A 144,179-nucleotide genomic window follows, 5' to 3' on the forward strand; every position below is an offset into this window, starting at 1 on the left:
TGGCTAGAGACATACATGTCATGCATAAGAAATTCTCCTGTGGCAAAATGACCAAAAGCTTTTGAGGATCTCACTTATAGTGGCTTACATGAGGAAGAACAAGTCGCACGAAAGGCAACCGGACCAACAGGTCTGTTCTAGATACATGCAAAACAGGCAAGCGCTTAGCACATCACCAGAATTGTCAGGAAACCTCTCTTTTTGTCTGCTACAAATAGAATGTAATACAATATTATTTCTCAAATACTGCAATTTAACCTCTAGACACTTCTTCACTTTTCTTTTTTAATTTCTTTTTTCGCTTGGTATTCTTGGTTTGGAAGAAGTTACGTGCTAGTCTTTGTTGGGTGAATATTTTTAACTTCCTGTGTTGGGTCTTTGTGTCACAGGAATGAATTGGGATGGAAACAATAAGAGGCACACCCCCCCTCCCCCAATTTGTCCTATATTCACTGTAAATATCCAATGGAAGAATCTGCATTTATGTGGTGTGAAGAAAAAAAACCATAATGTACTGCACAGGTGTGGACAGCTAAGAAAAGCAAAAGGGAAGAATTAGCTAATCTTGTATTGTTAAGTAGAAAATCTCATTCTGACCACATTCTTACCTTTTCTCATATGGGACTGTGCCCAGAAGATGTGGTCTCCCATTCTATTTTCTGACTGCGAAGAAGTTACAAGTGCCTTAGCTGTAATAAGCAGCAACCATAAACGGCGCAGTCCTTTTCATAACGAGACTAAGTTTTCAGTAGCTTGTAACTTTGAAATAATTTGGACTGAAATCTTGCATGAGAAATGTTTCAGCCACTAATAGAAATCCTTCACAGGGGGAACCTAGCAAAAGAGTTTGGCTTTCCCACAGTTTAAAGGAGAGAGGATCACTTGCCCATGTTACACGTTTTACATTTTTTTTTTCCTGTGGAATACAGCATGCATCAGTACTTTGCTGTCTGGGGAAACGGGAAAGGAGGGGAAGTTTCCAGATACTAGAGTAATATGTTTTGTTCATGCTAGAAGACAATTGCCCAATGATGAGATGTCTGTTTCTACACGTTCAGAAGACTTGCTAACGCTTGAGACTCAATGCTGGAAGATGTTCGTGGGCTACAGGGGCTGAACTGGCCTCTCTCTGATGGCTTGGAATCCTGCTGTGCTAATTGCCATCATACGGAGACTTTTTCGTTCTTCCTCCTCTCTTTTCATTGGCACCCAGGTGCTACGGGACAGGGAAGTTTGACTGACCTGAATGCAGAGCTGAAACTAGTAGAAAAGCAATGAAACCTGGGAAGAATTGAAGATTCCAGAGGCAGTGTGCAGTTCTTCTGCAGCACAATGGGCTATATGTGTATGGACTCCTCTCTTGATTCAGGGCTCAGAACCAAACTCCTAATAGCATGGAGGACCACAAAAGTGTAGAGAAGTAAGCTGCTGTCAGCAGAGTCCTGTAATCTTTGGTGCTGGTGTTGGGTGGCGACTAGGGCAGGAGCATTCATGTAGGGGAAAAGAAAGGGAATTCTGCAAGAAAGCAAGTGTTCTCACTGGTAGATAGGTCATAAAACTAGCCCCTGGAAACTATCTGTGTTTTTTTAAATGGGAAATTTTAAACAAAGCTATTTGGCTTTGCATTCGTTCTATGCCATTGTGCCTACTTAATGGATGTGAGCATAAAAACAGTATCTTGAATTATTCCCTGTGCATAAATTGCTGGAGAGTACTTAATCTGCCAAGCTGAACGTGAACCAGCGATGTGCGCTTGTGTCAAAGAAGGCTCGTGTCATCCTGGGCTGCAGCAGGAGGAGTGCTGCTGGCAGGCTGAGGGAGGTGCTCCTTCTCTATAGGGCTACTGGAGAGAGTCCAGTGAAGGACCACAAAGAGGATTAAGGGACAGGAGCAAGCTCAGGAGGGAATCTTGTTAAAGCCGATAAATACCTGAAGGGAGGGTGCAAAGAGGACGGAGCCAGGCTCTTTTTTGGAGGTTCCCAGTGACGGGACCAGAAGCACAAACTGAAACGCAGGAGGTGCCACCTGCCCGTCAGGAAACACTTTTTCACTGTAAAGCTGACCAAGGACTGGCACTGGTTGCCCAAAATCATCATGGATTCTCCATCCTTGGAGGTATTCAGAAGCTATCTGGACGTGGTCCTGGGCAACTGGCTGTAGGTGGCCCTGGTTGAGCAGGGGTGTTGGACCAGATGAACTCCAGAGTTCCCTACCAACCTCACCCGTTCTGTGAGTCTGTGATATCACCTAGTAGAGAGGAATAAGGGAAAAAAGAGGGCAGACCTCTGTCAGTGCTTCTTTCTTTAGCTCGTTGGAAAAAGTAGAACTGGGCTTGGTGGCCCTGCAGGAGGAATTGAAAGCAGAGAACAGATGTGCGAGCGTGTGTATGTGCGCCTGAGCGAGAGCAGAAATCCCGAGATGTGTCTGCACGGTGTCTTCCCAGCGTGGGGAAGACAAGAGTGAAGAGTGAAGAGCCAGCCTGAGCCCAGCATCGTGCCAGGACGGTGAGCACTGAAAGCACGAGGCAGGCATGCCCAAGAGCGCAGCGACAGCACTTATCAGGCCAAATAAACCTTGCGGAGCCACATTAGAAAAGATGTGCCCAGGTCTCAGCTCTCTGGTTGGGAACTGTTTTTCTAACAACTGCCTAAATTTTTTCACAATCAATGTATGCCTGATCTGCCAGTGTGCCACCTTAAAGAGCTCTTCTATCTCTGTCTTTGCGTAGGGGGAAGCAGTCAGACAGCTGTTTCAGTAGGTTAGTCTACTGAAACTTAGCCATCTTTTTTGTACGATTCTCTTGTAAGACAAGTTACCCATTCACCTGAACATTGTAGTAGCCCTTCCTTCTCTCTGTGCTACTTGGATTCACTTTTTGTTTTGCTAATATAAGCCTGAATGGTCATAAATTCTTTCCAGTCTTACTGGAAAACATTGTTTAACACAATTTTAGAATGTGTTTAACTTTTCAATAACCTCACTATGTATTTGGTTTACTATAATACATGTCCTTATGTTTAGTTTCCAATTAATTTTCATTTTTTCTTCAGTTAGTGCCCAAGTTTTCATATTTTACACTGTCTACTTGTAAGGTGTTGGTACAGTTCGCAGTCATCTGGTTTTATCGTTTGATATCTTCCTCCTCTAAACTGACTGTGTCTCCCAGCTGTGTTGCTTATATGGGTGTTCCCATTTCTTGGGCCTCAGTTAAGGAACATGTTAAACCAAAGGTCCAGATGTTAAACCAAGTACCCAGGACCTTGAACATCCCTATAGTTATGGCATGGAGCAGGAAATACAATGTTTTGGGGTTTTGTATGATCTTGAAGAAATAATTTTGTCTCTCTTTCTTTTCTTTCTCTCTTTATTCTGTACCTTTAATATAAGACCTAGCCTCTTCTTTTAATGTGTTTTGATGTCTAGGAAATTAAAAAAAAAAAAAAAAAGAAAAAAGGCAAGTACAACTAAAAGAAAGCAATGGGTGTATGGACAAATTCAGGCATGGATTACTGTATCCTGGGAGGCTGGTCATCACTGAAATGACCTGGATTTGATTGTTCTGATATTCTTGGCTGCCCGTGGTTCCCTGCACTGACCGTGACTGCCAAGGTTTCAGTAGCAGCGGGGCTGCGGGGATGACCCGTGCGGGAGGAGGTCAGGTCTGACCCTGTGATGGTCAAAGCCACTCTGCAACAGGCAAGAAGGCAGTTTATGGCACCTCTGCGGAACCGTAATTAAGAAAGGATGGTAACCACTAGGAGATGCAGGAGAGAGATGCCAAGCAGGAGGGATGCTGAAGAAAGAAAGAGACGTGGGAGTGGAGAGGGGACAGAACAGGGCTGGACGAAAAAGGTGCACAAGGTGAGATGCCAGGGCAGTGCTAAAGCACAAGTAGCCGTCTGAGCAGGGGCTAGAGCAAAGAGCCGCCCAAAAAAGGCCCGGAGCAAAGAGCCTCTGATAAGAGACAGAGGAGACCCACAGTGAGGTGTGACTCCAAAGGTCCTGTGGCCGGTGGAGGAGCCCGTGCTGGAGCAGCTGAGTAAGAAACAAGTAGCAGCACAAGGAAAAGACCGACAACGGACTGACCCCAGCCTTCTGCACCGACTGTCCCACTGGTGGGACTGAACGTAACTTGAGGCAAGGAGTCTGGGGACCTGAAGTGGGGTGGGGAGAGGTGTCTGGAGGGAAGCTAAGGTGTTTTCACTGAGTGTTTGTTTGTCATTGTTTCTCAATATTGCAATCAATAATTAACTTTGTTAATTGCCAGTTAACTACATTAGGTAAAATTCCATGCCTTGAAACTGTTGTTTTTAACTGTGGCACTCCCCCATGTATAGCACAGTTAGACCTGTTCTCCTGTGCTAAACCAGACCAGGAAAGGGTGCAGATGCCTGGCTGGGGATATATACTACTTTTTTATTATAGACGGTTGTGTCTAAATTAGTGACGTTCAGTGCAGGACCAATTGATGCGGCATCTAATGTAAGAAAACTCTATGCAAGACGATACAGGAAGAGATGGTGATTTTTATTTTAAAGCTCATCTCACGCTCACTCTCTTATCTGTCATCCATTCTTTCAGACCTCCAGAAGTACCAAGGTGTGCATATCCAAGTGGTCTGGCCAGGATCTCTTGTTTTGTGTTGCTTTTAAACTGACTTTTCTATGGCTTTATGTAGTAACAGTACATGAGAAAGTAAGGGAATTGCAAATGAAAAGCTAACTCCTTTTATGCTAATGGTCAAACTTTTAGTTTTAGTGGGCTAGAACTTCACATGTTGATTCTAGGCTGAATTACAGTAAATCCACATGCAGTACCAGCGTATATTCACCCTGATGGGATGAGCGCTGACAAAGCCCTGTTTGTCTTAACACCACTAGAAAAAGAAAGTATCGCAACTAAGACTGTTGGAGAGGCTTATATTATTGTCTTTAGCGAGAAAAAAGATGACATGTGGTAGCTGCTTGGATAACAATCACTTAGTTTTAACACAAATCTACATCTCTTATCACTTCATTTTCTAATCAATGAACACTTGTTAACAATAGTCTGTTATAAAATGTCACAGTAAAAGACTTCTTACTTTTACACAAAGAAAATTGTTGTGGAATTTAGTGCCAGGGGCAGTCAGCGACATTTGAGATGAACAACTGGGTGAGTTTAAGAAATGCTTCATATGTTTTCATATCTGCTGACACAAAGTAATTTAAGCTAAACTGAACAAAAAAGTACCTAGCTTCTCAGATTCTAGCAAGCTAATTGCTGCGAGTACCTGAAGGGCTGCTTCTGTTCTTTAGGCAGTCTTGGTAAAGTTTCATTTTGACTTCCCCACCTCTCCACGAAGCATTTGAGAATGTAGGTCAGGCAGAACAGTGCTGACAAAGTCTTGCACTAAGGAAATAGCTTGGCATGGCCATTTCCATATAAAGGCCATCAGGTTTTGTTTACTGTCTTAACTGCAAATCTTCAGTATTAGACTTCACTGATGCTTACCCTCTCTGCAGTTCTGAGGTTTGCTTCCTGGCCATTTCCCCTCCTGTCAAAAAGAAAAACGTGATTTATATCTCCTCCTGAGACTATTTTAGGGCTCTGAATAAATGCTGAGCTAACAAAGGTAGAGTGGAGCTGGGACTATATGTGATAAATCGAATAAACTACCAAAAAGGGACAGCAACATGTTTTTCAACAGTTAACTGAGGGAAAAAAGAAGTCAGAAAATGAATAAGGCTGCAGCAACTACTTTAGTCTTTGTCCATTGTATGAAATGATGCAGAACACAGATATTTAGAAGTCTTTAAGTGCTGTGGGCTTTTGAATGTGCCATCTTTAAATACAAAGTCAGTGTCTTTAACTACAAAGTCACTTCACTTAGAGCTAAGATATTCAGTGAATGAAGGACCTGCCTTAAAAAGCTTTTTTTCGAAGAACTGCCTCTTGTCATAACCTTCACATCACTGAATGCTTCCCTAATGAAGACTTTTTTTTCCTTTTAACTAATGGCTTTGTGCTACAATATCTCTATGCCTCTCAGATATCCTGACTGTAAAATGGATTAGCCCCAATTTATGTCCGTAAAACAGATGCAGAGGGAGCTTGAGCATGTTGCTAGCTGCTCCGTGGAAAGCCTGTAGAAAATACGCTACTGGAATCCAGGTTTCTTAACTCTTGATCCAAATTATTGGATCTGCTGCAGAAGTTTATCCTTTTCTAGAGCTGTTCTGCATTGTCCTACTTTGTCCCTTTTCATTTTTTGCCAGGGGGTTGGGGAAGAGAATATAATATAGGTTAGAATGCATTCTATTTGAAAGAAAGAGCACGTGATAAGATACTCCTAGAAAGGGTCTGTGTGCAACAGTGAGTGAGATAGACTGGTTTTAACTTTATAGCTTCTGAAGCTCTGTGTGCTCTGATTCAAGCTCAACTTTTCATTAATGTTGGGGTTTGATGGGAGCTTTGGCAAATAAAAATAAATAAGGAGTTCCATTCAGGTAAGGCATTTGCAGGACTGTGCTCTGTCCTGTTAGTGCGATCAACTTATTTCATTAATACACGCGCACATCTCCTGAACTCTGGCTTCTATATTTGCATGATTTTATTATTAATTTATATTTCAGTAAAATTGATGAGCTGCACTGATTCCATAAACATAATTGGATTAGTTTCTATACAAAGTTACAGTACAGCACATTGCGAAATACAGAATGTTCTAAGTCAAACTTCCTGTGCGTGACAATGGTCCTTTATGCTTGTCTACCTATTTGAAATTCTGCCACGTTGTTTATACGATTAAATATTCCTTGCAATTTTATGTCTAAAAAATGTATTTGTACTGCTAGTGGGGGTCTGGCAGGTAGCTAGTTTTGCCCTCCTGTAAGGGCCTGAGACTATACTGATAGCTGTACATAAATTGACTACATATAACGTAGTATGACATATTGACAATATGTATGTTGCAATACATATACAAAGGACAATATATTTATGACTATTTGTATAACTTGGAAAATCATACTTGATTTTCACCAGATGAAAGATTGGAATAAATTTAATTGCTTTTTAGTTTCTGTAACTATTCCAGGAAGTGGTTAAAAAAACCCAACAACAACAGGAAAAAAACCCTATATTTTTCTAAATGGAGTGACTACCCAGCATTAAAAAATGATTCCATCATTTCGATGGATGTTTCAACCAAATTAGTACTCTTTGATTCACACAAATATTCTGATTAAAACTTACCATGTTTGAAAATTACAAGCGAACTAAAGTGACCTTTTATAATAATAATGCGATCTTGGTGATACATTTTCCTACCCAGGCCTGATGACTTGAAAAAGCATTTCATTTACTGTTAAAAAGTTCTGGCTCAAGACATGACATAACCACTGATTCACTGAACACCCAGTGTTGATGTAATCTATCATTTTGTCAGTGTTGCATCTCATCTCTCTCAGTCCGGGAACTGATGTTGGCCACAAAGTTTTCCAACTCTGGTGGAACTGGCTTAATGTATTAGCAAAGGAGCTGCCTAAGCAGGAAAGAATTCTCTGTCTTGTAGAGAACTAGGGAAGGAAGGAGGAAAAAGCAAAAAAATATTTAAAATAACAAAACCTCTGAACAGAATTTATATGAGGGTAAACATTATAGAAATAACAGGGATGGGCAGTAAGTCTAGCAACTTGAAAAGAAGCTGTGTCAACTGCAGGAAGCAGATCTGCATCCCTCCCAGAAGTCTTTGTCTTGAAATGAAAGAACTGGCATGTTAGCTGATGGAGAGAATGAACTAGCGAAATATGCAGTCTTAATTAAAATCAGTAATTTTCTGGAATTCAGCATGAAATCTGGTTGTGCTTTTCTTATTGTGAAGCTCTGAAAAGAGTAACTGTAGGGCCAGTTTTTCTGCTCTTTGTTGCCATCAGCCCAGAGGCAAGAAAGTTCATCCTTAAACTGCGGCTCGTAGGAATTTTGCATTCAGAAAGTCCCTGCGGGACCCAGGGTATGACCAGCGCCTGCACTCTGCTCCATTCCTGGATTCTAAGGAAACACAATCCTGCTGCAGCGGCTTGGGAATGTCTAACAAGAGTGTGTCAGAGAGGATGACATTTGATCAATCATATTTTCCAATGTTTATTTAGAAGAGCAAAAGGGAACTTAAAATGCTAGGTCACACCGACAAATCATCAGGTCAGGTCGCATGTGAACTTACTCGGTGGCCTGTGCCTAGAGGAAAAGATGGTATCCTTCAGCCAGAGCCTACAAACACAGCTGTACTAACCCCTTGGGGAAATGCAGCTAATCTTAGGATAAAATAGTGAGATCTCAAGGTCATAATCGAGAGTCTTTTTTTCTTGTGAGGGAATGGACTTCCAGAGGAGATTGAGCTAATCAAGGGCTGGACTACTCTCAGGATTTGCTGTGAGGCCCTGTTCTGTGGCAGAGCACTACTGTCTTATCAGTGTAAAACTGAATGGATTATTTTCTGGACTAAGAAAAATCATTCTTTGTGCAGGGATGAGAGAAGGCTTCTGAGAGCTCTAGGGAATTCATTGTAACTGTATAATGTAAAGTAAGTGTACTGAGTGCTGCAGAAATTACCAACATAGATGCATGTTGGCATTCACATTATTTTATTTTTTTTAATGAATGTCCAAGGCACACATAGCACTCGATGATAGCATTCTTGAGTGAAAAGTGAAAATAAATGCAGACAATGATGAACTGCCCAATCTCCCACTTTAAAATATGGAAGGAGTTAATTTGCACACAGAATTAAAATGAATCCAAAGTTACATTACTTTAATAAAGTAGTGTGATAATGTGGTGGGTTGACCTTGGCTAGCTGCCAAGTGCCCATCAAGCCACTCTATCACTCCCCTTCCTCAACAGGAGATACAACAAAAGGCTCATGGGTCAAGATAAGAACAAGGAGATCACTCAGCAATTACCGTCACAGGCAAAACAGACTCAGCTTGGGGAAATGAATTTAATTTATTACCAATTAAACAGAATAGGGTAGTGAGAAATAAGAGCAAACCTAAAAACACCTTCCCTTCACCCCTCCCTTCTTCCTGGGCTCAACTTAACTCCCAACTTCTCTACCTCCTCTCCCCGAGCAGCACAGGGGGACGGGGAGTGGGGATTGTGGTCAGTTCATTACGCTTTGTCTCTGCCACTCCTTCCTCCTCATACTCCTCCCCTGCTCCAGTGTGGGTCCCTTCCATGGGCTGCAGTCCCTCAGGCACGGAATGCTCCAGTGTGGGTTCCCCACGGGGTCACAAGTCCTGCCAGAAAACCTGCTCCAGCGTGGGCTCCTCTCTCCACAGATCCGCAGGTCCTGCCAGGAGTCTGCTCCACTGGGGGTTCCCACGGGGTCACAGCCTCCTTCGGTTGCATCCTCCTGCTCCGGCGTGGGGTCCTCCCCGGGCTGCAAGTGGAGATCTGCTCCACCGTGGATGTCCCTGGGCTGCAGGGGGACAGCTTGCCTCACCGTGGTCTTCATCACCACGGGCTGCAGGGGAATCTCCACTCCGGTGCCTGGAGCATCTCCTCCCCCTCCTTCTGCACTGACCTGGGGGTCTGCAGGGTTGTTTCTCTCACATATTCTTACTCCTTTCTCCAGCTGCTGCTGTTGTGCAGCATTTTTTACTCCTTCTTAAATAGGCCATCACAGTGCGCTACCACCGGGCTCAGCTTTGGCCAGTGGCAGGTCCATCTTGGAGCTGGCTGGAACTGGCTCTGTTGGACATGGCGGCAGCTTCTGTTCTCTTCTTACAGAAGCCACCCCTGTAGCCCCCCCACTACCAAAACCATGCCACATAAACCTAATACAGATAACCCTAAAATGGGGGTTTGTGATTTTTATACTACACTTTTATAAAAAATCAGTTTGGGAGGTGTAAGAGACAAGAGTCTTGAACAACATCAGTTGAAGAATGAAACAGAGAAACTAACCTTTTTTCTCCTCCCCACCCTGGCCCCTGGAGGATGAGCTACCTGGCAGACTGTGAAGTGAAGGATGGAACGGAGGCCAGCAAAGATTATGTTGGCAGAACATGCTTGCCTTGGGGTATCCTCAATTTCTTTGTGTGACTCATTTGTCTTTACCAAAACTGGATGATGGCACATTTTCAACAGCATGCATTCAGGACTAGGAACTAAATTAATACATTTAGTTAAATTAAATTGCTAAATTAAACCTCTAAATCCCTCTCTATTTGAGGATGGGGGTCTTCAAAGTGTGACCAGAAATTAAGAGTTGTTAGGTTATTTGATAAAAAGCTCACCTCCACACTAACTGTAGCACAGAGCAACAATGGCAAGCAGAGGAACCTCCATCTTTATGGGGAACTCAGAGAAACAGATCCCATGTCCCAGTGCCCCTCAGGACTGTCACAAAAGAGAACTGACACCCATCACTCAGGTTCAAGAGACGTTGAAGAGAAGAGTTGGAAGGGACCTACAACGATCGTCTAGTCCAACTGCCTGACCACTCTGGGAATGACCAAAAGCTAAAGCATGTCATTAAGAGCATTGTCCAAATGCCTCTTACACACTCACAGGCTTGGGGCATTGACCACCTCTCTAGGAAGCCTGTTCCAGGGTTTGGGCACCCTCTTGGTAATGAAATGTTTCCTAATATCAAGTTTGAACCTCCCCTGACATTCAAGGACTCTTGAGATTGCACAAGACTTCTTATGGCATGTTTAAGGGACAAACCAAAGGCAGAGAAAGGGAGGGATCAAGGTGGCTTGGAGAGAAACAAGTGTGGTTAAATAAAGGGCTAAGAAGACAAAAGGGGTCACTGGTGTAAACAGGTTGCTGGTCAGAATGCTTGTCTGGCCATGCCCTGCACCTGGTCATCACCTGCTGTCTTGATGCCTCCTTAGATTTTATTTCTAACTATTTTCCTGGATGAGGTGACTCTCTGTTTTGTGTTGATGTGATCGTATGGAGGTCTAAGTGTCAGCAACTGGAGTCAGACCATGGATTATAGGGCCTGCATATCAACAGTGGAGAGACTGGAGTGAGTAAAAACAAGTGCCAACAACCGCAGTGTGGATCGTGGGTCATATCTGTCTGTGGTGCAACCAACTGGACCAAGCCAGAGTAAAAATATCAAGCCAAACTAGGTAGAAAGGAGGTTAAGAGGCTTGGGAACAAGAGGCGTCTCTGGGAGTGGGGCAATTGGAGAAGCTGCTTCCAAATGGACCAGGAGGTCTTTGCCAGCTGATGGAGAGGCTGTAAGATCTGAAGGTCAACTGAGAGACTGCATATGTGTGTGTTTCTGTGCGGGAGGCAACTGGGGAGAACAAGGATCCAGGCTGGATGGACTGCATGTCTAAGCTATTGGGTAGTGTGTGCCCAGTTACTGGAGGGATCCACAGCGTGCATGTTTATGTGCCGTTGTGTGCAAGGAAATCTGTACCAGCAGCTGGAGTGGGACTGTGGGATCTGGGGACTAGCATGCCCACACGTCAGCAACTGGGGAGACCTGGGATCTACGGCCAGTTACTGGATGGACTGTGTGTCTAAGCCTAGCTACTGAGAGAGCCATAGTGCACGTGTTTGTGAGCGAGGACGTCTGTACCAGCGACTGGAGTGGGGTTACAGGCTCTGGGGACTCGTACATCTAGGGTACAGTGGCAGGGGAGATCAGGGATCCAGGTACCAGCAGATCCATAGTACGTGTGCCCATGAGTGAGGTCTGTCCCAGCAACTGGAGTGGGATTGCAGGTCTTGGGGACTCACGTGTCCAGGGTACAGCAGCAGGGGAGATTGGGGATCTAGGGATAGACTGAGTATCTAAGCTCAGCTACCAGAGGAATCCACATTATATATATCTGTATATATTTCCTACTGACAACGGACCTCCATCCTGATCAGCCAAAGGGCAACAAGATGAGGCCATTGGTGCTGTTTGTGTTTGTGTGAGTGCTGAGCGTTTCTGTCTGTACTGATCTGTGTAGCTGTGCGTGTATGTCTATGTATGTATGTGTTGCAGAAATGTGTTTGTATGTATGTACCTACTGGGAATACATGTTTAGTCTCACTACTGATTGGAGGTGGAGGCATGGAGCTGCAGCAGTCTTGCCTCTATCAGACCACAGGATGTGATAAACTCTAACAAGTTTGAACGATGCTCTGCTCTCCTTGAGACAGAAACAGGAACATCCACCAAAAAAAACCACCACGACCAAGGGGATCCTGTATCGTCCTCTCACCAGGCAGAAGGCAGTTAACTTAAAGGAAAGGAGTGAATGGAGCCAAGTCTATGCTCAGGGCAGCAGGCAAACGCCCTCCTTGCCTACCTTGCCTTCCCAGGTGCCTCTATACGATACGTATGATGTTCTGGATTTGGAAGGTCAGCAATCTGGTGATGTGGCTGGTGGTCCACCTACACCAAAGGTGTTGCCAAGATCAGAAAGGCCTACCCCCCTGTATAATGACCACCACCACAAGCAAGAAAAGATGGGTTATAGTTGTAGGTGACTCACTTCTGAGGGGAACAGAGGGTCCAATATGCCAGACAGACCCTCCTCTTAGGGAGGTCTGCTGCCTCCCTGGGGTCCAGGTTAAGGAAGGACATGGTAAGGAAACTTCCTAGCCTGATACAGCCCTCAAACTATTACCCATTACTGCTTTTCCACGTGGGTGGTGATGAAGCTGCAACACGTAGTCCAAGGGCAAGCAAAAGAGACTTCAGGGCCTTGGGACGGTTGGTAAGGGAATCTGGAGCACAGGTAATTTTTTCCTCCATCCTTCCAGTTGCAGGCAGCAATATTGGAAAAAACAGGTGGACCCAGTCTATTAATTCATCACTTTGTGACTGGCGTCACTGCCAGAATTTTGGGTTTCTCAATAATGGGATGGTCTACATCAGGGCTGCTGGTGTCAGATGGGATTCATCTTTCTCAAAGGGGGAAGAGGGTCTTTGCTCATGAGCTAGCGGGTGTCTTGGTTTCGGCTGGGATAGAGTTAATTTTCTTCTTAGTAGCTGGTACAGTGTGTTTTGGATTTAATGTGAGAATAACTTGATAACACACTGATGTTTTAGTTGTTGCTAAGTAGCACTTATCCAAAGTTAAGGATTGTTGTTTTCCATGCCCTGTCAGCAAGCAGGTGAACAAGAGGCTGGGAGGGAGCATGGCCAGGACAGCTGACCCAAACTAGCCAAAGGGATATTCCATACCATAGAGCGTCATGCTTAGTATATAAACTGCGGGGAGCTGGCCAGGAGGGGCCGATCGCTGCTTGAGCATCAGTCAGTGGGTGGCGAGCAATTGCATTGTGCATCACTTGTCCTTTCTTGGGTTTTATTTCTCTTTTTTTTTTTTGTTATATTCCTTTTCATTACTATTATATTTTATTATTGCTGTTATTATTATATTTTATTTTACTTTAGTTATTAAACTGTTCTTATCTCAAGCCACAAGTTTTACTTCTTTTTTTTTTTTATTCTCTCCCCCATCCCACTGGGAGGGGGGAGGAGCGAGCGAGCAGCTGCATGGTGCTTAGTTGCTGGCTGGTTTTAAACCACGACAACAGGGCTGATTGACAGAGCTTTAAATGAGGCTTGAAGGGAGGAAGGGGACAACATCAGGCTTGCCCATGATAAGCCATGGGACAACACACCAATGTTTGAGGGATGGGGTGCTAGTGAGGGCCATCAGCCTGTTGCTGCGAGACATGCTGGGTACACTGGAGCACACTTGTAGTCTTAAGGAGGTGAGCCAGGGGCCGCTGAGGTAATAGGAATCATCAGGGAAACACCGGTGAAATACCTCAAACTAATTAAGCTGTGTTCCTCTAAAAAGATGACACAGCTGACAGCCCAGTTGAAATACCTCTACACCAATGCATGCAGCACGGGCAACCGACAGGAGGAGGTGGAAACCACTGTGCTGCTAGAAAGCTCTGACCTAGTTGCTGTTACTGAAACTTGGTGGGATGAGCGCCATGACTGGAGCGCAGCTGTTGATGGCTACAGGCTGTTCAGAAGGGACTGGTGAGGAAGGAGGGGTGGAGGGGCTGCCCTCCACATCAAGAAATGAAGAGTGAGGAAAGTTGTCTTGGAACAACAGCCATGAGCAGGTTGAAACCTCATGGATAAGAATTAGAGACCAAGGCAACAAAGGGAACCTTGTGGTTGGTGTCTACTACTGGCCACCTGATCAAGGGGACTCTATTGACAAAGCCTTCTTACTTGAGCTACTGGAGGCATTGCAATCACAGGCTCTCCTCCTGCTGGGGGACTTCAGCCACGCTGACATCTGCTGGAGAAATGGCACGGCGACCTGTAGGCAATCCAGGAGACTCCTGCAGTGCATTGAGGATAACTTCTTAAACCAGGCAATAGACAGCCCTACCAGAGGGGATGAGTTACTGGACCTGTTGGTCACCAATGCAAGTGAGCCAATCAAAGATGTCAAGACTGGAGGCAGCCTGGGCTGCAGCGATCATGCACTGGTAGAGTTCACAGTCCTGAGGGATACGGGACAGGCAATGAGTAAAATCAAGACCCTGAATTTTAGGAAAGCAAAACTGCAGCTGTTCAAGGAGTTAATCAATAGGACCCCCTCGGAAACTGACCTCAGGGACAAGGGAGCAGAACAGAGCTGGCAGATCTTTAGGAATGCTTTCCATAGGGCGCAAGAGCTCTTGATCCCCACGTGTAAGAAATCAGGAGAGGAAGGCAAGAGACAAGCATGGATGAGTCAAGACCAGCTGGTCAAACTAAGAGCAAGGAGGAAACGCACAGGCAGTGGAAGGAGGGACAGGTGGGAAGATTATAGGGATGCTGCCTGGTTGTGTAGGGATGGGGTCAGGAAGGCCAAGGTACAGCTGGAGCTGAACATGGCAAGGGATGCAAAGAACAATAAGAAGGGCTTCTATAGATATGTCAGCCAGGAAAGGAAGGTCAAAGAAAGTGCACTCCCCTGATGAACATGACTGGCAAACTGGTAACAACCGAGAGACTGAGAGAAGGCTGAGGTACTCAACAATTTTTTTGCCTCAGTCTTCACTGGCAATCTCTCCTCCCACACCTCTCAAGTAGATGGACCTCAAGGCAGGGACTGCAGGAGCAAAGTCCCTCCCACTGTAAGAGAAGATCAGGTTTGAGACAGTACCTCATTTCATGCTAATCTATACTGCATTCATTTTTGCCTTCAAAACTAGGCTCTGATTTAAAGCTGTACCTGTCTTCATCTGTTTCTCAGCTGTATGGTAGGGACTCTTCTTGAACCTCAAGCCAGTCAAGCTTCATGAAGGGTAGGTTTCCTGTGTCCACACAGTGAAGGAGAAAACTTGGAAAAAAAATACAACATAATTTTGTATTGTGCTTTCATGAGAGCTCACAAGTGCATTTGCCATACTCTACCACAAAACCTTCATTGGTAGCACAGCCAAACTCAATCCTAAAATGAAGGGGCTTTACAGCATTTATGACATTCTGGGTCATTTCAATAATTGCCTTAAGATACTGAAACAGGAGTTTATAGACCAGTTTTATAATAGTTGATAAACTGTTATTGTGCATCTCAAGGCAAGTACAGGTATGCAACAGTTTTTCAAAGTTAGCTATGTATCTATCCTGCATTTGAAAAACTGAGACTCTACTGCACATTAACTGGATCTTTTTGCTTTTCTCCCTCACCTCTGCGGGCAGATTGTTTTAACCCGATTCCAGCACAGCAGCAATCAAGGTGTAGCTCACCAAGCTCCGCCAGGCCCTCGGAGCCAGGTTACAAATTCACGAATGAGGATGCACAAAGTTCATTCCCTGTCTGCCGACTCCTGAACCGTCGCTGCACCTCTCTGCTGCGCCAACCCCAGGCCTGCTCCTAGGCAAGCTGAGGGAACGCCAGGTTTATCGGGAGCACCTACCGCAGCGCGCAGCCCAGTCTTTTTAAGTGAATTTTTTATTTACTTCACGTCGAGGAAACAAACACAGCTTACAGCACCGCCCAGCACCAATCCAGACCCAAACCTGCCAGAGCCCGGCGGGACGCAGAGGCCTGCGCTGCCCCTCGGTCTCCCCTTCTCCCTCAGGAAGGGGGAATAGGATGCTCGAGATGGCGGAAGCCGCTGCTGGACCGGGCCTCGACGCCCGCGCTAGCCGGGGCGAGGTGGGGTGGGTGGGTGGCGGCCGGCTCTCCCCGCGTCGCCCCCCCGGAGGCTCCCCTCCACCTACCCCTGCCCCTGCCCACCTGCTGCCGGGCAGGAGCGGGCAGAAGCACCGCCGGCCGTAACCGGCCATTTAAGGCAGCAACGGCGGCAGCAGCACCCCCCCCCCCCCCCCCCCGCCCCGTTCCTGCGCTAACTCATTACCTCAGGCTCCGCTGAGGGAGGGGCGGGAGCGGCCGCTTGCCGGACAGCCCGCCCGGCCTATGGCGTGGGGGCGGCGCCGGCCGCTGGCCAATGCCCGGGCAGCGAGGGCGGTGCCTGCCGTGAGAGCCGCCGCCGCCTCGCCGGCTTGACAGGGGCTGCGAGAGCGGCGGGAGAGGCGGGCGAGGGACAGGTTGGGTTTTGGCGGCTGACCGGCCGCCCCTCCGGAGCTCGGCGGTGAGTGGGCGCCTCTCGCGGGGCGAGCCCCTCTTTTTAGGGTGTGCGTGGGTGTGTATGTGTGTGTGTGTGTGTGTGTGTGTGTGTGTGTGTGTGTGTGTGTGTAGGGTCCCTCCTTTTTAGCGCGCTGGCTAATGGATTTCTATTCAGCGAAGGAAAGCGCAAGGTGAGGGGGCTGGCGCCTCCCCGCCCTGCCGTTAACGTGAGGCGAGGGGCTGCGGGCTCGGCGGCGGCGGCTTTCCTCCGCAGGATTAACCCCTCGCTGTCGTGTCCCCCCCCCCCCCTTTTTTTTTCTCTTCTGCCAGAGCCCCCGGGGAAGGGAGGGCCGGGGAGAGCCGCTCTCCTTTGCCCGTCCCTTCGGGATGGGCCCCGGCAGCAGCCGCATCGCCCGCCGCCACCGGGGAGGGGAAGCGCGGCCGTAACCTGTGTGTGAGGGGAGTGGGCTGCCCCCCCCCCCCCCCCAAACCCCCTATCCCCGGGTCCTGCCGGTGCTGCACCGGCGGGTGGGTGGACGGGCGATGCTGCCTGGGAGCGGCTGGGAAGCCCGGCTCTGCCTGAGGAGCTGGAGGCGGGGGGGGGGGGGGGGGGAAGAGATCCACCTTGCGCCTCCCCCCCCCGTTCCAAAATGTCGTGATGTTTATCGAGAGGCGACAACAAAGGCTCAGCCGCTGCGGCTGCTGCTTCGCGCTCTCCTGCAGAGCCAGCGGTCCCCTTTTATGGAGATCGATGGGTAAAGACGATTCGCCTTTTTTTTTTTTTTTTTTTTTTTTCCTCATTTTAAATGCCCAAGCGTCAGCCGAAGGGGCTTCGTCTCCGAGATGGCGTCCTCCCTGAAAACCAGCGTCAGGTGTGGGAGGCTGTTCGGGGGCTGCAGTGTAACACCCGCAGGTATCGAGCCAAGTACACTCAGTGGTCCAGGCTTGGAAACCGGGACGAGACCAAAATCCCACGCATTAATCTGCGACCCCAGAATTTGCTTGAAAACAAATACACCCAGCCCCCCCCATCAGCAGCGGCTGCAAGTATTTATTCAATCCTGCGTACAAGCTCTTGTACTCGGGTGAAATTCTTCCACCTGGGCGTGTGCTACAAGGTGGAAAGTGTGCGTCTTCAACGTTGACATCTTTGAATCTTGCAGTAGATGCTGCTGACAAGCCATTTCCCTATTCTTGCTTCGCAGGGTCTACGTGAGCAGGTTAAGGGGTGGGGGAATTATTTCAGATTTTACAGAGGATTGCATAACTGCTTATGTTTATTTGAAAAGAAAAGAAGAGGAGGGGCAAAACCAACCCCCAGCCTGAAATGAAACACATGATACCAGATGGTTTTCACTGGCTTTTACTGAGCCTTTACACTGCTTTCTCAACTAGTATTATTAAATAGTATGCTCTAGAAGGTTGGTGAGTGTTAACGTGTTAATGGAACATTAAGGTTTGGGGTTTTTTTTTTCTTCTGGTGCTCTGAAGACTCGGGGTGGGGGGGAAAGAGAGATACCTGTATGCTTTCATAGTCTCAGGCTTAAAATAGCATGACTGTTTATTGAATGTATACAATTTATTCATTCTTAAAATGTCAATGGCCATTTCTTTAATCCTTTAGCAATAAGCCATTTCTTTTTCAAATTATGTTTTTTACAGGCCCTACCCCAACGCAACGTCACCCCTCAAAAAAAACAAAATAAAATGCTGTTTGAATGCTTTTGTACCTCTCTGGGTCACAGTCATATGCCTTTAAATAGTCCATCATTTGTAACTGCTGAAGTGTATGTTCAGTATTAAATCATAGTACAGTGTAATGCTTAGACAGCATGCCATGCAAGGATCAAATTGCAGATAAAGTTCACGTAGGAATCTCCTGCAGTGCTTGCACTTGACCCTTGTAAATGTAAGAAAAGATCTTTATAAATGGAAATATACATCCAGCAAGTAGTTGTTTCTGTGCCCAGTTTAAACTGTGGATTGACTGTGGTGAAAAATAATGTCATCTTATTTACTTTTTATAGTAGGTATATTAATTCCAATTACTTTCTGTAGGTAGCTGTATGATAGGAGTTAATTTTACTTCTTGTACCTCGAGCTTAATTTGGAAAAAAAGAAGAAAAAAAAAGCGGCTCTTTTAAGGAGGGAGGCAGGCAGTTATATCAATTTATGTTAAGATTTGCGTATTCTGATTATAAGTAGAGGCAATTACTTGTACTTAATATATCTCAGAATGCTTTAGAGAATAAACCTTCCAATGTTTAAACTTGATGACTTGCTCTCAGTTGATAAGCTAAGATGCAAATTAAAATAATATCAGATTTTTTCTTTCTTTGCATACTTTGATTATGTAAGTCTTAAGTATGCAAATGTGACTGTATTCACAAGCCTGTATCACTGCATGAAGAAAAACGTTTAACAAGAGCAGTCTTTCCTGTGGTGTAGTCACTCAATGATGTCATGTCCTTTCTATTTGTACATGCATACTGCTTGCAGCCCTTGCATAAATGAAATGGACTCTTTTCAATGAGCAACAAACTGTTTTTTTTTCTCCCTCCGAAAACCTTTTTTGTGCTGTGTGTAACTGAAATTAAATGCAGGTGTATAATTTTCACCCTTAGTGTTTCTCAGCCATACTGGCATGACTGTTATGGGCATAAGTGCTTTTAGATGCCTCTGCCAGTTAGCTGAAAAGAAATAATTTGCTTGCTGTTTGTACTGCCCTAGTGTCTGGGAGCTGTGAACAGGGACATTAACTAATGTCTTAGGTGCAATATAACCATGGAACAAAAACTTGGGTCTGGCCCCCAAAATGTTATGATCCAAAATACAGAATAAGACCACTGTAATGGGTACAAAACAGGGAATGCAGCTGTTTTTAAGAAGAATACATCGGTACATGTATGTGCATTATCCAGCTATGTATTTTGTCTTTCTCGTATGTTAGAGCAAGGGAAATTGTAGAACTTAATGTAAGACTCGCACAGTTCTCTGAGGGAAGTTCTGGTATCAAAGGGCACTCTTGGGATCTGTGAATAATAGCTTGGGTTTGGGTTTTTTTAAAATGTATTTAACTTGACTAAATGCCAAAATTTGAAATAAAATAAAAAAACCCTGCATCGACCCAATATGAAACATTTCATCCTCAGGCTGCTTAATTTTTACCATTCTTTAAATTTAAGGTAATTTTTTTAAATTTTGTAATGGAGTTTTCATTTCAAAATCAAAGTGTGAGGCAGGAAAAATCAAATTGCTTTGCCTTTTCCCCAATATTTTCAATAAACTGTTTTAGCTCTTCCTTCCTCTTATCTCCCTCATGTGCCCAAATCCACAGAAAATACTTAGTAACAAATACACCTTCAGCAGAAAGAAATTTCTTGGGGAATGCATCAGCCTGCCCATCCCAAGTTGCCCATACATAAGGTGCTGTAAGAATTTCCCATTACAATGCAGCGTGGTTATTGGAATACTTAGAAATAGTAGTGAAAGTCACTGTACGTTGGGAGGATGTTATTGGTAAAATACTCCAGTATAAATAAGGTCTTTAAGTACACAGGGCCTGTACGTGGGGTACAGGGCAAGTGCACACAGTCTGTTCAGGTTTCAGGATGCTTTTTGTGGCTGGGTGTTCATCTCAAGTGCTGACAGAGCAGAACAGACTGATTTTGTGCTGGTCATTTTTCTTGGCTCGCAGTGTATGTCCATCAAAACAAATTGGAAGTTTTTCTCTATTGTTAGGTGTTACGTGTAGTGGGTGGGCAATTAAGATTCCCTCTTAGCAGGAGCAAACTGAACTGTGTCAGGGCTCTAAGGCAGATGTCATAGAAGCCTAGGTTCTTACTCTTGCCAGTTGCCTTAAGGTTCCCTCTTCTTTTTCTTTTCCTCCTCAGCTTTCCCCTGCCTCAGAGTGTCCTGAGTGTGTGATCTAAACTTAACCTTGTCATGGATCGAAAACCAAGAGTATACGCACCAAAGCTTCAATGCATTATGGGGCAGATGAAAAGATAAAAATGAATCTGCAGTACAACTGTCTTAAATAATCTTATGAAGTTAATCCTTGCCCAGTTTGGCTAATCTTAAGAATATGCTTGTGTGTCAGTGTTCAAATATTGAAGCATTTGGTAAAATGAGCACAGAGAAACTTAAAAAAAAAAATCAAGAATCTAACAGTTTTTGCTTGAACCTCTGAGGGATGCAGTCCTAGTTCAAACAAGTTCTTAAATGCACAGTTGAGGAATGGCGTTCTGTTGGATCAGCGCTAAGAAAATTCTTGCAATGGAAATTCACATGCTAAGACGTCTTGCTCACAAAAGCGTTTTGTTGTTGATGACTGCTTATTTTTAAACTAAAGACAAATATGTGTCTGCCTGTCTCATCTGGTGTCACTGTCAGAAGGACCAGTACCTGAACAGTTCATCTTACAGGAGCTTATAGATGTGAAAGAACTTATTGACGCTTTAGAAGGGAAGTATTCCCCTCTTATTTTGTTCTGAGCTGTGGGTAGTTGAAAAAAATCTGTACTTAAAGGTTAATTTATTTTTTTTGATTCAGACAAAACTGAAGCAGCAGACTTTAAGAATATAAGGGATCTTTAGACAATCTAATCTGATTTATGGATTAGTTATTTTCAGCTAGTTATCTGAGACCAGTAACATACATCTGATAAAGGTCTGTCTTTCAGAGATGCTTGACTGAGTGTATCTTCTGTATTAAATAAAGTCTAATGTGCAGACATCAGCATGTGAAGTGTTTGCAGCTATTCTTAGACGTTACCTTTACTATTTCCAATGGTTGATTTTCTCTCCCTAAGGAAGTCTTATTTCTAATTTGCTTTGGTGTAGCCAGAGTTTTCAGCTGTTGAGTTTATTGATATCTTTGGCAGTAAAGAACCATTTAGTATGTGATGCGGTTTCTTTACAAAGGTATTTGGATAACCTCACTCAAGTGACTGCAATCACCTGACAAATTACATTGGTAGAATGTTTTAAGTCTCTCGTGGTAAAACATCTTGTCTCATGATTTTGTAGCTCTTACACCATCTCCAGTTCTTTTGTCAGAGATGATGCATTGTGAGTATTAAATCTTACAGTGCTTTCAAGGCCTGTAAGCCTCCATTAGCTCAGTTTTTGTTTGATCTAATTCTGTCCCTGTCAATAGCATCAACTTGATTCTCTTGATATTTTTACCTGTAGGTGGTACACAAAGCCCCCCATCTTACTGGTGTTCGAAGTGATCTCCTTGCTGTACAATCTCTGATCTCCTTTCATGAACTGGATCCTCATTACTCATGGCTTTTGCAGAAATAGTGCAGAAGTCCAGATTAGTAGTCTGCTCTGGATGGAAGTGCTGGGAGGGTACCATGTATGCTGTATGAAGAAATGAGGCTAAGCAAACTACAATTGTAATGGTACAAGTCAGGGAACCTGTACTTAACTAATCCTAAAGTGATATGCCCAGCATGTTACTTGGAGCTGTAAATTAATTGTCTAACTACTGCGGAGAGCAGCTGTTGTCTTGCAGCCTTTTTGGATCTGTGATTCCCAAGTCTTTTTTGATACACCATGGAAAAACACCTCTTCTAATCAGTTGATGCTCCTCTTTTCGTGTGCTTTAACCAGTGTCTTACTTTCTTCTGTGAGGGCTGTTCTAGACACTGGCTTGTATCATTGCCTGTGTGTGGAATTGCAGGGTATTTGTGTCCAGATTATTTCTTCATCTACCAACAACAGCAGCCCAGCAGAGCTCAGGATGAATACTTAGTAAGTGGAATCCTCAAATGGGATAGTCACATAATGGAAAAAACCCCAAAACATGATAAGAGTTCACCAGTACATAAGTGTGTGGTGGATGCCTGCATTTATGCTTTTGCCTTCGTAGTTGAAACCTTGTATAAGTGACATGGTGGTATTACAGTATATTGTAGAGCTAGTTAAGAGTTAGTTAGATAAAGAGTTTTTGTGTACTTTTAAGTGTTGTCAGGTGAATGTGTCATTTAAAAGAAAAAAGTTCTAGTAGAACTAATGCTGATAAAGGTATGTGTGTCTGTGTATAGGTGCTTCATTTATACATATATGAAGAGGTGATATTATATGAAGTGCTTCTTTGGAATGGAGGAATGTAATTTCCGAAGAACTGAACTTAGTTTTACATATAAGGGATATTGTAGCAGTAACTATGTAGGCAGATAGCAATAGTTTTTAGAAATAGAACAGTAACAGCTATTTGTCAGCAGTCAAAATAATCTCTGTGCTTGATAATGTGCTTTCTAAGGTTGTCCCTTTAACAGCATATGTAACTTCATCACAGTCTGAAATACTGTTTTGCCAAGGAGAAACACTGAACAACTTGAGTAACCACCTTTTTGTTCCTCTGTGTGTGTTCTGCTGAAGGACTTAAATGTAGCTGTATGATTTAGCGCGCCTTGCCCTTGTCCATAGTGCTAGATACATGTATATTGTTAAGAGAACTCGAGGTTCAGTTGTGAAGTTCCTTGTAAAGCCTGTGAAAGGATTTAATTTTCTTTAGGTAAAGATGGGTTTAAATATAGATAAGAGTTGTGTTAGCTCTGGTTGGTCTGCAGTGTTCTCTGCTCATTTTCCTTCTGTGTTACGTGCCAGGGAAAATGGATGGCTCTCATTCACTTGAGCATCACGTGTGGTGAAATATGCCCAGAGAAGAACTCAGAAGAGAAACGCTTTAACTCTGGTTCCTACTGGTAGCTGTGAAGGAAGCTTAAGGGAAGCTTTAAGAGCATTATCTGGAGCATTGCATTTTATTAGGAGGATGTTGCATTTCTCCAGCTGTTTATCCCTTCCCTAAGCTTGAATGTTTATGCAAAAATGTGGGAAAAAGATTTCATCTGCTGTACTTTGTCTCTGCTGTTTTTATTTGGCATAAATAATTACAGACAGAAAATAAATGAGAATTCCCTTTAACTGCAATTCTGTAACATTTTTAAAACGTGGGGAAGATAGATCAAGTACTAAAATAAAACAGATGCAGTCAGACAAATTCAAATGCCTTGCACAGTTTGGTAATGTTATGAATCCAATTCACTCATAAAAATAGCACCTCTCATGCTTGTTGAAAAGTTGCTTTCTGTTTTGCTTGGATTGACTGGAAGGTCTTAAATTTTGGATGGCAACTATCTGTGGTGCAGTGGACAAGTTTTACCAGCAGTGCAGAAACCTATTCTGATAAAAATTACACTTTAAGCAATTGCATGCTTACCAACACTTGATGTGCAGGAAGCATTAGCAGGAGAATGGAAGGTAAAAACAGGTAACAACATAAAACTACTAGGTTATGTGCCTGTGGGCAGAATTCTTTGTAGCATGCCTATTTTCTAAAAGCCAATGACCTTTCAGGTTTAAGACCATCTAAGAAATATCTTTAGGAAGGCTGTAGTTTGGCTAGGCTGAGGAGCTAAGAATGTAGGTGTGGAGAGGCCGAGGCTGATGCATTTATAAGACAATGGCACAGAAATAGGAAGCTTATTGTGAGGTTAAAACAGAAGTAAAATTGTTAATGTTAGCAACATACAGTTCTTCAAATCTTTATGTAATACCAGACTTACCTCAACATGCTGGCTGTGTTAACTGCATTGCAAGGGGTCCACCATCTCTCTCCTTTCCCCCTGCTCTATTTCTAGTTCTCAATAAAATTGGTAGATTCCTGGCTGCTGTTTTCTTGAGCGTTTGTTCAAATGTCTGATGTGATCACATGCATGAGAGAGGCTATCTGTTTGAATGTAGAATCCTACTTTTCTTGGCCAACTACATAGATGTATAGATGCTTTTGCAGATTAATCTGTTATATTTTCCCCCCTTTGGAAGGTGAGGATGCAAGGAAGATCAGTTAGATGAAATTCGCCCATGAGCTAGGGAATTTTTTGGTCTGAACACCTGTTACAAGGGCAAGAGTGCTGGGAAGTCCACATACTCATACTTGGCTTAAGGAACAGCAAAAATGGAATAGAGTGTTTGAAAGGTTTGTGGGGTTTTTTTAACCTGCTGGTGCCATTTTTCAGGTAGTAGAACAGTATCTTCGCTTATAAGTCTAGGGTTTGTGCTGTGGATTACCTACTTGCCCTTCTCACTTAACAGATTATGGAGACAACACATACAACGTAATTGCTGGGTGGCGAGGAGGTTGCAGAAAGACTGTCTGTGTAATCTCTGTTTTGGATTATGTCTTGGTGGATATTTAGGGTACAGTTAGGGTACCATCTCCACTCTACCTTGTGGCCAAAGCTCTATGGTGTGACTGTAAGCAAAGCAGAATCTTGGACTATGCCTTAAAACAGCAGCAAAAGGAATTGCAGAAGAGAAGGAAGTCAAGGACAGAGTTTGCAGATTTTTGCTGCTTAGTTGTCTGGGGCATATGGTGGAAGGGGTTAAGAACTTAGGGGAGGGATCAGGGCTAAGATTGAGAACTTGAGCATGTATTCCATTTTAGGGCTGTTTTACTGTCTTTGGCCTCAAGATGAGGGATTTGCACTGCAGACCTTGGATTTTAGTTAAAGGATGACCCTGATGTTCAGTGTAAACATAACTTTGGGGTCTTGTGGAGTTGTGTTGCAAGTTGCAATGGAGCTAGGTGTTGTGTGTGAGAAATAAGGTTGGCATATGCAAAGGCGAGCATTACAGGAAAGTGTAGATTTTAGTAATACCATTATTGTATTGCAGCTGTGCCATTTTGCTATTGAAACTTTCCTCCAAATTCATCAATCTCAGCAGTCTCCTGAACAGAGGTCTGCTTGATGCTTGAATGCTTTCTGCCATTAAAAAGTTTGAACTGGAAGTTTTCCTTAGTTCACAGGACTTTTGACCTTGTTTTAGCCAATTCTTGGTTGGTAAATATTCCAAAGAACAAACGATTTTAAAATAAGCTGCCTTTTCTATTAACTGGATTGTAACTGAGTCTGTAATAAGTATCTACTGTAATGTTCTAGTCTTTTGTGCTTAGAAAATACACTCTTACTAATTTCTGTGGCAGTTAATGCTCCAAGAAGACTTCCATTAAAAACTGGTTTTGTAATACTTGCTGCGAATATAAGCAATTCAAGTTCCATTGGGACAGAACATTCCTAGCGTGCTAGAGGCAAGCTAGACAAAGCAGATGAAAGAAAGTACATGGTATAGCCCAAAAAGCTGGGCATTCACACTTTTGATAGTTTCCTGTTGATTTTTTTTTTTTCTTTTTGAAAAGCATTTTTTGATGTGGAGATTGTAAACTGGGTTAATACATTTGCAGCTAGTGGGACTGTATTTGTATTTCCTCCATGGAGTCAGAGAACGTTGGTTCTTCAGAGCACCCCTTATGTGGCCTGATAATTAAAGCAACCTAGAGTACGGGACACAGGGTGCTCATGATGTTCTGAACTCCGGCAGCATAACAGATATGTTTTTTCATCCCTCTGCTTTGGTTTCCCTGTCTGTGACATGGCAGCAATGCTAACTTCTATTACAAATACTAAGCTGTCGGCACTTCTTGAGCAGATTAGCCATGCATTAGTTCTCAAGGACAGGGCAGGGAAGGTGCCGCAGGGAATTCGGACCAGGTAGGATACGTGCGTATTCCATAGAGTTGCATAACCTGCTGAAATTGTTGTACTCTGGGTTTTGGTAAATCTTCAGGTCTTCCTTATTGGTGCTGAGAGATGGATTACTTCTACGAGTATTTCCCCCAAATCTAAATCAAAGCCGTACCAGAATTCCTGCAGTGTGTTGACACCTGGAGAGGATGTGGGGAAGTGAAATAGTGTAAATCAGTATAAATCTTTCCGTAGAGCTGACAGTTGGTCAGTACTGAGGCTTTGGGCTTATTTCTATGTACCTGGTATTCATGCAGCTATAGAGAATCAGCAACTGGAATTCACAGAAACAATAGTTGCTTGTCCCCTCATTTTTGGAAGAATCCAGATTAATACGTGACTTTATCTAGGGGCATTCTCCCAGCTGTCTGTCTGCAGATGAGTATGTATTGTAGTCTCTGGCTGAAGGGAAGTTTGATGATATGAGAAAACTTTTTCTAATGGGTTAGGCATGTGCTGAGAGCACAGATCTGCACTTTCAGTCTATTTTAGCATGAGTTAGTCATGACCTCAGTCAGTTTGATCCCTGGCTTAATCTCTGTATAGATATCTCTGTCTGTATAATGTGCTGTATTGTTTACCTACTGCAGAATGAGAGAAGGGACAAGAAAGAACTGTTTTTTTCATGACACTAAAGGAGTATCACATGGCACAGACTATAGCAGCTCATAACACAGCACCTAGTTGTCTAAATATTCTGTGGATTTCTGGAACTCCAGTGTTTTGGGACAGTTGTTCTTTCACAAAGCCTTCTGAACCCTAGCATCTGCTTATACCTCTTTCTTAATGTCTTATATGGCTTCTTTTGGTGATGTGGACCTGCTAGGTTGGAGCCAGCAGTATTTGGAGAGGATGGGATCGGTGGCTAGTCTGACCTTCCTTCCCTCTGCTGGCTCTGGAAATGTAGTATTACCTAACTACTAAAGTCTAATACTTTATTAGACTTTTTGGATGGTGATGAAAGGTGTTTCTTTGGTTAGCTGTAATTTTTATAGTTGGCATCTACACAGCTCGTGCTTTTGAACAGTGGATTAGTTTTGTTTTACCGAATTTTAGAATTGGTATTTTAGAGTAGTCACTTTCTTTTGTCGCTTCCACCTATTGCCGTGCTGTGGCCCCTCCCCAAATTACTGCTAATCTTTACTTCTAGCAGAAGCTGGAAAGCCACCTTCTGATCCCTTTGTCCAGCGGTAAAAAGGGTAAGGAAGACTCAAACCTGCATTTGATCTTGAATTTTTGGCAAACGGGTTATTCTGTACTTTGAGACATCATTTCTTCAACAAGGCATGATCTTCTTCCTCATCTCTAATCATTAAAAGAAGTTAAAGGAGCCGAACCCATTAAAAATCTGATTTCATATACTGTGTTGTGCAATTCTTTGCCTTCTAATATAATATATTAATTAATATATTTCTCTTCAGAGTGTGTTGTTTGTAGTGTTAAGAAACAAAATTTGAAGTTGAGGCTAGGTCAGTATTTTCATAAACTGGGTGGTTTCCTTTTAGTAAACTTCATGCTATTAAGTGGGATTTTAACAAGTAAACTGTTAATTATGGTTCAACAAGAAAAGGAATATCCATGACAGTTTTTGGCAACCACAGCAGAGCCCTAGTTTTAATCTATCCTTGACCTTCTGCTTTAGATAGTGAGGATTTCTTTGAAATGAGTCTGCTTTGCATACCAGATTTCAACACTCAAAACTGAAACCTTTTTCTGTAGAGTGTGTCCTGTTCCCCCTGGCCCAGAATTACTAAAACTACCCCAATATAAAGTTCATTTATTGATGTCTGAGAGAACTAAGTCTAGAAGTGAACTATCTTTCTCAGGGCCAAATATGTTCCTTTAAGCATTTTTCCTATACCAAATTTATAAACTTTTAATTTATTAGCAAGTGAAAGTAAGTAAAAAATATTTTCAATAGGTATAGCTATCATATGGAAGATGGTGTAAGACAGCAGTATGGACAAAAATAATGTAGTTATTTTAAAAATCATGCAATTCAGAAAATCAGAACCTTTTCAAGTATGAGTTTCAGCTCATGATTTGAAATCACTAGTTCCTTTTTAAAACACATTTCTGCTGGGCTGTGCAAAGTTGAGTTACAGTTATGGGTGACATGGGATTAGGCAAAGTCGGCCAGCACAGCACTGACAGTGGCTAAAGAAAGATTTTGTTGAGGAGATACTTAAAAATGTGGGCATGTGGTTATTTTTTTCTAATTTCAGATGAGACAGTGTGGCACAGATGTTTTCTTTCTTATAGTTTGTAAACTGTGCAATTGTACCTTCCAAGGATATTCACACTGATTAAGCTTCTTAGCAATTCTGTCGAGCAAGAGAGGGCTGTCCCTGAAGATCTCTTGGAAGGTTTGTTTGGCACAAGATAAAATTGCAAAATGATTTGAGCTGTACATACCTTACTATAGCAGATCTCCACCTTGTTTTGTCCTGTTACTTGCTTACAGAGGTACCTTTGGTTTTTAATATCCTATACAGACATTAAAATACAGACTTTGCTTTTTGCTGATGTGTTCTGTCTTTCTGTCTGTCTGTCTTTTGCCAGTTAGTGTTAGCTTGGAAAATTTCTGGTTCTAGTTTCCAGCTCTGGTGGATTTGAAAATGTGCAAGCTTGGAAGAAACTTCTTCTTTTGGAAGTCTAGCTTCCTTGAAGGTGGAGGTAGATCATAGATCTTCATAATCTGATCTTTAATGTAATTCTCTTTTGCATAGATTGTGCCAGCAGTGTTTTTGTTTTCTTATGTTCTCTCACCACTGTTTTGGTTGCAAAAGAGTGTGTGTAGCCTGGTGAATCAGACAGTTTAGAATGATCTAGACACTCTTTTGGTAGAAATGTATGCATCTGTGATACTTGTAGTAGCTCATAATTTACTGTGGGTGCTTATTGTTCTGGAGTTTCAGTGTTGGGAGACTTTCAGAAAAGTTTATTGAGGTAAAATTGCTGTTCTTTGGAGAGCAGGCAGAGTGCAAAGGAAATAGAAATGGGAATTTGTTACATTTTTAACTTTTTAATGAACTTTCAGTTTTCAAACTCTTTTTTCCCCCCTTGTGTGCTTTTCTTTTTATTTTGTAGGTGCGCATATAACTCTCTGGCTACAGTTAGTAAATTCCTGTCATATTAATTTTAATTTAGCATTTTGGTTTGTTGGCCAAAACTTGTGCTGACAGTGTAAACAAAACAGAAAGATCCCCAGGCTTAAGATGTAACAAGGTTTTTAAGCATTTACTTGAATGTTTTCAAAACAGACAGTAGTGCTTTGGCCATGCTGCATTTGCTGAAGTGTAAAGGACAAAATTTTTATTAAAAGGTTGTTTCTGATCATGAAGCTTAACAATAACTACTGCACAGCAGGTAGTTATGGTTAGTTGCAGCATGCAGGAAAGAGTATGCCTTGGCTGTTCAAGTGACAGGTTAAGCAATATCAGAAGAGGTAGAATTTTAGAATTGTTTCCATTGCTGAGGAGTTTGTATCGAAGTACAGTATATAAGCCCAAAAGAACTTTCTATCTGATGCAGAAATAAAACCTTAACTAGAAATACATACCAATCTTTGCATATGTTAGTCACATACCATGTACAGCTGTGACTTTAGAGGAATGGACAACGTAAGTATGGTGGGCTTTCTAGCCCTTATCCAGTATTTGCCAGAGTTCTGATACCTGAAGCGCTTCTTTATGGGTTAAAATTTGTAGCAGCACCACAGATGTGAGTCTGGGCAACATGTCTACATGTAGCTTTTGGGAGAGGCACACAGTGTACCCTAGCACTAGGCTTTTCAGTGCCTTTTACTTCTGCCAAGCTAAGGGTGGATGGGCAGAAGGCAAAGGCTTCTATGGGATGCTTCTGGCATGTTAGGGTTTTTTTCTTTATGAAGACACCTGAAAATAACTTTAGTGTTCTGTTGCTCAGCTTAAGGTTTCTTTTAAAAGGCAAACCTGTCCTCTGTGAACATAAGGTAACCTGAAAGTTGTTCTCTGCAGTAATGACAGCTAGCCCTTCTCAGTGCTCCTGCATCATGGATGTGTTTATTCCAAATGAATTCTACAGGTACAGTTCTTTGGGCATAAACTTGAGAAATGAATGGTTTTGTTAACAAGAGAGACTTGTCTGAGTATTTCTGAACCTTCCTTACTTGTTAGCCCTTACATTATATAACATAAGGGTTATAACATTAATATTTTTGCTGCACTTTCAAAATATTTCACTTTTCAATAAAAAATAATTAAAAAGCCACGGTCCAGAAAATAAAGGGCTGTTTATTTTTCCTTCAGAAATAAAAGTAGGTAGTAATATTCAGATCAGTAGAGTGGCTGTGGTGATTGCCTTTTTCTTTTAAAAAGAAACAAACACTAAGTGTTCTTGTGTTGGCTGATGAAATGGTGGTGAAACTAGGTCTGTGCCTCATTTTGGAATGTTCTTTCCCTGCCCCCCCCCCCCCCCTTTTTTTTTTTTTTTTAAATATGCTAGAATTTCTTTCTAGATGGGCAGAGAGTTACATAGTTCTATGTATAGACTGTTGTTTGATGGCGGAGGGCGCTGAGTTCTTGCTAACTTTATAGACCACTTACTCTTCATACGTTGTGATGTGGACTGTAGCCTGTAGCTTAACAGAAGGTAAACTAGTGCAAATTAATGTAATGAGTTTACCCTCCTCTTCTTTGTAGCACAATGGCTGACAATAAAGCAAAGTCGACCAAACCTGTGAATAAGACTCCTCCAAAGTCTCCTTCAGATCCAGCAAAGGACCGAGCAGCAAAACGATTATCCTGCGATTCAAACAGCTCCCATGAGGGAGCTATGGCAGGAGAAATAAGTGCTCTGGAAGAGGCCTTTAGAAAATTTGCCATCCATGGTGATACAAGAGCCACAGGAAAAGAAATGCATGGGAAGAACTGGTCAAAACTATGTAAGGACTGTCATGTGATAGATGGGAAGAATGTGACAATCACAGATGTTGACATTGTCTTCAGTAAAATCAAGTAAGTACCTTTCTGCCATCATTTCCTTGTCTCCCCAACATGTTTTACAGATATAATCTAAATTTATCTTCTGTTGCTTACAGATGTTGTGAGGCATTATATATCTTTGTCACAATTGATCTCTCTCTTGGTCCTTTATGAAACCGTGTTGCGTTGTCTGAAGATACAGCTTTCAGCTTCTGTCCTGCTATGTCCTGCTATCTTAAACTGACTTCAGTGCCACAGGTGTTACGCTGTAGGAAGAGGTATGATGTGATCAGGACAAATGTAGGCTATTCCAAGACACGTTGTTTTTTTGTTGTTGTTTGTTTGGCTGGTAAATGATGTGAATGTTTCCTGAAGGATATCTGAATGAAGTCAGGATGTAGTTTTACATCTTGCCAAAACTCGGCCTCGGAGGACTGAGGCTAAGGTGCAATATATGCTAAAAGCCATTATTCTAACAGTCCTGATGTCCAGGCACACCTCCTACTCAAGTTTAAAGTGTGGGGACATGCCAAACTGATGGTGAATTTGTGATACAGACCCATGGCTGTGATTAATTGGTTAGGATTATCTCAGTGGTCCTAGCTTATTCTTGTGAGCAGACTCGAGTGAAACTTTAGTGAAACTTTCTCCCCCAATTGAAAACATAGGCAGGCTTGATCCAGAAACTTGTCAAATCCAAGGGAAGACATTCAACTGCTCCGGCATATTCTGTATGAAGCCTCAAATAATATTTTTGTTCTTGCTTTATGTGTAGAATTGGATCATTTTCACCTTCCTCCTCCCCCGGTATCTGACCTGATAGCCTTGTCTTTTCTGCTTTTTATTACCACAGTAACTGTTTAAATTGACTCACACCTCATTTTGTTGAGGAACATGCTTTGAGGAAGGTTCCTTAATTGTACTTGTAGCTTGCAGGAACGTTTATTTGGCTTATGCTCTCAACTACTGTGCTGTAATGCTGGGGAGGACATGCAAACCAAGTTGCTTACAAGGGTAGCTGGGAAAACTGACAAGCACTGACCCTTTAGAGTGCCTCAAAGCATAGAAAGGCAGAGCAGAAAAAGCCCTTGATCTTGAAAGGTGGTCCAGTGTAACGTGCACAGTTAGAATGACATTACTTATTTGATTTCTTTCTCTCTTTGTTTCTTTTCTCCTCAGGGATTTTATCTAGGCAATTGAAAACACTATATGTGCACACTCCAACACTCTTGTTCTTCTATCAGTCCACTTTCTTTTTGAGTCCCTACTTGTATTTTTTTGGAAGTTGTGTTGCCAGAGTTAGGTATACCATCAGTGAACTAGCTTATTTGAAATGGATATTTAGGTTGTAGGGTTGTTTTTTTCTTTCTTGATCTATGATAGCCAATGCTGGCATTTATTGTAAAATTTTCTTTGGTTTTCATTGACTTAAAAAATTCTCTGTGTCTGTCATCACAGGAAATAATCTTAGCGCTACTTTCTCATGTCAGTATCTGGGCAAGTTAGCAATAGGACAACCCCCATGATATGGCATAAACAATTGTGCAACATTGGCAGATACAAAGAGGTGTAGTTTTGGTGCCTGCTGGGATAGAAGGAATCCAGTCCTGTTCTGCTGGAATAAGTCATGAGGTGGCTGGGACTTGAGGTTCAAGGGGAATATCACCATATACCCTTGCAGTTGTTCAGCAGTCTCAGTTCAGGGGTTCTTGTCTCTGCCTCTGTGGGGAGGTGCCTGTTCAGCAGTTTCTCAGACCTTCCTCCTGTGACTGCTGTGAAGTGTTGACATTTCTTTGGGAAGAAGCATGCCATCTTTTCCTCTCTCTATCTAGTATTTAATAGTTTAGAAGATAACTGCATCAAATCCAAAAGCATTTTTGTCTTAATTGTTTATTAATTACTTGCTCATTCCTCACCTATACATGTACATAAACATGTATCTTATATATTCTTCTCTTTTAAAATTATTTTATTTTTAAATTAATACTGCTTAAATGGCAGATGGGGAAACTTAAAATAGCTGAGATTTGCTATCTTTATTAGAAAGGTCTGGTTTTTCATGTGCATGCTTTCAGTAGGTATATTTCCACATTTTCTTAAGAGTTGGGTTTTTTTTTACATTTTTATTCTTGACAGCATATGTCAGCAATTCTTTTTAGTCTAGATCACATTTATTTAACATATAGTATTTTAAGTTTTAACAAGGGAAGATTTATTGGCTGTAGTTACTCAAGTGTTAGTAATATGCTGTAACTTAGAAGGCTTATGCATAGGCTGGGTATACAGGGTTTCTTTGGCATGTTTGGACAACTGCTTTTTCTTGCTTTCTCTTTTGCTTCACATTTAACCCTAAGCTAAAGAATAATGGTGATGCATCAAAACAGGCATATTCACAAAATAAATTCTTACTCATTTCCATTTTACAAGCAGCTTTTTCCCAGCACAGCACTAAGGTTTTTTGACAACCCAAGTTTTTCCCCATCTGCATTGAATTAAAAACATTAAACACTATAAAAGAATGTCCAGCTCCCCAGAAAGTGCAGAGTACTGCTTCCATGCCTCAGTAAGAATTATGCTTATGGTTATCAGGAGGCTCTGTACTTCACTGTTGGTTTTAGGTTCTTAAGCTAGACTGCGTCTCACAAGATGGACTTTGGCCTGGGATACTTATGGTCAGCCGTAGTGGTTCAGTGAGATTGGGCTGGTGGATCTTGACGCTTGTAGTGTGGCCAGGAACACCCCCAAAGATAAGAAGAGACATTTGTCATACCCAACTACAGTTGCCATCTAGCATTGTGGTAGAACTCCAAACGGGTTTTCTGTTGGGTCTATTGCTGGGAAGCTACTGTGTTTAGCAGGGTTTGTCTTCTAGCCAGCTATACTTACAGTGTATGATAATGGCACGTTGTTCAAACACTAGAAAATAATTAATCTAGTAGAATTGTTCATTGGATTTATGAATTAATATGTCTATGTATAAAGCCCACGTTTGTCATCGTGCTAACTTTCCCAGGCTTCATTTATTGTCTGCTACAGATACTGGCAAAATAGGTAAGAACTATACGTTGCTGATAGTCAGGGTAAAGTAACAGGGAAATTAGTAACAGATATGTTTACCTAAGAGCTACTGAAAGATAGTGTTTTATTCTCTGATTGGTAACTTTCTCTGCTGCAGGAGAGGTTTTATCAGTTCAATCATGAGAAGTAAGGAACATTTTTGCAGACTCAACACCCCCTCCCCATCTCTGCCAAACCACGTGTCATGGTTTAACCCCAGCCAGCAACTAAGCACCATGCAGCCGCTCACTCACTCCCCTCCCACCCAGTGGGATGGGGGAGAGAATTGAGGGGGGAAAAAAGTAAAACTTATGGGTTGAGATAAGAACAGTTTAATAGGACAGAAAGGAAGAAAATAAGGATAATGATAATTAATAATAACAATAATACTAATAAAAGAAATGAAATATACAAAACAAGTGATGCACAGTGCAATTGCTCACCACTTGCTGACCGATGCCCAGTTAGTTCCCAAGCAGCGATACCCCTAGGCCAACTCCCCCCAGTTTATATACTGGGCATGACGTCACATGGTATGGAATATCCCTTTTCCCAGTTTGGGTCAGCTGTCCTGGCTGTCCCCCCTCCCAGCTTCTTGTGCCCCTCCAGCCTTCTCGCTGGGTATGAGAAGCTGAAAAATCCTTGACTTAGTCTAAACACTACTTAGCAACCACTGAAAACATCAGTGTGTTATCAACATTCTTCTCATACTGAACCCAAAACATAACACTAGACCAGCTACTAGAAAGAAAATTAACTCTATCCCAGCCAAAATCAGGACACCAGGTGAACAAAACTTCTGAAAGTTTTGAATAGTCCATGATATTTCTTCGAAGCTGGGACTACGTGTCTGTCTTTCAGAGATTAGTTCATTTAAAGTTAAGTTTGTATTGCTGTAAAGGTTGAGGAAATTCTGATGAACCGTTATTACAAATAAGACAATAAGTGTAGAATGCTGATTTCCTTTTGCATGAGGATGTCAGGTCAGCCTGAAGTGTAATTTGTCTCTTTATCTTTCATAAAAGGTCCACTGAAGGCCTTCATGTAAGCACATTTGTATGTACTTTAGGATAAGGAGGAGGAATGGTCTAATGCAAAGAATGCACAGTAGTAGACGTGAAAGAAGAATTGCTAGAATTGCATTATTTGGTAAGAAAAGATGTAAATTGGGTGATCTTCCCCCCCCCCCCCCCCACCTCCCCAAAGTATTTTTGTTTAACAGTTATTTGTAGGTTCTTAAGGGTCTCACAAATCCTTCCATTTTGGTGGATTGTAATATAAGTTGTTGTGTGTTTAAAAAATTTATTTAATAGATGTCTTTTTCTGCCTTCTATTTTTTGCTTTTCTATTTTAAAACCTTTCTATTCTCAGCTCAGAAAATACTAAAAATGAAGCAGCAATGGAATTACTTGAAATGAAAAGCCAAAGCCCACTTGTGAGAGTAGCCACGTGTGTGAATATTTGTATGTTGCATCCCTAGAGGTTAGAGGAGAACCACCTACATTTACACCAAATATTTGGATTGCATTAATATAGTTGGGATAGACTGCCGTTTCTATAGTAAGTAGAAAAGTATATTTTTTAAAGTTTTTTTAGGTTATAAAAACATATAATAAAGACATTTCATACCTTTCTATGCATGTTGCACCTGGAAAAGCAAAAGAAATTGTAAAGAGTAAGTTACAAAGTTTTACAATATCATACTGGATGAAATATATTAAAAATGCAGCAAAACCAACAAAAGTGTACATAACTGTAAATGCAATTAGGTAGTAAGCTCTCCTTACTGTATTTTATAGTTTCACAGTCAAAACTTGAGATGTTGGACTCTTTTTCTTCATATGTTCATTGGACTGCATACAATCGTAACACTATGGTTGCAGGGTAAATTTTCATTTCAAAGCTAGCTCCTTGCTTAATGTTACATAAAAATCTCTTGTTAACTGGTATCAGGATAGCTTTTTCTCTTTAAATGGCAAAAATTATGCACCACCTCCTCTGAAAAACCTGCTCATGTCATTGTTTAAAAAAAGAAGCCTGAAAATACTTTGTAGGAAGTAATTTTTTTAACTGGTCCTTAAATTCACTGCCATACTTGAAGACAAGGATAAGTCACAATCCTATTCTATGAGAAGGAAAGTTTTCATGCATTACTGCATGTGAAATTTTCATGTCAGGACCAAAAATAGTATTTCACCATTTTTGCAATGATGATAACTTCAGTTTCCCTGTAGCTCAGGCTTCTGCTAAAATATCTGCTAACTATAAATATCTTTAGTAATATTCAATTGTTCCAAGCATTCATTTTTTGCACACTATCTGAACCTTATATAGACATCTTTCTTTTATATTTCACTATTTAAGAGTGATAATGCAATCTGGGTCTGCTGAATTTAGAGACACACAACTTGCAGACATTCAATAGGATTTGAAAATGAATGGTTTTCATGAGAATGGGAATTCCACGGGTATCTCTTTAGTAGCTGAAACAATTTCCTTTCTTCCTGGAAATTTTCCTCATTAACTGACTGCATCTTTTACGTTACTCTTCCAGAGTTGCAAAAATTTGTAGGCTGTATGTTGTGTTGTGCTTGCAGAGTGAAAATACAGGTTTAGTGAATCTTGTTGCCTTGGAGAAAGCAAGCGCATTGGTGACACAGGAGAAGGACACAGAAGTGTTCTGCATTTGGAATGAAAAGCAACATGTGGCTGCATTCTTCTTCTTAATCCAGCAAGACAGTGAGACACAACAGTCTAAGAACTTCAGGGGTTTTGTATTAAGGAAAGCAGAATACCCAAGAAGAATAGATGTTACTGATCTCTGACCAGCATTTTGGCATGTTGCCTTAGGAACTTAAATTTCTTTGTTTATTGGGGTCAACAACTGCTCTGGGAAATTGGATATGTTAGCTATGCCATACACATACTCCACTTGTTGTATGTAGTTAATATGGTAATAGTAATAGCCCTGATATAAATACCTCTGCTCTTATTTTAGAAGTGTTACCACTCAGCACTGCAAGAATATGGCTTAAGCACTGCCATAAAACTGCTAATTCTATGACATTATTAGATAGAAAAATAAAAATATTTCTGTTTACACTGGCATGTTACTATGGTTGCAGGCAGGCCTGGGTGACGTCACGCCTTGGATCCATTGTGAGCATTTATTTAGGTAGTTGTCTCCATGGAAACATTTGTTTGTTTTGATGTTACTATGTGTTAAATTTTAAACAAATTTTTGTGGTTCTATACCGGATTGTTATGGAGGACTAGTTAATCTACAGAAGTGTTGTAAATATACCTTACTTCCCTCCCTCTAAAATATTTTTGGTAAAAGATCAAGTGAAAGCATAATTGTCCTCTGAAATTCCATTAATAGTTTCTTATGTTGCTTTGATGTGTTTTCTTGTTGCTGAGGAAGCCATGTGTTCTAAAGGCCAGAAAACTTTCCTCCATCTTTTTGAGAAAGGAAGGTTTTGTTCCCATGGAGAATCTTCACAACACACTTTATTGTGCCCTGACTTTTGAACAGTCCCACCCATACTCTATCCTTAGTACATCTTGCACAGTCAGCTGTTTATCCTAGTTCCCACAGTCTGGATCTGTCAGGTCTCTACAGGAGTGCTTCCACCTGAGACCAGCTGGGTCTTAATTCAGCAGTAGTTCACCATTGCTGCAAGGCTGTGGAAGAACTGAAATGGATAATGTTTGCTCTAAGCAGCTGGCAAGATAACTCTTGGCAAAAACAAGTGCATGCTTTCCCCATTTGTCAACTATAATATAATTGTTCTTTTCTTTGTATTGAACAATTATGAAACTTCTTGCTTTCTCAATATATTTGAAAGAAGTAGTACTTTGACACCTGCACTCATTCAGAACAAATATCTCTCCATGAGGTTTCTCTGAAATAATTTGTATTTAACAGAGGTTTTACTGAAGCCTCTCTTAAATTTTTTAAATATATAAATAGGTATGAAGTGGTCTTTATATATACATGAAACACATAGTAGTTGTAAGTTGTGTTTTACTTCCCTGCTGGAGAGATTCTTTTAACAGTGACATAGAACTTGATTTGTGTAATCCTACTTTGTGCATGAAGTAGGCATAACAGTTAACTTGTGTACTTTACTATGTCTGCATCAGGAAATAAGTTTTAAGTGGCTATAGAATGGTATTTAGAGCATAATCTGTGCTAATAAATCTCTCTCTCCCAGACAAATTGTGAAGTAGTGCAGTTATAGATAGAAATGTAGGTAAGTTACAACAGAAAGTGTTCTTTACCACATCATCTCTATTTTAATTGAAATTAAGATCCAATTTCCTTCCTTTTCCAAGAAGCCAAATGTAACGTTGCCTTTTGCACTTTATCCTTGAAAGGCTTTTTAGTTAAAAAACCAAAGCAACTCTTCTCCCCCTTCTGCCAAGAAGCATAAATTCTAAAAGTAAAACAATGATCACTTAAGGGAAGAAGGATGGACTTAGATTTGCTTGCTGTTATGCAGGCTTGTTTTGTGCATGTAAAATAGGTAAGTTCTGTGCCCCTAACGATATATGCTTCTGATGACTTTAAAAATACCTTTTTGTGTGAGTAGACATCATGTGAAAACCTATAGATACAGTGGTGGGTGATTCCTTTCCCAGCTGAAATGGAATGCTGTATCATGTCATACAGAGTACTATATAGCAGCTTGCTTTGTATTTGCTACACTTTATGGTGTATGCCACTTGTGGGCTACTAGGACTTCTGCTGGCTTAAAGTAGGGCTCTGGTATGAGATCTTGTCTTTTAGAGGGTTGGGTGTTGGGGGTTTTTTTAGAGCTTTTTTCCCCTTTTTTTCTTTTCTTTTTTTTTTTTTTTTTTTTTTTTTTTTTTTTTTTGCAAGTCAGCCTAGTTTCATCATGTTGCATCATCATTTAAAATTGCCTGTGTTAGTTACAAAATTACCTCATTTTACTGATTAACAAGCAAGTATTTTCTAGGCAGTTAAACATCAATGTAGACTTTGGCTCTCATTTTCCATGGATTGAAGTAGAAGATGATTAAGACATAAAAAATGAGGCAGCCTTGGCTGCAGCAACCAGGTGACTGTAGTTTAAGACCTTGAGAGGAGTGAGCAAGATGAACAACAGAATCACAAACCTGCACTTCAGAAGGGCAGATCTGTGCCTGTTCATTTGCCCACAGGAAACTGCCCTGGAGGGCAGAGGGACCCCGGAGGGCTGGTTGATCTTCAAGACATTTTTCTCGGAACACAAGAACGGTCCATTCCCATGTGCAGAAAGTCGAGCATGGCAACAGGCCAGCACGGATGAACGTGGAGCTTCTGACTGAGCTCGAACATGAAAAGGAAGTGCACAGGAGGTGGAAGCAGGGAGAGGCTGTGTGGGAGGAATAGAGCCCATGCATGAAGAACAGAGTGAGGAAAGACAAAGTTCAGCTGGAGTTGAGACTAGCGAGAGAGGTGAAGGACAACGTGAGAGGTTTCTGTAAGTACAACTGGTAGCAAAAGTGTGGGCCGACTGCTTGGTGTGGCAAGGGACCTAGTGACAAGGGATGTGGAAAAGGCAGAGATACTCAATGCCTTTTTTTGGCCTCCCTTTTCAACCAATAGGGTTTGCCTTTGTGGTTCCCAGGTCCCTGAGCCTGCTAGCAGGGTCTGTGGGTGTGAAGTAGTACCCACAGTAAAGGAAGGAGTTAAGAATCACTGAGGCCAATTAAACATACACCAGGTAGAATGCATCCAAGGGTGCTGAAGAGGCTGGGCAATGTCATTGCAAAGCTGCTCCCTATCATCTTCAAAAGGCCATGGCAGCTGGGGGAGGTTCCCAGTGACTGGAAAAAGGCGAACATCACACACATCCTCAAGAAGGGTAAGAAGGAGGATCCAGGTAACTACAGGCCAGTCAGCATAACTGCAGTCCCTGTGGAGGTTGTGAAGCAAATCCTCGTGGAAGCTCTTTCTCAACACGCAAAGTAGGTGATTTGGAGCAGCCGGCATGGATTTGCCAAGGGCAAGTCATGCCTGATTGACCTCACTGCTTTCTGTGAGGAAATGACTGGCACTGTGGGCAAGGGGGTGTAGTACGCCTTGATTATGGCAAGGCCTTGGCCCCAGTTGCATCATCATCAAACTGGTGAAGTATGGGCTAGATAGTGGGCCGACAGTCTAGGACGCAGCTCTGGAGGTTGTGATGGTTGAATGTGAGTCAGCAGCACTCCTTGCAGTGAGTGAGACATGGCAGCAGGGAAGGGTAGCCGCGTTCTGGGCTGCATGAGGAAACGTGTAGCCAGCAGGTCTGGGGAAGCGATCCTTCCCTTCTGTTTGGTGCTTGTGAGGCTGTTTCGTGCTTGAGAGACTGTATCTGGAGTTCTGTGCCCAGTCTGGGCCTCCCATGTGCAAGAAAGAGACTGATACACTGGAACAAGCCCAGTGCAGGGCCACCAGGACGGTCAGGGCACTGGTTATGGTATGTGATGACTGTGACAGGAGAAAAAAAAAAAAGTATGTTTCTTTATGTTCCTGTGTAGACAATAGAAATTAATTTGCTGTTCTGAAGTTAGAGCCAAAATTTTATAGGAACAAAGCGTATGTTTATGAATGTATGTTGTTTGACTACTAAAATAAGGACATGAGCTAGAAATCATCCGCCTTGTAAAGCAGATTAAGGTACCAGAAATGTTGTAATTAAGCTATATTTAATCTGCCTATGTGTAGAAAGCTACTGAAAGGATTAAGATATGATCCGCTTAGGATGTGATGCTGGTAAATGGAAGCATGCTGCATTTGATGCAGTATTTCATCCTCCTTCAACTTTTTTTATTATTATTTTTTATTTAAACAAACAATGGGTTGACTTGGGAGATCCCAGTTCTTGTGTTCTTCCCATTATCTAGAAGTTTCACAGGACTACTTTACAACTGAATCAGATCAAATCTCATTAGAGACTGGTTGTGACGTTAAGTTGAAGAAGGATTCACCAACACTCCAGCTGAAAAATAACCCAGCATGAGTCTGTACTACCTTCCCTATTCTGTTTCATCTTTGCCGCCAATAGGAATGTAAAACTCTTCCTCAGAGAAGTGTTGGCACATTGTTTTCAACTTTGTGGAAGGCTGTGTTAATGAGGCTGCTAGATCCCATGATTTGTAGTTGCTTGGAGTGTTGAAATGCTTGGGAGCTGGAGTCCGGGGCTAATATTACCGAAGAGGAAAAGAAAGGGTCACTCGTGAATGCGAAGTGTGCAACACCTGATCTGCCCCTTCAGGCTGGGCACTGCGTGGTCTTAGCTTGATGGAGTTAGATCTGGGCCAGGCAGGTTTCAGCTCTTAATTTGCAGTTGTTCCTGGAAGCGATGTCACATACAAGGCACCTTCTTAATGTATTTTGGTCTAGCTCTAGCCAGGCTACTAGTTGGTGAGAAGTTTTAGGTGCTACCTATAGAGTGAGGACTTGCAGTGTTAAAACACCCAAGTGGTGTTACTGGAAACCCCTCCTTTGAAAGTCATCCCCCTGATTAATTACAATGGTGTTACTTACTGCTTCCTGGCTTTACTGAAGTGGAGTTGCTTATCACTTTCTTTTGCCTGTGTCTGCGTGCTGAACTGAAGAAACATGAATGAACCCAAACTTTTCTTTGAAGCTTGACGTCTGTTCCTGACTCTCTGTGGGTTTTTTAATGCATATTCATGTATTTGCATGACTTTAAAACAAAGACATCATTTTGGTATGGAGTCCTGGTGTCATCCCCCCCAAAGGGCAAAACTTTCCCTTTTGAGAATTTTTTTTTCTCATTTCATATTCAGTTTTAGGTTCTCCTTCTTTACAAGGGTTCTGGATGTTCCCAGCAAATGAATAATTTAGAAACCTTGCTAAGATTGCTAATGCTGGTGCTGAGCCTGAAGGCTCCCAGAACATTTTAATTACATAAATCAAAGTCTGTGGCAACTTTTCTAGGAAGAAATACTGTTAGATACTAAAGTTTTATGGTTGAAGGAGCAAGTACAGAAAGCCGTTCAGTTTGCGTGAGGAACTGAGGCAGGGTGCTTACAGCAGACAGAGTGTAGCCAGGAAGACCATGGCTAAAATGCGTACCCTTCTGGTGAGGAGTGCTCTTAGCACCTTACCTGCAGCCCACCGCGAGCATTTTTGGCAGTGCAGGCACTGCCAGCGCACTGCTGCTTTTCTACGCAGAAGTGCTGTTCCTGAGTTACTGGTTCTCTGAAGAGCAGCACTGTGTCCTGAATAGCCAGCACCAATTTTTGCAGCTCTGCCATCAGAGTGTTCATGTCTTTAATTTAGCACGTGAGTTGAGAAAAGGTGATCATTTAAAAACAAAAAAGGGGGGGCACAGGGAGGAGTAATGCTTGCAGTCTGCCATCTTGTTAGGTGATGTTTGCCTGCAATGCTTCGTTTGATCCACTGGTTACTAAAAAGACACAACACCTAAGGCAGGAAGGGAATGCTTCTGTGCTATCTGGACATTCGTAATTCAGGCAAAAAAACCCAGAAAACCTCGCTGCAATGTTTTGCATGAAGGCAGTAAATTTCTTCTTAAGCTGTGGAACAGTTTTAAATCAAACCTGAATCTCTGTCAGTGATGGCAAGCAGTGGAAAATGTCTTCAGGCAAGTTCTTTCAGTGGAGACGGGAGTTCACTGTAAAAACCAGGGCCCTTTGTGTCTGTATGATATTGCTGAAGTCCAGTAGCTTTTCTTGCTGTGTTTACTTCCCAGTAATTGGTTTTGGAGATCCTTTTTGGGAACGGTGCCATGTTCTGTGCACAGCCGCACAGCTAACGAGAGCTTGCCCCAGGCTGTGCTAGCTGCAGAAATGGAAGCAATGCAGCTACAACTGCGTGGTGCTGCACTGAGCCGGTTGCCCAGCCCGTTGCATTGTGCCAGGTGGATGCTCCAGCCTTCTTGGCATGAGCTTGGTGTTTTAAAGTGTGCACTTTGTAGAAAGGATGGTAATGAGTGCTGACAGAAAAGGAAGAACGTGACCTTAGCAGCGCTGAATTGTCTTCCTTCTTCCTTGCCTGCCTCAGGTTTGTTCTGGGAGTCCTGAAAGCGTGGGGAATTTTTTAGGCTTACACCGTTACCCTATTTTCATGACTGTGGCACAAACTTCATAGGTTGCTTAGAAAAGCAAGAAGCTTTCTGGAATGCTCCTTCAGCAGGCATAAAAGTACAGGACTCTAAAGAAAAGGATAAGTCACCATCATCTGGTGAGGAGGAGTTAGTGCTGTAGACGTGTTCATCTCTTTGTCTCTGTTAATACAGCAGAGCATTGTACCCTTTAGTGCCATTTGTGATCATGGGCACCAGCAGCTGCAGAACAGTGGTGATCTTTGGCACCAGGCTGTGACTCTCATGACACATGACAGCACTTGCTTCATTGCCCAGATGTCTTGGGTCTTCACTCTATGGCCATCAGTTGCAAATATTGTTTAGAAAAAGAAAGTAAGCTAGTGAGAGGAACAGTTGTTGTGCTGTCTGGCTGTATTTTTTTATGCTATGTAAAAGATGCAACTGATGGCTTTTATATCATCGTAAAAGTGTGTACAAGGATAAGTTGTTTTTCTTTCAGCTAAGAACTGATATACTGTGATACTGAAACATGATGGTAGTTCATTACACCACCACGGAAAAATCGGTATGAGAAAACAAGATAGGTCTGTGCTTATTGTTTGGAATCTAACTCAGTTATACAAGATCTCCAGATACACTCATTATAATTCCTAGTGCAGTACCATTTAACCCTGGATTTACCTGCTTCATGATATCTGAGGTGTTTGTTAAGCTTCTGAATGGAACTGACAGTGCTGGGAATGCAGAGTTTATCTGACCCAGAGCAGTGTGGGAGTAATACAAGAGGCTATTGACAAGAGGATGACAGAGGAGAGGGTAGGCAGCTCTTACTCATCATCATGTACAGTCTGTATTTCACCAAAAAAGTGTTGTATGATCACTTCTGTAAGAATGAGGCTGTGCTGGTTTTGGCTGCTGTAGAGTTAATTTTCCTCACAGTAGCTGGTATAGGGCTACCTTTTGGGTTTGTGCTGGAAACAGTGTTGATAACACAGGGAGGTTTTGGTTACTGCTGAGCAGTGCTTACCCAGAGCCAAGGGCTTTTCTGCCTCTCCCCCCACCCCACCAGCGAGGAGGCTGGGGGGGGCACAAGGAGTCGGGAGGGGACACAGCCGGGACAGCTGACCCCGACGGACCCAAGGGATGTTCCAGACTGTAGGACGTCATGCTCAGCATGTAAAGCTGGGGGGAGAAAGAAAGGGGGATGTTTGGAGTGATGGCGTTTGTCTTCCCAAGTCACTGTTAGGCATGCTGGAGCCCTGCTGTCCTGGAGATGGCTGAACACCTGCCTGCCCATGGGAAGTGGGAAATTATTTCCTTGCTTTGATTTGCTTGCATGCACAGCTCTTGCTTTCCCTATAAAACTGTCTTTATCTCAGCCCACGAGTTTTCTCACTTTTACCCTTCTGATTCTCTCCCCCATCCCACTGTGAGGGAGGTGAGTGAGTGAGTGGCTGCGTGGGGCTTGGTTGCTGGCTGGGGTTAAACCATGACAGTCCTTTTTGGTGCCCAGCGTGGGGCACAAAGGGTTCGAGATAACGACAGCTTTGATTGCAACGTGCTGGATCAAATTTATAGGTGTTACTGCTGTTCAGCTTTTAATTGGCAGGCTCCTGTACTTGCCGTGGGGCTTGCTTGCCTTACTGTGTATTAGAGTAGTGCTTGTTAGTGGCCCCTTTTTGCTTTCACTGCTTGTTGTACTGCTGTAATGTTTATCATCTTAGACTGCTGTGCCTGGGAACATTTTGATAACAGCAATGGTGATGCGCCTGGGCTGGCAGGTGGCCAGGGCATCGCTGCTGTTTCTGTGCTGTTGCACTGGACAGGCTGGAACTCGGGTTGAAGGGACTATGACCTGTGAATGAGTCCACCTGGGAGCAGGACACCCCAAAGCGTCTATGGCCGTTGTTACGTCTGTGCTGCAGGAGATACACCTCTGAGGGGCTTGTGGCACAAGGGTGAGTCCACACTGGAGAAGGTACACCTCAAAGCAGCTGTGGCTGTGGATAAGTCCATGCTGCAGCAGGCACACCTTGAAGCATCGGTTCCTCACCCCTTGTCTCTGCCGCTCCTTCCTCCTCAGGGGGAGGAGGACTCCGCGCTCGGCCCCTGCTCCGCCGTGGGCTCCCTCCCTCCCTCCCTCCCGCGGGAGACAGCCCTTCCCCAACTTCTCCAGCGTGGGTCCTTCCCGCGGGCTGCAGTTCCTCACAGACTCCTCCAGCGCGGGTCCCTTCCACAGACAGGGTGCAGTCCTTCCGTCACAGACTGCTCCAGCGCGGGAGCCGCGGCCATTTTGGGGGACATCCGCTCCCCCGCTCCCCTCCACGGGCTGGGGGGGACAGCCTGCCACCTCCCCGCGGGCTGCGGGGGCATCCCCTCCTCCCCCGCTCCTCCTCTTTCCCTGACCTCGGGATCCGCAGAGGGGTTCCTCTCATGTCCCACTCCCCTCTCTGCCGCAGGTTTCCCAGCAGGTGGGGTTTCTTTTTTTGTTCTTTGTTTTTTCCCTTCTGAAATCTCTTCTCCCAGAGGTGCTACCGCCGTCGCTGAGGGGCTCGGCCTGGGCCAGCGGTGGGTCCGGCTCTCAGCCGGGGCAGCTTCCAGCAGGAGCCGGCCCTGCTGACCCTCACCTGGTACCAAAAAAAACCCTCCACGCCAGACAACCCATAACAGCAACAACGCCTTCAGAGCTAGACCTGCTTCAGCGTGGTCTTACCCACAGCCACAGCCCCTTCAGAAATAAACCTGCTCCAACATGGCCGTACCCACGGCTGCAGTCCCTCCAGGGGAGTACCTGCTCTGTCGTGGGCTTATCCATGGCCACACGCCTTGAGGTGCTCCAGCATGACCTCGTGCAGAGCCACGATGTAGGACGTCATGCTCGGCATGTAAAGCTGGGGGAAGAAGGAGGAAGGGGGGGGACATTGGGAGTGATGGCGTTTGTCTTCCCAAGTCACCTTTAGGCGTGCTGGAGCCCTGCTGTCCTGAGATGGCTGAACACCTGCCTGCCCATGGGAAGTGGGCAATGAATTCCTTGTTTTGCTTTGCTTGCGTGTGCTGCTTTTGCTTTCCCTATTAAACTGTCATTACCTCAGCCCACAAGTTTTCTCACTTTTACCCTTCCAATTCTCTCCCCCATCCCACTATGAGGGAGGTGAGTGAGCGGCTGCGTGGGGCTTGGTTGCTGGCTGGGGTTAAACCACAACAGTACTGAAAGGTAGCCTGATGAAAGAAAATGTATACCCCATATGGTAGCTGATAGCCACTCTATGAGGTGATATTCTTGTGTATATCCAAAAATAAAGAATTTTGATACTTTTCAAGCATTGTATTGGAAATAGGTGTTGGATGAAAATGATGGTGAACTGTCTGTGATTTGACTTTAGGGCATTTTTTATGCCAATAGTTAATGAGTGGTGTGAATGCAAATGTGACAGTAATGACTATAATCTGATTAAATGTTTTTTGCTCCCTCTAAGCCCTGGTACTGCTTTAAAATGAACAGTGAAGAGTATTCAGTTTAGTAATTCCTTGAGAGGACAAATACCTTTGCTCTGTGTTCTAGCAGCTCATCCTTTATTATAGCACAAATAGCATGATTTTCTAAGCTTTTGTAGTAAAACTAAATAGAAATTATTTCCTTACTTCTACAGAAAAGCTGGAACTCTGATTTCCTTTTCCAGACAGGTTGCTCTTCTTTCATCACTTCACCTCAGATGAGAGTAATGGGAGAGCTTTACATTATGCTCAAGTGGAAAAGCTGTTGAACTAAAATGCACAGAACTAGCTTGATCTTTTTTGTCAAGACAACAGACTGTGGCCTATTGGATCTCCTCTAGCCAGATGAGGAAAGCTATAGAAAGGATACTGAGCAGTCAGTTAAAGAAGCTGTTTGGTTTTCCTTCTGCTGTGCTAAAATGAACCCTGCTTGCGAATTTAACAGCCTGGTTTTGAGTTTGACCTGCAAATCCAGCTGACTGCAACTTCAGTCAACACTGGCCATTTTGAACAGTTTGTCTGATTTTAATAATTCCTTTTCTGATTTAGTCCTGTGTTCTGTGACCAGTATCTCATGCATGCTTGGGAGATTGTTCCTTTCATTGCTCTTTTAGATGCTATACTGTGTCACCCAGTCATTGGCCTCCTTAAGTTTTAGTTCTACTTCTTTAAGTACTAATTTGTGAAAGGCATAGTCCGGGTGGACAGGGAAGTGACACCTGAAGTAAACAGTAAAGGTACATAAGAGCTAGCAGACTTAAGGGCTCCCCATAGAGAACTGGATTTCTTTAATATTAGGGACACTGAATTGATGTTATCTGCTATGACATTTGCACTTTTTGCAAGTGCTCCAACTCGGTGAAAACCTTGAGATAAAGAAGATGACAAGATGTACTTTCTGGAGACAGTTACCCAAATAACTTACGCCAAGTTTTGATTAGATTCCTGTATGTGCTTGCTGCAAGTGTAATCTCTTAATCTTGGAAGAAGTCATTTGCTGAACAGCATGGCTTCTCCAACATACGAGGTGATTTTTAAAGGAGCTATAATATTGACTAAGCTCTCAACAGTGTTGTTAATTGTCATATGCTGTTGTTTAAGAAAATGAAGCATGTAAAGAGCTAAGTACCTGATTTGCAGGTACTCAGAGGAATTCTGGCCAACATTTCTGCTTGTTATCTTCATTGAGTTCCATTTGAAAATCTGTGAGGCCTTTTTGGAGCTTTGAAGAGTGGGAGGATTTGATTCTGATGCCCCTAAAGGGGTGGACACCCTACCTCTGCTACAGAGTAGGAAGGCACAAAGACATATGAGTTTTTGTAGCTGTGGTCTCATAGGGCTTTGTTGATCTATGTAGGTATAGAATAAGGTGTTTAGCAGTGCGTAAAGCTTGCTTTGGTTATGTTCCACCCTATCAGACTTTGTTTAATGATTGAAGCAGAGCATTGGCCTGAAACAGTTGCTGTTGAGCTCCTCCTGGTTTTGCTGTCCTTACTGTGAAAAATTAACTATAAATACATGCATCAAGTACTTAAGCTAGTTTTACATTAACTACTTGTAAAAACATACCTAACATAGAGGTTTTATGATAAAAATGACCAGCATGTAACCCTGCAAAGATGTTTGTCCGTTGCTTGTTATGAGGGGGTTTCCATGGTAGACCTGTACCTGCACATATGCTGTGCAGCACACAGAGCTTAACAGTGTATATGTACATGTCATTGTCTTAATCTATTGGTTTTATGTCATCCTGTTTTCCTGCAAGAGTCAGTTTGCAGTTTTGCTTTATAGGCTATGAGGATATACTTGGCTTGCTTATGAACAGCAATCTACCCTACAGGCAGTGCTAGTGGAGTGTGAGAGACCAGATGTTGAATTAGCTCCCATGGAAATTCATGAGTGGTCCTCATTCAGAAGATTTTGTATCACAGGTAAATGGGTATATAAGAATCTGGTAGGTAAGACAGTCTTCTGACATATGCACTGAAATAAGAGCACAGAATTCTAATACTAATTGCACCATTAACTGGCCAAAATTTAGAAAACTTACCCTCCTTTACCAAACATTGTGGGAATGGATATTACTACATTGAATATCCTTCTTGCACCAAAATACCATATTGTCAGCAAATGACAGTTTGGAGCAATACTTGACTTTCTTGCTTCAGCTGGTAAAATCTGTGGCTTTGAAGAAAATGTCAGCTTCAGAACTGAGATAGTAATTCAGGAAAAAAGCTGTGAAGCCTTAGATATTGCTAATGTAAAAATGTAGTAATCCCTGTTTGGAGATGAAAGAGAAAGTGCCCTTTGTACAAAGCAGAAATCAAGAGGGCAGCACTTATTTAGCAGTTTGTATTCAAAAGCTGGAGAGTTGTGACCTGCCAGAGGATGAAAGAGCGATGCCTTTAAAGGGAGTTTGTATTCCTCTTCAGGAAGGTTTCTGATGTTTGGTATGGCTTGCTACATTGTGAGGGTTTGGGGGAGTTTGGGGTGGTGGGTTTTTTTGGAAGGAAAAGCTTCTAAGGTATTTTAATAAGGATTTTCTAAGGTATCTGATCACAGCAACATTGTTCAACTGGACTCATCTAAGGACAGCTTCAGTTTCATCCTGGCATGCAGGGGTTCCTGTGCCCTGATAGATTTTGCAGCAGATGTAAGAGACAGGCTAAATTTGGCAGAAATTTCCCCTAATAGTTCAGTAACTCTAGCTGTTTCCTTAGTTCAGTCACTGAAGTTATGTTAGACATCTCCAAAATTGTTGGAATCTTTCTCAGCGCTGGCTTGATACTTTCCTTCAGTAGCGGTTGATCTAAATAAGTCACAGATTTCTAAAAGAATGTACACTTGTTCTTTCATAGTCTCCTCTCTGCTTTCACGATTCATTCCAATATCTTGGAGGCTTCCCAATTGTTCCTTGTCATTTTGGTTCACGATGATGATGTCTGCAAGATAGAAAACTCTGGGTAAACCTCTGTTTATTGTAAACTTCTGGATCTTTTAGATACAGCTAGTGCTTTGAATTAAGAGAAGTGTGCTGTAAATGAAAGAATATCTGTATTGGTGTTAACTGTCACAATTTTCTGCATTTCTTTTACGTTGGTTTCAGATGCACATGAGTCAGCACTGTAAAGACTGATAAACAAACCTTTAATCCAGGGGAGGAGATAGATTCCCATAGAGAATTTGGTCACTATCTGTTTATAGCTTTCACAAAGTGCCAGGACATTATTGACATGGACTGTTCTGCAGATTCTGTGGTACAACTGAGACTTCCATTAGTAAAATGTTTCCCTCTTTGGATGCAGAGAGAGGATCGATCTCTCTCACCCCGACGAGGACTGCCTCAGAATTAAAATGGCTTCTTTCTGAAGCTGGATGTAGCTTTATTGTAACTCTTTGTTTGGCAGACTATCTCTGGTAGAGTTATTTTAGGATTTTTAATTTTCGCTTAGGATTTTTTATCAGGAAGTGGATAGAACTCTGTGGTTTGCAGACCCTCTTTTTTTTCTCTTCAGTCTCTGCTTTGCCTACATTGACTTGTTCAGGTCTCAGAACTCAAGGGCCTGCACTTGCTGCTTGGGAGGTGAATTGCGCTTCCTGCAGGTGTTCCTTGTTATGATTAGGAAGGGAATCTTCATTCAAAATGATGGTTGTCATGTCAATTACCACAACTTCGTGTTGGGATGGGAAATGCATGGAGATGGCTCTTGGGGTATACAAAATAAGTAAGTAGGCAGATGTGTTAGCTATTTTTTTCCCTAAGCTGTGCAAAGGTACATATCCCCACAACATATGGTAAGGAGAAATGACAGAGGCATAGCAGAGGAACTTACTGAAGAATTTCTCTGCATTGGCAATAGCATACATATGGAATTGTCTTTAGACTTGTGAATCTGTAGGAGAAATGAGGTGCCACCTTTCTCATATGCAAGCATTATATAGCTTTTGCTGCTGTATAATTTAGCCTGAAGACTTCCCATCTGCATTGACAGCTACTCCTAGCCTCGGTTCTCTTTCTGTAGGAAAGAGAAATTTGCTACCAGAGAAAATAATAAGGAAGGAAACAGTCCAGAACTGGTACTTGACTAGAAAGCATGGATAACAGAAAAACAAGTATTTAGCTCTCAATTTATGTATATCTCTATGGCACACATGAGCAATAATGTTTTGAGACGAGCTACAAGTGTGAGCCTTTTCAGCTTCTACGTGAAAAGTTTTGCACTTTCCAGTAGTAGAACCTGCTCATCACTCTGCATTCTCATGGAGGTTATATCAGTGCCTGTTCTGCTAAAGAACAGTAAGATTTTTCTGGAAATTACATTGATGCTTGTGTGAGCAGAGAGAAGTAACTACTGTAATAAGATATGTGCATCATTGCCTTGTGGTAATGTTGCAACAGAGCTTTTTTCAAGAATGTAGGATATGTATGAAGTCAGACCACTCAAAGGCAAATTGGCTTCTTTGGATCCATAAAAAAAATTAAAGCACTGTGCTTAAATAAGGATCCTGTTGACATGACAATTGTCTTACATTTATTCTTTGGTCTGAATGGAAGTAGCCTTGGTTTATGGTTATTTATGGGTTTGGTTTGCTGGGTTTTTTGGTCTCTTGTCACCTTACTGCAGCATCAGCTCTCTGAAAAATGTTGGTTTTGTTAAGCTGTTTTTCATTATGCTTCAGTTTCAGGTTAACTTGAAAGCATTTTATTATGTGCCATGAGAAGAATTCAATGTGCTTGGTGTTCCCCTATTCATTCCCTGTGGTAAGGACATATCAAAGCTATCGCGAAAGGGGAACTGACCAAAACTGTGCTCTTGATGTAGAATTTGTCTTCTGACATTCTCTTGAACACCCCACCTTAGGGAATTTATTTTCAATGTGATTTCTGAGCCAGTTAAAATTTTGCGTATGTGGTTTTCAAAAATACCTTGTTCATCAATTAAAACTCTTTGTTGCTTAAAAACCTTCATTTATGTGCTTAGTGTTCTAGATGACTTGTATATAAACTGAACTAGAAAGCATGATGTCTACCAAATAAGAACAACAGCAAATTTAGAGATATTTCTGAAAACCTGGATTTGGTATCTGGAATACCTTTGGCTTTTAGTTTGTTTTGTCATGTGAAGCAGGTTAAAAAAATGCAAGACTGGACATTTTAAAAAAAATTCTTAAAATACTTGTAAGTTCAGCTTACTTCCTAATTTTCCATGTCAGCAAGAATTAGCTTGGACGCATAGATTTCCTATTTTGTTTCCCATCTCCTGGGTTCAATCCCCCCCCTTTTTTTCCGAATTATAGGAAAATACTTTTTCCACAAATTTTTTGTGTGCATTCAGTTTTTGAGTGAACTAACTTGCTTTGTTCCTGGTTGAAGTAATTTCATGTTTCTGCAAGTTTGTAGCTGATTGAACAATGTTGTACCCAAAGCAAGAACATAATTTAAAGTGCTGAAATGTCAATTGTATACATCTCTAATATATGCAATTATTTTTTCTCTGTGTGCACTTTTTTTACTTGTGGGCAAAGACTAGGAGGAATATTTTGTACAACAACTATAGCTTTCCTGTTTTCCTTTTTTAAATAGTACGGTGGATATCTCTTCAGGTGGATATCTTCAAATATTCTCCTACTCTTGTTGTAAACTGTTTGAGAGACTGGTTTGGCCACAGTCTGCCTGTTTTTCTGTCTTGCTTTTTGTTTTGTAAAATGGGAATGACTGCTGGCAGTGCAGACAATTGCATTAGTAATTTTAAGTCTCTAACTGCTGTTTCAGAAGACGTGAAGGTAAGAGGGATATGGGGAGCTGGACGTTGTTGTGAGTGTTGGAGTTTTAACACAGATTCAAATCTCCCATACAAGGAACACACGCAGAATGGGAAGATTGGAGACGTCTGCGTATTTAGAGCTTTACTGTGACCACCTAATTTGCCCTTCGTGTGGGAAGGCAATCTTCCGGAAGGGGAGGCATGTGCAGTTTCTTTGTTATTCAGGTTATATGTCTGGTTTTGCTTGAAAGAGAAATTGTGGTATTTCTGCTGTGTGCATACCTGCAGTCTGGATTCTTGCTTCTTGAAGTTTGTGATTTGGTCCTTGGTCATTGTTTATGACAAACAGATGTCTTGTGGGTTTCTCTGCATGTGACCTCTGGATATGAACTGCCATTGTACTTAGTTTTTCTTCTTTCACTTGATGTGTCATTCTTGATTTCACACCTTTCTATCTCCATCCATGGTCAACGATTCCCGTAGACGGAGCTTGCACTCTCAGTTAATGCCAGCTGTCTATTTTTAATGCTGCCACCTTCTCATATTGCCAGCAGAAAACATTAGCAGATATACATACATCCAAGTTTCTCCCTGTCTTCAAGATCACTAAAACAACCCCTCCCACATACACACACTTTTTTACTTACCTGAATATATCTGACCTCTCAGAAGAGTTCACTATCATTGAGCTGTCACTGGGTTCAGAAGCTGCTTTCATGCTTATATGTGATTTGACATGGAAAAAATTCCAACCCTGTGAAATCCTTTGAAAAACTGGAATAGTGCTGTTGTAAAACCATCCGACAATGATATTTTCTTGTTGGGACAGTCTATAAAAATCTGTTGGGTTTCAATTCTGTGTTATTAGACTCTAAAGGAAAATACCACTGTGAATTAAATGAGACTGATGCTCTGGCTTCCATAGTAGCATTTTTGGAAGCCACGAGCCGCTACCACAGTCCCCAGATACATCAAGCTGTGTTGCTCAACGTTTAAATTCTGTTTCAGAAATAGCTGTGCAAAGACACTTCTTATGTATAGTATTAAATGGTATTATACTTTTATCTCAAAAAAAACCCCAAACAAAACAACAGACGAGTCTGTAACTGGAAATATTTACTTGGAGGGTAGGGGGCGAATGTCCTGGAGCTGGGTACCTCAGCTGTCAGCTAGGGCTTTCTACATTTCTTGGCCACAAAATAGGAGTAAACTTGCTGTATCTTGGCAGTATGGTCGTTAACAAACAGCAGCAGTGCCTGAATAATAAAGTGAATATGCTCTGTGTGAATTAAAGGTTGCTCTTCCATCCCTTTCCCTTCATTTTTCTTGTCTTCAGTCTGTGACTTTTTTTCTTTATACTGAACAGTGTAACTTCTGAATTAGGATGGGAGTCTTGTCAGAGGCCTCATGGGAACAATGTTCCAGACATCTTTCCCTACTGGAAGAAGCAATAAAATGTTCAAATTGCACTTGTAGTTTTACTTGAGCTTCATAGTGATTTTAAAAACATGTCCCCACAATTCACACCCTTTGCCTTGCCACCGTCTTGCATTGTTCTTTTCCTGCTGCTCTGATGTAGATTGGCCCAATGTAGGTGAAATGGCCATTTTGGTACCTATAAAGATCCTGCCTGGGAATTAAAAAACCCTCATAATATTAGACATTGTAAAGATATGGAGCTAGGCTTTTTGCTGAAACATCGCAAAATCCCAGGAGGAAAACGACAAAGAATTTCTAGGAAACTTAGCAGCACGTAGAAGTTTTGGGGTTTTTTTTAATGTAATTTTAAGGAAAAACTGAGAGGATAAAAACTTTTGGATGATATGTTGCTAGAAAGAAGCTTGGATCCTCACTGTTGTTGCACAATAATGAGTTGGATTCTGTTATTCCATTCCTTGTGGAATGGTTTACTTTCAAGGGCCAATTCAGTTCTTAATGAAAACATAATTTAAGCTCTAACATCTTGAGACTTAGTGAGTTATGATCTTACTGTGTCATGTCCTATTTAATAATGCCATTGTTCCTTGACCTCTTGCAGTTGCACTTGAATTTTGTCTGAATTGAGTAAGATGTCATATATAATCATACAGTATCTAGTCCTTAGTGAGATACTGTGCTTTTCTGTTCTGAGTCTTATTAATAAAAATAGCACTGTCTTATGTAACCGTTTGATTTCTACTGTGGAGATTTCATTTTTCTTTCCTCTATCAAATGCCACGTCCTGTTCTTGGTTAACTGATCTCATCAAAAGAGGTAACTTGTCTTCCATGAATGTCAGCACAGTCAAAACACAGATACTGCATGTGGAGAGAAAGCAGTAAGGAAGGTTACTGGCTATCAAAAGCCTGAGGGGACTGGGTGCTAACACAAAAGTTCATTGGGTTACAACTCCTCTCCTATCTCTGATTGTCATGTATTTGTACAAATTTGGGTTAATATTATAACAGAAGTCCTGAAAAATAGCTAGTAATCTGAAAGCTGTTCTTGAGAATCTTTTTCTTTTCATATTTGTGAACAAGTTTCTATGGATTAACTGCTTGGGATCAAATGCATTCACTTTTGCTTAGAGGACGTTTGGATGTGCAGCACTGGTCTTGCACACGGTGACGGCTTGTGACGGTATTCTAGCTTCCTTTCAAGAGGGTTTGTGTTGGACATTGTTTCATTGCTTGTAGACTGGTCTCCTTTTTAACCAAATATTTTCGCACAGCTAGGGAAAGTGAATCAAAATAAACCTAGCTGCTGGGGGGTTTTTCTTGGGTTTTTTTTCTGGGACATGAATGAGATGTGTCAGTTTATGGGATTGCTGGTGAGAGCTAGAAGGATGTCTTATCTGTGTTTCCTACTTTTCTTTCCCTCTGTTATCAAGCAATGAGTTCATGTGCACTGCTTTAACTGGCAGAGAAAGTACAGGTGATGTTGGTTCTTTGCCCTGTCTTCTCAGCTGTAATGTCTTTGCCATAAGCCTCTGCACTTCAACAGCAAAAAGAGCTTCTGAAACTGTAGGGGCAGTATCAGCTGCTTCAGCCCTCTGAAATATAAAATGCTAAGCATTATTTTAAGAAAATAGCTTCTTATTACTAGCTTATGTAGTAAGCTCATCACAGCCTGGGGGAAGACTGACAGTGGAAATGATTAGCTATTGAGAACTGTTAGTAATTCTTCAGCTATCCTTAACTGCTTTGATTTATTGGTATGAGGCTGACTTAATGAGCACAACGACATCATCCTCTTGGATTTTCATATTTTGGATGTGCTCAGCAGTGTCCTTGGCAGCTGTAAACTGTATTAGGTTGTTACACCGTGATTAACAGTTTCTGCTCCCTTCCCCTATCATCTGTGTGTGCCCAGCCTGGTGCATATCCTTAAGATGACAAGAGCCAAAGAGAACAGCAAATAAATTGAGCCCTCTGGAGAAGAAACCGGCATATCTGCAGAAGCTTCATTCTGAGGCACTGTCTTCCTGCTTTAGCACTAGTTCGTCCCCTATCTTTTGGGTCTAAGACCTGTGTGCAGCCTCTCTTTTTTTTTTTTGCTGTCCATTTCTTACATCCTTCTGTACTTTGGCTAACTTCACTGCTGCTGTCACTCACCCCTGCCATGTCCTTTAATGTCTAACTTCCATCCAACTTGTCCTCACAAATAATGCCAGTCCTTCATGCACCCAAAAGATAGATTTCTATATTACAGAACAACATGATCTGTAAGTTGCATGTAATTTATTGCATTCTTTCACAGAAGTAGGCAGCATTCTAAGGATAAAAGCAATACGCTTGTGATAAAATTACTGTCTTTTATCCATGGTTTGTGTACAGTTATTACATTATGTGTGTAGCGTCCAGGGGTTTGACAGCCAGAACATCTCTCTTCTTTGTATGATACCAGTTAACAAGGAAAAGTTGAAGTCCTCCCACACTACTTGGTAGCACATGCTTCTCTCTCTCTTCAGACTAGGGTACATGCCTGTCATGAGAAATGCATTTGCAAACTCCTTCGATGTAAGCTGGGGCATGTGCTTTCTTCAGGCTTGACAGACTTTTCCAGATAATTTCTTTGCAGCTTTTTATCAGTAGCTAACTATTACATGGGTCTTTGCTCTTAAATATCCAGATATAGCATTACTTTTGTTCTCTGAAACTGACACCCCCCCCCCCCCCCCCCCCAAAAAAAAAAAGTGGATTCTGCTACTTCTTTAAGCTAATTTCTTCTCTCCCTCTAACCCCTGTATAACTATCAGACCTACTTTCTGCTTGGACTTTTTCTTTTCCTCATCCTCCTTAAGTCCCATTAATCTCTTTAACCCCTTTAACTTATTCTGGGGTTTGGTTTCCTTTGGAAGCTTTTACCTACTACATGTTTTTGCCAAGTCATTTTCTTTCTCCAGCCCCCCTCTTCATTCCCTTCCCAATACTACTTTTTCTGATAGGCTCATAGATTTTGGGTCCCCCCCCTCCCCCCCTTTTTTTTTAACTTCAGATTTTCTTTTTATGGAGATGAATTTTCACTGTGAGTGAAGCACATAGGAAGGGAATGCAACAAAAATAAATCCAAGAGGAGGAAAAGGTTAACTTAAAATATAGAAGAGAGTTTTCACGAGAGAAGTCTAAAATATTTAGATTAAAATAAAGCCTGATAAAGATATCAACTGCTGGTTTAGTGAGCTGCTGAAGTCCTCTTGCTTCAGATTTTCAAAGCACGGCAGTTCACAAGTTGTCACAGTTTCAGATATTTAGAATGAACTAGGCGCACTTTGCTTTACCCTTGCTCACTAATGAGGCAGAAAGCACCCAGAGGGAAACTGGCACTTCCAGGTTCAGTTTCACAGTGAATGATGTGTGTTCTTCTGCCCTTGCTGCCCACTCCCTGACTCCCCAGAGGCTTCTGCAAGTGATGACTATTGCTGTGATATAGAGAGAGCATTTCACACTGCAGTTGGCATTGTGCCTCTCTTGTTCCTTTGCTCTCCTGGAATGATGAGAAAACTGATGATGGCATTGCCTTGTGATTGTGGGGTATATGAAGCCATTCAGTTCAACTCCTTATGTCTGATTTGGCCAAGATGCTAGAAATTACATTTATAGTTATTGTGAAGGTCATCTGGATGTCATCTTTGTCAGTCCTCATCTTTACCTCTGGCAAACAGCCATGGACTCAAAGGCACCTGTGTTCCAGAAGTGGCTGCTACCTTAGCTGAAGATCCTGTTGTAGCTTCTTCCTAGGATCATTTTTCTGAGGCTATCTTCTGGAAGTTTATCTTCTTTCCTAGTAATTTGCCAATTTACTCCTGCTTGCATCAACATCCAGATGTCTAATTTCAGTATCCTAGTTCTACCTGTTAATTGGTTAGAAGTCTCTGATACAAAGTGGTACCTCAAGTTTTGTTTTCTTAATGGGTTCTTTTACAACCACCTTTCTTGAGAGCCATTAGATAGTGCAGCACAAAGAACCTGGTAGAATTGTATTACAGTATCTTTCTCTCCCCCTCTTCTCCCTTCAGCTATATTTATCAAATTTTTGTACAAGTCCCTGATTTGGGTTAGTCATACATTGTTCAGTTTTATCGAGGAAACTATGTTCTCTTTTTAATTCACAAGTTTTTTGCATTATATATCTAAATTTTGTCATTTTGTACTTGACATATACAGCAAGAAACAGATCTTCACAGGATATGTTAAATACTCCATTAGATTGCAAGGTTCTAGCAGCCTAATTAGCCTACCTACAGACCTAGCTTTAGTTTAGGACTTTTTTTCGGCTGTCAATTGTGGGGCTGATGGCCAGTAAAAATGCTGAGCTGTGTAGCCCAAAGAGAGCGGAAAGTGAAAATTGTAAACCACAAAAGGGAAAAAATAAACTACCAGCCCTGTGGCACAGTCTGCTTCCTGGTTGAACAGATTAGCCTTGGACTTTGTGCTGGTAACATTAGAGCAGACATTCTTGGGAAAAAGAATACATCTGTTAGATGAGCAATGAATTTCGCAGAGACCAGTATAAACCATTTTTGCTTCAAGGAATTTGTGGTACCTTTTTACTGTCAACATGTACAGTACAAATACCACTAACCATTGCTATTAATGTACATTATGTTTATAGACTACATCCGCAAGACTTGGTATGTTATCACAAGTAGCAAGAAAAGAATAAATGTCAGTTCTACTAAATGAACAGGAGTGAATGCTTTGGGAAATACCATAGTAATAATGATAAAGTTGCTGCTGTAAAGTGGTAAATCAGAAAAATCTATTTCTATGAAAATCAGGGAGTTTCAGCTGTAGTGAGTTTTTAGTATGACAGATTGCTTTTGGGAAAAAAGTGAAAAATCCTGGACAAGTTGAGCAAGATCCATCTATTATTTCTCTTAACTTACGAAAATGAAGCATGTTTTAGAAGAAACGCTTCCCATTTCCCATTGTTAAAATTAAGTAGAAACAGCTACAGTTCGAAGTCTGGTCTGAATGTCATTAGGAAATATGCCTTTGTTGAGGTTTGGGGTAAAAAGTCCCACTTATGGTCTGTTCTCAATGTTACCATGACACCTTTATATTTGAATAATTAAAATGATTAGTTCTGATAATTCAGGAGTGTTTCTTATTATTTGGTTAGCAGTTACCAACATGGATGTGGGAGCAGTCGTGGCAAATCGGAAATTGCCTAGTTAAACTTATTGTGCCAGTAAGTCAGAAACTGTGACAAATAAGCCACTCAGGCATTCTGTTGCCAGCACAATCCTTCGTTCTGTCTTCTGAATGAATGAGACTGCCTTGGGACGGGAATAAATATAGGGAGTACCCAAAGTCCTGTTTGTTCTGATTTACAAGAGATGACGCTGTTGAGTTTTACTTGACTGCTCAGTTGACTGAGACACCCAAGTCCATGGTGAATTTAGAATAAATAAACCATACAAACAAAGCTCCTTGTAGAAGAGTTTATACAAAAACATTTGTTGGGCTCCCACCTCTAGCTACGCCGTCTTCAGACCCTTGTCAGACTTTCTGTACTCCTCAGGCCTTTGTGGGTAGATGACAATTTCCATGGCAAAACAGTCCTGGTTAGTGTATCCTGCTGTCATCCTCTCTGGCATGCTAGCTGGAATAGAAGCTTCTCTGAGTATTTTTAGGTCTTCCTCTCCCTGTTCAATCTAAGAAAACTGAAAGCAAAAGTGACCTTTTGGGATGGGAGTATGGGATGACTTTTCGTGGCTCAGAGATTAAGAGAGAAAACGATTAAGTTGGAGACTGCTGTATTAACACTGAACTGTAATAGTGCTATGGAGATAAAGATTTCTAATATTGGTCAAGAATTTTGTGTATTGGGTATGTGGAGTGTATTTGTATAACTTTTCTTCTCAGCTAAAATTATAGACAACAGTTAATCCAAATAGTATTTAAGTCCATATAAAATGGAAGTATTAACTTGCAACAGTACGTTTTCACACTGCATTATTCTAATCTTGTGAACACAGGACACTGTTAGTGGCAATATTTGCAAATGAAAACAGCATCACTTGCCGTTGCAGTCTACTTTGGGCCAATGTTTGATCTTTTACACTTTATGTTCACTCTGCTGATGTCCAGGCTCAGAACGGATGCCTTTACGTATGTGGATTTGGGCTCCTAAAAGCAAACTGAGGAATTCAAGCTTTAGTTCAGAATCTTCCCATTGGTAGTGGTTACATGTGGAGAGACCCGTCTAAGAAGGGGAAGTGATAGGAAGCTTCCTAAAATTCTTCTGAGTGTGTTCAGTCTGTTCCCAAAGGTAGGCATGGATACAAGCCACTTCCATGAGTATACCATGAATACACTGTTTCCTCCACCCAAGGATGATGCATTAAAGTAATTCTGTTTGTTGTAAGAAGCAGAGCTTAAAATAGAATGGCATGTAGGAATGTGTCCTTCCTAAACATAAAGGTTTCTTTGTGTCATAATAAAGTACAGGGCTTTAAAAATTTATATTATTAATGTCCCTCATATATATTTTGTTCTTTTCATTGAGGTGGCCAATCTTATGATGACTGTTTTCATACAAGCCTTTTTTTTTCCCCACCTTCCCTCTATTATTACTGTTTTCCATTTTGTCTCATTTTCTGGTCAGATAGTTTTAATTTGCATTTCCAGTGTCTGATTGTGTCATGTTTCCGTAGCTGTTCACACGTTCCTTCTATTCCATTCATCATCTTTTTTCTTTTTTTTTTTTTTCTTTTTTGCCTTTTTTCCCCTTTTTCTTTTTTAATGTACAGTATTTTATCTTCTTTCTAGGTCTCTATTAACTATCTGGAGTGCTAAACCTAAGAGAAGGGTGTTAATAACTGAGAGATTGCCCTTGGCATACTTAATTGTAGACAAGTTGTTTGAACTTGTAACACTTGGAAAATGAAAGTTAATATATTTGTTTTGTTATTCCCATGGAAACAAGATATTTATAAAATATTTATAATGAGCTTCTAAAAACAAGTTACAAATATACACAAAGAAGCTGATTCTTTGTAGCAGTTGCTTAATAGAAAGAAACTGGTTTCTTGGGATTTTTAGTTGTTTTTTTTTAGTTTAACTTCATGACCTCTGAAAAGCTGGTGTTAGGAAGGGGCTTCCATTTTATATGGACTTGAATACTATTTGTGGGCTGTGAGCGCACATTGCCGGCTCATGCCCAGCTTTTCATCCACCAGCACCCCCAGGTCCTTCTCGGCAGGGCACTTCTGTGGATCTGGAGGGGGCTGATCCTGTGGCTTAAGACTGTGTAAATCAAGAGCTATGTAGGTTTGTCGAGAGACTTTGCCTTTGTCGTTTTGACCTACTCGGCCTGTTTTCTCCTCTGCATTCAACCCGTGACTGCGCAGACAGAAGAGAGGGTCGGAGCGTGCTGTCCTGCTGAGTAACCGTGATGACAGCAGCTGCTCAGAGCTCTTTGAGACCTGCCTCTGGAGACAGGAGGTGTTGTAGAATTGCTACCTGGTAATTTAGATGCTATGGTACATGGCATACATGTACCGTACATGGCGTACCAAAAGTGCCAGAACATGTCGTGAGTTAATCAAGAGTTACCTTGTTAGGCTTTTCCATGAGACTTGGTGTACTTTGCACCTGTAGAATTTTTGAGTTAATTATGATGCTTTTCAAATGGATTTGATAATATTGTAATAGATGGAAGGGGGAGAGATGATGATTTTTGGAGTGTGGAGGAAGATATTGAATTTCAAATTTAAAGCTGCTTTATTTAGGAAACTTTTACTTGGAGTATAGTTCCAAAAATTCCTTTACTCCCAATATATTTTTAGTGTCACTCCAATTAATGTATTTTGCTGGTAAAGAATATCTGCCATGATGCACATTTCTTTTTCTTTCGCATCCCGCAGCAATACTACATTCCTCATATATGTATCCAATTTGTGGTTGCACCTTAAGTTGGAGGGGGAAAAAACCCTCATTTCCTTTCCCCATGTTAGTGAGATGGGGAAAAGACCAAATGTGAGAGGTGGGAATGGCTATGTCTTAGACCAGAAAAAGATGTTCTTTGTTCCTCTTGGCACCCTTATTTATATATTTTTCCTTTTAATACAGGAGAAGGAAAAAAAAAAAAGTTGTACTCTTCTATTTGATAAGTGCAGAACCAAAAATTCTACATGTGTTAATAAAAGTAAAAGGAGTCAACATGAACTTCAACTGTTTTTGCTGAACATGGTCATTCCCTTTCCCATTGTGATGATCCTGAGTGATGATCTGAGCTAAACTGTAGCAATCCTGATTGGAGTTTGAAAGGTCTGTATGTTAGACTTGGCTGTGCGTCTGGAGTGAACAAGGGCCTTAGTGTGGTGTTACGCTGACGCTTTGCAGTGATTGCCAGTGCCATCTTTTTCTAAATGAGAGGCAAACCAGAATGAAGTCCTGACCTCTTGAGCTAGTTAAAAGTTCTTGGATATGTTTCATCAGAATAGAGATGTTAATCCTATTAATGAGAATCCTGGACAAATTCCAAGTAGTTAATTGCAGTTTATTCCCTGTGTCTTTCTGATTAATGAAATACTGGATTATAGTCTTCTTTTCCATTGTCATAGTGTTCTCTTAGTAGCTACTTCCATGAGATACTCCAGCATATGCTTCACCTAAAGCAGACAAGTAGTTGCAACCAGCAAAGTTTGGTCAAAAAACGGATGAAGTTTATTTCTGGCTAAAATAGGGAGTGTGAGGGATGTAGGGATTTGCTACATGTTGGCCTGTGTTGAAAATAAAGGATACTGGTAATGAATGGTATGTAAAGGGTTGCATTAGTGTTGAATCTTGTGAATAACCAATTTCTCCTTGTTTTAAAAGCCTAGGATAAAATTTCATTTTTGTGTTTAATGAAAGGAGTCACTTCCTAACCATTGGTGTCTAAAACTGAGAAATGTCACTTCCCCCTTACATTAGTGGAGGCACCCTCCAACTGAGGGGAATTTGACCTCTGAAGGTATCTAAGAGAAGACCAAAGATAAATCGATGATAGATAGATAAATTGCTCTTTGCAGTGGCTCTTTGTGACCCTTCAATTAAAATTAGATTTCTACACATAGTTTTTCTAGCCTGAGATTTCTGTTGCCAGTGCAAACTTCCTTTATCCTTGCATCTATCATTTATTGCTGTATAAACAGCTGTCACTGTTGAAAGGACTGGTCTGGGTTGTGTGGTGTTCTGTGGTTTGTTGGGTTTTTTTTCTGATTTGCTTGAAATACTCTTTACATTGGCATAAAAAGAAATGCTTAAGCAGCAAACGAAATTTGTGTAGTAGCATGTTTCCCCAGCAACATGGTTTCTCAAATATTTTTTTGACTTTGAGGGTTTCATAATGTTGTAAGCAATTGAAAACATCTTCTGCTATTAAAGATGGTACTACTTAAAGTTACATCAGCATTAGCATCAGAACATCTTTTTGAAAATCTTTCTATTTGATCTGTTAAATTTTAGCTTAAAACGTATGGCTAAATTTTGGTGTGTAAATGCTTGTTCTAAAGATCAGGGAATCTGTAATTTAATAATACAGGAAAGGGTGTGTTTTGTGTGTGATATAATTCATAGGAAAGAAAAATTTTAATTTTTTTTAATGGTGAGTAATCTCACTAATGCTGTGGCCTCACACCTGAATTTTAAAATGAGAAACACTAAAAATAGTTTCATATTAGGAAAAAAAAAAGGAACAGTATGTACTCCACTACATTATCTCCTGCCTAAACTGAATATTTTAAAATGCTAGAAAACAGACTTGCATTAATCCCCTTTTGGTTAAACACATCTCTGTAGTGAATGCTGAGTTTCTTTGTAAGTTTTATCAATTGAACCCTTTGGCCTGATGGGTATAAAAGATCTCCAGGAGTGACTCTATAAATAGATGTCTGTAAAGTGTGAATTTCCCACTCTACCTGTCAGATTTTGCACTGTATTGCTGCTATTGCAAAATCTTCTCCACCAAAAGTAAGCCCAAGCAAGTAATTTACTAGTGTGGAAATATGGGCTTCCTATTAGTGAAAACAACAGCAAGTCTTCAGCTCTGAATTTCTGGGGGGTTTATGGGTGTATCAGACTGCTATAGTGTGTTCTCCATGAACCTGTGAATGTTTTATGAAGGTGATAGTCTAAGAAGGAAAACAGGTATTGAATTTAAATGCGCCACTTTAAAATTTGTCTGTCTTTAATAGATTTGTCAGTCTTTAATAGAGGAGGAATTTCAAGTTTTTAAGTGCTTTTCAATAGTTTGCTTTACAGAACAGCATTATTCTTAATTTACTTGTGAATATGTGAATAGTGACCTATGAATAATACGTCATAACCAGTTACTCAGAGGAATAAAAAAATATTAAATAACAAAACGCACTTAAGGTGCTTCAATTCTTGTCTTTTATGTGTGCAAGCTTTACAAGAGATCAACCAAATGAGACTGTATTTGATTTGATAAGCTGCAGGCATTCTGACAGCAGGCCAGGTCCCTTTATTTCCCCTTTACTTCTGAACATTCATCAAGGGATGTTTCTAAAGCACTATCCTACTGATGTACATGAAAAAAGAAAGTGATGTTCCTGGAATTTGTTTTACTTGACACCATAAATGGGCTGCGTGGGTCTTCCTGTTCTGTTGTGGTTTTCGGTTGTTCACTGTGGTAAACTGAAACCATTTTGCTATTCTTGGAATGCTTGTGTGCTCTCTTGTAATTCCTTTCAATTTCTGTGTGTTTTGACAGGGGAAAGTCTTCCAGAACTATCACTTTTGAGCAGTTTAAGGAAGCTCTTCAAGAACTCTCGAAGAAGCGATTTAAAGACAAGAGTGATGAGGAAGCAGTTCAAGAAATATATAAACTAATTGAAGGAAAAGCCCCGATTATATCTGGAGTAACGGTATGTTACTGATCGAATGGATGGATTGTTCTTGCTGCCCTTTGTTCTACTGCAGTGTTGTTATATTCACCAGCTTCCCTTTACAACCCGCAAATCCGAGCAGCGTGCCTCTGGGCCTGAAGGCAACAACTGTGCCGAGCTGAGTGGGAGCAGAGATTGTGCAACAGCTGAGTGTTGCACTACTGTGTATTCTTCTGTGGCATTCTCATTGCTTCTGCTGGGAATTGTAGTACCATCTAGCAGCATGGTCAGGAAAATAGAAGAAGAGGTCTTGTCTGTGGTTAGAACACAGAAATGTTCATGAAGAGCGGTGTATCCAAATCCAGAAGAGTAGAAGGGGATTAAATATAGAACCTCATGAAACAGTTCTAAGCTGTCATGTGAAATACCAAAAAGACTAAAGCAAAGAGATCTTAAAATACATTTAATACACCATGTGAATCCCAGAACACTGGAAATCTGGCAATGGCAATAATTATCATGTGGTCTGGGTTTTATTTTTTGTTTGTTCCAAGTCTGCCAGAACTGTAATGTTCTTTATTTATCTTTCTTTTTTTTCTTTTTTAAATATTGGCACTAAGCTTTATATATGAAAAGGAAGTTATAAAGCCTAGCGTACATAAGTTTGGTTGTCCTTTTAAATGCTCAGGTTAGGCAAGCTTTTACCCTGTAGTTCAGGAGATACTGGAGTGTTTACCATCAACTTGAATAGTCCTGTCAATTTAGTTCATCTGCTTAAAATTTGTTCTTCTGAATGTTGGCTGTAGAGCTGTGAATGAAAATCCAATTGTAAATAATCCTTCCAGAAGTTGATTCTGCACAAATGAACAGTGGAAATGCCAAGTGGAGAGATCTCTTTTTGAGTTGTATAATTTGTCTGATTTTTACAATGTTTTACTTTATTACTCTTGTACTCTCATTTGAAACAAGTGATAATACTGATACAGACTTAAAATAATGAATCTTCCTTTTTGTCCTTCACTCATTTTAGTGAGTTTGAATAACTTGTTCATCTATCCAGGGATTCTTCCTATGAATCGTACACATTCTTCTAGGCCTCACTCCTGATTCCATTTTTGGAATTTCAGCAATTGGATATTGAAATGATCAACAGCTACTAATAAGGGAACAGCTTCTTTCTGCGTGGATGACAGGGTGATGAGAGAGCTTTGCAGATGCAGGGTAGTGTCATGTAGGTGCCGCAGAGGTATACAAATATGCCAGCAGCAGGGGCAGAGGAATGGAGGGGGGATATGAGCCAGCAGTCTGAGGCTTGCCTGTACTCCTGTTGCCTATGCAGTCCTGGGGAGGGTTGGAGAAGAAGTGAAGAAATAATGGGAGAGCAGGGTGATCACAATATTCTCTCCTGCTTGCTGGCAAAGTAAGGAACAGGAGGCAGACCTTAAAGGGAGGGAGATTACAGTGGGACCGTGTTGAGGGGTTGGAACTCCAAATTTTCAGTTTGTTTTGTGATGCTAATTTAGTTCCACATGTGGTAAAAATGACCCAAACACTTCAATATTAAAGGCATTAAAATAAATAAATAAATACATGGCCACTCTCCCCCCAGCAACCTGGGAATGCAGATACGAAATCTGTGTCAGGCATTCTAATGCTTTGTTTACTTTGGGAAGTCTATGTCCTGGAAATTTTAAGTTGGACTGCTTTCTATATGGTTAGACAGAGTTATATGAAGCTTTTTTTTAAACTGTTCTAGGATAGCTTAGTCATGCTATGTAGTGTGTGCCCTGCTCTGTATAGCTCTGCTGTAGGTCTTATAGGTTTAGTTGAGGTTTCAGCCAGAAAACTTTAGTGTGACTACCGACATGCTAATCTAAACATATTAGGGAGGGAGTTGAAATGTTGCGATAAAAGATTTTTTTCTTTCTTTCTCTTTTTATTTTTTCTTCTCCTTCAGAATGTTGTAGAATTACAAAAATCCCTGCTTGTGATTTATGTGGTTGAGAAGGCTCAACAGCCAGACATTGAAACTGAGTGAAATTTTGGGCTGCTTTCTAATCTGCAATGGAAGATGTATGGTTGGCTTGGTCACATAGGAGGAAAAACAGCAGGCAACTGATAGGGGTTAATTAAGCCATAGCTTTATTAGCTCATTTGGTAGTGATCTGGCAATAGAATATATAGTGCAGGTCATGTATCTTTGACAGTTTACAACCAGACATGTAAACGAAGCGTAGGGCCTTTTAGCTGCCCTCACTGTTACAGAAAGGCTACAAGAGAGCAGGACTGAGGTTCTTTCTTTTCCTGTACCAAAACCTGAGTGCTGCAACTATGTTGAATGCATTTCTCCACCTCCTGTGGAACAGATACTTGCTTTGGTCATTGCTGGTTCTTAAAATGAAACCAGTTGAACCTCAGTGTATATTCAACAGGGTCCTGACATAAGAACGTAGAATAACTTCAATTGAAAGGACCTGGGATGATCTCAATCAAACTTCTGCTCACAAGAGGGCTAACTTCAAAGCTAGATCAGGTTGCTCAGGGTCCAGTCCCGTCAAATTTGCTGTGAGGGTGGTGTGGTGTGGGTGGCAGGGCTGTACAGCAGCGACAGCACTTTAAAAGCTAGGTGGTGGGTGCTCAGGGTGATGGCGATGTGGGCAGGATTGTATTGTCACAAAAAGGGACCTGTTAGGGGAAGAGCAAGGAAGCCAGAGTGCAGCCCACAGAGCGCAGCAAATGAAGCACAGCAGCAAGAGTGCAAAGAGGCTCAGAAATTCCACTCGAGAGTACGTGGGTCTGCTTGAAGACTGCACAGTGGTGGTCTCGGCATGCTGCAGGACATACCATCCAGCACATGGACATGCGTTAAGATGCAATAGTAGCCCACAGGACTACCATTAGCACATCAGAGTCCTTGGCTCCAGAGCGAGGAGCCCTCTATCCAGGTCCTGCGCTGCAGAGTGCTCTTGCCTCTGCCTGGAGGTCAGGGCAGCGGTGACCTCTCTTGTGGGAGATGTGCTGTGGTCAAGGCCCTGAGGTTCCAGATTAAGGGGGAAGATGAACAGGAGACTGACATGGTATTTATGGAAAACCCAAGCTACACAAGGGGAGGAAGGAGTGACAGCTGGAGACCAAGTGAACAGAGACTATCAAGATGGAGAAGGCTGGAAGCTTGTGACTTCTGGCAACAAGAAGTCGCAGATCTGTTCCGCCTACAGATCTCCAGTTTCAGAACAGGTGTAGTACTCTGGGCACTGGTGAGGATCAACAAGACCCATCAGAGTCAGCTGAGCCTGAACTTAGTGTCCAAACAAAAGGGAAAAAAATGAGCGATAGTGTCACTCCTCACTACCTGGTGCTATGGGGACAGGCAGGTTCTTTTAAGGATCCTTGATGAAATGAGACCTGGCCACAGGTTTGTAGTTACAATTGGAGCTTTATTATTATAGAAAAATTTTAGTAATCAGCATAGCTTATCATTACACAGAACTACTAGCAATTAGGATAGCTTTTCTATTACCTAAAACTGCAATTACCTGTACTTTTCAGTCACCTGGACCCTCTGCAGATCAGGTCAAATTCAAAATAATCAGTGTGCAATAGAATAATCAGAATCTGGATTCTGACTTTAAAAAGTACATGAGTCACTCAAACCTCAGAAGAAGAACAACAGCGATGGAGGGGGTGTCATGCCCATGGTGAGTGTTCCCCCTTCCCTATTCTGTTACGGCATGAGCATCCCCTGTATCACACCAGGAAGCACAAAAGCCTTAGCAGTCTGTCTGCTGTTGGATCAGCTTCCAAAACCTTTTGGATAAGCTGATGTATTTACACCTCTCAGTTTGGGGGTTTGGTCTATACAATTTCCCTAAATTTGTGGATTCTGAAGAGGCTGCCAGACAATCAGTATGCAAGAATTTTGGCAGCAGAAGACAGCAAGCTGCAGGTGATAATGGCTGCATAATGATCTTTATCTCTTCCTGTCCATTGTGTCCTGCCTACATGTTGCCTTTGCTGTGACCTAATGGTGCTGCTCCCAGCATACATCAGGCCTTAGCTTGAGCTGTGTGTTAGCCAAAATCTGTGCAAGAGTTGAGTGAACAGTCACAGGAGGCATCCCTGACCACCGAGGGATCACGGCTTTTGCCATCCAGACTGTCTCATGTGCAGTTACACTTCCCTGTTCATTAATGGATGTCACCATACCCCGGGAACAGTGCTGTACCAGGTGTCAGGAGCAGAGGGTACCAGTCACAGATAATTACAGGAGATTCCTCTTGGGGAAGATGGAGGCATGTCTCTTCTGACCCCTTGTCATATGTCAGGAGTTTTGTTTGTTAGGTGCCAGCATCTGGGATTGTTGCAGAAGCACTGGCCAAGATTTGTCCAGCCTTCTAAGATAGACCTCTTCCTCCTCTTCCTTGTGGGTATCAGCAGTATGGCTCGAGAGGTAACCTGGAGCATATCAAGAGAGATTACAGAAGTCTGGAGGTGAAAATGAAGGCATGAAGCTCTGGTCTTGCCTTCCCAGTCCAGGAGGGTTCTATTTTACAACTGAATCCGATCAAATCTCATTAGAGACTGGTTGTGACGTTAAGTTGAAGAAGGATTCACCAACACTCCAGCTGAAAAATAACCCAACATGAGTCTGTACTACCTTCCCTATTCTGTTTCATCTTTGCCGCCAACAGGAATGTAAAACTCTTCCTTAGAGAAGTGTTGGCACATTGTTTTCAACTTTGTGGAAGGCTGTGTTAATGAGGCTGCTAGATCCCATGATTTGTAGTTGCTTGGAGTGTTGAAATGCTTGGGAGCTGGAGTCCGGGGCTAATATTACCGAAGAGGAAAAGAAAGGGTCACTCGTGAATGCGAAGTGTGCAACACCTGATCTGCCCCTTCAGGCTGGGCACTGCGTGGTCTTAGCTTGATGGAGTTAGATCTGGGCCAGGCAGGTTTCAGCTCTTAATTTGCAGTTGTTCCTGGAAGCGATGTCACATACAAGGCACCTTCTTAATGTATTTTGGTCTAGCTCTAGCCAGGCTACTAGTTGGTGAGAAGTTTTAGGTGCTACCTATAGAGTGAGGACTTGCAGTGTTAAAACACCCAAGTGGTGTTACTGGAAACCCCTCCTTTGAAAGTCATCCCCCTGATTAATTACAATGGTGTTACTTACTGCTTCCTGGCTTTACTGAAGTGGAGTTGCTTATCACTTTCTTTTGCCTGTGTCTGCGTGCTGAACTGAAGAAACATGAATGAACCCAAACTTTTCTTTGAAGCTTGACGTCTGTTCCTGACTCTCTGTGGGTTTTTTAATGCATATTCATGTATTTGCATGACTTTAAAACAAAGACATCATTTTGGTATGGAGTCCTGGTGTCATCCCCCCCAAAGGGCAAAACTTTCCCTTTTGAGAATTTTTTTTTTTCTCATTTCATATTCAGTTTTAGGTTCTCCTTCTTTACAAGGGTTCTGGATGTTCCCAGCAAATGAATAATTTAGAAACCTTGCTAAGATTGCTAATGCTGGTGCTGAGCCTGAAGGCTCCCAGAACATTTTAATTACATAAACCAAAGTCTGTGGCAACCTTTTCTAGGAAGAAATACTGTTAGATACTAAAGTTTTATGGTTGAAGGAGCAAGTACAGAAAGCCGTTCAGTTTGCGTGAGGAACTGAGGCAGGGTGCTTACAGCAGACAGAGTGTAGCCAGGAAGACCATGGCTAAAATGCGTACCCTTCTGGTGAGGAGTGCTCTTAGCACCTTACCTGCAGCCCACCGTGAGCATTTTTGGCAGTGCAGGCACTGCCAGCGCACTGCTGCTTTTCTACGCAGAAGTGCTGTTCCTGAGTTACTGGTTCTCTGAAGAGCAGCACTGTGTCCTGAATAGCCAGCACCAATTTTTGCAGCTCTGCCATCAGAGTGTTCATGTCTTTAATTTAGCACGTGAGTTGAGAAAAGGTGATCATTTAAAAACAAAAAAGGGGGGGCACAGGGAGGAGTAATGCTTGCAGTCTGCCGTCTTGTTAGGTGATGTTTGCCTGCAATGCTTCGTTTGATCCACTGGTTACTAAAAAGACACAACACCTAAGGCAGGAAGGGAATGCTTCTGTGCTATCTGGACATTCGTAATTCAGGCAAAAAAACCCAGAAAACCTCGCTGCAATGTTTTGCATGAAGGCAGTAAATTTCTTCTTAAGCTGTGGAACAGTTTTAAATCAAACCTGAATCTCTGTCAGTGATGGCAAGCAGTGGAAAATGTCTTCAGGCAAGTTCTTTCAGTGGAGACGGGAGTTCACTGTAAAAACCAGGGCCCTTTGTGTCTGTATGATATTGCTGAAGTCCAGTAGCTTTTCTTGCTGTGTTTACTTCCCAGTAATTGGTTCTGGAGATCCTTTTTGGGAACGGTGCCATGTTCTGTGCACAGCCGCACAGCTAACGAGAGCTTGCCCCAGGCTGTGCTAGCTGCAGAAATGGAAGCAATGCAGCTACAACTGCGTGGTGCTGCACTGAGCCGGTTGCCCAGCCCGTTGCATTGTGCCAGGTGGATGCTCCAGCCTTCTTGGCATGAGCTTGGTGTTTTAAAGTGTGCACTTTGTAGAAAGGATGGTAATGAGTGCTGACAGAAAAGGAAGAACGTGACCTTAGCAGCGCTGAATTGTCTTCCTTCTTCCTTGCCTGCCTCAGGTTTGTTCTGGAAGGGAGTCCTAAAAGCGTGGGGAATGTTTTAGGCTTACACCGTTACCCTATTTTCATGACTGTGGCATAAGCTTCATAGGATGCTTCTAAGCCTTTGTCAACAAAGCTGAGAGAGAGGTCCTGCTGAGTCCATAAAATTCATGCTGACTTAACTGCATTGATGCAGTTTCTCTGCTGCAAACAGGCCAAGGCTGTGCAACAGTATGGCTTTCAGTGGATGTGTTTTTCTTCAGCAAACTGCTGTATTCTTCTGCGGTGGTGTTGATGGATGTTCTTGATTTCTGTGCTCTCATTTCCCTTTTACCGTAGTTCCCTTCTGTTTCCAAAGGATTGCTAGTACATTTCTGTAACTTATTCTAATTCTTGAAACTGATAGAATGGAATGTTCTGCTTGCTCTGTTAACTGCTCTTTGGTGGGTCTGTTATCTTGAGGTCAAAGGCAAAATCTGTCTGAGTTTGCAGAGGTGTGGTTTGTAAGAAAGGAGGAAGGAGGCATATGGCACTGTTGTTAAGGGTTTCAGGGTTTAAAAAGACGCTACAGCTTTTATTTCCTGACTTTGGTATGAGGGCTGTTTCAGACAGACAGAAGTTGGAACATGCATAATTTGTAATTTGGATGAGATGTTGGATTTTTTTGGTTTGGTTTGTTTTTTAGCCTGGGTGCAGTCAAATACTGGAGCAAGTTGCCCAGAGAGCCTGTGGAACCTGTCTTTGGAGGTGTTCAGGACTTGACTGGAGAAGTCTCTGTGCAAGCTCATTTGAGCCCTGCTGTGAGCAGGGATTTGTGTTAGATAAGGACGCGTATGCAACTGTTCTTTCCAACCTAAATTATTCAGTGACTTCATGATTTTAAGTTTTGATAATCTCCAGGGATAGAGAATCCACAGTCTCTAGGTAAGCTATTTCTGTGCCTGACCAGCCACAGTAGTGAAGAATTTTTTCCCATGTGTCAAGCTCAAATTTCCCATCTTCCAAATCATGTCCATTATATATTTTTTTTAAATTTTTTTTTTTTTGCTATGTACTTCAGAACTGGCTCTATTTCTAATATAACCCCTCTGTTGAGAACAGGAATAAGATTTGCCTCCCCTCTTTTTATTTTCTTTTGAGTCTGAATAAACACCCTTCTGTCATCTTCTCCTTGTATGCCACACGCTCCAAGCTCCTTGCTGTCTTAACAGCACTTCTCTGTAAACACTGACACAAAGCAGGAAAAATACTGAATTGCTAACAAAAAATGCATGATCACTTTAAATTAGCAAATCTACTGGTCCAAATAAAATTTCTTTTTATTTCCCATAGCTGCTTGTGAGACTGTGGCTGGTTCTGATCTTCTCAGTGAGGTTTTGGTGTGAGAGGAGTTTCGGTTGAAAGAGGTGGGAGGCATACATATCTTTCTTTCCTGACTCATCTGAGATGTTTCCACGAACTTGAAGGTTCCGTGACCACATCTTGGTTGGAAACTGACAGTGAAGGAGCAACAGCCATTTTTAAAAGATTTTTTTTAAGATTAGGGGGAGCACAATGGTCCAGCAAAATATCAGTAAAAATATAAGCTTGGTGAATGAACAGGTCTTTTGTCACTGATCTCTTCTTTTGATAGAGGCAAAGACACTGAAATTATAGCTGCTGTCTTGTGTTCGTGGAAATAACTGAGTAAGGGAAGAATGGTCAGTCTTGGAGAACAGAAGTCCTGATATTTTTTGAAAGTACCTTTGATTGATTCATTTGGTGTTCCAAAAAGAGTTTATACAGGGATTATATTTGATTCTGTTGTGCTAAGTAAAACTTTTCTCTTAGAGAGAAAGTTTTTAAAATAAAACCAAAAATTTTAAGGTCATGTACATCTTCTGTGATAAGCAAACTTTGTGTTTAACAGTACGTGCAAATAAGAGAAGGAAAATGGAGGCTTCTGTGGGCTCAGAGAAAGGAAAGGAGGAGGTTGGCTCCAAGTAATTCATTGCCTTTAGAAAAACGTATCTAGAGAGATTATGTAACTTACTCTAGATAGTAAACTGTTCAAGCAGAATTGCTATATGACAGGACAGCATCGTTTGTCTGTGATTCATTGTGAAAAAGAAGAGTGTTGACTTGTGAAGATGGAAATTGTCCTCATCCAGCCTTTGTGCTGTTCACTATATTTCTTCCTACATTTTTCTTCGCTGATGAGGGATGGTCAGCTCCTTCCCCCCCCCCCTTTTTTTTTTTAATTTGCCTCCCAATGCCCAATTAGTAATGAACAGCTGAGTTGCACAGAAGAATGAGCTCCCAGCTACCCTTTTAATTGTTTTTGCCCTTTGCTCAATTGCCAGTTTAGTCTCCATAGTTGGTTTTGTTGTTCATTTTTCTTTCATATTGCACTCACACAAGTCTTAGTATGTCTGTTACAATTATGTTACTGTAACAAAATTCTTATTTATATTTATTGTAATTAGGGTATTGAGGCAAATTTCATACTGATCATGCCACCCCTTTGAAACAGAGGAGTAGAAGCTGTAGTCCTCCTTTTTCCAAATAATGATTAAACTTACCATTACAAATTCTCAGAATAGCAGTCTGTCCTGAGAATGAATTTGGTAAAGGAAAAGGCAGACAGCTAGAGTTTCTGAGACTTCTCTCTGCATGTGAGAATGCAGAGTGTATACACATTTAGAGAAAACCTATTTGATGAAATACAAGGAAAGTAAATATGTGTTAAGTTTAATTAACTTCATACTGAATATAGCCCCTGGCTTGCATTTGGAATATTTCCACGTTTATGGTACTAAGAGCTTTTGTCACTGGTAGCATCCTTTGGCTTTTAGCAATAGTGTTATTTGAGTAAACATAGAGCAAAGTTTAGTCCTTTGATTATATGGTAAGCTTTCTTGCATCTTCTATAGCAGCTGCTTCTGATGTTAGGGACGATGAAAGATACTTTGGCAAGTATCATGCCCTTGCTTTTTCCTTGCTGGCTTACATCGGGAGAGTCACGGATGGGATCTTCATTTTCTTAGTAAGTTCTTAAGAACACACAAGAAGCGTGCTAACAGTTAATGCCTTTAGTAAGAAGCATCATAAGTTCTTTTGGAGGGAGAATGATCTAGTAATAACTTAAGCATAAGAAACATCCCTACATGTATTCTGTCCTACAGTCAGCCTTTATTCATATGCTCCTGCAGCTATTATGACATGCGGAGGTTTTAAACTGAAAATGAAATGGGGAGCCTGTGTATTTATATAAGTTAGGTGAGGCACACGTACTGCCCACCGCTATAGATGCTTCATGGCTCGAAATGGTGGTTGGTGGAAGACTTTGTTCAGTCAAGCAGTATGACAGTTTGTCTTCAAGTAGTGGCTGGGTTCTTACTCGTGAACACTGCGTAACAGGAGACACTACACCATATTAAAGCTTATTCCTACTGGTTTGTGTCAGAATTTTTGTTCAAGGTTCAAGCCCCCATGTTTCCCTTCACTTACCAAACAAAACAGTGGTTGGTTCACAAGTAAGACTTAAAATAGCACAGGCTTCCTAGTGCCTGTGCCCAGGGTGAAGCTAACAGGTTATGCACTCTTACAGAAGTATGTGTCTTTGTTTTCTCCGAGTTGTCAGAGTAGTTTCCAGTGACCAGACAATCCTTTGGTTCTGTTGTGTGACTGAGTGTACAACCTGTTTGATTTACTAATATCCTGAGGAGCAGAAAAAATAGATTTGCAGCTGGGGACCAGGCTGGAAATTTTTACTTTGCTGCTTTTAATATCTCAGCTTATACATTTATATTGCATTTTCATCTTATTTAGCTGGGCTGCTAACACAATCACTGATCACAGGGTGTATTTTTTTTTAATTAGCTCTACTGTGAATACAGGTTTCCTGGTTACAAGGTGCTAGCAGGCCAAGGTGGACAAGAAAACTGCATGTATTAAGAAGCATTACTTCTTCCTAAGCATCGCCTTCATTTCTGTTTTTCGATAGAGAAAAATAACCACTTCTGCAAATAGTACTCTGAGACTGCAAGGCAAAAGTCCCTAAGGGTCGTTCAGGAATACCATTTTGAGAAATTCATGCTCCAGTGGTCACTTTCTTTGAGATACTGACAGAATTCCCACCTCCACACCACCTTTCTTTGCCCTCGGGGCCTTATGTGAAAGTAACGCTGCAGAGCAGTGGAGTGTTGTATGTGTCGTGTGTTTGGAGGGAGAAAAAAAAAGTTTACAACCTGAGATTTTCATTAAGTAGTTATGTATGTAGACAAATTCCCTCAAAACAGCTTTTATTTAAATGGTGTGGAGGACATGTGGCTTCCATGGTGTACAAGTTACAGCATTCATTCCCAGATTAACTGAATCCAAATATCCTGTTCCTCTATGTACAGATTCAAGCATCTTTTCCAAGTCTCTGATCTTTTAAAGTTCAGCATTAAAAGATATTTGACGGATGTCATCCTCTGGAGGAGCTATGTGTTACTTTGAAAGCCTGTTTGTTAGGTCTCATTAATGAGCATTTATTTGGGCTGAGGATGGGTAGAGGGGGAATGAGGCTTTTGATGAGAGGTAAGTTTCCCAGAGCATTTACTTCACTACAGTGAAGCCCATGTCACTTCTGTCTCTAAAATGCACCCTAACAGGGTGGTGCACATAAGTAAGATACCCAAATTCTATCCATCTTCATCCATCTTAGCCTCATTTCCACTACTATGCAAAAATCTTTTGTGTTTTCCCTTCCCCTTTAGTGCCCTTTATCTTCTGATTTTAAAATGTAAATTTAAGGATCAAAGAGACTGCTCCCAGCCCAAGCACACAGGTTAGCATGCTCCTATATTGTTATGTGAAATATCTTTTTCTTTCTGTTTGTGTAATCAAATTTTCTTTGTCTCAATGACAGCAAAACTTTGATTTTTTTAAGTGGCCTGATATAACTCAGTGGAAGCAATGTAGAGGAAAGTCTTTGCTCAATGCCATTTCATAGGCTGCGGATTTGCTAGTATTGAAAACAACTTTCAGTCCTTCTAATTTGTTACTTCTCTCATGAATCCTAGAGTTTAGAATACATTTGTCTCTTGAAGCAATGAATTCTAGCTGTATTGGTTTGCTTTTTCTATATCGGTGGAGCCAGGCTTTTATGGTCGGATGTTGATATAATGAATTTTGAACATGTGGACATGTTCCCTATGACTTCTCCATATCTTTGGTGCTTAGAACTCGATTGTTAATCAGAAGTATCATACTGAAAGTCTCTTCCAAAGTTTTTGACATAACTTGCACTATTTTGTTCTTGGCTATATGATTATTGTCGTTGTATGTAATGGCAAGAAACAAACTTTTTTTTGTATCCTTTTGCTGGAAGTGAGTATTTACATAGTCTCCATCATTAGCAAAGATTTAAATGTCAGTAGCATGTAAAAATACCTGTATTAAGAATAACTGATTTCTGATGTGGTTTTTTTGTTTCTTTTCTTTCTCCCAATAGAAAGCCATTTCATCTCCAACTGTATCACGCCTTACAGATACATCAAAATTTACAGGCTCTCACAAAGAGAGGTTTGATCCCAGTGGGAAAGGAAAAGGGAAAGCTGGCCGAGAAGATCTGGTGGATGCTTCAGGATATGTATCTGGCTATAAGCATGCAGGCACATATGATCATAAAGTACAAGGAAGCAAGTAAGGCTGAGGGTTTACATCACAGAGGGAGAAAGAGGGGGGGAAAGAGAATATATTTGTAAGAATGATGTAGATGAATCCCACATGTTTTGGTTATTGTGAATGCTAAGACTATGTTGTCAAGAAGTTGTTTTCAGGAACTGGAACTGATTTCAACATCTGCTGAGCTACTTGCAGCACAACGCCACTTCATTACATTCCTCATGCGTATATTGGCAAAAATAAACATATCGGTACAAAAAAATACATAGTTTTGTTGAGCTTTAGACAACAAAAAAAAAGTCAAGAGCAGTTATACCACACTTTGTCAATTCAAGGAAAAGATCTCAAACATTCCTAAATGTCCAGTTGCCCTGATAATGTCGAAGAGAACCTCTTGAAAAGAGGGTCTTTCGTAGCATTCTTTCTGAATAATATCCCATTATTTATGCAGTTTGATTTGACTACTGTTTTGGGGTTTTTTTAAAATGTCTTATACGGGATCTGGCACTTTCCTTAAAACATTCAACAATATACTATTGGGGAGTAAGTGGTTGAAATATACAAGGTGCTAGCCTGTGAATGTCATACACCACTCATGAAAAACTGAAAAAAAAAAAAAAAAGAGCTATTTCTGGGACAATATAGGTTCTAAAGTATTTTATGTCAAGAGAAAGAGATGGAAAATACCAGCCCTTACTTTCCTCCTGTCTATACTTTGTGCTTGTTACTGCGTGTACTGTAGCATGGTTCTGACTGGCTGGATTTGGATGGAGCTGTTGTACTAACCTGAGAGGTGAGGAACATTACTAAGAAAGTCTGTTAAAGCTTTTTGCAGTCTGTTTTCAAGTTTGCACTGCCTCACATTTGAAATGAAGGGGGCATTAAGCTAATAATGCTTTAAAATATTGATTATGACTAACCACTGCCAATCAGATTGCTATTAAGTGAATGTTATTATGCATATACATTGGCACATACTCCCTTCAAGCTATAACATATATAAGGAAAGTTTATGGCCCTTGGAATAAGGACATTTACAATTAATATCCATGTAATTAAGTGCAGTTTGCCCACAAAAATATACTATTCTAACTGGGCTACGTTTTATGTTAGATTTCTTTGAAGCCAAGGGATTTGATTCTCTTTTCACTTTTGCTGCCTAACCTGGGAGTAATAGTATTGATGGGAATGGCTTTCCACTGCTATGGAAAGAGCACCAATCCCACAGGCCTAAGATACAGGCAGCTGAGTATGACCTGCCTGGGGCCCAGAATGCCAAAACAGCTCAATAGGAATAAAAATAACTCATTTTTGTATATTGGTGAAAAAGGAGAGAAAAGGCTGGTCCACTTTTCCGCAAGAGCTGAACAAGTACCCTGATGTATTACTCTGCTTCTCTAAAATTGTAAAAGATAAGATTTTCGGTATTCAAACCCAGCTACTAGCAGTTCTGCCTTGCTTTCTTTCAAAAAGTGCTCATGCACTGATTTTCATGCTCCACTCTGAATAAAGGTTAATAAATTTATTGCTCTCCTCCCACCCATATCAGCATCCCACTCAGAGTACATCAAATTTAGTGAGCAGTGTGCTGGCATGTGCCATGCAGGTCAGCAGTCTGTATTTGGCTGATGTCCGGAAACAAAGCACTGGTTTTCAGCCCTTAAACTGTTGGTATTTTATTTTTCTGACATTGAATGGTAGCCTTTCTTGTAACTTTGCCTCCAATGACCCTTTGAGCCTGTACATCAGCCTGAAACCAAAACAACAATAGTAAACAAAGGCAAGGACTTCCTTGTAGACTTGGAGATTTTTTTGTTTGTTTATAATTTATTTTGGGTTTTGTTTTGGAGAGGGAGGGAAGTTTGCCAAAACTCAGCACTTGTTCTCGTAAAGATTTAAATGGCTTTTCCCATGGTTGGCTCTAGTTACCTGGGAAGATTTTTGATGTATGTAAGGGTGCTCAGGATGAGAAGCATCCAGATTCGTGAAGCTTTTCCAAGGGTTACCCATTGTTCTTGAAGAAAAATTTCCATGGAATGAAGGATTATCCACTCCTGTGTTGCACTGGTGACCCGTCACACTCTGAGGCAGAAAATAGCATACTGTGATACCAACAATGGCTAAATTATTCCAGCATGGTAGTGAACTGTCTAGGCGTAGAGAACTTTCTTCTACGTCACTGGTGCCTGTGCACCTGAAGAAGGCTCCGGGATAGTCCTGGTTTTGGTGAGAAAAAAGGCTAAGCCTCTAACCCTTGATAAATCCTTCAGCTAAGTTACAGGCAGAACCAGTGTCCCGGTTCTTCCCATTGGCTTTTAAGACTTGACTCATAACTTACTGGTAACTGAAAAGATCTGGACCCAGCCCGAATGAGGGGTAAAGCCCAGTCCACTGCAGCACTCCGTTGATCTGGCTGTTTGTTGCTAGCTAGCTGCCTTGTCTGGCACATCGGGTGATATTTAACCTGAGGTGCACAAGCGACAGGCTTTCTCAGGTACCTACACACTGAGTGTCAGTAATGCCAGACTCTTGCTACGTGGGAGGAGTGATTGGTTAGGAAGGTTTTAAGGTATAATTAGGTTTTAAGTTGCTAGCTCACAGTGTGAGAGAGACCAGCACGCTCAGAAGATAGAAGGCATGCAAAGAAATTGAGAACGCAGACAGATCCAGGCTGACACTGAATAGAAATTGAGCTACTTTGTTTGCTTAGAAGAGGCTGATGGAACTAGCTGGGGTTCTGCCAGAGTTTACTTTCATTACTTCTACATTACAAAATCCCTGCCACGGACCAAAGCTCTTTGTATGGACCTGATGCAAAGTTCTTTGAAATACTTTCAGTGGCGTAGTAAGCTTTGGATCAGGACCTTAGAAGATGCTTCAGATAGCAGTCTTTTGAGGAACACACTGCTTTGTTTCTTTTTCTTTTCTACAGTTGGATAGTTTTAAAACTCAATCAAACAGATGCATGAAAAGAAGTCATTCTGATACGACAGTGACAAAGGGAAGTTGTGGCTGGAAAGATAGCACTTTGGAAAGATTTTTCCCTTTTACTGCACTTGATGTGGAAGATAAGGACTACGAATAAAAGCACCATATGCAGCTGTGTATTAGGGGTTCAGCCACCTACTTAAGCTCTTACTTTTCCACTAATATCTGTAGGAAATTAAAAGTCTAAATACTAGCTTGAATGTTAGCCGTAAGTTCCAGGCCTGCTTGGGAATGAGGCAAAGTACATTTTCTTGTTCATCTGCCATTCCCTCAACTCTCAGGACCGCGAGTACAGCTGGCACCTCAGAGATGAGGAGAAGGGATAGTGCAGGAGGTGACCCATTTTCAACCCTTGGAGTGTTGTAGGGCATATGGTTTTCCTGTGCACCGTACTCCAGACTGTAAAAAAAGTCATGTCTGAAGTGAGGACATGGGTACCTAATAAGGTTTACACTCATCTCCTTTTTTTTGGGCATCTCAATTCATTCCATCTAGATTTCCAGTCTGATTTTCAGCATCTTATACTATGTAGCACTCTTCTATACGACATCTTCTGTAAACCCCTGTTATTCATACCTATCTTTGCTTTTGTTAGCACTGAACGTGCTACCAAAAGAAATGTGACCGGAAAGTTCAGGTAACTTTTAGCAATAACTGCCTTAAAGAACAAACTCACATTACACTGTTAATTTAAAATCAAAACCTTAAATAGTATGGCAGTACACAATCTTACCTGTATCTTCACTGAGGCTTAACCTGGCCATCAAAGCCTTTGCAAGATTGAGGACAAGAAAAAAATCCTCACTGAGGCAAAAGACTAGTCTTTACAAATCATTTTCTAAAAGTAACCTACTTTTTAAATAAAATATGCAGAAGTCAAATGGGTTCTCTTATTAGTGCTTGCTTACTAATTTCCTCTAGCACTCCATGTGCTTTAGTTACTTGTTGAGAGTTTTGCAATAATCTTATCAATATGGAAATATCAGAAACAAAAATTATTGTCCTACTTTCTGTGGCTATGAGAGGTATCACAATAGTGTTACTGAAAAGCAGACATTAAAAAACATACATCGTTTCAACAGTCCTATATGAACAGGTGTCATTAATTGTAATCAAATATTTGGAATCCCAAAGGAAATGTTGAACATTGGACAGCAGCCAAGATCTAGCCACTTTTTTTTTAACCCTACAATATTTTTTAACTCTTTTTCACTTTAGGGAAGGGAAAGGGAGATTTCAAAACTACTCACGTCACCACTTGTGTAGAGATTGTCCTTCAAAGATATTTTGGATTGAAGTATGGTATTTTCCATGTATTTTACTCACCTTAACCAAAACTAAAAATTCCTCTGACAAGTTTTTGGCCTTATAGAAAGCTTTGTTCATGAATTAACATTTCAGTCACCCATGTTTTCCCTCTATTGGCTCAATTAATATTTTTTTTATGGCAGCTTGAATTAGCCAGAACTAAAAGGCAAATGACTGCTATGGGTTTGGCTTGCAAGTGATAGGTATCCCAGCCATTTGTAACCATCTGTAGAGAAAATCCTTGTGTATCTTTCTCCAAAACCAAAACTTTAAAGTTGTAATTGATAGGTTTTTCTCCTTAAGGCTTGTCATAGTTATAAAATAAATTTTAATTCTTTGTGCCTGCATGTATGATATTCAAAACATAACCCTGCCTTTCAGTGATGCATGTATTCTGGGGGCATGTACGTGTCATCCATGAATAAGAATTCTGTTTGCACTGGCCAAGAAACAAACCTTTTACCTTTATGATAGAGCAAATGTAATGTGTTGCACTAGTACATGTCCTCTTAACTGACTGTTAGCCTTGCGTGCCAAAATAACTACACCTTTGTGTACGTTGTTTGTAGTGTGAATATTATGTTCTTGGCTCGTCTGTTAGTTGGTAATAAGTAATGTAATACACAAGACTTATACGGGTTTTTGTGTGTGTTCACATGCTCTTTGGATGCAGCTAAGTAATTAAACTCTATAGATGTTGATCCAAACCTTAAATCTTACTAGGGCCAAACTCTCGTCCTGCAGCCAATGCTGTTCAGCTTGGCTGGTTGGTGACACTGCCATGCTCCCTCCATAGCATGAAGCTAAAGATCTAAGGAGGCTTTTATGTTTTTACACATCGCTCCTGTTCCTATTTCTGGGGGAAATCACTCTTCAGTGATTCTAACATAGTCTTGGTGTGACAAGAAGAGTTTCTCGGTAGTGAGGAGGTAGGGGAGAGAGAGAGAGAGTCAGGGCAAAAGCAAGATTTGCTCTGAGTGCTCAAGAGACCATTTAAAATTATGCTCTGCGTGGGCCCTATATTTTCCTTTGCCCCAACTTTGTGAAGCAAGTTGACACTCACTGTGTACACACGCAGTTCATCATCAGTTACTTAAGTACAAAGTCACAGTATATTGAGGTGGGAACAGGGAACAGGACCGTCGTACAATGCCTATGGACTTGAGTCTTGCATAGACCTTTATAAAAGTAAATACCTGAAGCATAATGACAGATCTCACACTTGTGTGAAATTCTCACAGTCTGGAGTGCCTCAACTTGATACACGCGTACCTTTGGAGTGTTTGCCCATAAAATAGCATTTAGACATTCAGTTACTCATTTTGTGCACCCAAGTGCCCATTTGGCTTACCTAATATAAGCTGGACATGATGGACTGGGCTTTTCTTTCTAAGTCTTCAGAATCCTCATACTAGTGAGAGACCTTTAGTTGCATTCACGCTTGGTCATTAAACTCAAAAGCAATGCTTTGAAAGATGTCCCAGCTAAGAATGGTCCTTCAGGAGGCTAAAGAATATCGCAGGTAGAACCTCCACGTCTTAATTGTCCAAGTAATTTGTTTTTGTAGGGAGAAATCACTGTAATATATTTGGTATTTAGTCATGTTTTTCAGTATATTACCTTGGCTATATTGCTTCAAAATCCATATGGAGCAGGTGGATTTCAAAACAAGTTTACGATGTAATTCTTTACTTTGTTGTCAAGAACATTTGAATTGCCTTGTTTCATTCAAACTAATTGATCGTCCACTCTAGGTAGACTTTGGCAAGAGCAAGCCTCATAATAAATAAAATGGAAAAAACCCCAGCCGATTTGCTGGGTATTCTTGACAGACATTTGCAGTACTGGTAGTCTGTAATGTGGGGTTTTTTTAAATAAATTCTCTTTTGTAATCATGCGCATGCACACATGCACTACTCTGGGGCATACGTATGTATATATGAGTGCCAAGATAACAGAAGAGGCTTTTTTTTTTTTTTTTTTTTTTTAATACCTTACATTTGCAAATTTACATTGAAATGCCCAACTGACTAACCTGATTTGGAAAAATGTTAAGCACCTCCCATATTCCATTGCAGGTAAACAGCCAATGAATTAATTTTCGAACATAGTTATATGGCATCTCTTTTTGTAAAGCTTATGACACTGTACAAAGTGAGTTTTGTTGTAAGCATTTGTAAAGGTCTTAAAGATAACACTCGTGATAATTTGCCCTTACCTTCAATTATCTTTATTCAAGATTTTTCTATTACTTGGCATATTTTCCAGAACAAATCACAAACATGAATGAACTTACATTCAAGTTAATTAGAAATGTCGCCCTAAAAGTACACTCGTACTTCATCCATCTTTACATTTTGATCAGAAGCTATATTATGGATGATCAACAAAATAAGAAAAAAAAGATGGCAATCTGTATCCCCACAATGGTGAATTATTTTAAGCTCCAGTTTGCATCAGATGAGTTTCTGTATGCTTGTGTTTGCTCAAATGCTATTTTTAAACAAAGTCATTAAATAATGTGAAATAATGCAGCCTGGGCTCTGTTAAATAGTGTTATATTAATGCAATTGAAATGCTGTATGTCTGTAATATTCATGCTAAATACATACTAGCTCTTTGCAAAGGCTTTGTGTAAGGTCAGTTAACCGTCAAACTCTGATGTCCCGTGTAAAATCCTGTTGGCAAACTACTTTTCGTAGCGCTGTAGTATATGAAATGGCAAGGTCATAGACAAAAACAAGTCACAGGATGCAACAAAAGTGTGTTTGTGTTTATTTTTGTGCTGGGTTCAGAATATATCAGCTTTGGCAAACTATTGCAGCAGGGAAAATGTTTTGTATAATGCTTATAATACAAAGTAATTTGTCTATATTCTGTAAAGCAGAGAAATGGTCAATGTTGGATAAGTATATTGAAGTTTATTCTTAGCAAGGTTTTATGTTTCACAGATTTAAATATTACGGGAGAAATATATATTTATACAGAAGTATAATTTTTGAATGGTTGAGGTTGGTTTTCTTCAGTCATGAACCATTTATTTATCCGCATTATGCTTTATTCTTTTGCTAGCTTCTTTTTATCTGTCCATGCTGTTCCAACATCCATTTCTAATTTGGTTTAGATGTTTTGATTCTTTATTTGCACAAATCTGGATGTGCATGCTGTCAGGACCTGATCATAATGTGTAGAGGCAAAATATTTTTTGTCTGTGATTACCTAGAGCACTAATAAAAATTTAATCATTAGATAGTTGTGATATGGAGATAGGTCTTGACATAGTCTTCCTTGGAGCACTGTACAGCATGATAGAAACCTTCAGTGAATCTTACTATTTCTCATTCTTATTTTCATTTGTCTTTCATCTTGGTCCAGAAAACCAGGAAGCTGCTGTGTGCTAACAATTACCTGCAATATTTGTAATTGCAGGCATTGCAAACATTAACATTCAGCTGTACTAGCCTACTGTGTTCACTGTGAAATTTTCAACACGGTAAAAATTTTACATGATCATTTAACCTTACAAGTTTACTTTTTTTCTCACTAATTTAACACTGAACCTTTTTTTTCATTATCGCAAATGAACTTGAGCATAGCATTTCTTAATGTTAATTATAATAGGTAAGCAATTCCTAAGCAAAGATTTTTAACCACTTGATGAAGGGGGCCAGGCACCATCCAGTGCGAAGCACACTGGGCAAAATCTTATCCCCACTGCAGTCAGTGCCAAAATTCTAACTGGTGTTAGCAAAAACGGAATCACCATTACCAAGGGGTTAATATGCTTAGTAACCATGACAAGAGGTTATGGGGGAGCACAACAGTGATTCTCTATTTCCATATCTTTGTTTCTGTTAATTTAAAACTACTACTATTCAATCTTTAAAATAAGTAAAAGAAACTTGAAGGGGGGATCATATACTACTAGTTTGTACTAGGTTTTTTCAGGAAAAGGAAACAAATTTATATATATATATATATGCAATATATTTTTACACTGTTTATTAATGCTAGAAAGTATTAAATGTATCACTTTATCAGTGTGAATGTTAAAGTAATGACAATGTTATGGATGTTTTAAACCTTTTAAAGTTGTCTTGTTAAATTCTAAACCCACATTAACAATGGAAAAGCTACTTGTCTACAACATTATTGTTGATGTTTTAAGGAAAAAGTTCAAGTACAGCAGTTGTTTGATTAGCACTGTAAAAGCTTGGCTTGAAAAGGTGTAGTGAAATCCATATTGTAAACACCATTTTTTAAAGCATAGCTTCTCATAAAGTATGTTACTGCTGTTGACTGACTGTATAAAATTGTATCTTTAGTTGGTAAAGTGATCAATAAATGTGTTAACTACATCAGTTCCTGGATTTCTTGAAGTAAATGGTATTTGCTGATAAACTTTGTTACCCGCAGTTATTTTGCAGTTTAGGTGTTAAGCAAATTGCTAATGAAGGTATAATGACATCAAAATACTCTCTGAACAACCAGCGCTCTGGTGCTGTGCAAAATATATTTCTTCTTTACCATTTATTTTCCTAGTTTTAGTAAAGCTGACCATTAACATTTGAGAACTCTAGTATGATCCTTGAATAGCCGTGATGATAGCGAGCCACCAAATGAGATGTCAGGGATGAAACAATTTCTTCTTAAGTAGCTACTTAACGTAGATTGGTCCTCAGTCTCAAAAGCCTGAGTTACTTCTCTCACCTTCTCTGAGTGGTCTTGAAAATATTTTACCTGCAAGGAAAACCATGTACTACACGGAGCATTGCTTTAAGGACATTACATTCAAAAGCAAATATGGACCTTTTATTCATAAATAAAAATATTTATTCAGCTTCCCGGTAGCAATAATACCATGATCTTTCAAGAAACAGAAGATTGAAGTTATTTAAACTCAGAACATCCTAATAACGTAATGAATAATGTGACACTAACCCAGGCACACTGCTGCTCTAGAAATGTGGAGGTACTGGATTAGCAACTACAAGGAAACATAACTAAACAGCTTACAGCTGCACTGGCTCTTCTCCCATCGTTCTTGAACTGGAAATGGTGTTCTCTGTGCTTCCACACTAGACAACTTCTTTAGAAATATGTTTTAAGTGAAATCTAATGCAGTTGTATCCTGAGAGAGCTTTTCTTCCTGCATAGAGACCATATGCCATCTGTAGTATGACTGCCAGATAAAGCTCCTTTTATCTCTGAGCATGTATAGTTACTGAAACTGTAAAAAAACTAATGAAGCAGAACCTTTAGGGATTACTAAAGGAAAAATAAGGATAATTTTTTTTTTCCATTCAAAAAGCCCTTTAGGAAGTGGAGGTAGTACCCTTCTGCCCTATGAGAATATAAGACACTAAGATCTGTATTTTCAGAAGCGTTGAGGATTTGTGGTTATTTTTCCTGTGGAGCCTTCAGAAATGGCCACTCAACCCTACATGCCACTTATGTATCATAACTTTAAATTAAAAAAACATCTGCCGGGATGTGTTACTTCAGGAACGCAATTACTTGGTCTAGCTTTTCCATGTGCGTAGCTACTGTTGCAATAACTACACACAGTTCGTAAATGTAGAGATGGTCCCCTTGTGATGGGACTGACAGGGTGTCACCTAACCCTTGCTGGCTTTCTGTTCCAAGCTTTCGGAACTGACCACTCGCTCACATCAGCATCAGTGAAGTCTCCTCCTCTCATCTCCGTATGCCAAAGGCAGGCTGAGCTCTCGGGGTTCAGCCAGGTGTTTCTTCCAGGACTGCATGGAGAAAGGTGGCCCGGGGAGGGGAGGGCAGCCAAAAAAAAAAAGCTATCTGTGCCAAACCGGAGTCTTCAGGGGTCTCCTAAAACCTGGTCTTCTAATTAGCCTTTTTTCACTCCCTCTGCTTCCTGTTTAACTCCCTGCACTGCTTTATTGATAATGTAAACTAACCCCAGCTCATTGAAATTTACTGCTCTAGTTCACGTTCCAGGCAGAAGTTCATTCCGGGTCTACATCAATTTAATTGCAGAACTGCGAACTCAAGAGATTACACAACCACCCGTGGGTCATTTAAGGGCTCAAGGCCTGCAGGGTTTTCAGGAATGAGTGCTGGAATATAAGGAGTGGCAGGGATGGTAGGAAAGAATAGCCAGCTGGGGCTGCTGGAATTAATCATATCGATCTTGCTTCCAGCTAGCGCAAGAGCATCTTCCCTCTTCGAGGCAAGTAAGCTAGTCACTGGAGCATCGGTTTTACACCTTACTGGAATGATGACAAAAAACTGTTACCACCTGTTGTATCATTACTGTGGCCAACAAGACGAATTTTTTTTTTCTGTAACAATCCCTGATACTAGATGATGCAATAAAAAATAAAATACATGTTTTAATCCCATTTTTACTTGAGGTCTGTGAACACTGTAATACCAGGAGAATTTTGTATGTGGAACAGAAATTGGCTGGCATGGAATATTTTCTCTGAGTCAGCCAGCTAAATAGCATCTGTACCTGGGATCATCTAATTAAGTGCTTTTATAGTAGTAGATGAGACTACACTCTTCATCCAAGGCACTTTTGTTTGTATCCAAGAAAGAATTCCAGTTGAGGAACTGAGGGTCACGCAAAAAACCCCAGAATTTGCCATGACTACAAAGGAAAAAAAAAAAAGGCAGGGGCCAGGAATTCTACAGAGTATGGTGGAACAGAAATAAACTCCAGATATCTAGACTGACATTTATTTTTAAATAAAAGACCGCTTGATGTCAATATGTATTTGAGCAGCGAGTCCCTTATTAAGAAAATCCTATGTATTCAACCTGAAACCTAATTCAGCAAAATAGTGCCTTTACTGGAGCGTGTGGGTCTTTTGAACTCATCCATTCAAGACAAAATACATGCAGTATATCATGCTGATGTATTTGTTTGGCATCGTTTGAAAGCAGCTTAGTGGTTGTAGTATTTCTGTAGTTCCACAGAGAGCTGTCAGTGAAATTTCATGTATTACCCTTACCTTTTATTATTCTGATTTTTTTAAACAGAAGATGAACAAATAGACCATTTACTTGACATTTAAATACAATCTCTCAATTTGAAAATGAACTGTTAAACTTCAGATACTACAGCTGTTTTTAAACACGCAGAATTTAGAAAATAATTCAGCATCAAATCTGTTTGAACTGCTGCTTTTACCGTTGCATCAATAATTTAGCTAAGCTTCCGACATTTGGCTCGAGATGGATTCATGCCCTTAGCCGTCCCTCCAGTCCTGAAGACAAATTGGATCAGGTTTTTTTTCTGCTGATACTAGAGTTGGGAAGGTAGGGGAACTTCAGTAAAGGCATTCTTTATTATCTGAAGTAACCTGTGCACTATGCCTTTTAATTGTTTCTTTTCCTCATCCTGTTAATTTTGTTTCTGTCTGTCTCTGCTTTATTTTTCTCAGACTAAGAAAGCTGAGGAAGGAAAAAAAAATAATAAGAGCACTCCAAAATCAGGAGCAGTGTTCTGGTCAACATTTTACAACTGCTTCTATTTCACCCACATTTTTTTTCTTGCCCATTTTTTGTCTGTTGTGAAATGGCTTCAGCTTGCATTTGAAACACACGTAATATTGGTATAGAAGCTTCACTTAAGTTGCTACTGAAATGGATTATCTATCGGACAGCACTTGAATGTCAAAACCAAGCAAGTGCAGGCAGGACTGTTATGGTAGCTGTGACTGATTGACAGTTATTTAAGTTGGTATTTGAAGAGAGAGCTCTTAGCTACAGTGACACTAAACTGGCAGGATGCCGGTTTATCGTAAACTGAGAAAGAAAAATCTTCCTCTTTTCACTGACCATTTAGAATGGCTAAAGCAGCCGGGCCGGTACTGCTGGGAAGAAGAAGGGCAGTTCCCAGGCGTGAAACATATCGAGATGAGTTGACGGCTTTGCCGAGCACCCTACGGATCAAGACGCCTTCCTACCCACAGGCCGGTGCCGGCACGATCGTTTAGGGGATGTACGACATTATGGGATATCTACGGGAGGAACCAAAGGCAGGGATGGAGGCGGTCTGGGGAGGAACGAGCAGAGGAAAACGGAGGGATAAGGGGCTGGTCCCTGGTCTGTACGGTCCTTTGGACCTCACAAGTGCCAGCTGTCCCGTTTTACAAAATTTTGTTTCTAACTGTGTTCTTGGGGGAGAGGATTCACTATTCTGCATACGTAGGTGCATATGGAGCTCTGATCGCCAGCAGCTGGAGCCCGTGGTACCCGTGGTACCAGCAACCAAGAGCGATGGAGGTTCTCTCTGCCGCCAGGACCTACAGCGGGACCGGGGTAACGGGAACCCCTGCGCGCTTGCGGTGCCGGCACACCGGAGACGATGGAATCCAGGGACCGGTCCCTGAGCTTCTGATCAGCCAGAGACAGGCCGTTGGTACTGGGTTGGTTTTGGTGGTGGTGCTGGCTTTGTTTTTGGAAGTGTTTCTGGCTGTGGCGATCACCACTACCGTCACGAAACAATTTTGCCACCTTTGCAATGTTACCAACATCTGTTGTTGCCCATATTGTTATGAAAAAGTTGATTCATTGTGTTTCTTAACTGATAACAGCTCCAGTTAAATTGCCCAGCTTGAGCCTTGTGGCTTGCGCATGTCCGCTAGTTCATGGTAGAAATTAAAGTTCTGGGAATTAAAAAAATTCAGGCAACCAATTGTGTTCATTTCCCTAGCTAAGTTAAATGATTTTATTTTTTTTTAAGTTTCCTTTTTAGTAGTACTTTGGTGATTTTAGTCTATTTTAGTACTACTAATTTGAACTTTTACTTCAAAGCAAACTTTTTAAAGGAACATTTCTTATCAATTACTTAGTGGAAAAAAATTCTTGGAGTCATACATTGATATCTATCCAATGAGAGTAGGTTCCACATGTTGAAGTCACTGGACCAGATGCAGTATAAAATATAAAAAAAAATACAACTATAAATGTTATAAATATATTTAAATATATTTGAACTATAATTACATGTGTTATATATATATATAAAAAACTGGTATAAAATGTTTCCCATTCTTTGAGATTCTGGCTCTGCTCCAAGGCACTGTCACCAGCAGGAAGTGATAGTCTGTTAATCTTGAGATCCTATTTTAGCTAATTGCCATGACACAGACATCCTGAAGGATGTAATCTTCTTTTACTAAAGTAAACCTTGTCTGCCTTAAAGCAGCACCACAGCATTTAGTCCCACCTACAATCTACGTTCATTGTCGCCTTCTCGTTATCTCATCAACCTCAGAAACAGCACTTGACAATGACTTTCATGCTGAGCTGTGTCTCATTCTGCTCATCTCAGTTTCTTGTTTATCTTCTCTTGGGTCATAGCTTGATCTCATTTAAACGTTACGGAGATAATTTTAGACCAAGTGGTGTTTCTGATTCTTTTGAGAAGTAATATGAGCTTGTCTCTTAAAATTTCATTTTAGCCCGAATTTTTACTCCTCTGCAGATCCACTAGAAGGCCATATAACAACTCTTACTTTAATTAATGATATTTTACACAAACTACAATGCCATAAATTCCAAACGAACAGAAAAGCAGACAAGCTCCTAAAACAAACAGGCCCAAGCTCATCTCTTTCAAAACACAGCAATGTTAACAAGATCTCAAACAACAGAGTTCCCCTTAAGCTGGCCTGGCAAATGAGATGTAGCCAACAGTACATCCACTTCTCCCTGCCCTCCCCACCTCCCTCTTCCCACTACGTTGGCTTAAACTGTCACCACTTTTATAAATGGCTAGTTCATTGGACAAATTTCCTGGTTCATGAAAAAGAACTTGAGCCTTAATCATAGATGCAGAGGTCTATTGCCAGGATTCACGTACACCTGGCTCCACCTAAAAGGTGGCAACTTAGTACAGCAAAACAAGCAAACAAAAAAACCCAGACCCCAGCATTTAACAGATTACTTTGGTCAAACACTCAGTGAAAAATTCAGTACTAGAAGGAAATGTTTACTTTATGTATATATTTTATTAGCAACATAATGTGAAAGCTTATTTGCACTCACGAATTAAAAAACCCAACCAAATGAAACCAAAACCAAACAAAAACCCCACCTCACCCTACCCCCACCCCCACCCCCACATCATGGTGTTACCGCCATAACTTCCTAGTTGGGAAAACTTTGATCTGAAAAGGGTATTTATTAGGATATTAACATTTCTTCTGGTCTGGGCAAAACCAGCAGCATACATGTAGTTCCCAATCCAGTCTGTAGGTAATTTGTTGCCTTCAGCATTGTAGATTACTACAACATTATTCGGGAACATAAGAACCAAAATGGAAACCAAAGCTAAATTGACTAGTAGCAAAGAGAACGATGTTATCGTACATTGCCTGATCCATTTATGGTGTGTAGGCCTGGAGAACTAATGGATTAGATTTAGTCCTCAAAAGAATCCTCCTTTATTATACTTATAATGTAGATCTGGTCCTAGAAGATAAATACTTCCTCTGGTATCTCTACATTTACATTTGGAATGTAAAGAGCTTCTGTTTTCATATGACAGCTTGAACTCTTCTGTGTTGCTAAAGGAGGTCATACGCTTTTGCTTCTTTTTCTTCTTTAACCACCACTTGTCTACCTTCTGAGAAGGCAGCCTAAGAATTTGCCTTTGATGGCCACCGTGCCTGCAATTGCATTTCCCATCGGTTTCATTTCTTTTAATTACAAATACGGTAGTTTCACAGATTTCCTTTAGCACTGCCTTGAGTATTACAAAGCTTATTTATTATATTTCAGATTTAATACACTAAGACACCATTGCATCCAAATCGCATGAAATCAAGCTCTACATATAGTTCAAATTTCAAATCCTTTCTAGTTGTTATGGTTGCATCGACCCAAAGAGTATACAAAGCATTCTCCCTCCTTAATGGAGATACGAAGGGGAAGAGCACGTGTTAGAAGAGAAGCATTTAGTTTCAGACACGCATCTGAAAAGTAACCTTTTCCTTCATTACAGTATTTGGAACAAGAGTTTCATCTTGGAAGCAATAATCCAGAGCCTTCAGGATAGGCTAACAAAGGGGTAAATGTACAACAGTGTTTGACATTTTGAAGAATTCTTCCTTCTACTGTTGCACGAAGGGAATTGTTCTGTCTTGTCAGAAAGGTCAGTCGTCGTCATTCCGGCTGTCTGCGTTACCTCCTTTGCTTCCCTTCTGTTCTTCGTTCATGGAGCAATCAGAATTAGGGAGTCTTCAAAGGGCCTCTTCCTTTTCTGTTACAACTAAAAGGAAAACACAAAGTAAAATCCACAGGCAGGCCTGGATCCTTATTTAGGACCAGTTATTCCAATGAACAGGACAGGACGGTGGCTCTTTCCGCGCAGGACTGGCATCCCATCACCACAGCCTTCTGACTGCTTACCGAATGGATGAAAACCTTAGAGAGTCCTAAGCCTGGCATTGCAGAGAACAGAGTTCTCAGCAGTTCTTATTTTTTGCAAGCAAAAAAGGTACTGAGTGACAGAACTATGTTAATTTCTGAAAAGCAATCTAAGAAAATGTAATTGTCATTAAAGGTCCATTTTAACATTTGAGTTACATAATGCGCAATAATCAGCCCTCTTTTCTAGTGCTTTCCTGTCTGCCTATTTTGTTCTTTGTTCTTCACGTACAGTATCCTGAGAGGTGATGAGTAATTTTTGCTTAGGCATTGGTACTCCAGCATTAGGTTGTTCGCTATTTTTCTGCAAAGCTATGAAGTTTTCTCAGCAGGTTGGTTTGTTTCATTGTACAATTTTCTGTTGCTGGGCCATTCAGATCCTGAGAGTGTGTTAGAACTCTCCTGAGCTTGCATGTGCTCCTCTGAACAAGTGGATAATTCATCTGTTTCTAGTGAGTCTGAAAAAGAAAAAAATAATACACAGTCATGTCAACAGAATATCCTCATTTTAGAATGACTTTCAAGAATAAAATCTTTATTGATTTTTTTATTATGAAAACCCACCTAGTTTTTTAAACTAGGTCTGGAGATGATAAAACCGCTTCCAGACTAGTTCTCAGGTATCTATGTTTTGATTTTGAAAAAGCTTAGTTCTTTTAGTAAAATCTTACTTGCTTTGGAATACTTTATATATTCCTCATAGCTGCAAACAGTGCCATCACCTTGTATACGAGTTACTAAATGTAAAAGGATCTTTGCTTAAGGAAAAATAATGCAGGTATGAACTACTGGAATAATTTGTAATACACATTGCCTGTAGTAAATGGAGCTGAGTCACAAATATAAATTTACAGAAGTGAAAAGCTAATAACTAAACCTGATTGTATGCATGATGCTTAGCAAGGGGGACAAAGAATATCAAGATTTAGTTTCAACTGTGTGAAACATCTTCAATGCCACGTCTCAGTGAGTTCACATGGTTTCATGCAAACGGTATTTAAGACTTTTGAAAGTACTGTCCTTCCTGATGCTCTAAATTCATGAAGGCTAAATTTAAACTAGATTGCCACTAATGATTATTAATGCCATATGTTCAAGTAAGAACTCTTTATGATGGTGCTAAACACAACTGGAAGTTAAAGAGAAAGGTATGAATTAAGACATATTTTGTTACTAGAGAAAGTAACTGGGGTGTAAGTTATCTTTTTCGAAACAAGCAAATGCTGCATTTCATGGACCTGTGAAAGGATGGATCTTTGGAGGGATATTAGAAGGATCCACTAGGTGCTGCACGAGGCATAGAGGAGACTGGCAACGGTCTGGAGACCTAACTCCCACCTAGAAACTCTTTTCAATTTAAAAAAAGAAAAAAAAGTCATCACAAAGAATTAAAAGAAACCCCAAAATCTAAGGTTAAAATTATTGATGACAAACCTCAGCGAAAAGCCCAGGGCACAAGCAAATTTCACCTCGCTTTGGCAATGCAAGTTCACTTCTATGCACATTCACCGACTACATTGGGAAGAAAAAAGAATCTTTCCGCTAAACAGATTTTTCTTGTTGCTAGAGAAGAGCAGGGAGTGGGAACTACCAAATATCTGACGTACGACACTGAGCTGGAACGCCGAGGTCACGTCCGTTTCTCCTGCCACACAGGAGGAAGGAAGCCCAGGGGCTCGTGCATCGGTTCCCTGACATTTCTGCCGCAAGACGCGTGTCCGTTCTGTCTCTGAGGATTGCGGGGTAAAAGAGATTTAGCAATCTTAACAGAACTGCAAATTGATATCTAGCCGTCTGTACGACACCTTAGACCTATAGATTTGTTACACGTTCTTTTTATTTATGCATCCAACACTCAGTATTAACTCAAGACCTTGCAGCCCACGTCCATCTCTTCCTCCACAACACCACCTCCCGTTATCCGCCAAATTACCTGACGCGGACCTCAGCCATCACCTCCCTGTGCCCCTGAAGTCCTCTCATGCACCCTCCCTGCTAAGCAAGAGGCACGTCTTGGCCAGTCTGCACGCAACCCCGAGCCAGCCGCAGCAGGTATACCGAGTGACTAAAGATTGCAGGCTTTCTTCAGTAAAGACACCAATTAGAAAGCTCAAAAATTCCTTCTCCTTGAAGACTGAATTTGATTTCCATTTCATTACAGAGATTAGATTTCTCTCAGAGATACTGACAGTCACAGAATAATAAACAAAGTAGAAAATAGCCACAAACAGCCATAGACACGTACTTCTTACATAGAAGATAGAGTAATAATTTGCACCACGGCAATCAACAAAGCAAGCAAAAGAATTAAAGTGCTAAAATTGATACCTGGATGGGTTGTAAATTCGGCCTGGACGGTAATTTTATCATAAGCTTCAGCTTCATCTTGAAGTTTTAGATTTGGGTCTTCTTTAGACAGATCCTTAGTCTTACTTTTCTGAAAATGTAACTTTGCTACTTCTTTTTCCAATCCGTGTTTACTGTTGAGGTGTTTAGCTGGCAAAACATGAGACAAATATTTATAGTGTAGCAATGAAAAAAAAATTAGGTTTGCTATCAATTAACTACAGATAATATAATATATAGATATAAATGCAACAGAAAAGAGTGCTAATGGATCACCTAGACAATCCTCATTTTCCAAGCATGACAAAATAAAATGTGGTATTTTTTGAACAGAACCGAAATACAGCTTTCCAAAGTCAAGCCATTGACCAGGTACTCCACACTAATTGATTGTTTGTGACTGTAAGAAAACTAGGTGATAACAGACTGATGATTTTTTTTTTGTGCTACACTGTATTTTTGCCTTTTTCCATAGATTGCCAACGCAGTATGCCGTATTATTTTCTTATAGCATGTAGTGTTAGCAGTACTGCTGTTTAAAATTGCTTTCTGTTGATTCAGAGCAAAAGTACACTGAACTCCACTGAACTCATGGTTGCCAGTAAAACACTAATATAATCTTCAGCAATTGACACTACACTGGAATTTCGTACTTTAGGCACAGGGATTTAATGCAGAATTCCAAACAAGCTCCAAATATAGGTGATTAAATATAATGCAAATGTCTCATGCCATCTGTTTGGGTTTTGTTTTGGTGGTTTTTTTTGTAAAGCACCAAGAGCTAATTCTTATAAGGTATTTCATGTATCATTCTACTCGCTTGAAGTTAAACACTTGCGTTCTCTAAGGAATCAGGATCCTCATATTTACACTTGCATAAGAAGTGTTATGAGAATTAATCTTTTCCTAGATTTAGCTGACCTTCCTAATACAAAGGTATCTAGGTATAGCTAACAAATTGTATTCAGAAACACGCCTGTTAAAATGGTTGCTAATGATTCGTCTCTCATTTTTTCCCCTTTTTTCTTCCAAAGGAAAATTATAAAATTCTGAAGATGCCAGCATTTTTGCAGTAGTCCATCTTAGACGATGGAACTATCAGGACACGAGTTTAGTAGGCTAGGCTGTATCCCCCCTTGCTGATGAAGTGATACAAAATTCTAGGAAATAAATTTTATAAGAAAGTTTTTTCAAGACCACAGAGCTCTTTGCTGTCATCTTTGATACTTATCATGGACTAATAAGAACTTTTAAGTGCTCTTGCAAGCTCTTCTCTCAAACTTTTGCTTTGAAATGTAACTCTCCAAAGCCTGTATACAAACTTATTCTATCTCTGCCCCAAAAAGCCCAGACAGCAGCAGTCTTCATGGAAATCTGTCACCTCTTGCAATGACACCTGAATCTCTCTCCTTACAGAGATACTTACAGTCACACTCCAAGTATCAGTAAAAAATCGTGAGGATTGCTAAAAATTCAGGACCCAATCATCTTAAACTTACTGTTAGCTGGTAAAGCAGATAGGTAAGACGACTGTGCTACGCCAACTGTGAAGCACTTCCTGCACTAGTCTCCTTTTCCATGCAATTCTACTTCATTTATTAGCAATGTCACTTCTACTATCTAAAATGTTAAAGAGAGAGCCGGTGGTAGAACCACTTTGATCACAAATAGCGTGAAGCTGCTGACCTCCAAGCAATACCGAAAAAAACCCTATGCATGTTTGACACATAAAAGAGAGGTTCACCTGGAAAGAATTATTTGAAAGAAGTCTCTATTTTGGGTTTTAGTTTTGGCAAAGCAGTTAGTGTCAGGCTGCTCGGTTCAACTGTGCCTGAAGTTACAAGCTAAACTTGCAAAAGCCGTGAGAGATGTCACCAGCTCAGCAGAGCCCAGCTTTGTAAATACCACCGTAGCTACTATTAGCAGTGGGAAGAAATTTTATGACTACAAGGCAAACATAAAACCAAAGCATTAAAGAAAGAGATAAGAAAGTTGTAGACAAGGCAAAACTAATAACGCAAGGCAAGATTATTCCAACGATAGCGCAATGTACCTCAGTTGTAACCTGAAATGCTCCCAGTTTTGAGCAGATAACAGGCTGACAACAGAACAAAGATGAAAATCCCAGAGAGAAGTTCAGACATTTAAGATTTCATCTATAACCAAAAGAAAGGTATTTCTATAAGCCTATACCCCTACAGGTGAATCTCTGGTGCCAAAACAGCTATGGGTACCAAACAGCTAATGGCAATACAAGCTTTCTTACTTATTACCCTGTTGCTTTCATACTTGAGAGGTGGGTCCAATCTCAGACTTCTTGTTCTTTAACATTTATGCCATCAGTTTTGCGGATACCAAGGAAATAACATCTGAAAATTTAAAACCATAAAAATAAATTGACTACAAGTACCAAACATGCATGTCTTTCTTAAAATTATGTGTCAAACAACTGTATAATCAGCAGCTGCCTTCAGCGCTTGAAAGTAAAATTATCCAAATCCCAAACTTAACTCACATGTTAACCCAGATGCAGAACTTTAAGGTCTGCGTGAACCTGTCTTGCAAAAGCCAGAGAAACGATAACCGTCTTCCCCTTATCCACGATTTTATTTACCAAGCTTTGGGGTTTTTTCCTGAAGATTTCACAAAATGTATAGATCTAAGCTGACCTAATTATATTTCACCTTCCCGAGCACAACGATTGGGTTACACAGGGTAGAATTAGCAGGAAAGACTGCTGATCTCCACCAGATCAATAAGACTTTTGCTGGCCAGCTGATGACCACATCCCTAGAGCTCATTCCCCTTTCGCCTGAGGGTCCCTCGCTAGAACGCAGCAGCCAGCACCCGGCTCTCTTAAAGCGCGGAAAAATCCTCCCAGAACCAAACTGGGGGGAAAGGCAGCTGCAGCAGCGATGAGAAAGCGGTGGTGTCCTTAGAACCTGAAATACCAGCAAATTCCTGTATTCCCTGGTACTTCTGTTGGGTCCAAATCCAATTTGTATCGAACCAAAAATTCAAAGGGAAACCAGCAACAACAGTTTCCTGCCTGATATGTAAGACGAAGCCTAAGTTTGCGTTATGGCTGTCCTTCGGGATCTAATAAAAGTTCAGCGGAAAATATTAAAACATCTATATCGGCACTTTTGCTGCAGAGCCTTCCTGGTTTTGGTTACTTCACAGGATTTTTCCAAGCTTCTAGCAAAGGGCATGTCACAGGGCAGCGTGAGCATTGTAGTAGGATATTCTTGCAGCTATGGCAGGAACAATTTGGTTTTAATTACAGGTCTGTCAGAAATTTCTTTGAGTGTTCTTGGTCTATTCACCTCCTCTGTGTTCCAACTTCCACTTTATAAAATGAGGAGGTCAATAATCGTTCTCTCCTACTTAGTGTCTGTGTCATTTTTCACCACAGTTCTGCATGTGACTCCAGTAATTCACATTACAACTTCAGAATGGGGTTTAAATGAAAGGTGAGAACATATTAGAAAATGTTCCAACACCATTTTGAGAGGAAAAATCAAATTTAAAATACTAAATTGTATGTAACTAGCTTGTATCTTAACTGAATCATAAAATAACTCAGGCTGTGAAAGACCTCTGCATGTCCTCCATTTTCCAACCTTCTGCTCGAATGAACTCTCGCTTCAACGCCGGACAAAGACGCACAGTGTCTGTTCAGTCATATTTTGAAAGTCCTCCCTGGGTGCTTGACCAGTGGAAGAAATCCTTCCCTTGCATCCAGCTGGAATTGTCTTTGTTGCCCTGGAAATGCTAGCTGCCTTTTGTCCTTTTACTGTGTATATTTGTGAAAAGTCTGTGTCGGGGTTTAACCCCAGCCAGCAACCAGGCACCACGCAGCTGCTCGCTCGCTTCCCCCCTCCCAGTGGGACGGGGAGAAGAATCGAAAAAAAAGAAGTAAAACCTGTGGGCTGAGATAAGAACAGCTTAATAGCTAAAGTAAAATAAAACAGAATAACAACAATAATAATAAAATATAATAATAGTAATAATAATTGTAACGAAAAGGAATATAACAACAACAAAAAAAGAGAGAGAGAAATAAAACCCAAGAAAAGACAGGTCAGCTGTCCTGGCCATGCTCCCTCCCAGCTTTTTGTGCACCTGCTTGCTGGCAGGGCATGGGAGAATGAAAAATCCTTAACTTCAGATAAGTGCTACTTAGCAACAGCTAAAACGTCAGCGTGTTATCAACATTCTTCTCATACTGAACCCAAAACATAACACTATACCAGCTACTAAGAAGAAAATTGACCGTATCATCTCAGCCAAAAGCAGGACAGTCTGGCTTCCCCGTTCAGTAGTGTAAGACAGAGAGCAATTAGATTCCTCTCCTGCTCCCGTTCCCCCAGATCTTCTCCAGGGTAATCAAACCCACGTCTCTCAGCCTATTCCTTTCACGTTCTATGTTCCAGCCCCGTACCGTCTCGGAGGCCCTCCTCGGGACTCACTCCAGTTTCATGTCCTCTCTTTCACTGGTGAACCCCAAAGTGGAACACAGTGTTCCAGATGCTGCCTCGTAAGTGTTGAGCAGAGGGGAGTAATTGCTTCTCTCAGTCTGCTCTTGCTAACGAAGCCCAGCCTGTATCACACTCATGTTCAGCTCATTACCCAGCAAGAAAATAAATTTTCTGCCGAGCTGTTACCTGACCAGTCAGACCCTGTACCTGTTGCAGGGGGTTATTCTACCCAAGGTACGGGACTTGGCATTTGTCTTTGCTGAACTGAACGATGTCAGCCAACTCCTCAAGCTTGGTAGGGTTCCTTTCCAGCAGCAAGCCAAGTGCAGTTTGTTCTTTGCTACACATTTGTAAATACCACGTTCCTCGTTACCTAGAAATTAGCTAGTTGCTTTGCGATGGGAATAGGAAAAGTAATGTAAGTTTACCCAGAATATATTTATTCAGAATAACTTGCTCCATTAACTCACCTCTTTGAAGACAGCTGTAGAATTACATGAGCAAGTGAAAAAGCAGTTATACCTGAAGGTGAAAGCCCTAAACATAAGTCCACTTTAGCCACCTAAGTTTGAACATGCTGAGGAATTTAAGTAAAGGTGCACTAAATGACAATGGTCTTAAATAGTTTTTTCTTGTTCCCAAATTTTCTGACTGCCTGTCCAGAAAAACAAGATCTGAAGATGAGCAAGAAGAACAGACGTATTACAGTCTCTATGGGTTCTCCACATGAGCAAGTTCTACATAGAACCTGCGCTGAAGAGTAATTTCAGCTGAACAGAAACTAGACAACGCAACTTCTCGTTGGAAGGCTTACATCGGTAAACTTTCTATACACTCCCCGTAGCTTTGAAGAATGGAGGCTGATGAAAGTATTATTTCAGTCAGTCACAGGACTGGTAGAAAGGAAACACAAAGCCTTTCTTTTATTTACAAGTAATTCACTGAGAGATCTTTAAAAATGTAAGACTAAAAACCTGATGAGTTAACCATCTCCACAATTAATATCGGATGGCTAAAAGAAATCTACTAATTTAGACCGATTAATGGCACGATAGTCCACCCAAGAACAGCTCTGAAAGCTGCAACCATGTGCTGGGCGAGAAGGAGACAACGAAGCACTGCTAAACTCAGAAACACTGGGCGAGTTAACAACTGCATTATGCCTGTGTTTATGTGAGCATACATATGAAAAAAGACAAAGTTATAAAAATAAATTTCACAGAAATATGTAAAGACAAAATACTAAAATTAGTATAATTTTAATTGCTATAATCTAGTCCTGTATATTGCTATAACAAACCCATAGTACCAAAGCTGACATTCAAAACATAATATAAAATTGTTTTTATTGCCAGAGGCATGCTTAAAGACACAATATACAATTACATAAATACAAAGAACCAACACAATGGAAATTTAAGTGCAGCTGAACTACACTCAAACCAGGTTATTTCAAAACAGCAAACCCATTCTGAATACGTCAGAGATCCTTTCTTTCTCCCTTATGCTCACCAGTGGTATTCAATTCCCCAAATGCTTACAAACCCATCCCAGGTCTAGAAACAAGCTAGCAGGAACACAGGATACTGGTGTTGAAAATTAATGGTTTAATGCATTCACAAATGATAGATAAATAAATATCAAGAGACTACCTGGAGATGAGATGCCAACAGAAAAGGTGCCACCAAAAGTAAATTAATGCACAAGAACCTGACAGGTCTTATTCGATATATCTGAGGTCATCTCTATGCTGCTGAGTGTAGTACGAGACAGCTATTTTGAAATGAGAAACGTGATGTACCAGAAACATTCGAGCCACTGAAGCACGAAGCTGTAGGTAAACCAGTTCACCACGCTGAGAGGCAGCAGCACTATAAGTATGTGTAATTTTCTTTCCAAAATACTTGACAAAAATTCAATTGGTGAGTGAAGCCTTGTAGATTTTCTAAGTGTTTCCAGCCTTCACTATGAATTTTTCTGAACTCACCCAACTCTACTATTCACTTTTGAATGAAGCTCTCACTTCTGTGACAGCCTTTCAATATCACTGTTCCGGTTAATGCCCTTGTACCTTTTAATTTCATCTATTTCAATTCTGTTGCTGATGAAGACTTAATTTAAATTACTTAGACACTTGTGAAAATCCTAACATAATCCATTCCTTTTCGGACGCTTTAGATGATCGTCCAGTGAGTGATAGTGAATGAAATGCATCTTTGTCGCATTTTACTACAGATCATGGTTTGCTTGCAAACACAGCTTTTGCTTTCCCTATTAAACTGCCTTTATCTCAGCCCACAAGTTTTCTCTCTTTTTTGATCCTCTCCCCCATCCCACTGCGGGGAGTGAGCGAGCGGCTGGGTGGGGTTAAGCCATGACAGGAAGCTGGAGCGACACCACTAAATCTTTCAGATTATTGAATTAAAAGACAGTTTCTCAATCTAATGTGATGTGTCAATCCTGAGGTCGGTAAGAAACGTTAATGAAAAAAAAAGTGCATTGTAGGACATGAAATCCATACTAACATAGCAACTGTACGCACAATCTTGACAGATTTTGTAAATCAAACCATTCTACAGAGAAAAGGGGCTTTTTTTTTTTTTTTTTTTACTCAGATGTCAGGAAAGTGTTACTTCTTGACTGTCATTTCCAAAAAATCCATTATATTACATCAGCTGCTGAAATTCTTCTCCCATTGATAGCACATGCTAGAACTATAAAGAGGTAATAGGAACAAACTTGCTGACTTTTTGTTAATGATACTTTTAGATTACCTAGGAACATAAAGCAGGGTTGACAAATACAGAACATTGGCAACAGTTAGGCACGTAGGAAATTTAGGCTGGCGTTGTACAATGAGAATTTCTGGCAATAGAATCAGTGGCCAAAAGTGATGACTAATGTCAGTAGCATTGGGACTTCATATGGAAATTGGAGAGCTCCGAATGCTTCATTTGAGTATGGCTATTCTTTAACTTAGTCTCACACCTGAAACAATGTGATTTTATTCTTATAAAGGTATACATGCAAACTGTCTACTATGAACGTCTTGAAATTGGGTAGGAGGGAAAAATTGAACAAATAGCCTTTATCTGCAAAAAATAGCACAAAAATAACTCTAAGAAAAAGTCACAGAAAACATAGGAAGGCCTCACGGTTAACATCCACTTAAAAATATACATCTTGCTATTGTGTTTAGTCAGTTAATAGCAGTAGTTCCACTAGTAACTACTAATAGAAGTAGCTATCTTCACTTTCTGTGGCCTTTGATATCAATGACAAAGCAATAAACTACAAGATGGATGGCGGATCAAAGTTCACAAAGCAATAAGATAGCAATTTGTTTTGTAGCCCCACAGAAAAGAAAAAACGGCACAGCTTCCCGGAGGAAACAGAACCTACTTTTCTTCCCTTATGTTACTGTGAGCACAAGATAAGCCTGTTATCCAGACATTTGAAAGGAATAAATGCAAACAAAAAGGATCGTGTCTACGGTTAATCTGCAAATGAGGTGTGTGCGTACCTGCGAATTTAATCAAGTCTTTTCCTCATAGGGCAGTAATATGAAAGCTTAAGCGCAGAATATGGAATTGTTCTGTATCCCCCAAGTTTTACCTTGATCCCTATTTCAAATTCTGAACTAATTTTGTATTTCCAAAATACAGTCCAAACCGATAGCCTTAATAGAGTCTGATGTTTTACGGAAGCCAGTGTAGTCTCCCCAAAACATAGACATTGTGACACAGACTAAATCCCTACATCCTTTCTAAAGCGTACTTTGAATAGCTACAGGAAAACAAGCTCCAGCTGCTGCTGATCCAGTGCAGAAGTAAAGGTACCACCTCAGCATGAAACCTACCATTTCTTGCCCATCTCTTAGGACACATGGCTCAGGAATCAGCACCGAGGTTACAACTTCAATGATATTTTGGAACGGGAATTAGGCACTGAGACTCCCTCAGTTTACAAATGCTGATTTTCAATTTTATTGGAAAAGAAATGCTTCCCTCCCACTTCCCCCTTTTTTTCCCCAAAGCCTACCTGTAACTATTGCAGTGTTGCTCCAGATAGCTGACATTTTCCTAACCTTGTCTTCTTTCAAGACTAAGTGTATACTGGTTACACCATCCTGAAGCTAGTTGTTAAAAAACCAACCAAACAAACAACCAAAGTCCTCACCTCCAAACTAACCCACGCATTGTGAGAGAGATCTAGGGATTTCAGGTGACTAAAATTTTTCAGAGACTTTCATAACCGAGTAATTTTCTCCTGATGTTTTCCAGAAAGGTACAAGGATTGAACCTCACCTACAGCAGAGCGCAAGGGCAGGCAGGGTGGGGGCATGGGTGAGAACACACATAACCTCAGCATATTTATACGAAAGGCAGGTAATATCTTCTACACCTTTTAATACTAGATGTCGTTAATACGAAATACAGGATGAAGCTATTCTGCAGTATGTCAAGAACTAGGACAACATTTTTAGCGCTAAATAAAAATAGGAAACAGATGGATTTCTTGTTGCTACTTGAGGGTTTGTTTGTTTGTTTGTTTTATGGTAGAACTAGTAATAGTGACTATTTGGTAACGATTGCAAAAGGATGCTAGAAAGAAGCATTACATCTTTCAAATGTCCCTTGATATCAAGCCAGCACCTGCTCAAAACCCTGCATATCCACTCTCCAGGACAAAATAACCTCTATGCTTCCAGCTTTTCCTTGAAAACAAGTATTTCTAGCAGGCACATATTATGCAAATTAAATCACTATCATCTTGTGTACCAGGAAAACACACCTCAGCTACAGAGTCTTGTGCATCATCTTCCTTAGGAAAGAAGCTATGGAACAATAAAAACTCAGTTTCCAAATATACAAGGGTTTTGACCACAAACCACCTTTTAGATTCGTCTTATGAGACTGTAATAATCAACTTTTTTTTTTTTTTTAATGTAATCTACAAAAGAGAAAACAGGTTGTGTGTTCTCTGGTAGCATTGGGCCTATCTCTGCTGAACTCTATGACATTAGTTCTGTAGGAAGAATTATAAAGAAAAGGAACTTAATAGAGTGCAGGAGGCATCCAGAGTAAGATTTATCCAGGACACAAGAAATTAAGTATGTGTTTCTAAATTGGGAACTCCTGCTCTCTCTCTCTGTGTATCTACCACTCCCTACAACCCCGCCATGTTTTAGCCCAACATGTTACATCTTCTTTTGCGAAGATTTATAAGCCTTAATGGGCTTAGTTTCCGTATCTAGCAATGCTATTCCCGAGTACCTTGGGGTGTCTGAGCATTACATCCTTTTTAAAAAACTCTAGGTTTTCAGGCATTGAATTATAAAAAGCACTTTGTGTTTCATGTTACTCAAAGTTCAAGAAACAATTAGATAGAACGTATCTAAACACTGAACTATGTCAATGGCACATCTAAATTAAGCTAGCTCTTATCGGGACTAGTACTGGACACGAGCCAAATTTCTGCTTCCCTTCAGATCCAAATTAAGAACGTCAGTGATTTCAAACAACTTTAGGAAAAACAAATTGCCATGAATGAGAAAACTACATTCGTCAGACAGTACTCTGTCAAATATCAGCCACAGATTTTTATCCAAGAAGAGGAAAAACCCTCTCCTCTCAATCACATAGGAATGAGAAACTTAAAAAACTCAGAAACCTGTCCAGGTCTACTTCATTCTTCTGGACCTCTCTAAGTGATTGCTATTTAGATGCCCAAAAGCTAATAAACTGCATTTTAGCTTGAGTTTACCATTACAGAGTTATCAACAGCCGCGCGCTTTCCTGCAGCCAATCGGAATCCGCCGGGGGGGCGTGACCAGGGCGGAGTGGGCGGGGACAGGCGGCTGGTGGGCGGGGCTCGCCGCTACCTCAGGGCCGCCCGGCGGCGGGGCCGGGGCTGCCGCCGCCTCCGCCGTCGCCGTCCTCTGCTCCGGGCCGGGCCGGGCCGGCGGCCGGGGGAGCGGCCCGTTCTCCGCCCCGAGGTGGGCTGCGGGCCGGGAGGAGGCGCCGCCAGGCCGGCGGAGGCGTCGCCGTGGGTCGGGGCGAAGCGTGGCGTCGCAGCGACGCCTCAGGTAGGCGGTGGCGGCCCTACCCGGGCCGGGGCGGGGGGGGGGCGGTCCGTCCGTCCGTCCGTCCGTCGGTCGGGGAGGGCGAAGGGGCTGGGGCCGTTGTGGGAGCGACGACGGACAGGGGAGAGAGCCGGAGGGAGGCTCGGCCGCCTGCTTGTGCCTCTGGGCGCGAAGTGTGAGCGGGGACCGGCCTGCGCTGCTGGAGGGGTCGGGGGGACTCGGAGGGTCCCTGCCCGGGGCGGGGGGACACACGGGACCCTGAGGGTCCCGCAGCCTGTTCCAACGCCTGACAGGCCTCTCCGTAAAGAGACTTCTCCTAATATCCACCCTAAATCTCCCTTGGCACGACCTGAGGCCGTTTCCTCTCGTCACTGCGGGCGCAGCGTTGTGTTTGCCACCCGTTGTAAACCATTAACCTGAAATGTCGTACTCACTGGCGATGAAAAAGTGATTGCGTTCCAAAACAAAGTGCATAGAAAATCAAGTACATTTTAACTTGCTGGGCTTCCTTAATTCTTTTAACCGGCGTAGGAAGATTTTAAGCTGTAGCGTGTTTACGGGCTGTGAATGCAGCCCATCGGTTTTTACCAAGTGTCACTTCAAAACAGCAAGCTTGTACTCAGGTTTAACAAAGTGGTCCTTAAAGTCCTCTAAATTGTAACCGTGTTGCTCTACTAAAGAAAAGGAATGCGGGACCATCATCTTTAGCTGTGAAAATATCTTGGTTTTTACCTGCCTGTACCGCCTGCCTTTTCAAAAACTGATATAACGACAAACTCTATTGAGCGTTGATGGTCTAGCTGGTTTTATTTCTGTTTGTCTTCCCAAAATATTTGCATTATATTGACTATGAATGGGATGCATTTCCTTTCGGTATCAATAGGGAGTCTTTCTGTCGGTTTAATGGGAGTTGGATTAACGACTAAATCGTGATTCAGAGTCTTAGCCTTTTGATGAAGAACAGGTAAAAAGCCTGATGCTGAATAGTGGTGGGTTTCTTAGAATAAACAGGAAAAAAAAGAAACTCTTAAACAGGATCTGATCTTCTCATATTAAGGTCAGCAAAAGTAAGGTGACTACAAATCTATACCATTGGGGCTAGGTAAGATGAACACAACTTTTTATTGGTACTAGCTTAAGAACTGATAAGTGTAAAATCTGCGCAGGTGCTATGAAGGGGGCCACGCGGTTGGGACGTACATAATTATGTTCGTGTGCAGTTATGTTATTACTATGGTATTCTTGAAGTATAGGTTATATAGCGTGTCTTTTGGCTGCTTATGGAATAAGGGATGTCCGGAAGAAGGAAGAAAATAGAATCAAAAGGCAAAGTAGTTGCAACATTCGTATCCATCACTGTCTTTAACATCTGAACTTTTGTGCTTTCTTCTCTTAATTCCTATCCATTAAATAGCACCTTTATTTACATTATACCTTTGTCACTTGAAATACCTGTACTCTGAATCAAAAAACCACAGAATCCTAGAATATGCTGAGTTGGAAGGGACCCACGAGGATCATCGAGTCCAACTCCTGACTCCACACAGAGAAACCTAAAAGTTAAACCATACGTCAAAGGGCATTGTCCAAACGCTCCTTGACCTCTGTCTGACAGGCTTGGGGCTACAACCACCTCCCTGGGGAGCCTGTTCCAGTGTTTGACTGCTCTCTCAATGACAAACTTTTTTCTAATACCCGATCTGAACTTCCCCTGACACAGCTTTATGACATTTCCTCACATCCTATCTCGGTTTCCTACTGTTCTTTCTGCTTATTAGGAGATATTTTCAAAAGTTTTTTTTCTTCATTTCATTGTTCGTAGTAAACATAATTGTTCCTTATATTATAAGGAGTTTTGTAGCTCGAGCATCTTACCTTTTTATTTGACCTATGTTTGACTGTTAACCTGCCATTCTCTATGTTACCTGTTTAGGGCCTGATTTTGTCACCATGATAATATACGGCTGATCATCTGTGTAAGCTATTTTTCAATTCTTGACCAGTTTTTGGAAATGGAGTAATATTTTACTGCTAACCTAATATAACTCATCAGTCTATTAAAGTCTTACCGGTTAGTTTGAAATTAACATTCAATGATTTCATTTATGGTTTTTAGGGTACCAAAAAAAAGCTCAAATTCAAGTTTGAAAAGCAGCAGGGCCAGATAAATGGAACCTCCTTTAAAATAACTTCCAAAACTGAGGTCAGACTTTTTTCCCATTATCACCTTCAGAGCAACCAATCTTTTTTGCTAGTAGGTCCAGGAATGATTTCTTCTTGTTTCTTATGAAATAACTGGCTTCAGTAGGATAACTTGTAGAATAAATTTCAATTTATTGCAGTAATGGTAAGATTTGAACCTTAGAAAGTCTAATGTCCAAATAAGCCATAAGCATGCAATGCTTAAGAAATTGAACAGCACCAAGAAGAGTCTAAGATGACAAGAACACTTCCCAGACAACAGAATTAATGAAAAAAAATATCATGGAACAGTTTACATAGCTTTCTCCTATTTTTTTACCTGTCAAGGCAGGTGTGTCAGTCTCATAATGAGTGCAATGGGTAAATTGGCAAGGACTGGCAGTTGGTTTTAGCTTGTCTGTAACATGGAATGTACCAATTTCCTAGGATTATTCAGGACTGTAATGTAATGTATATCTTAAGTAAATTGGGAATACGTTGCCTCAATCTTCCCACTCCATTCCTGTGGAACATTATAGTTCTTGCTTTGGTATTTATCTATAAGTCTTACATTTGTTATAGAGTACTGGGTAGTATTCTGTGTTTTCTTGTGTATGGAGTAGATGTTCTGTGGACTCTTCTGGACTGGGCAGTGCTTTCACGGAGACCTGTGACCATGGAGAGCTGAGCTGGAGGACCCAGGTTGTTTCTTTGGTTGTGTCTGTGTTGCTAAGTAAGTATAGCCAGAGGCTCTACTTTCTACTCCCAGCAGCATAAAATGTTCATATCCACAGTACCTCTGACCACATGTCATGCCCTGGTAACTCTAAGACAACGCAATAATGTTTTTGTCTGTTTTTTGTTCAAAGTACACGATAGGCTGGAACGCAGTCTTTGTATTATTTCAGAGTGGTGCTTTCACGAATTGGGACAAAGAGGATGTGTTTTATGCTTAGGTTGTGTCATGAAGGCCTGTTGATGGCTATGTAGTAGAGAAGGGAGCAAAACTGAACAGAGTCTTCTCTAGAGTGGCGGTTGGGAGTGGTCCCTGGTGTATGCTGTCCCTTGGACTGTGCTCTGGCCTTAGGTAGGAGGGGGCAAGTTGGTACCCTTGAAAACTGTACGAGGAACTGTGGTAGACTTTAGCTCTCTCCTTGCCCCTGCATTGTTTAGCAGTTTAGAAGAGATGATTAATGTGATGAGCTGCCATCCTTTGTTTTTTAAAATATGATAAAATGTCATCCTTAATTTTTTTAATATTGTAGTAAATTTCATAAACTCTGCACAAGCACCATAGCTGTCTGTATCCTGGGCCACATCAGAAGCAGCGTGGGCAGCAGGTCAAGGGAGGAGATTCTGACCCTCTGCTCCGATCAGGTGAGACCCCACCTGCGGTCCTGCGTCCAGATCTGGGGTCCTCAACACCAGAAGGACATGGACGTGTTGGAGCGGGTCCAGAGGAGGGCCCTGAAGATGATCAGAGGGATGGAACACCTCTCCTATGAGGACAGGCTGAAAGAGTTGGGGTTGGAGAAGTCGGAGAGTTGGAGAAGAGAAGGCTCCGGGGAGACCTTATTGCAGCCTTTCAGTACTTAAAGGGGGCTTGTAAGAAAGACAGAGACTTTTTACCAAGGTCTGTAGTGACAGGACAAGGGGCAATGGTTTTAAACTGAAAGAGGGTAGATTTAGACTGGACATAAGGAAGAAATTTTTTTACGATGAGGGTGGTGAGATGCTGGAACAGGTCGCCCAGAGAAGCTGCAGATGTCCCATCATTGGAAGTGTTCAAAGTCAGGTTGGATGGAGCTTTGAGCAACCTGGTCTAGTGAAAGATGTCCCTGCCCATGTCAGGGGGGTTGGACTAGATGATCTTTGAAGGTTCGATTCAAACCAAGTCGTTCTATGGTTCTGTGAATCTGTGATTCTATGATTCTACACTATATAAAACTTCTAGTTGTTTTCAGCCATAGTTAAGTGACACATGTTTAGCAGAGGACAGAATGTTTTGCAATTCAAATGTCTGCAGGAAGGTATGCTGTTTAAGTAGGTACACGGAGGAGTTTGCCAAGAAATACATGCTAACGAGTCCATCATTCATATACTACATATACTAATAAATAACCACTGATGAAGTGATCTTTAGTTGGCCGAGAAAAGCTTTCAGAGATTGGCCTACAGTTTTAGACAACTACCTATCCTAAATAAGCCAGGTTGGGAGCTTTTAGTGGAGGTCTGTCAAAGTTTTTTGCGGCTTTTAGTCTAATGCCAATCTCAAATCAAATTCTGTAAGTATTAATTAAAAGTGGGTGGAATGGAGAGACTGTATTTAACTAAGTGTGTTGTCCATTCACCTTAAATGTAGGTCTGTTTTGTTCTCATTTTATTCTAACCGTATGATTTTTGTCAGGAATGGGAGGAGAAGGTTCTATAAAGTAATGGCTATAAATTAATATGCCAAGCATACTGGATGTGGGAGTCAGCACCAAATATTTTCCTCTCCAGATCTTCTCCCGATTGTCAGCAATGCTGGATAATGTAATGTAGCCCATCTGAACTATTTTTAAGGAGTGGAAACGTTAATCAGATAATTCTTTTTCATGTTTAATGTTTTTATCATTCATCATAGTAATGGATATGAAGACTAAGAAATCTTCAGATCATTAATCTTTTAAAAATTAATATTGTTTAGACATAGCTAGAAAAGTAAACTCTGTCTACCGTTGCAGAAATTTGAAATACAAGTTTGATAAAATAAAAGTTATCCTCACAAGATTAAAATAATCTAATTAGCTTCCAGAGTGCGTTGACTGGACATTAACTGGGGGAAAACGAAATGTTACTTTCTCCAAATCTTTTGGACATCCAAATCCTTTACATTCCTATTAAAAACAAAGAAATCCACACTCCGTATAAAACTGCTAACAAGTCCCTGCAACAAAACACAGTCAAAATTGGATTTTAAGTAGATGTCGAAAGTCGCTGATAGAAGAACCAAGATTCACAAGAAGAGAAGGTGGTTTTATACAGAGTTTTTTTTTTTTTTCCTGGCTAGAGTGACTCAGAAAAATGAATCCCCCACATCTGTGTGTAAATTCCATTCTGCTCATACACTGAAGGATTAATGTGTTTCATCCATGTTCTGTTCGGTGTTTTTCTGCAGTAGCCATAGTTGTACAAATATTGCAGATTTTTTTTAAGAAAGGGAGTGAATTAATGCTTTGTTATTATGGGAAGGAAGCACAGGAAAAATTATTTTGATGTTCTGCCAATTTTGAAAAATTTCTCTTTAAAGGTAGTTTTAAGATAATAGTGTCAGGGACTGTTTATATTACCTTTAGCAGGATTTCTCCAACAAATGCATACAAGCCAAAGAGAAGTCATTATGTTAAAACAGACATTTTAGTGCTTTTCAGTGCAGTGGGATTTTTTTTTTTTCGTAATAGAAATGTGATTTTGCAGCCATACACAGTTCTGAACAATGTGCTAAATGCTAGGTTTTCAGAGCAGTATAGACAGTTTCTCTCAGAGATTTTAGTTGCAGGCAACATATTACCTACTTGAAACAAATTAAGGTAAGATATTACCTACTTGAAACAAATTAAGGTGAAAAGGAACAGATTCATTATATTGTCAATGTAGAGACTTGAGCACAGTACTTGGTACCAGAATTTTTACCATGTGAACATCTGATTCTAATGTCGGTTACCTTCGCTACTTGACAACTGACTGTTAGTTGCGCTCACTTGTCCCCGTGCTCAGGACATCTACTGTTTCTGAAGTGCTGATTTCCTCTCTATCTACTTAATGTTTTGCTCAGCTATCAGTAATGATGTATAGCTGTTAGAAATTAATCTGTTACTCTGTCTTGGGATCCTACCTGCAGCTGGGTACATGCCTTTTCATGGGCACTGCTGCAGGTTCATGTGGGGCAACAATCGTCCTAGTTTTGCTCCTCTGCCCAATAAACTAATGCCGTAATAGTCTTCCGTCTCTTTGACGCTCTGACACCAAGAATGGCTGGTGTCCTGCTTGAGGCTCCGAGTCCATCTAACCAAGTGTCTTGTCTCCAAATAGGTTGCAGGTGCCTCCTCGCAGAGGTGGTCTTGCAGTAGATTTTCTGCGTTCTTCTTTTGAGGAGTAGAAGAGGAAATGCAAGAAGCAGTATTTGAGCTGGAGATTAGATACTTATTTCCTGAGTGTGTAACCTCTACGTTTGCTTTATGTATGTGTCTGTGGAATGTACTGTCTCTGTACCCTTACCCATCTTTCTGACAGAAAAAAAGCAGTGGTCGTAAATGGCTGCCTCCATATGATAACACTTCTCTGAAGTATTCACAGAAAGACAAAATTACTATTTTTGTGCAAAAAATCACCTCTTCTGTTGGCTTTGAACCTGGATACTACTTGTTTAGTTTCATGGAACCCAAGATTTATTTATTGGAAGAGAAAGTTAACAGTTAGTTCTTATTCTTCTGAAGAATAATCTTCTTGAGTAGGCTATCTACTCTAAATTATTTCTTTTACAGACTGAAGAGTACTACCTAGCCCACCTAGTCTTTCCTTGAACAGGAGGTGCTCTATATCTTTTATCATCCTAGTTGCTTTTCTAGGAAACTTCTGCATTTAAATTGTATTATTTTTGAGATGAGAGAGGCAGAACTGCACATAAATTTCAAAGTATGGGTGAACCATAAGCTTGTAAAGTGGTGTAATAATGGTCTTGGGTTTGTTCTCTGTTCATTTTCCTGAGAATTCCTACCATTTGATTTGCTTTTTTTGACTGCATATTGAGATCACAGTTCTGAGAAAATATATATCATGTCCTCAAGACCTCAGTTCTGAGTAGTGATAATAAACTAGCAGTGATAGGATTATTTTTTTCCGCATATATGACTTTTCACTTGCCTGCGCTGAATTTTATCTGCCATTTTATTGCCCAGTCACTCGGTATCCTAAGGTCCTTCTGTAGTTCTTCACAGTTTACCCTCTTCTGTAAAAACTCTGATTGCTTTGCAGTATCAAGCAGACCTTCTCACCTTATTGCTCACCACCTCCTTTCCATGAATATAGATGGAATAGGATAGGTCCCATCACAGAATTCTGCAGGACTTTACTGATGAACTTCCTCCACTGGGAGCACTGATGGTTTCAGTCTTATATGCTGTTTCCTAATATTTAACTTGTTATTCTTCCATGCAAGGACTTTCCCTCTTATCTCATGATTGCTTAGCTCCCTTAAAAGTTGTTGGGAAGGTGCTGTGTTAGAACCCCTCCCTTGTGTTTTTCACCCCTTCAGAGACCTGCAGGAGATTTCTAAAGCCAGATGTACCTTTACAGAGGCTGTGTTGACTTCCCAAGCAGAGCAGATTTATCTAAATATCCATTCTATCCATTAGGTGTCAGCACAGAATTCAGTGGCATTGCTGAGTTCTCTGGGATCTCGTTTGGATTCATCTGAACATGAAAAAAATTGTTGAAAGGGTATGTTAATTTTCTTATAATGAGGTTGACACCATTTTTTGCCAGCTTATCTCCATGGATTTCAGCGGTACTATTCTGACTTCTGGGACCTTGGTTTTCCAACACGTGTGTAGCAGTAGCTAAGTTAACTGCTTGCCAGATGCGTATTCAGAGTGGCCTTTTGGCTATGCTGGTAAGAAGTAAACCGTTTAAGGTTCACCAATATGCAATGTAGTGTCAGTACAGGTGTTACTTTTGAGGTATTTTATAGCTCTTGATGTTCATCTGCAGTTCTCATGCCAAGTGTATGCAAAGGAATTTCCAAAGGCATCACTGGAAATTGGGACCTAATGGACGATAATTTTTCTTGATGATTGATTCCTTACCTGCTGGTTTTGCCTTTGAAAAATGTGCATGCAGGAACTTCTGTGGAAGGCCTATAGGAAAGCAATTCCTGAATGCAACGATAGTAAAGCTAGAAGATACACTGTGTTCAGGATAAATGACTACATTTTTCTTTAAAAGTCTAATTTGGGGAAAAAGTGAAGAAGATACTAAACCAGGATTTATTGGCCAGATGAAAAAGGGAGAACTGGAAAATACTAGATGAGGTTAAAAAAAGTCCATAAAACATTTAAAAAAAAAAAATCTGTGGCTTGAAGATATTGGCATTAAAATAGCTACAAATATGTTACGTCAGTTTCAAGGTCATTAAAATATTTTTTTGATCAATCAGTTCACGTTCCAGGAAACAATTATCAGTATGGCTTGGAAAAATAAAGACAGGAGGATTAAGGGCACCTGAAAATATCTGACACTACGCAATCATAAAATTATCATACAAAGTGTAGGAGCTTTAAGGGTTGTGTAAGCGAATGGAATTCATTCTTGCCCCTGTTCCTGAGGTCTGAGATTCTCTATACCGGACTAGGAGCCCAGTTCTTGCTCTGTGTGAGGGTGTTTTTGGAAGTCATGGAAGGGATCTCTAGAGATCATCTGTCCAGTACCCCTTTCTCAAAGCAGCGTCAGCTGAAGCTGGTTGCTTAATACATTGTCTAGCCCTCCAAGGATGGAGACTCTGCAACTCTCTGTGCAACCTGTTCCAGTGATTGACCACCCTCACCATAAAAATATTTTTTTTCTTACATTTAAATGCTATTTCTTGTATTTCAGCTTGTGCCCATTGTCTTTTGTCCATCCACTGGATACCACTGAGAAGAGTCTGGCTCCATCTTTGTATACGGTGGGATTGAGTGCACCCTCACCAAGTCTGCAGATGATACCAAGCCGAGCAGTGCCGTTGATGCGCAGGAGGGAAGGGATGCCATCCTGAGGGACCTGACAGGCTTGAGCAGTGGGCCCATGTGAACCTCATGAAGTTTCAGAATTCTAAAATCTTTTGGTTGCAAAGCCAAGTTTATAGCCCACTGTCTTGTGTCTAGAGAGAAAAAAAATCTGCAATGTTGGGGACTAATTCTCATTTCAGATGTGTATTCTCCACTGTGGTGAAGAATTAGTCAAAAATAAAGGTGGGGGTTTTTCTTATTTTTCTCTCTTCTCTTCATTTTGGAGATGTCAGAAAATTGGAAGTTGCTGCGGGTTCGAAGTTCTGGTTGAGCCCTGAGTAATAGTGGTCAGGAGTGAGTAATGTTAAGACTACTCTATCAGGTTTGGGTCACTGAAAAGCCTCATATATAGGGATTAGTTTCCAGTGACTGCGTACATTAGTTACTCAGCTGTTTTCTTCCACCAGTTAACCAGACGCTATATAGCTTTTAAAGAATCAATTTGCTCCTTAAAATAAGACTATCCTGAAAGTGTGATCTTGCCAAGGCCATTTCTGCACATTTTGCAGGTGTCATTTACCAGCAGTGAATCAGAGTGTACCCTACGGTCTGGAGCCGAACACTGGAAGGTGTAAAACAAATCAAGTTTTCACTGTAATATTAGGGTAAGCACTTGTGCTGATCTGGGGACAGGATTTTCTAAAGAGTCTAGGGAAGGTAAGTGCTACAATTCTTTCTGATTTCTGAGTTTCAGGTGCCTAATTCCTCTAAAATCTCTTAAAAAAACTGACTTTCATGACTGAAATCATACAATAAATTAGATGCCACTGATTTCCATTAAATTCTTACTTCAGGTGTAGTGTTTGTATATATATTATATATATAGTATATGTATATATACACATATAATTTATATGTATATATCTGTATGTCTATATACAGCTATAAAGCCCTTATCTTTCCTCAGTGTTCTTTTCTCTCTTGAGTGGCCATTTCAATTGGCCGCCAAAGATAATACTTTGCTTTGATAACTGCTAATAAAAGTCTGTATGCTTTAGTGAATATGATTAATATGAAGTCAGAATTGATTAAAGAAACGAATATATTATCAAGAGTGAAGAGTAAATAGAAAGTGGTGAGATAACTGGAGTATTGTAACACATTTTTTTTCTAAATATTTCTACTAGATAAAAGCCCAAAGGAGTTGGTCATCCAAATCAGCAGCATACCACAGTTTTGACTCCCTTTTTCAAGTGATTTGATGGAAACCGTAGGCTGATTAAGGCTATTAGTAACAAACTAAAGCAGGTCATAAGACATCTTGTACCATATTGTTTTAAGATAGGAAGGGAAGGAGAAATACTTCTTACTAAAATTATGAAATAGCTTATTAGAAACAAGTGCCACCCTAGAACCGGTTACCATAAAAATGCTTGGATTGTGTGCTCCTTGTGGCAAGGATTATCTGTTGCGATGTTAGGAATCTGGGCTTGATGACCACAGCTGTTCTTGTGAAAAACCGTGAAATTTAAGAAGTAGTGTCACATCTATTCTTTCATTTCTTAATTCTCAGTGATAAGGCTTTACAGGTATCCTGCAGTATGCAGCAATCAGGGACGCGTGTGTGAAACCAAATGGGAATGCCAATAAATGCTTGTCATAGGTGTCTGCCAAGGCACTTAAAAATCTCTGCATGGAGTTCAGCTAAAATGCTTGATGTGGAGCAACTTGTTTTCTGTTTCTTCATGCCAGTTTTACCATCCTACTCTGCAGAACTGACTGCTCGCACCTACTTACCAGCAAACACAGATCTAGTCATTTGTGACTAGTGACTGTCTCGTCTTCCATGCGAGAATGATGTTTTTTCTAATGTCTGCTCAGTCTCATGGTCATACTCCAAGCCAACTGGACACCATAGTAAGCTCAGTGTTAACGTCATTAGTAAGGGTGTTAATATACCTTGCCTGTCAGCACTGCCCTAACTGACGCTGCGCAGCTATCGCGTCATATAAATTGGCTTAGTATGTGGGCAAAATGATTGTGTGTCAGCCTATGCAGATCAATGCTTCTTATCTTTGAATCGTTATCCTTACTACTACTGGGAGAATTATTTTACTCTTACAGTTTTATTGATCATGAGTTTCCAACAGCAAGTTTATTTTCTGACATGAAGAAAAAAAACAAAAACCAGCCAGGTGGAATAATGTATTTCAACACAACTTATGAATTTGATTACTTCAAGGAGAAGCAGGGGTTAGTTGCTCTGAAATAGTAGGATCACTGGTATGTTCCAAATTTTCACAATGGTAATCCAGGAATGATTTGTTTTCTTGCACGAATTACTACTCAGTTTAATAAAAGAGCCATTCAATAAATATCTGATAGCTGTAACTAATTGGTACTCATCGCTGATGATAACTTTTACTAAACTAATGTAATTAATGTAAAATGTGTTTGACTTCTATGAAGCATGAAAAATTAGTAAATCAATTACATTAATATTCATTACTAAGCTGCTTCTTACAGTCTCTTCTTCAGATAGCGGCAGCTAATATATCATCCCTTTTGTATACTGGAACTGTTGAGAGTTGATTTGCCTTTAATCTCATTACAGGTACCTGGATGACATAGCATTTTGTTTGTAATAACTCTTTGTATGTTGGATCATTATCTCTATGATAAAATTCCCATATTTTCCCATGTTTTTCATTCACAGTTAGAAGGCTGACCTTTTCTTTGTTCAGGAACTCACCATTAAACTTTCTTTGGCACACCTAGTAGCTGTCACTTCTGCTTTTCTGTTTTGTTTTGTTTTTTAAGCTGTTGCTCCAGGTTGCTGGTCCCCTGAAGCCAAATAAGGGAGCCCCTGTAATGACCTCAGTAGATCTCAGGATAAGTGTTCATTATGAAACCTATACATTTGCTGTAAAGGTGGACCAACTTCCTAAACTTAGGGACTTACAGAAGATGTTTGCATAGCAGAGAACTGCAACATTCTTGTCATGCACTTGGAACAAGTGAATCTAGAAGCTCTGGAAGTAACTCGTTTCCAGAAGAGGGTAATGATTTTTCAGAGATCCCACTGCATCACTGCACAATAGAGCTCAGCTGGGCATGTAGCTGACTCCCAGGGGAATCCCTGATACCAGTTTCATGAAATTCTGCTGATTGTACTTCTCCTGTAGCCAGGGGGTTGGACTACTTAGCATTTTATGTTCCTTAGCATTCCCTGTCCCTGCTTGGCATTCCGTGTCACAACTGGTTATTTGAAGAAGCTCCAGTAAAGGACCTACTTTGAAATGTTTGCTAGCCACGTGTGGCTCAGATGATTGGCAATCTAGGACGTATAGCTTTTTTTGCCAATGTAATACCTGTAAGTAGTTTGAGAATTATTCTTAAATCAATATTGGTTTATGTGTTAGCATCTTTCATTTAATCAAAGTTGTTTCATCACAACCCATCGTAATAGGTTTGGTTCTTATAATTTCACAGGAGCCAGAGTAACATGTGCTTTCAAAGTAATGCTCCTGTTAATTCTTGTACTGCTGTCAAAATATGTCATGTTCAGCCTGATTCTTAAGCAATCTAAACATACTCATATTCACTAACATATTCAGTTCTTCTGAGAAGGATGCAGATTATGTTGTAAGACATAGCAGTTTCTTTCACAACAGATTCAGTTCACTGTGTAAATTTCTTTAAGGAAATTAATCGGGCTGGTTTGGACTTTCTAACTTCAAGACAGCAAAAAGTTTACAAGTTTTGCAACCATCCGAATAGACTTTGCTCTTAAGTCTAGCAGCTAGTAGGTTTTTAGTTCTGGGTCACATAAATCCATGAACTGATGTAAAGATTGACACCGAAACTTGTATGCTTCCAAGAGACATGATGAGTTCATCTAATAGCTCACCGCTACCGAAACTCTCCTCTCCATCCCTATTCCTGATAGTATGATTCTTCCTTCTCATTTGCACAAGCTGTGGCACTAGCTAAGTCTTTTTCTGAGCCAATTCTACTCCTTAGGATTATCTGCTTCCTCTTTTCCCTATGCAGAAATGGTCAGAGAGGACTATAAGCATATGCCTGCACTGTTCTGACAGATTTTAGAAAGAATTTCTGAGATTTGGAAGACTGGTGCAGAGTGGAGTGTTACTTGGTTTCATATTCCTCACTCCCAGAGTAGTTCTGCACTTAATGCAATTAAGGGTGGGTTTTTTTCTTGTTACACATTCCGAAAACCTCTGCTCTGCAAAATATCCATTAAATTTAATAGGAGAGCAGTACTGCTTACCAGCTGGTGACTGACTTGCCTGTGTAAAATGTGCTCCTAGTAAATATTCCAAAGGACAGAAAAAAATACCTAATTGATAAAAGTCTTCTTGATAGGCATAGAACTGAAGATCCCAGAGAGGAAGGAACTGCGTTTATTGTTTACTCGTTTCTATAAATGTCAGTGACTGCTTCATTAATGTATTTTCAAAGTAAGTATGGAGAAAAAAAAATAATCTGTTTTTTTAAATTCAGATCAATCCATTATGGTGAACTTTAAAGAAACAGCAGAGCCAGTCTAGTAACTGCAGCTTCTGGAAAGGGGGTGTCCTTGCTCTGCTTCCAGCTACACAGATCCACCCGCTGCTTTGTACCCGCTTTATTGTTTTGCTGGACCTTTCTGTGATTGATTCAACTTAGTAATGTAGCCCAAGGCTGCCTACCCACCTGGAGCCGGGGTAACCCAGCTACCATTGAGCGTACAGCAGGAGCGAGGCAGCCATTCACCAGCGGTAAGCATTTAGATCTCCTGAGTTTGTCTTGATGTGAGTTCAGTCCGAGGCTGTTGGGTTTTTTTTCTAGACCACTGTGGCAGCGCAAAGGCAGGTGACGAGATTGTTTCAGCACAGTACCGTAGCCACGTAAATCTTTGTCCTGGATTCAGTTGCCTGGGACAAGGACTGCGTTCTCAGTATGCTGTTTTGCAAACAAATAGACGGAGTAGCGTGTGGATATGTGTGGTCCTGTCATATTTCCCATGTCATGATGAGAAAAATCTCTTTTTGACTCGCAGTTCTTCACTAGGGTCGCTGTTGAGTGATGTTCTGGGACAAAACGCAACCTTGATGTTATACTTCCATGGGTTACTCCTAGCTTTACCAGCATAGTAATTAATTATTAATGTTAGAAGATAAGGAAGGAGAACCCATAATGTGATTTGGATAGATCTGAGAATAGGGTATATTGAATAATTCTCATTTACTTTTACATTTCTAAGAGAATGCAGAATTTAATACTGTATAATTTTAATGCGGACAGATTCTGTAGCATGTTTCTAATTTATCACTCTCTGAAATGTTATGGCATTAAAATTATTATGAACAATAATAGGTTATTAATTTATCTTTCCCACTTAATTTATGTCAAAAGGTTTATGCATAAGAGGAAATATTTTAATCGTAACCACTCGCAGATAAGATACTGTAATGAGATATACTGATAGGTGTAAGTAAACCCCTCCCACTCTGATACATTAACATACAAAAAAAGACATTTCTCTTTCCTCAAAGGAGGTAAAAACAGAGGTAAGAAAAAGAGTAGGATAACTCTGGGTTAGAATTCCTGCTTCCAGCACTGCATCAGGAAACAAAAGCTTGGGGCTACAGTGTCAAGGAATTTAGAGGAAAAGACCAAGTAGAGTTCAGCCAAAGAAACAGACCATAGTTCTAAATGTTGTCAGAACTATTTTTCAAAAGCAGAATGTTTGGGTTGTTTTTTAAAAAAGGGGATCAAGATAACTGCAAGTAAAGTTTAGTCATATTGAGCAAAGGCTTTTTATTGGGCAGAACGGGGGTAACTGGGGAAAAAAAGTCCAAAATGAAGGCAGACATCTGTAGCAGAATTGTTGGCAGCAAAGGCGAGGAGGTTTAAGCTCTGTCATCTGCGCTGTTGGCCTGACCTTTGTGTGGTCGGGGGAACTGGCTGGAAGCGTCTTCCCTTCAGCACTCCAGTTACGGTGTTCGACGCATTCCAAGACAAGGTTAAACTTCCAGACGGATGAAACAGAAGTAATGGAAGTGATTAAACATACTAGCTCTCAGTCGATATGACGTTCACGTACCCTGTCTCATTTCTTTCTGGATCCTAGTGGCTCTTGGATCTCATCTGGGTAAGTCAGCTCTTAGGTGCTTGCTTTAGTATTTCAAATACACATTCTTACGGCATTGAAAGATTATTTGTAGGATGCGTGAAACGTCGTTTGAGTCAGTTGTTGCCTATTTAGCATGATACCAATTTACAAGTGTTAGAATAAGCTGTGTTCTCAAAAATGTATTGTATTTCTGCACGTGTAGTAAACTGAATTGGCTCTCCACGGAGTCAGATGAGCACCAGTGCTGACAACAGGTAGTACCTCAATGTGCGTGGGACTGTGTGGGAGGAGAATGAGGAATTAGCCCTATGTATTTCATCCAGATAAACGAAAGCCTAAGATTAAACTGGAAAGGGTCTCTTTCTTTCTGTTTCATCCAGTAGTTGTCGGGGGGGTTCTGCCTCGGCGCTCATTTTCCTCACGTTAACACGTGGGGCCTTGGCCAAGGGATGCTCTGAATCCGAGTGCAGCGTCTTAACCCTTATACTCGATTTCTTCTTGAAAATACTCCTGGAATTCAAGATTTACTCTTCTCCTGAAATGAAAACTTACTTTCCTCCTTTTTCAGACCATTACTGTCTAATCAAAATGAGCGAGTATCTTTTTGCTAGTCCCGGTGTTCTCTCTTGTACTTGGCTGGCCAGTGAACAACTCCTTTTTCTCTCTGTGACTCGTTGTACGTGTTTCGTGGTGAAGTGGGCTCCACGCTGGGTTTTCTATTCTGTTACCGTGCCTGTATAGAAACAAACCCAATGGAAACATCTACCTGTGACAGGTCTGTGTAATCTGCTGCTGTTTCTTGCCTACACGTAATAATGATGAACCTCTTTGGAGCGATAATGTGGTGTGATTTGTTCCTGAACTTCTCCAAAGCATAATGCAGTAAAAGGGAAGTAACCAACTGTTTGCCATACAGAAATGAGCTTCATTTGGGCTGTTCTGACTTATTTCTTCAAATGCTATTCTGAGATACAAGCTTTCCTGGGGAATTTTCGTCTGGAGTGCAGCAAGCGGTTTGCTGATGCACAGCATCCAGCAAAATTAACCTGATGAGCTGACTGTGTTGAATGACTTACCAGTTCAGAGAGAGAAAATTGTGCCTTTTTAATGTTAAGGATGTTGTACTTAATTACAGACTAATGGGAAAATGAAATTGTTGTTATTACAGCATCAGAAAATGAAACGGAATTGAAAATTGATCCTAAACTTGCTGTTGAAATAAAGTATTTTTTCATTTTTCATTTTTATTTTTCAAAATTCAGTGTGTGAGTCTCCAAGATACTGAAGAATTTGTTCTGATCACTGTTAAAATCTCAGTTTTCTGAGAATTAGAATCACCAGATGAAGTTTACTGTATCTCATTTGAATTAATCCAGTTTTGTTCAGCAGCAAACACTTTTTTCGTTAATAACACAGTTTTTCTCTAAGAACCAATGGAAATACGTTATTTTTTATTATAATTTTACAGAAAGGTAAGCAATTAGAGCTTTTCTTGTTTTCAACAGCTATCTAGATAAAAACTACTTTAATTATTGACACAGTATAATGAAATACAAATATACCACTTTGCTATCTATAGTTTTTGGAATTCCCTCATCAGTCATTTAATACCATGCATCAGTGACTGTCATCATTACCCTCTTTTTCTGTCCTTGACCTTGTATTGACCTGATTGACTTTAATTGATTAGCAAGAACTAAATGTTGTACAAATGTTCAGTTTTGTAGATGAAACAGATGAGTTCTTTTGGATTACCAACCTGTTCCGAAAAGCCAGCTGCTGAACTTCAGCGTCTTCTCCAGTTGATGCTTACGGTGATCCATCCTCCATATCATAGGTACTGCCTCTGTGTATTTACATAGTATAGAAAACTAAGAAATACACACGTGCCCCTTACATTCATTTTACTGGGAAAAATTACAAACTGCTAACCATTGTACTTTTCAGGAATGCATCTTCAGCAGACAGCAGGGTATGACATAATTTTTTTTTGTGATTTGGGTATGCTGCTTTTTCAATTGGTAATTAGAGGCATCATTTTTAAAAGGCTGTTTTAACTGACTGATACATTTCTTTACATGCATGTTGTTACAAAACCTAAGAACGCTTAAGCCCCATGAGAGTCTAAAAAATACATGTGCACTAAGAGGGAAATACATATTTTATATAAGACTTTTTTCTAAAATTAATATAACACATGTGAATCGAGTGTAATACTGTTGCTTTTGGCTGTAATACATTTTTAGTCTCTAGTTCAATGAGATTTTTTTAGCTGAGACTGAGATTAGGAACTATTTCCATCAGGCACATGATGCATTGCTCAGCTCAGAGAAAAGATAATCTTCAGGTTTTTGAATCAATTAGGTATGGTGGGAACAGTTGCCCCATGATAACACTGTCTACATTCAGAGAAGGTAGAGTGCTGTAATCTGTAATTCATGGCTGTTTATATTAATGCATTTTAGCCCAGTGCTGGGGAAAGAGAAAGCAGTTTATGCTTGATAACTTTATAGTGAGACAGAGCGCTCCAGACTTCGCCGTCCAAGCTAAGCTGAGGAGGAGCGTGACAACTGTCCGAGACTAAGGAGACTGTTGTGTTTAAGCCGATGTGATACGGCCCTTGATCTATGTTTAAGCAACGTGTATCCATTGCAGTCCAAATTGTCATATGGCTTACTACAATCATTACTAGAACAAGAGATTCCCAAACCATACTGGATGCCGCACCCACAAATCCTGTTCTATCAGGAACTTGTACACCACTGGACAACGCAGCAGCGATCATACCGTGGTAGTTTTAGCTTCTAAGGCTGCTCTCATTAACATAACCGAGCAAAGTGGCTATAATGCAGGTGAGAGTTTGGGACTCCAAAAAGTATGACTACTTTTTCTTTCGTTTTCAAAATGCTGGAGAAAGGAAGAAGCTGCTTACCGCCAGTCTTTAGCTGTCTGCGTCAGTATGACAAAGAATCAGTTTAGAATTTCAGACCTCATTGTTCACATTCCACTAAAGCACCTCCGTTGGTGGTTCCCTCTCCAGGATCCGTTCAGTTCTCTCTAGAAGAAAGTCCCTGAAATAGTGGGTGGCTGCAAGATGCTCTGTGAAGGCGGAGCTGTGAAATACTGGTAAGGGACTCCAAATACTGACAGCTATGAATCTTGTCAAGGGACATCACGGTCTGACTTTTGTTGGCTTTCTTTTGGAACAGATTCCTTGGGCATGCTAAAATTTTGCTGTGAGCGTTCTTAGGGGACTTCTGCAAGGATCAAGCAGCATTCTATATCCCCTCCCTTATGTGGAATACTTAGTGGAAAAAATAGTGTGTTCTGCAGTGCACAGATTACAACCAGTTGTATAGAATGATTTTAATGCATATCAGATTGCTTCGTATGGAGATGAAGTCCTCCGTATCTATTAATATGTTTTCAGTGAACCATGTGGGTAAAATACATGCTAAGTTATAGTATATGATTATTCTTCTCAAAATACACAGAAGAGGTTACTAGAGGGAGAAATTTAGAAATGCCAATCCTTCATGTCACGTGTAAAGAAAGAAGCCTTTACTCTGATCTTTTTGCTGAGAGAACTGAGGATGACATTCACTGAATTAATCACTCAAATAATAATAATAAAAAAAATTTTCAACTTGCTTTTTTAGAGCATCTTCTCTAGTACACTTTCAAAATCAAAGTTGAGTTGTAGTATTTTGATATTTTGATACAGTCTGGGAAAGCCAGTATAGAAACTTGACTCTCAAATACCTCAATTTGATTTATCTACTATTTATCCTTTATAGAAAGTGCTGATAAGCAGAGTAGTTAAGCATAGGTGTGGTATACTGCTGTGTATATATGTATATACAAGAAGTAGAATAAGTTTTAAAACTTGTTCATATAATACTGCATAATTCAACTCTCTGAGCTATTAAATTATTAAGTTTTGTATAGCAATTAACTTTTCCTTGAAGTTACCTGTTAACATTTATCACATAAGAGTTCTGCCCTAAAACGATTACTTGTGAAAGAATGTGCTAATTTTTGACCTTGTTTGAAAACATAAGAAACGACACTCCACGTTTTTCATACTTACTAAACAAAAGGGAGGAAAGTAATGGTCTGCTTTTTACTGTAATAGCACTTGAACTGGCACTCATAGCAAGTCTAAATAAACTAGCATTAAATCTGTAATCTGAACACTAAGAGGCATGCTGTCTTCAGTGTCTTTGTTTTGCAAATGCAGTTGCATGAAATAATTTCATGCAGTTATATTTTACCTTAGAGCGTTTCTGGTGTTTATTAGGAAAATGAATAAAGATCGGGGGGGGGGGGGGGGGGGGGGGGATTGGACCTTTGTGAGGAAATCTCCAAATATCCTTAAATGTGTTAGAGCAAGGAGTGGTGATTACTCAGCAGATGGTGCTCTTTGCTTTCAGCTGGTATTCAGTCTGTGCTATGGCAGGACGCTTGGTTGTTTTTTCCTCAAACAAAACCAAGGTCCTGGTTAAACCTGATCAGAAAATGGAAAGTGCGTTCTGAAAAAAAAATAAATAAAAAAAAAAAATTAAAAATCAGATACTATGTATAAGGTCAACAACTGAAAAATTTCCACTCATAGCTAAAAATAAACCAATTTATGAATGTCGTACAGCTAGTAAACTAAGTACTTGCTTCCCTTGGGATGCTGTACACTTGAGATACTGCAACATTTCAGTGTATAAATTTACATTCTGAGTGTATTTTTCCAATTTCTGATGATAGTCTCATTGACTTACAGAGCATAATGTTAAGAACAGTAGTGTTTTCTAATTTCCCTACAGGTCCTTTAATTGATACATTTGGATTCAACTTTTGAAGTAAAATAGTATTCAACTTAGAAGTGTTACATGTCTGTACAGTACAGACTTAAAACAAAATTGGAAAATAAATGACATTTTTAAAACTAAGCTGATTTATACAGGTGTTTAGACTGTAGAAACTGATGTTTAGCCATGTAAGGAATTTTATAGTGCAAGAGATAGGCACTAACATATTTAGATAGGTACTAACATATTTAGTATATCTCATTGTTGGGTTTGTGGTTGGTTGGGGTTTTTTTTTTTTGACCATTGGATGTTGGGCTCGTTGGGTCACTACCTTGAACTTCAGTACCAAACTTCTACTCAAACGCTAGAGTAAGTGCTTGCCCTCACTGATCGGCCAAGGTCCAGTGTGTGTTTCTTTTGGAAAGAGAACCACCAACCTCATTTGCAGTTTGCTCTGTCCAGATGCTTTCCGAATGTATTATTCTTTGTATACAGATGTCTATTAAGTGTAATACACAGCCTTTAATATTTTCTCACAGTAATTGCCTACATTTCTTAATTAAAAAAAAAAGACAATTGAACTGTAAGTAAAAATGACATTTCTCTTCTAGACTGACTTTTTCAAAGGGTTTACTTGCAAACAGATTGTGAATCTCAAGTTTTACAGTTGGCGGAGCTGATCAGATGCTTTCTTACTCCTGAAGGTAGCATGTCTTACAGGGTTTTTTTCTCTTGCCCTGCTTTACTCTGTCCTCCCTTTTTCCAGGTCACACGCTGCTGCCCCTTCCTCTGTGCGGATCTGGTGCTTGTCAGACTCTCCTGTGAGCTGTTTTAACTCACCAGCAAGGCCGAAAACTGACATTTTTCGGTTTCTGTGATTTTACTCCATTAAGGACTGTCATGGAAAGGTCCAAAATCCACCACGGACAGCAGAAGACATGAGACCTGGCTGGGGACAGGAAGGTGAGGGGCAGAAGGGAGCAGAAGCTCACTTTTTGGGAGCAGTGCACATCACTTTATCTTATCTTACACTGAGGCATCTCAAAATTGGATCTTCAAATCTAAACTCTCTTTGTAGTCTGTGAAGACAGACGTCTCCACACCGTGATTCATCTTGTAAGACAGATATCTACGACAAGTTGTAGGAATAACCTTTTTAATTACTTTCTCCCCATGGTTTACAAGGGGATCTTGTAGGTGAATAGAGTATTCACGTTATCTCTAAAATTAAGAGATATTTTATTTATTTTCTTATTTTCCTGGCTTTCAGCAAGTCTTAGAGTAGGATTTGAGATAACATTTTTCTTTCACAATGTATTTTTGGGGAGGCTAAAAGTGCACACGTGTTCTGTTACCCCGGTTTAGCTGGTGAGTGGCCGGTCGGTGGCTGTGAGCGACCAGCAGCGTCAGGTCACTAGTCCATACCCTCAGTCTCTGCTGGTGCCATAGCCCGCATCGGCAGGGAGAACAATTTCTGAGGTTGGCTGCTGTGAATGTCTTGTTCGTTATTGTTGCCCTAGGAACAAGTTTCAATGGGAATAGTGTATGACACAGATCAGAACTGTTTTCTGTTAAAAGGCATCTGCAACAGGTTCTGTTGTTGTAAAGAGCTGTCACGGATCAGGTGGAAGAGCAGAGATGATGGGCCGTGCAGGAGCAGTCAGCACAGCTGTGTGGCGCAGGGTATGGGCATGACATTGATGACAATTACTTGGTATCTTAGAAGCAAACTTTAACAATGGTTCTGAAACGGAGCTGAACAAAATTTGTTTTGATTATACTTCCTTACCTGTAACCTGTCTATGTCTAAGGTAACAGCCCATGATAATAGTCTTGTAACAGTTTTTGTATGTGATAAAATACTGAGCGTTTATTTCCAGAAAGGATACTGTACTCCAGATCCCTTGCTGGCATTAGAATGTCATTTCTGTATTTTAATAGTGTCTCCAATAGATGGCAGTGGCTGCTTATTGCCTGATAAATTAACACCATTCCTAGTACGCTCTATAAACATAAAGCAGTAAAACCCAGGTATGTTTGTATATAGGTACTTAAAACATACATAACACGTAATTATGTATGTTACAAGTGTGTCACCCGTTTTCCATATTTGAAAATGAAATCCTTTCTGAATATTTTCCTTCTGAGTCTGTTGGTTTGCTCAGAATTACGTGACAGTATAAAACTAATAAAACTACTACAGGGCTACTAAAGGTTAAGGACAAATGTATCTTAGAGCATGCTTAGTTCTGAGGTCACTAGGGTTTGTCTACATTTGAAATCTGTTGTGGGTTACCTTGAGTTGGTTCATCTTACAATGTCTTACATCCAGATTAGAATGCTTTATTGTAAATTATCTGACATTAAGTTGTGCTTTTATGATTGGCATTTTACTTAAATAATATTACAAGTTTACTTGCACCAACACCAGTATGGGTGATTCTATATTGTGAAACATGTCATATTGCAAGACTGTCAAAACTTGCCACTGTTTTTCTACCGTGTTTTGCTGCTTCCAGGTTTTCTGTTCATCCATGTTGCCTCTGTCCTGGAGTCCTGGTAGAGAGGTGGTTATTGTGCTGTTTAAATGTTGATCTGAAGACTTGTACATGGTCATGGCCTAATTCATAAGGAGTTCACAAACCAGAGCTCTTGGTGCTGCATCTGCCATATATGCTATTGGCTGGGGTCATACACTGAGAAGCTTGGAGTGGAGACTGTTTTTCACCAGAAGGATCTGCATTACTTTAACTGATCTGCAGTTATATAGACAACCACCATGATGCAGATGAAGGAATACATGGGATGAATTCTGGTTTTACTAAGTACCTCATAAGTAGATTCTAGATGAGAATTACCATGGTCTGCTATTTCTATGACAAGTTTCATGGTGTCTTGCTAACTAGGCTACGGCAGTCTCGGTAACACAAATACAAGAATGTCAGACACATTGGCTCTCATAAGCCCCAATACAGACACAGAGAACTAGAAGACCCTGAAAAACACCAGAGAATCAACCTGAACCACAAGCAGAGGACAAAACCCCTGCGTGGGGTGAAATCCAGTAAATAGAAGTTGATACAGTGGAACGTAACTTCAGCGTAGGTGGGTAGGGATGTTTAAATAACTTAATGACACTAACATATTTTTCCAGCCTTTCTTTGTTTCATGGGTTAAGTGCCTTTCCTACCACCTTGCCTTCACCCTGACTGCCGTTCAGCTGTTCTGCGCACCACCTGGAACCGCTTCCCTATTTCTGTAAGTACGTACAAACAGAAACAGTGTCCCACTCTGTGTCCCTGAGCATGGTGCTTCATCTCTTCACTTCTGCCTAGCTGACTCTTAATTCCCTGAAAAGGGTGATATCCAGGTGACTGTTTTAAAGACAGGCATACAGAGAAGAGAGACTCAGTAAGCGATGTGTTGGAGAGAATGAAAGAACCCACGTTAACACTCAGCTTTTCACTAATACACTGTCATTATGTGGCTTTACAATGTTCACAGAACAGCCCGCTTGGCAGTGGTCATTCATGTCTCAAGGTTGGCAGGGCAACCAGTTTTTACTGTGATGCTTCATATCACACCTGGGGAGTAGCAGTGCACATGAGGAAGCTAACTTTTTCTGCTTTTTGCCTTATAGCTCTAATGCCATGAAAAAGAAAGGGTGGGGAGAGGGAGAGGATAGTGAATGATGTTGCAAAGGCAAACAACTTTCTTGAAATACATAGCAAGGGAGTCTGATTTTTATAAGAATAGGTGGGGGGTTTTGGTATTGCTATGTGTTGAATAAAAAAGAGCTGACTTTTTCTTCTCACTGTTTTGGATCATGGATCTCCCTTTTATATCATCATCATCTATTCAAAGACTCTGAAATAACATGGAAACTTCAACCTTGTAACAAGAACAGTCTTACAAACTATGCATGAATGTGCAGCAAAAGTAACACTAAATGTGATAACACTTATCAAATCTGATTAAACTGTGATACCAGTACACTGAGCCAAAGACATGTAGCATTCCTAAGATGTCCTCTATGAAAAAAAATGTATACTGATGAAAAGCTGAAATTAGTATCGGTGTATGAGTACAATACATCCCTCATTTTTTGAATTTGTATCATTCCACTGAGTCCTCCTTTCTGACTTACCAAGCTTGCTTTTCTCCTACTCCCTTGTGCAAGATTCTCTCCTACTTGCTCTTCTGAGCTTCTGCAAAACACATCAAGCAGCAATCAAAAGAAACATGCTTTTTTTTTGTCTGGAATCTCTGTCTGTCAGCTTTTAGATGTGCCACTGTATTATGTCTTGGTCTTTTCTATATATCTCATTACTGTAGGTGAACTTCCCATACGCAGACGAAACACTGACATACCATGGAGAAACATTTTTCTCTGTTTATGAACCCTAAGGTATAGAGTAAAAAAACCCAGACATTTGTACAATCAATAGCCTTCTTTGATTTAGAGAATGCCAGCTATGTAAAACCATTTGTAACAATTGATATAGATAAATGATACAGTTGTCATACTGTTCTTGGATAAAGTCACATTATCATCTCTATTATGACAGCCCTAACATTTGAGCTACTTATATGCCAAATTAATTGATAATTACCAGGGTGGTAGAATAATCACTGTCGTGCGCTTTTCTGTCTTGACATAGTTCTCATGTTTAGGAGGTAATATCTGCAGCTACAGGACAGACTAAGCAGAGAGGTCTGAGAAAGTGGGTTTCAGATCCTACAGTTCTGCTGCCATGTTGTGCCCGTCTTTTGGCCCACTGGTGAGTCGTATTTGAGTGAGCCCAAAGCCACTGCCTTCCTTTGCAGGTGATCCTGATTCACAAGTGATTCTCTGCTTTGTATATATTGGCAACAACTACCTGTGTTCGTCACAATTTCCTCCAGACTGCCTGACTTCACTTTCAAAAAGAAATAGGGTTATGAAACCAAGGTGGTCATAAGACCAACAGAAGAGAAACTTTGGTAATGACAGAGGACCTTCAAGGTTGAACAAAGTCGCAACATACGTGCGGGTGGTCTGGCCCACCGGGCAGCGGGAGTGCGTGCAACAAGCTTTGTACAACTGTACCAAGTCAGACGTGAAAAAATGAATGGAATCTAGTGCCAGTGGTCACAGACATGTCACACAGTGTCCTGCTCCATCCACTGCTGATAAACACGACAGAGGCAAGGTGGCTTACTGGTGAGCAACAGTCATTTCCATGCAGAGACTGCAATTGTAAAGACAAACTCCGTTTTTGGATAACTCGGATAGCTTTGACTCTCAGACAGTGATCAGCTTCCCCACTCTCACACAGTTATCGTCCACATCCCCAGCAAACATGGACCACTCCTGCTCTTTCGGGCGCAGCGCTGAATGTTTGCTTCTCTGAGCTGGAGAGAGAGAGGAGGTAGAAAGGTTGTGCCAGCCTCGCCTCAAACTGGGTGCCTTCTTAAAACAGGCCTATGGAATGCAAAAGTGCTCCTAAGCAAGACACGGCAAGCTGCCCAAGATGCCAAAATGATTTGCTGTGACCCTGCTCCACTAGAAGTCAGTCAGTGCAGCTTGCCAATCTGCATGAATATTGCACTGTCTGACATATTTCCAGTGAATGCTGTATCTTTCAACTTGTTGCAGGAGTGAAAACATGACATGCCTTTGGCTTCTAGACTAGTCTGTTCACACAAATTCTATACAACCGGGTATGTCTGACCTTCCTGACACTGATATTGTCAAGTTTCTGGAATGCAAAGAGAACATAAACTTCAGTAGGCACTGAGAAGTTATCTGCTGCTGCAACGGATTGACCTTTCCCAGTCTATGTAAGTGTTTATCACATGTGCATGGACATCTGGATTTCCTGGCAGGAATATTTAGAATACATGCAAACTTTGCTGGAGTGCACTGCTTATCCTGGAGATGATAGTGTTTCTCTAGGTGTGTAAATCCATGCATTTTGGGTAAATCACTTAGCTGCTGAGATGAGCAAGTAGGTTACTACTCCCAAGCAGGAGTAGTTGGCTCCTCGGAGCCAGCTAGCTCCTGTTCCTAGTTGCAGCCTCTAAACTCTGTTTACAGGGCTGTTTGTGTGACACTCCCTAGTCTTTTTTGGTCAAAATGAGCCAACTGAGCAACATCTTCTCATTCATACTTTCTATCCTGATCCCATCTGAGCTTGTTTTACTATGAGCTTTACATGCAATATGGAGCATGTGAACAAACATACTGCTCCAGGGAAGACAGAGTTCCTTATATTCCAAAGATTTGCTGTGTGATAAACATTACTTAGTTTGAATCTGAATGAAAAATCCTTCCTTACTGCAGGAATGCTATAAATGCAGAAATGCCATAAAAGCATTTCCTTATATAGTAATTTGAAGAATTCATTCTGGTTCTTTTTCTTTGCCCTTAAAAAAATCACTCTATGGCAGCTCTGAGTCATTTTGTGTTATAAAAAGATGGGTTATTTATGTCATTCTGTGTATCCAACTAGCCCCAAGATGTGGAAACTTAATGAACAGGCTGGAGCAGCAAAAATCTTTACAAAGTTTTTCAGAGTTTTCCTCTAATGTTTTTTCACATGAGGAAAGGACACACGTATAGCAGAGTGCTGTGGGGCATAACCAACACATAATTATGGTCTGTGAGCGATTGGAAGGCAGTCAAGGATACCGTGCTGAGTCTACATTCCCAGCGTTGTCTCCTGCTCCCTGCTATAGCAATTTTAAGCAGATGGAGGCTGAAGTTTCAGTCAGTATTGAACACCATAGATGTGTAAATTGTGTCATTTACGGTCGGCTGCCTGCATACTGCCACATAGTTCTTTAAAAATAGTCAGGCACATTCGGGCCAGTGTGAAAAGTAGTTAAGATGGTGTTGTTCCTCCTTTGTTGTCAAGAGCTCTGGAGGTGCCTGTGGTTGGGACAGGAAACCGGTAATTTCTGTGCCAGAGCAGCCGTCTCGTTTCTATGGTCATTGCAAATGGAACGGGAGCCTATGTAATCCCAATTTTTCTGGAGCACAGAGAATTCACTTGAGAGAGTTCATAGATCAACATCGGCTTCCAGGACTGTGCCGTTCAGTTTGAATGGAGATTCAGCGGATCTTAAACAAGTGAAAACAGCTTGGCTGACAACAGTTGCAGACTTGGTGAAATGACAGGTGGGATGAAGGAACTCTTGCCTCAGTAAAACAAGGTATTTCACTGATCAGCTACTCTAACTGTGAGGGCATGGTCTTCTGTCAGCAAAGAAACAACCAAGACAGCTTTTGGGTAAATGCTGACTTGTGGAAAGGATAGATTGGACAGGTATGAAGACAAGTCACTGACTTGCATCCTTTCAGGAGTAAGGAAAATTCCTGCCTTTTTTTTTTTTCCACCAATAGAACAAAAGGTTATTTTATTTAAAAGAAAAAAATGTTGAAATAGTTGAGTAATTCACTTAGTTTGTGAAATCAAAAAGCAGCCAAAGTCTTCTGCTTGACCAATAAACTAGTGCTTTTCTTCAGTTCTGTCTGACATATTCATAACAGTGCAACACAGATTAGAAGTACATTAGAGTTTAAAGATTTAGTCTCTCTGTGAATGTTAAATGTAAGATTTTTAATTTTGTTTAATTATAAGCAAGATCATAATTCAAAAACTATACAAGACCGACTAAACCTGGTATCAGGGTGTTTTGATGAGAACTTTTGAGCTTTTGACCTTTATTTTTCCATTCTTCAACAAGAGGCAAAGCCTTTTGAGCATTTCTCTGCATAAAATGTCTGCACTTGAATCAGAACTCCTTGTTTTGGTGCTCTCTGAGCAGAAGAGATCCAGCAACCCAGACATCTCTCTTAGTAGAAACTTGGGATCCTTACAGAAACATTTCAACCACAGTGGGACTTGATGAATGACAGCGCTGGAAATTTGTCGGTCAGCTGCAACTGGTATTGCAACTGAGCTTTGGGGAGAGGGGAACTGGTAAATTTGGTATAAACCATCTTTGCTAAATAAGGTTCTTCCCTACTCTGCCATCTTCTCACAAAATCATGTATTTCAGGAAGTTCTCACTCCCATATATTAAAGGCCTCCTAAAATACAAAAATCAGGTCCATTTTAACATGTGTGTTTACCTTAAAAAATAATGCATTTTAAAACTTTCTCATTAACTACATTTCATCATTGCCAAGTCTGTGCAGAGTAGCTTCTGCTGATCTACAATCTTTTCTGAGGGTTTCAGTGCAAGCTGTGTGAATTGTTACAAGCTACAGTCTTGAGTATCTGTTGATTAAAATACTAAAATGGATATGTTCTTAAATTCTAGTATCAGAAATGTAATTTGCTGATGTCTAGTAAGACAACTGGTAACACATTCAGTGTTTCAGACAGTAAAACCAAAACTGTTCCTGCTGCTAAAGTTTAAAACTTACAAACACCCCCCCCCCGCCCCATATATATCAGTAACAGGAAACTGCTGTTGTGCAAACACTGTTATATCCTCTGCAGTAATTAAGAGGTCGGAAATACTTATGATTTTACTCACATGTGCACAGGCAGACACAGACATATCCACTTGTATGGGAGTTTAAACGTCCCTAGAATTCTTGCTTTTTTGGCTCAATTTGATTCAGTTGCAAGCTTTGAATACCCCACCTAACTTTCGGGAAATCCTTTCTCTGTGTTTACAGACCATTTTTTAGTGTTTACTTCATGCAAACTGAGAACAATAGTGGCTTTTTTTTTAATGCTTTTTATCTTTTGGGATTGTTAGAGGTCCCACAGTTCTGCTGTCACTAGGTCACTTCGCAGATAGTTTAGCTTTTCCCAGTTGCATGTCCTGGAATGGAGTAACTCTGCTTTGATACTTAAAGTCAGGCTTCAAAGGCATCTAGTTTTTAAAGCTGGCCGAAGCGTCGCGTCTTTTTAGAAAAGGTAAAACCAATTTCCTCTTTTAGACACAGCTCTTTCAGCTGGTACAACTTTACCAGAACACCGTAGCTGGCTTTCCCAAGGTGCACAGTAATGGCAGAGGGATGTGGTTTCGGTCCTTGCGTCTGGTCACACGGCATCCTCTCCCGTGTCCTGTATCCTGTCCCGTGGATGATGGGGACGTGCCTCCGCACTGGGGGCACAGAACGGCGGGAGCGGAGGGACACCCCCGCTACAGCTGCCCCCCGTAGGGCCCGTGGCTTCCAAAGCGATGGCTGGTGTGATGGGGAGCAGGGCTGGCCCCGTCTCAGCTCGGGGTTTGAGGGACTCGGCGAGTTTAGGCGATCCAGTTTACCTCGTATCTTGGATTTGCGAATGATAACGATTAAGAGCTCTTTCCAGAGCACTTTAAAAAATTCCACGTAAGATCTAAGTAAGGGTGTTGTTCGGCTTCTCATGTTTGTAAAAACCTGGGGTCTAAGTATCCTCATCTGATCTGGCCATCACAGATGCTCTTTATCCCAGGGACTTTGTAGTTTATGTTGAATGAAATATAGGCATATGTAGATGCAAAAACATATCACTTGGACACCTAGATTGTTTATAGATCACTTTTTTTTTATTTTGATTTTTAATTGGATTATAAATGCCAGTGTATTATAATGTGAATTTGGCTAAAAGCTGATGATGTGATGTGTACAGATGGTGAATGGGGAAATGTTTCTATTCCAAAGAGCTTAACATTGATAAAAGAATGTTTACAAGTCATGACATACATAATAACCTTGCAAGAAAGAATTTGTTCACATTTTTTACAATTATTTATTGCAAGTAGTCAAATGTATTGTGCTAGAACCTAGCTCATGAAACAGAACTTTGCATTCTTTTTCATTCAGGTGTTGATGAGCAGTACTATGCCATTTGTCTAGGAAAATGAAAGGGGATCTTAAAGACTTCCTAAACCATTAGTTCTTCACTAGAAGGTAACTCATATACTTTCTAGCAAAATCTAAAGAAATAGCTGGACAGCTAATATGTTAGGGTGACCCATATCTTTTGCTTGTAGTTCAGTTTAATTATGAGAGAAAAGCTTCCTTCTAAGAGATATGTTATTTAAAATATAATGCAATAGAATGAACATAATATACATTATTTTTACTGCAGCAAAAAAAACCCATAGTAAATGCTGCTAGTGGGTTTTTTTAAACCTGATGTGCTACCTACTTGAGCTATGTCTTTGCTTGGGTGGTAGTGGCACCTTTTTCCTTTGTTGATGCTTTTCCCTTTAGATGTGATATTGTGGGGGTTCAAGTATGACTTAACTGATTTTGAGCGTGGTCTGTCATTTCCGCCAGGTTATCTTTCCTTGTTTGTAGCATTTTGTAAGTGTGCTTGGTAGACCCAAAATCTAGGTCTTGCGTGGTTTTGCACAGACGTACTCCGCTGGTGTTTCCGTTGTCTATTCAATTCTTCATTACCAAGTCTGCGGCAATGCCAAACAGTAGTGAAGAGAGGTATCCGGTATCAACCTAGTGATTCCACATGGAAATGTTCTGTTATCTGGTGGTTAAAACCCTACAGGTCACTTTACACATCTGAACGTGATGGTATTGATGGCCAAACTGGAATTCCATAGAGCTGATCGTCCACGCTGGAGGTCTCTGCAGGATAATGCCTTCTGAAAAGAAACAAAATAGGTGTTGGGGTTAGCTGACTGTTCTGTGCATACATCTTTGAATGCCCTTAGGGTGAATACCTGCTAATATACAGTATGTTTAATATGCAGTAAAAAGAATAACAGTGTCTCTGTTTTCAACTTTCTGTGAGCTTTGCATGCTGCGCGTGACGCTTTTGCATCATGCAGCAGAAGGCTCTTGGTGCAACGGGGATTATCAAGATTTCTCTCCGGTCGCACTCAGTGAAATATCCTCTGCTAGATGTTCTGTTAAAGGTTCCAGGTTTCTTTCAGTGAGCAGTGGGCCCCTTTTTCAGGTTTTGCTCAACAGTTTTGATGGTAGGGAGGCTGTTTTAAAACCACTGTTCTGACTTGAGTTTCTCCTTTTGCTTCTCCGTTTATCAGTTTCTTGATTATCGTCTGTATTTCTCATATTTCCATTGGACTGATGGTTCATGTATTTCACCAAAATCAAGTAACGTGCTGAGTTTGTGGACTGTGAGAATTCCTTTGAAATGCTGTGCCCATCCACTTATCTGCTTTATCTCAATTATGTGTAAATTGGTGCTGACTGAATAATGGGATATTCCCAACACATATGCGCAACCTGACCTCTCTCACATCTAATGAGTCCCTGACTCCTTCAAGACTATTTTAAGTGTTTGGGTTACACTGCTTCAAACAGCAAGCGGAGATGAACTTGCAACTTGATGCTTTCCATGGCATGCTTAATAAATGGCTCATAACTTCAGATAGGCTCACGCAGGTAATGGTGCAATACAATGGAACCTTACTTGGACTGTAAAGCATCCTTCTGTCCAAAGCCTGAAACTTTGGATGTGTCTCCATCACAGAGTGCAGCTTCACAAAGCAAAGCTGGAGCTGGTTCCGATTAAGCTGGTATGTCTACAGAGGGCAGCTCAGTGCTGTACAGAGATACCAGCTTTGCTTCCCAAAGCAATAGAATTACATCAGAGCAGACTCCGCTCTCAATAACATATCCTGCTTCCCAGTAAGAATAATTACACAGCGTCAGAGCTCTGCACTGAGGTAACCGCAATGCTGACCCCTTAGCTAGTTAGTTTTGAATTTGCATAAGTATCTTGAGAAGTCTGTGCCCTGTGCTGCATAGAAGTATTCTATACTGCAATGCTGGCATATTGTGTCATCTTGTTTTGTTGAGCGTGCGTAGCAGAGTGATATGGGATAAAAGGGTAAAACTTTCCTTACTAATCCAGGTCTGCTTGTAATTTCAGATTTGAATTCTAGTGTTTCCTGGAATGCGTCTGAAAAGAAACACACTGCTTCATTTCACTGCTGATAAATTAGTAATTATTCTTTTTCCCCACAAACAACATCGAGTCAGTTATCACAACCTGGAAAGGGCAGAGCCCACTTTAATTTTATTAAGGGTGCAACCTCCTATCTCCTCAGTGTTCAGCACAGGTCTGTTCTCTGCTCTTTGCCCTGAAAACAGTACGGTAGTTGTGCTATACTCGGACTATATATAGCACTTAAGAGATACCGAGGGTTGACCTTGACCTCAAGCCCTTACAGATACTTAAGCTTTAAGGAGTCACCTGATGGAAGGGAACAGAGGCGGTTTAGCCCATTTGCTTCTTTCTGAAAATTTTATTATCAGTGCTTGAGGAGACACACTTACTGAATATCTTTCTAACTGTCGTATTTTCTATGTGTTTATTTAAAAAGCCAGTGAAGACAATGGGTGCTTTGATGGTTATGTTTAACTGTGTTTCTCTGTATTGAATGTTTATTTTGACAGTGATTCCCCATTAACAATAAAACCTCTTTCCCTCTCATTTTCTGCACCTAAGCTCTTTATAATGAGTGTAAAAACCAGCAAGTTTTTTCCCATTTATAAGGAAAAAATTACCAATACAGTCCTGGATTACCTGACGTACCTTGCAAAATAAACTGCCTACGATTGACTTGCATGCTATGGGCATTTGTTGTAAAAGAAAGCTAAGCAAAGTTTATGCTATTCCAAGTCTACTCAAGATTTTTTAATGCAAAAATTATCTCACCGTGATGTGTGATAGTAAAATCAATAACAGCACAGTGCCTTACTCTAGTAATAAGTTTTCCTACAATAATAAGTTCAGTAATAATAAGCTTTCATGGAGAGTGTGTGTGTGTGTGTGTGGAAATTGGTGTCACGTTGCAGCTGAGACCTGTCTGCCTGCTCTCAGTTGTGTAGTTCCCTCTCCCCAGCTTTTGGCAATAGTCCTTTGATCACATGGTAAGCTGACTCAATTCACTAACCGAGCAAAAATACGTGTGTGTTTACCTTGAATAAGCTCAGAGTGCAAGCAGAGAAGTGCCAGAATTAACAGAAGGTGAAAACAGTGTTTGATTAGAAAAGGAAGATGGAGGAAAGAGGAAGTGGGATCTCTGCTTTTGAGTGATGAAAAATGATTAATTTGGCTCACTGTAATATAAAACCACGTTTAGTTACACAAGTAGACTGCAAGTACAGTGACTGTTCTGCAGATACAAGGATTATATCAATAAGGAGCATGTTCTCATGCACATTCCTCATTTCTTTAACTTGTGTGCTTGTGAATGTATAAAATAGTCATTTGCAGAATGGCTCAGAGTCTTTAATAAGAACAGACACAGTTTGAACGTAGCTCTTCTTCTGGAGGAAAGTTACACATAACCATTGAAGTATTTTGGTTAAAATCCTGTATTATCATCTACATCTAATCTATACAGCAAAGTATTATATTCACCAACACCAATTGCTAATGAAAAAAGGCACCAATTAAATGACACATGAGGCTACATATTGCTAAACTCTGTTTCTAAGGAAACCTGAAATAAGTGTCAAAATTGTTAGACAAATTGAAGATGACACATTATTTGCTCTCAAACAATTCAGTCAAGCTAGTAGAGAATATGCTTGAATATGCTAAAGAGTAAACACAGCTTGTCAGAATACAGGAAGAATATCTGCTGCAGCTCCATTTCTAAAAATGATCTCCAGAATTACTTTGGTTTTTAATTTTGTTGTTCACAAATCATTTGCAGGTCTGAAGTAGAGAAGCATGTAGACCTTTTTTTGAGTAGCCTTACCATTGCCAGCAGAATAACGATCAGAAAAATTCCAAGAGGAGTATGACTGTTCACTCAACTCCTGCTCAGATTTTGGCTACGCCAGCTCATGCTGAGGCCTGATGGATGCTGGGAGCAGCACCATTACCTCAAAGCGAGGGCAACACGTAGGCAGGATGCAGTGGCCAGAAATGACTAAAGGTCATTATGCAGTCACTGTCACCTACAGCTTGCGGTCTCCTGCAGCCATAATCCTTGCATTAGCAATTGTTAGGCAGTTTCTTCAAAATCCACTAAAAAATGGAAAGAAGAAGACCAAACTTCCAAGCTGGAAGTTGTAGATACATCAGCTTACCCAAAAAAGTTTTTGAGGTGGATCCAACAGCAGCTGGACTCCCGAGGCTTTCGTGCTTCCAGGTGGGATACAGGGGATGCCTGCACCATGATGGAGGAGAAAGGATGAGCGCTCTCACCGTCAGCTAGGTAGGTAACGGTTTTGTTCGTAGGTGCACGAGTTACAAGTTATGAGCTGCAAGTTATGAATTAAAGAATTTGTGAGTTGGAAATCTCATTAATTGATAAATTAATGAATCCACATGTTAGACCAGTCAGTGCAAAGGGGATTGAGCCCTTGTTTGTCATGTTTGTTAGTTTTCTTTCCTAATGAGCTCATATAATAAAGTTTAATTTACAGAGTACGTTGTCCTGTACATTTGAGAGACCCAAACAGACAGTGACAAATGAGCCAAGAAGAACGCTGGGACATTTGGCCTCAGTTCAGAAACATCACTAGCAAATGGGGAAGAGGAGACGGATGTTACAGAGGGATGTAAATTTATGGTGAAATGTGCTGGACAGATCTGTTCGAGCCTGACCAAGTCCCACTGTTCACGGGAGTGATACTTGTGTCCTTATAGGACAGATAGCCAGATAGGACTATGTAGAGCACCGCTGTTTCCATCAGTGGAATTACATGTCAAATTCCCAAGCTTCTAGGTTAATCACTGTAAGGACAACATGGCTGGGAAGTCAGAAATAGAAATTTAGCAAAGAATTTTTTAAAGTCATCTTATCTTTAAAACACTTAAATGTTAGAGATGCACCTTATCCTCATCTGATTTCACTTTCTGTTTGAGTCCAGATTCTCAGTATCTTAGATTAGGCAAAGCGTCTTGCCTGGAAGACGTTGCTTCCTTTATTACCGCTTTAATTTGCCATCCCATTGCTTCTCAAGCATAGTCCTTCATGGAGGCATCAAGCTTCCCTGCAGTGTGACAACTGTCAATGATACAGCATGTTAATTGTTGCAGACAACCTAATACCTATGTTCAGCATAAAATGCAAACTGGTATTTATAATTTTATTCAGTTTTTTTCTCCCTCTGTCCTAACCTCTCCTAGTCAAAACCATTTTTTTTATAGTATATTATAAGGTAAGTATATCTATATGTACTTTCCCAAAGCACTAAATTCCGTCAATTCAGAACACTCAATGTTGAATTTTACTTATTATTCAAAAGTATCTACTTCAGGTGTCTAAACTTAAAAAAACCAACAAGTAGACTGATTATTGCCTAACAACATGTTTTTCCTTATACACCTCTATAAGAGAGAAGCTTTAAACAGTACAATAATAGCTTGGATTTCGATGTCTGCTCATCTCAAGATGGCCATTCAATAAAGGAAATGCAGTGTTTTTGGCATTTGAACAGTGATCTGATGATTTGTCTAATGGAATAATCTTGGTTTTAAGGTTACCAGTCCATTGTGTGCTATCAGATCAGGCAAAGGTTAATATACTACTTCTGGTCACGCACCAGGTCTGGTCTGGGGAAAGGATTTAGGTGCTTATAGGAAGAGAAATGGAAGAACATCCCACTCATCCAACTGTGCTTTTGGTAGCTATATTTATACTAGAAGGGAATTTGAAACCAATGTACCAATTATTTTGCACCTTTTCTGGTCACTGATATGACCATAATTAAGATATTGTGAGTCCAGAGGAGGGGCACGAAGATGATCAGAGGGATGGAACACCTCTCCTATGAGGACAGGCTGAGAGAGTTGGGGTTGTTCAGCCTGGAGAAGGCTCTGGGGAGACGTTATTGTGCCTTTCATTATTTAAAGGAGGCTTATAAGAAAGCTGGGGAGGCACTATTTACAAGGGCATGTTGTGATAGGACAAGGGGTAGTGGCTTTAAACTGAAAGAGGGTAGATTTAGCTTAGATGGAAGGAAGAAGTTCTTCCCAGTGAGGGTGGTGAGGCGCTGGAGCAGGTTGCCCAGAGAGGCTGTGGCTGCCCCATCCCTGGCAGTGTCCAAGGCCAGGTTGGATGGGGCTTGGAGCAACCTGGGCTGGTGGAAGGTGGCCCTGCCCATGGCAGGGGGTTGGAACAGGGTGATGTTTAACGTCCCTTCCAACCCAAACCGTTCTGTGATTACACATGAGTAACAATGGTAATGTATTACATACATTTTGCATTCAGAAAGGGGTCATGTTCCTGTGTTTTACTTTAGAAATTCAAAAGTTTCAGAACTGGTTTGACTGAAGGTGCATTTGTCAAGAATGTCACCCCAGGAATGCCCAGGCTCATAATTTCTCCCACTTCAGCTGAGTTGCTAAACTCTTGAAAATAACTAACTAAAGGTGTCCTTCCTCAATTTTTGTCAATGGAGATCAGGAGTCCACAGAAAAACAAAACAATAATCCAAAGGTTCTAAATTACCTAATTATAAAGCCTGTCCTCACCTATTGGCTACTGTTCACTTTCTTAACTATTGCAGTGCCATAATTGTACTAGTTATCCAGTTGCCATGAAGTCTCTATGATAGAGAAGACAGAAGTTTCAATCAGTCTAAAATATGTTTGTATTGGTACAAATATATACATACCTATATAAAAAACAAAACATCAGCTTTTATTCATACCAGTTAGTTCCCTTCTGCTCTTCCTTTTGCGGATTTAGAAGGAAGTAAAATTATATCAGACCATGTATTTTTCCATGTATTGTTAGGTTAAAGCTTTAACACATCCTGCCACATTGTACTTTAGATTTCATCCCCACACTTCATTATTTAGCTCATCAGCTATTTTCATGCATCAAAGGACTGTGTAAGATAAGAAGAAGAACAAAAAGGATCAGTAAAAAGAACAAGGAAGGCCTAAAGCCTTATGTACAATTTTAATAATGAGTCAATATCTTGCGTCTTGAAGGGAGCTACACCAAGATGGGACAAGATCAGTATTCAAAAATTTCAGAAACTAGTTGGGGTTTCAGTATGTTTCTTAAATATAACCTGTGCTGGGGTGAGGCCTAGAAGCAATGAGAATTTTGGATCCCATTTTAATTGGGCTAAATTTTCCCCAGGACCACATTCTGCCAGTCTGTAAAGGAGCTGAGACCAGAATTAGTATAGAGGGCAGTTCAGGAGGGTGAGAAAGTCTAGAACTAGTGGCCCATGTTGAGTTCCAACAAAACTTGCTGTAATAGGGACAAGCCAGAGAAACCAGTTCTTTAGCTTGGTCTGACCCTGTCAATCAGCAAAAAGGTGATAGAGAGGGAGCCTAAAGTCAGCTTTTTCTTCAAGGAAATAGGAAATAGCTGTTTACCTGTAAAGTTGTTGCCCTACAACTTTATCCAGTCTGGTCCAGGAGCACAGTATAGAAATCATAGTTCTGCTTTCACTCCTTCACATAAATTTAATCCTTTACCATGAAGACAGCAATGCATGTGGACTATGTCAAATTAAAAAAAATACAATGAAAGCAAAGTACTTAGAAAAAGACTGTGAAGCACATATACTGCCTTTTTGGTAAAATTGAAGCAATTGTTTTCTTCACTGCATTCAATGTCCAGGAGAATTTTTATGTGTCGGTTCCTTTCAAAGTGAAAACCAAGCAAGGAAACAAACAAAAACTAGAGGAAAAGCAAATTTCTAGATGATATGTCCAGCTAAGGTTGGAAAAAATCTTAGTTTAAGCTAGACTTTTAGGATTCAAACTATTTCATATGTTCTAGTGGATTCTGCAACCTTTTATAACCTTTCTCTGTTATTTTTCAGTAACAATCTTTTCCTAGGGTTTTACAAACTATTTTAAGTACATTTATATATAATTAAGTCCAGCATATAAAGTCTTGCTTTTAAGGTTATTTGTATGAAATAAAATGAGATGAATAAGTATGCTTTTCTTCCCTCCAGACCTTGTTTGGTCACCCTTCTCCATCAGCAGCTACTGCCTTCTATTCCTTTGCCTACAACTAGGTAAAAAATGAATTAGAAAGAAACAGTAAATCTAATTCATATACAAAAGATGAGCTGAGCACCAAAAGGAAAGAGCCAGGTCTTGTGGAGGCCAGAATTTTTACATAAATTCAGTTCTCTGGTGACTTACCTGAACTAGGCACTTACAAAAGGAATTGGGGGAAAAAAGACCCTCATACACATTTTCTTTCCTTTCTCTGTGCAGGCTACCTACCACGTCAACATCCACGACCATCTCAGAGCATGGAGGCAGACAGAAAACATGGAGAAGAAATAGTCTAAGCTTTGCACCAGAAGTGCCCCAAGATGATGGCCAACACTGCTGACTGAGTAGTAAATTATTACCCCCTTGAAGCAATGAGGAAACGATGTATATGTTTTGTCCCTGAGGTGTGTCTCTGGGACATAGTGCCTCCTGTGACTCCCATAATGAAGGTTAAACACCAACCTTTGCTTCGGGCTGTGCCCAAAGGTAGAGTCTACCTTTTGGAAGCAGATTCAGGCTTTTATTTCTGGCCTGAACTATATGCTGTCAGCCAAGATAACGGAGTGAGGGAGAGCGTACCGGTGGACCACAATGTCCTCCGGTGTGGTGGTGCTAGGCAAAGGCTGACCCGTATT

The 144,179-nt window shown here is 40.7% G+C and overlaps 1 protein-coding gene and 2 long non-coding RNA genes across 6 annotated transcripts; all 3 read left to right on the plus strand.

Moving 5' to 3' along the window:
* Positions 1 to 16,457: 16,457 nt before the first annotated feature.
* On the plus strand, positions 16,458 to 85,792 carry TPPP (tubulin polymerization promoting protein). Its single transcript, XM_049823741.1, has 4 exons — positions 16,458 to 16,560; positions 30,816 to 31,130; positions 64,708 to 64,861; positions 76,966 to 85,792. The coding sequence occupies exons 2-4, from the start codon at positions 30,820 to 30,822 to the stop codon at positions 77,158 to 77,160; spliced, it is 660 nt and encodes a 219-aa protein (XP_049679698.1). The 5' UTR covers positions 16,458 to 16,560; positions 30,816 to 30,819; the 3' UTR covers positions 77,161 to 85,792.
* A 20,194-nt stretch (positions 85,793 to 105,986) lies between these two features.
* LOC126048565 (uncharacterized) lies at positions 105,987 to 115,753 on the plus strand. The gene is made up of 5 exons (XR_007508906.1): positions 105,987 to 107,967; positions 108,569 to 108,678; positions 112,020 to 112,167; positions 113,342 to 113,426; positions 114,579 to 115,753. It is a non-coding gene; the product is annotated as an uncharacterized LOC126048565 (long non-coding RNA).
* A 5,010-nt stretch (positions 115,754 to 120,763) lies between these two features.
* LOC126048566 (uncharacterized) lies at positions 120,764 to 138,133 on the plus strand. 4 transcript variants are annotated; one of them, XR_007508908.1, is made up of 6 exons: positions 120,764 to 122,302; positions 122,550 to 122,667; positions 123,871 to 123,956; positions 126,399 to 126,595; positions 128,152 to 128,890; positions 130,460 to 138,133. It is a non-coding gene; the product is annotated as an uncharacterized LOC126048566 (long non-coding RNA). The 4 variants fall into 4 exon arrangements; XR_007508910.1 differs by having other exon boundaries at positions 120,764 to 120,848; positions 122,093 to 122,667; XR_007508907.1 differs by having other exon boundaries at positions 120,764 to 122,667.
* Positions 138,134 to 144,179: the final 6,046 nt, after the last annotated feature.

The sequence above is a fragment of the Accipiter gentilis genome, chromosome 20, assembly GCF_929443795.1.
Source record: "Accipiter gentilis chromosome 20, bAccGen1.1, whole genome shotgun sequence".
NCBI lineage: Eukaryota > Metazoa > Chordata > Aves > Accipitriformes > Accipitridae > Astur > Astur gentilis.

Bases quoted from the DNA above. Each gene is read 5' to 3' on its own strand.
- TPPP (XM_049823741.1), top strand. From the start codon at position 30,820: ATGGCTGACAATAAAGCAAAGTCGACCAAACCTGTGAATAAGACTCCT. The intron at 31,131-64,707 runs GTAAGTACCTTT...GTGTTTTGACAG, and splicing joins ATTGTCTTCAGTAAAATCAA to GGGAAAGTCTTCCAGAACTA. The intron at 64,862-76,965 runs GTATGTTACTGA...TTCTCCCAATAG, and splicing joins CGATTATATCTGGAGTAACG to AAAGCCATTTCATCTCCAAC.